Source organism: Poecilia reticulata, chromosome 3 (assembly GCF_904066995.2).
Source record: "Poecilia reticulata chromosome 3, P_reticulata-male-v2, whole genome shotgun sequence".
NCBI classification, from domain to species: Eukaryota; Metazoa; Chordata; class Actinopteri; order Cyprinodontiformes; family Poeciliidae; genus Poecilia; species Poecilia reticulata.
Genome location: NC_088832.1, coordinates 8923055 through 9061486, shown reverse-complemented (window position 1 = coordinate 9061486; position 138432 = coordinate 8923055). Strand labels below are relative to the sequence as shown.

General features: G+C 39.2%; 1 protein-coding gene and 1 long non-coding RNA gene across 2 annotated transcripts; one reads left to right on the top strand and one right to left on the bottom strand.

Annotated features, from left to right (window-relative positions):
- Positions 1-23255: 23255 nt before the first annotated feature.
- insyn1 (inhibitory synaptic factor 1) lies at positions 23256-88375 on the bottom strand. The gene is made up of 2 exons (XM_008404750.3): positions 87783-88375; positions 23256-24191 (listed from the first exon to the last, which is right to left on the bottom strand). The coding sequence occupies exons 1-2, from the start codon at positions 87924-87926 to the stop codon at positions 23373-23375; spliced, it is 963 nt and encodes a 320-aa protein (XP_008402972.1). The 5' UTR covers positions 87927-88375; the 3' UTR covers positions 23256-23372.
- Positions 88366-88732, top strand: LOC103462154 (uncharacterized). The gene is made up of 2 exons (XR_533282.3): positions 88366-88478; positions 88574-88732. It is a non-coding gene; the product is annotated as an uncharacterized LOC103462154 (long non-coding RNA).
- The last annotated feature ends 49700 nt before the right edge of the window (positions 88733-138432 follow it).

The window sequence follows — 138432 nt, the reverse complement described above, 5'->3', positions numbered from 1 at the left end:
GCCTCTAAACGGTCAGAGGGTGGGTCACAATCATGGATAAGACTGCTGACTGGACAGATGTCAAAAAGGCAGAAAAGGTTAAGAAAGCTGCTTGGTCACAGACTTTTGTATCCCGGGATATTCATAGAAAGTAGATTGGAAGGAAAAGTGCGCAACAGGGATAAGTGCCACCTTAAGAGGATGGTCAAGTCAAAGCCGTTCAAGAATTTGGAGGAAGGGATCTTGAAAAGAAGTGGCCTGAGGATGGAGTCAGGGCATCAAGGACCTCTACGCAGAGAAAAACCCTATGGGCTCCAAACGTCACGTTCCACTTCTAAACCAGAGACTACAGCAGACATGTCTCACCTGGGCTAAGGAGAAAAGGAACTGGACTGTTACTCAGTGGCTCAAAGTCCTATTTAAAGATGAAAGTTTTCTTTGTCTTTGTAAATGGAGGTCCCAGAGTTTGGAGGAAGAGTGGAGAGAGACATAATCTGTTTTGGATGAAGTTCAGTGTGAAGTTTCCTAAACCAGAGATGGTTTGGTGTGTCATGTCATCTGGTGGTGTTGCTCCATAAGTTTGCAGTCAATGCAGCTGACTACCAGCACATCTTGGAGATCTTCATGCTTATTTCGGCAGACAAGCTTAATGGAGAAGCTGATTTCATTTTGGCACCTGCCCACACTACTAAAAGTTACCAAAAGCAGGTTTGATGACCTTGGTGTTACTGATGCAGCAAATTGCACAAAGAATCTGTTGCATATTGTCAATGTGAAGATTAGAGACACCAGACCCAATAATTCAAATGACTCGAAGGCCGCTATCAAAGCAACCAGGGATTCAATTGCACTTCAGCAGAACTGCAGGCTGACATGAGCACACAGAAACCTGGCATTTCTGTTTCAAAATTCTATTGGTATTGATTTTATATGATATCCTAATTATCTGAGACATTAAATTTTAGGTTTTCATTTCTGAAACGAGGGACAAAATGGTTGTACGTTGTCACAATATAACATTTTTGTAGTTGTACTTGCACTAGTAGACATAAGAAGTGCCTAAAATTTACTCTGTTTTTCCCATATGGTGCAGTCTTCAATAACTTTAGGAGTATATTGTTCGAGTAGATGCCTAAATACCACACAGATAATAAAAAATATCTGCTTCCATTAGTAGCTTATATAGTTCTTATAGAATAGTGTCAGCATGACCTGGAACTGCTTTTAGATTTTGCATTCACTGTTTAGGTAAAAAAAAACTACTTTCATAATTTTTTTTTTTTGTGCTTCCAATGGTGACCTCATCTGTCAACGTTGATTAAGCTGAATAATGTCAGGTGTTGGTCATCTTCTGATGAATATGCTGCTCTCCCCCCCCCCCCCCCCCCCCTCCGAAAATATTATATATAGATTTAAAGTAGTGTTTGCATTTTAAGTTTTATGACATATAAATGAAAAAAATATGGAAAGAGATTCACAGTTTAAATGAAAAAAAAAGCAACCTAGACACCAAAAAGTGAAGTTAAAAAGTTCACTTTTTAGCTGAGAAAATAGAGAAAAGGATTCCTGTTTAATATTGGTGGTCTCTGGTGAAATACATAACAGGAATAATCAGGTTCACTTATCAGATGCCCCCCATTTTCCTCCTGTTCCAGTTCATCATATTAGGCTTAAAATAAATACAAATGGACTATATAATATGTGAGGCTTCATTGGTTTTGATGGCTAGGAAAGTTGTCTCGTGTTTTTTTTTGTGCCTACACATCATTTAAATAACTACATAATGGTGCAGCTTTCTGTCTGAATTTCTCAATGAAACTGCATCAAAGACTTGAGATGGGCAGCTACCACATGGCTTCCAGTCTATTGTCGAGGTAGAATACACTCAAAAGAGAGAGGGGGGGAAAAATGTCAGAGAATAATAGGATTTTGTACCTGAAAGTACAAAAGCGTCAGTGAGTCATCACACAGTAGGATGGAGTACCAGTCTGTGTGTTTCATAAATGTTCAACATTTTCGGAATACGATTATCTGAAAACAACTTTAAGACTTAAAGATAAAGTTAATGAAATGGCACATTTGTGTTTTTGTCTGTTCCCAGTGATCTGGCATACGTATCCATTATGTTTAGAGAAACTTTTATGTCAACAAAATATATTCAGAATGTGGCCACATTTTCTGGTCACAGCCATCTAGATCTGTGGAAATTACATGATGGCTCCATAAAATCTGTGAAACTAGCTTTTTTTTTTTTTTTTACCATATGACAGGTACGCACAAATGAGTCAGAGTAAAAAAAAAATCTTACTTGCTAATAATAATACATCACCTTGAAACAGCAGCTGAATATAAACCCCATTTAAGTTTATTCAGCTGCTGCTGCAAGTCAGAAAACAAGCCGAATAAGACGCATCATAACCAATTTCCTCACGATTAGGCATGCTTCTCAGTCGCTAAAGGGATTTAAGTCACGATTATAAAGATAAAAAAAAAAGAGACATTAATGATTTTGTTATGTTAATTAAAGGCAAGAGGATTAACAGCAACATAGGAGCTCTGTAGAGCAATAAACACATGGGGCTATGAATTATTATTTTTTCCAAAATTATTAATAATAGATACATTTGGTCCCTGCTGCGATCAAAGAAATTGTATGGGACAAAGAAAGGAATAATAATAAAAACATTTACATTCTCAGTAGACTTAGGGGAGGAGGAGAGACCTTAAATGATTATTCCTGACTATGAAAAGTCTGGTAGAATTAGTATTCAGCTTGCAGTGAGTCGGTGCTAAGTTCTGGAACATCTGAGTTTTTAACGGGTCTGACTCGTCAGCTTTGGTATTCAAGTGCAAGGCACTGTACTTATCTGAGGATGCCGCACTTATTCCCATGAAAAGCCTGAGACAAACCAGGAATATATAAAAGTCTTAAACAAGTACCTTTGGCAATGGCAAACACTTGAACTTCTTTGAAGCACTGCCTACAGATAAAAGTAATATTCTCTGAACAACAAAAGACTTTTTTTTTTTTGTTCTAGGAGAAAAAATTGGCAACAGTGGCCCTGCTCGAACTTTGCTTTCTACAGAGATCAATTTGATCCAACTAAAAAAAAAAAAAAAAAAGATGTTTGCCAACTAACTTGCAATGAAAATGAGGCAGCAATTTGAGTAGGATGTGCTCTTTTTTTCCCCTACTTAACAGCAAGCATGAGTACCAACCACAAAATGGACATTTTGCTTCATTTTAATCAGCATTAATTTCCATTCAAGGGTGACAGATGCAGCTACAACCCTGATCATGTACAGTTGTGGACTTGGTTAAAAATAAATGATGTTCATTAAGTAAGAAAATTATTACATCCCATTAGTGAGGTTACTAATCAATCCAACCTGCAGCTGTGCCTCTGCTCCCCGCCTGCCTGGATGAGCTGCTTTCTGCCTCTCCAGCAACAACTTTTTCACATGTAATAAAGAAACGAAATACTTAACTCTGTAATACGCTCTATAAATTACTGCTTTAAGGATTTTCCACTTTGAAAAGCAAGTCTTGATTTTACAGTAATATCAGGATCCAAGATCAAAATAATGTTCTTGATTTTCAGTTGCCATATTTCTCTTAGTGCTTGCACATATTTGGCATTTGGGAAGAGTTTTCTTTTTTTCACATTAATTCGAATGACTTTCCTGGACTTTAGATGTAATCAAAACAAGTTTGTCATGTATTAAAGGGGTGTACCAGGCATGTAGGACTTCATCAGTTGTCATGCTAAATGAAAATTGTCTGAGTGCCCGTCATTACATGTAAAAGGTTCTGTTATATGACTAATCTCGTTTTCTCAAAGCTCTAAAATGATCTACAAATGACTGCAAATTTCAACGTGGATTGATAAATTTTGATTGTGAACCTTTCTTTTATTCATTGGGATTATTTTGTTTGAAATGGTAGAATGTAAAAATGGCTTCAATTATGCTTAAAGTTAGATCGGTGGAGTATGAGAAGTCTTTCAGACATGTAGAGAAAGTGTTTTGAAAAAAAAAAGAACTGGAATCCATTTATAATTGGCTGTCTAACATGATGTCACTCCCGTGTTTCCAGTAAACCTACTTCTGATTGGTTGACCACCATCTTGTGGCGACTCCTCTGCCAGGAAACGCATGCTTCCGGGACGTTCAGGGAATCGGAAAGAACAATCTAGTTTGACTGGGTCAGAGAGCTCAAGACTGTACAACCTTGACATTTAGTATTGTTAAATGTTTTTAAATATCTTCCACTACGTTTTTCTTATCTTCTGTGTAAACCAAGTGTGTTTTTCTCTCATTTCACAGTGAAGAATTGTTCATCTCAAACATAACGAGTTATGTAAAAGACTTTCTCACCGACACATTGAAAATCCAGAACCTGCATGATCCAAACACACTGAGCCCTTCAATGAACTGTACCAGAGCTGCCTCAGTATGACCTCCAAATCAAACAATTTGCTCCAAGAATCCCCATCCAAGCTGAGATGGTTCAGACCACCACACCTGTAGAGATCAAACTGGGTCAGTGACTGAAACACCAAGTTTCAGACAAGGTGTTTTACTGGTGTTGTAGTGGTTCTGGTGTTGGTCAAGCTGATGGGTCCAGGAAATTTTAGGCCTGTCCATTAATCTTCCTCCTGCTTCCAATTAATATTTATTTCTGTATGCCTCTGAGATGAGCAAATGCACAATAATTCTTAATAAGCTTAATAACATTATTTTGAAAGTTAATTTCCTCTATTTTGTATGAGGTTCTTTAGCTTAATTAGTTTGTAGATTAATAGGTTTAGTGTGTTTGTTTTGGTAGTCATGATTATTACGTTTTTGTTTAAGCTAATTAGTGGAGAGTAGCTATTAGATTGATTAAAAGTACATTTAATTCTTGACCTCTTTGATTACTGCCTCTCATTAGGTCTTCATAAAAACATTTGGGTTAAAGCAGCGATTCTCGATAAACTTCAATCCAGATGCAGAAAGCCTAGGATAAAGGCAAGAAGATCGTCCTTCAGATCGCTTTTGATAGATTATGGGGGTTGTTGATTTTATGAACGCTAAAATAATTTAATATAGATTAACTTTGCTCCCATTTCATCATACTCGTTCTAGGAACAATCCTTTCTCCTGTTGGGTTGAGTGTCCCTTGCTTTTCTTCCTTATTGCATATCATGTTCTAAATCCCATTTATTGTCCATGGTTTTATGTGACCATAGACACACACAAAAAAATCCCCTCATAAAAAAAAAATCACCTCTTTGTTCAGTGAACGTTACTTTGGCCTTGCCTTGTTGGAATTTTTTTTTTTTCAAGTTGCAGCTAATTTTGACTCTTGCGTTGCAAATTGACTCGTCAAGCAACCGACTTTGACACCTTTGGTAATCGCTGTGACTTGGTTTCAGTGCGGTGACTTCTGTGTTGCTGACACACACGTTAATGTAACAGATGATTGGTTTTATCAATTATTCCTGTACTTTTCCCTCAACCCCCCACAGATAATGAGAAGAAGAAGAAGGAATAAAAGGTCTATTGAGTCTTAAAAGGTTAATAATGAGTGTTGAGTCATAGATGCTTTTGTGGACACTCCACCTGTGGCTCTCACTGCAGCACAGCACTCGTCATGGTCTCTACTTTGTAGACAAATGTCATGGAGGACTGTAGACAAATTGAAATACTAGCTGCTGGAAAATGACGGTGTGAAATGGGCAAACCCCTGTGGAATGTGGTGTGTCATTGTTGCCTGTCTGTCACATGTTGCTATATCTGCTTGAGGGGGGTTAGCCTCCCTGATGGATGAAACTCCGTTCTATCTCGGGCTCTTAGATGACCTTAGCATTTGACGGGTGATTGACTCAAAATCTAGGTTAACTGTTTGTCTTGGTCAACGCATGCTGATATGTGAACATTGATTTTTGAATTGGTTAGCATAATGCAGTTGCCTAGCTGAAAATATATCTTTGGGTGTTTGAGGACTAATGAAGGTGTAACAGTCAGGGACATTTGCAGACTCCCATAAACTCAGGGTTTTGGCAACTTCAAAATGAAATGAACATTGTCTGCTGGTGCAGACTCTTCAGATCTGATATTAACATTTAACCTAGATCAGAGGTGTCAAAATCATTTTCACTTTGGGCCGTATCATGATCATTAAAAGGGCTGATTGTGGCAAAGTATATTGATGAAACTACTCGTCCTATGCAAGTAAAAACTGATAAACTGCATAAATAGCTATGGCGGGCCAGATATGGTATGGTTTTTAAAATAGTAATTAAATCTCTGGTAACAATACATGACCATAATGCTGATTTTTGTGTGTTATTTGTGAATTGAGATTAGTGCGAACATATGAATTGCCCTTTTTTTAGACACTTTCTTAGAAACAGAGAGTTAGAGATCATATTTTTTCGAAGGTTATTAAAGATGTTGTGTTGGAAATGCAAATCCATATTGAGATGGATGGAAGGCGAATAAGCCAGCAGATATTATGCTAACTTGGTTCACCTCATTTGCAGAGTAGTCTGATCAGCAAATCAAAAGTCGGAACGGAAACGCATTGTCTTCTGTGCTGTTGCATTGCTGACAGTTTGATGCAAACTGCTGAGGTTTTTCTCTATTCTTAGCAGAAATGATACAACCAACTGATGGGTTAGGTAGGAACATGGATATTGTCTGAACTGAACAATAGCAAACATAACTGTCACTTGTGAAAGTGTAGATTATTAATGTTCTGTAACATACAAATTCTGTCTCTGATTTAATTAGACTTATTTATTAGGCTCCACCAATACATTTACACTTCAGCAGATATGTGACATGAGGTCTTTCTACAGAAGGTAAGAGAGCTACCTTGTGATTATGATAATTTAACACAACCTGTCTTTGATAAATATGAAAGAAATCTTTTAAGAATACTTTTTTTTTTTAACCTGATGTTTCCTGCTCAAGAAATCACTGATGTGCTGGTTATTTTTCTGACAATGTAAGATTTGGTCTCATATTCCCAAGATTAGTTTTTGTTGAACACTTCTGCGGTCTCAGTTCAGAAAGAGCACTGCAAATTTCACGGTCGGACAACGGTGGTGGGGGATGTCCCTGCCAGTGCGCCAGTTTCCGAAACCACACAAAAAAACCTCGTAAAAGCGCACGCAGGGTCATTGCTGCGGGATTGCGCTCAGAGTAAAAAAACTAGTGGGGTCCTAATGACCCCATTTCTTAACACCTGGAGAGAGTTGAACTGAAAACTTAAAGGAAGTCTTGTTGAAAATCAGCTTTCACTTAATAAAGAAATTAAAACTAGGTATCATTCTTGCCTCTTCTTCATGATTATGCTGTATTTTGTGTTAATCAATGACTAAAAATCCAATAAAATACAGTTAACTGTGAGTTTCCAGTTTGGCAAAAATGTTTAAATGTTCAACAGACATAAATACTTGTGCAAGATGTTCTATTTGTGTGATTTCACCCAAGCTTGAGTTGGCCTCCTGTCATCGCCGAGCAGGAATCCAACACAAACCTGGATGTGCCGACAGCAGCTGCGCTTGCACTGTGGAACTCGAGTTTCCTGGATGCTGTCTGGAAAAGTAACATGTTAGAGAGAACAGAGGCGCAACAGCAGATTGTCAAAACAAAAATCAAATGCCTGCACAGCAGAAGGTGGACAGCCTTTCCCTCAAATGGGCTCATCATTCAATGTTTGGATTTCAGATTCGGAGGTAGTTACTTTGCCAAGAACGCATCACACAAACGCTGCCGTAGATCTGAGTCGATGCAGACAAACACAACAGTTACTTTACTAAGCTTTTGTGAAAGCACACCACAAACTCCAATATGTCAAAGAGAGGCAAAGCATCGGCGTATCAGTCCGGCTCACAAAGAAGCTGCGCCGGCATTCTACTTGCCATTATAGCCGTCTAATAAACATGGTGAATCCTAATGGTAGGCAAACTAGACATAGTGCCATGCTTTCTAAGATTGGGTCTTATTTTAGAACTGAATCTAGCCTGGATAACAGCAGACTAGCTGGGAACAAAGGAAATGAAATGACTTAATCCTTTGTAGAAGTGGGAAGCTGTAAAAAAGGAGGTGTGGAAGTAAGATGGCTAGTGGGATGACCCTCCCGGGAGCACACACCAGCCTAGGCATACACATAAAATGTATGAAAAATGATTAGGCTGTGACTAATTGCCCGTTTAGTGTCGCTGAAAGTTGTTAAACAGACCATTGCCTTTTAATACCTAAAGTAAGGAAAGGAATTAATTAAGCAGAAATGTATTCTTCTACTCTGCCAAGCCTCTTTCTCACAGTCTCTAAAAACACTGTGTGATGGGGTTTGCACCTTTGGGAAATGGGTGGTAATGGTCTGAGAAAAGGATCTCCTTTTCTCAAGTCGCACTTTTTTTTTTTTTTTTGGGTGACTGAATGACTGAAGAACACGAGGAGCAGCTGCTGCCAGAAAATGGAAGGCAGAAGCTAAATGAAAGTTTAGAAGGCTAGGGATTTATGGCTGCACAACTGTTCTTCCAAATGCATGAACAGCAAATTGGAAATCTATAGTAATTTTTTTCAGACGATTTGTACTTTTAAAAAGTAGTACCATGGTCCCGGCTTGGGCTGGGGTGAGTTGATTTTCTTCGTCAGCGTACACTTTTTCCACTTGGCTAATCAAACTCTTATCACTTTTGCAAGCAGTTATAGATCACTCAGTGACGAGAAAAGCCAAACACGTTTGCAATAATCACTGCAAATGCTTCTTCACGCTCAGAGTAGGCACTTCAGCATCTGGCGATTCTGCGTCTTTTGAAATGGATTTACGTTGGACGTTAGATTTTATTTTAGGACGTTGTTGCGGGAAATTCTGATCATTACCATACAAAATATCATAGATCAAAATTTCATTATCTGAAGTCAATTCTGTTAATGGGAGATTTTGTACATATTAGTCAGTCCAGGGGAAAGGGAATCAGCAGTTTTTTGATTTATTGATTTATTTTAAAAAAATTTTTTTGTGTGGACTAAATTTTACTGGTGACTCTACGATGAGAGTCTGGCAGATCTGGGCCGGAATATGGGCACACTGTTGCACCCATTCTCAGTGTGTAAAGCATGATAGATCAAAATATGAATTTACTTTGCAATACAGTAGGGAAGATTTAAAAAATGTAATGAAATAACATTAAGTTAACGAAAACATTGTCATTTCTACAAACTTCAATGGTTTGTGTAAGGGCATTGACCCTAAACCTACACCCAGAGCTATATAAAGATGACACACAATGGTCCTGGAAAGGTCCAGATCTATGACCAATTGAGAATTTGTGCAAAGACTCAGAAATTGTAATAGTCTCCTTTCAATCGGCCTGATCTTAAAGCTGCAGTATGTAACTTCTGTAAAAAAAAAAAATGCATATTTTTTTAGACGACATAGTGTAGCAGAGAGCAACAGGGAGGACGTGAACAGAATGTACATAAATTTGCCTCCTGGCTCTGATTGGTTGTTTCTGTCTGGGTTCTTTATGTTACTACTGGGAAAAAGCAGAGGAGCTCAATTTTTTTTCTAGACTATATGTCTTATACTGTGACGACAAAGTAACATTTTTAATAAATATGCAAGATAAATTTTCTCATAAGTTACGTACTGCGACTTTAATGGGTTTTACAGAAATTTCAAGCAGTAGACGTGCAAGGCTAGTAAAAATGACTTGCGTATATTAACAAGCCCTGCATCAATTTCTATCCTCTTTTGCAATTATGCATTACTCTTTATTGACCTTAAAATCTCAAGAACATTAACATTTATGGCGGTAGGGTGTGTGAATACCTTAGCAAGACACTCAATCTTGTCTAATATTTGAACATCTTGCCCACCTCTGAACTCAATCCAGTGCAACAAACCATGATAACTAACTTGTCTGTCTTTAGTCAGCAGCAGTTCGATCTGTTCCTCTCTTTGCTGTTGGCTAGGATGCGCTTGTTCTCCATATTTTATCATAACTTTTCCTGCATAATTCGACATGCAGGGAAACTGTTACATATGGTGCTCTTTGTATTTTCAGCAGCACCTGTGAAATTAATTAATTACTCAACGTCTTATTCAGTATGTCAAGATTTGCAACAGACAACCATGGCAACGCTGAGGCATGCCAGCCCATGTGCGAACAGAGGATCAACATTAATGCATGTATCCCACTGAGTATGAGCTGTCTGCCCCTCATTAAAAGTTAGTGAAACCTAAGCAGCAACCACACTCATTTTTTTTTTTTCCTCCGTTTTTGCCAGTTTCTTCAACAGCGCCTGGAGCATTGTATTTTAATTGCAGTACGAATAGACCAATAGCTGTGACAGACATGATGTGGTGTAACAATATCAGCAGAGTAAATTGAGTGTCATGAAAATGCAGTAATTATAAGTCTGCTTTAAAAAAAAAAAAAAAAAAAGCTTAAAACCATGTTCAGTCATCCATTTTCCAAAAATATCTACACTGCCCACATTGTAGGCTCACATTGTGGGATTTCTTTTTTTTTCTAAAGGCATAAATAATAACCTCTCCACTACATTGTCTGACTTGTAATGCTGACATTAAATTCATCTGTTACACACGGAGCATTTTGGTGCTCTGTGCCTTAGAAGGATTTTACATCTGAGGCTCTTTTTTGGGAGGGGGGAATTTCAGGTGCATGAAAAAAAAATAGTGGAGCAAATTTTTTTGGACTGTCGGGGTATTTGTAGATAAACTGTCTGGGTGAGCTCAGGCTAACCCTCGTCCTTGCAATTCAAATGCTTAGGAAGCAGTCTCACATTTGATGGATTTGGCTGTCGAAGTGCAGGGTAAAAATAGTCTGAACTGTGCTCTGCTGCTGTTGTTTTGTCAGTGCCTCCAGTCAATGGGGAAGACAAAGTGATCCCGTGTTTATCAGAATACATCTGTACAAGAGCCTCATTTTCGTCCTGTCTCTACCCATTTGTTATTATTGATAACAAGGAATTGATTAGAATGAAGAACCATTACTGCTACTGGGACTGTCTTTAATCAGTCATTTCCTAAGTTCTTTGTGCTGTCAGAAAACATAATTATGCAGATAACGCGCATCGAAGTCAAGAGTGACCTTCTCTCAGCTAGAGAGATATGGGACTTCCCATTTTGTGTCCATGTAGCTCTCGTTTTTATCTTCAAATGAATCATACCCCATTTTCTTTCAGTTTTTCTCTGTATATGGCTCACAAAGTAAACATATTCAAAACACCCTCTTTGTTTGAAATTATGTTTAATGGGAATTTAAAGAAAGCTGTATATAAAAAAAAAAAGTTCTTCAACCCTTTTTATTAACATGTCCTGTATGTCTAAAAGTAAAGCATATATGAAACAGGGAGCATCAACAGCGAATATGGTCTATCTGTTTACTGAGAATTTACTGAGAAATCCAGATGAGGAATAGATGATCTATAACATTCTACATTTAACGGTGAATTCCATTTTGAGAATCAAATATCATGCCTTTTTCATTGTTCTACACACAGATCATAGAGATGTTCTCTGTATTCATAGCGATTATCATCAGATATGTAAATTATTTTTTTAAACATTAAATATGGCTTCAAATCTGAAGCCATCTTCAGATTTAAAAAAGAAACTAAATTTTACCATGTTGGTACTCTACTCGCACATTGATACGAACAGACACTGTTTGTATTTGTTGGAGGAATAACTAAAAAATATCCAGTTCAGTTATTATTGAATGTATTTTTAACATTTAGAGCACAAGAAAGCTACATAAAGTTGTTTTTCTGATATTCTAATATGCGTCTTTGCAGGCAGTCTTTCATCGGTTACTACCAAAGCCATTGAAGGGGCAACAGTGGCGCTTAAAATTTTTTAAAAAGAATAATAACTGTTTAGTTTTCGCTGAAACCATCATCCATCGTATATACATGCAGAGTAGGGCAAGTCACCTTTCTATCACAGCAGGCAAACACTCAACACTCACTCCTAAGGGAAATTTAGAGACTAGTTCACCTGACATGCATGTTTTTGGAACATGGGCGAAAACCAAAGTCGTTTGTGAAAACTAACTCAAATAAAAGAGAAGAAAAAACATTTCACAATGCAAAAAGATCCTAAGTATGGAATTGAACATAAGGTGTTTTGTGCTACAAGGAAACTGTTCTATTAACTGTTCCATGCAACTAATTTTTAAAATGATGTTTAATTTTCTGTGCTTAGTTTATAACTGCTAAGGAGGAAAATAGTACTTGAAACTCTTATGCCTTCAGATCCTTTCGGGATCATTGAGCTTCTATTTTGTAATGTTTAGGGTAGCTGAGTCCTTTTGGACCAAGTGTTGCTGTGAAAGGAAAACACACTGCCTCCTACATCTCTGTCCATTTACTTTTGACTCCAGAACGTAAGCAGCAGACCAGCAGCATGTGCATATAATTGAAGTTTCGACTTTGCATTAAATTTTAAAGTGTAAAACACTTTACGCAGCATGAATTTTCCAACCGTAGAATTTCCATTAAAGTCGGGCTATATTTTTGTCTTTCATAGAACAATTCCATTTTCCAAATTACACAAGAGGTAGGACCGTGAATTGAAAGAATCAATATAAAATCTCGTTTTTTTTCCCTACTGAGTAAAAAACATTTGGCTTCTTACAGCTTGGTGGAAGATGGTAAATCTTTTTGTGGAGACAGTGGAGATCAGTCTGCCAGTAGCAGGATTTACACTTTACATGCTCATTAAGTTCAGTCCTGACACCAGGGGGACCTGAAAGTCCTGCCAGATTACAAAACAACAAGCCAGCAAAAAAATAAATAAAAACAGACTGCAGTTTTACTGCTTTCTCGGTTTTACAGCGCATGTTCTGTACATTAGACCAAATATAAAGAGATTTTTTACAAGAAAGAAGAACAAACTTGTTTTGACTATTTTCTAAATTGAAACTAGCCTTTGTTTAATACCAGGGACACTGGCCCTTTCGAAGTTTTTCTTACAGAAAATTTGGGGAGAACCATAAAAATGTCACTTGGATTAAAATGTGAAATTTTTTTTCTGTTATCTTGTAAAGAACAAATAGACTTTACCGTGTATTCTGCATTATAAATGGCTTCAGTGAACAGAGCAGATGGTGTGGTGGTCACACCAAAGAGCAGTGAATCAGCGAAACTGGCCACATTGCAGAGAGGAATGTTCTTAGTTCTCATTTTCTGAATTCATCACTTTTAAAAAGAAATCACACAGCCAATAATCTTTTGAATTGCGTAAATAGGACATTTAGTGTTTGATTTTCACAATTTTACTCTTTCATGTTATTCTGTCAGGTTATAAAAATCTACTTTTTAGGATGAATTTACACCAGTCGTATTTAGTCCACTTTAATCAAACTGTACTTTCTTTGCCTAGAAAGTCTTGTTCATTTGGGGAGGTGTGAATACGTAATCAAACTTTAATGCAGACCAAAAAAAATAACTCTAACCTAAAACCTTATGTCTTAGTTTGGTTCAAGTGAACTCTATTGTGGTTTGCATGCATATCTGGAGGCAAAGCAGACCGGAGATGAGATCGCTCCAAAAGCAGGAAAAGAACTTTAGTGCAGGGCATTCTGGGTAAATAGAACCAAAACAAACGCACAAGTCTAATACTAGTGGGACAAAAGAGAAATCCTGCAACCGCTGAAATCATACTGCATTTTTATTTACATTGCGACCATATCTTCTTTAGAGGATTTTGTATCGTTTCCATTGGTGGTCCTTGGAACAGCGCCACCACAGGCGAGGGAAGTTTTTTTGAAGTGCTTGGTTCTTTTGAGACCCTGCAGCGCTGAAGCGAACCGCTCCAGCTGAAAATGCAGCATATTGTAATATTAGCCCCCATTTCAACCGAGTCTACTACACCATTAGGTTTGAAAACATCCTCACAAAAAAATTTGAATAAGATTTTTTGATTTGCCTAATTTCACTGAGAAATTTATAACTCATCCATTTGGCTTACAAAACTGGATTAACAGTCTATGGTGATTCGTGGTTTGAAAGCTTTAAAATGAGTAAATGTCATCAGTTATCAAGAACGGATGTGGGATAAAATGTAGTTTAAAAAATATATCCCCCATTTTTTTGTGAAATTGCTTGTAGGAAATGAACAGAATCAAATCTGTAGCATTTCCTCTTCCTCTAACCTGCACTTTCAGGGCACTTCTGTCCAGCCTGTTTTGAACGGCAGATAGAAATTTGTCGACACCATCTCCCCTTCCCTGGAGAGTATAAATGATGATATTTGTTTGTGTACAACACATTGTGGGACAAGAACAAATTGCTCGTACCACTTAAAACAAAGATTTTATACAATGCATTAAACCAACATGGAAAAACTTTACTTGAATTTGACAGTTATTGGGTGATCACCTGCTGGCTTAGTAGCAAAGTTTAAACCAAAAGTACAGATCTGGTGAAGATGGTGAACAAGACAACAGATACTCCAATTAAAAAAGACAAAGGTAATTAATGGTATTTTTACTATCAACTTTTTCCTAAATATTTATTGTTGCAATGTTGCTGGTTTTGTTATATTCGTGTGCCGTCTTGCAGCGCTTTTGTTCAACCCATTCTTACTTGGGTGACTGATGAGGAAACCTCAACCTTGATTCTGGAATACGTATCTGCTGTCATCAATTTAGGATCAGTTTCCTCCTCATTCCTGGCGTTGTTGCTGTAGGATTGAATAGCGTTTAATAGTGGTTGATTTTCGTACACGGTGAGCTGCATTTTTAAAGCAACTCATTAGCAGTTTTGCTAAAATGTGTTGTTTTGTCTGTTTCAATGGTCATACACCTAGTTGGGATTTACCAAACATGGGTACTGTTGTTCATGGCTGCAGCACAATCAGACAGCACAATCTGGGAAGTGACTGCATGATTGAGAGGGTTAAACTATTTTAAAACTAAATGACAACACAGCTGACATTTTAAATTGCCCATTCAAGACTTCTAAAAGACTGCCAAATATCCATCATGATAGAGGTCAAATGCCTCCATCAAGGATTAAATAGAGCGTAACTGCTTCAGACTATTTAGCCTTCCTGTTATCTGCAGAGGTCTAAGTCTCTTTTGCTTTCTTGCAACCTAAATGAACTGTAGACATGAAAAAAAAGTCCTTTATCAAGTTGCTTGCATTCCTTTTGATTTCATGATAAACAGCTTACTCATACTGAACAAAACTACTCTTAGGCTAAGTTTTTAACACCACCTAGCCACACTCAAGTAGGACACTTTGACTAAAAAAATTATTAAACTGTTGGTGTGATGATTACTCATATTCAGCTACCACATAAAGGAAACAAAGCAATGCATACAAATGACTTTTTAAAGTTTCATAGTATCCACCAGCTACATATCCCAGAATTAGTGTTCTAATGTACAATATGCCCCAGTCACAGAAATCCCACTGCCATTAATCTTTTGACATACCTCTAAGGTACGCTGTCAGCAAGCCACCGTGAGTTCGCTAAGCTAAGCCTGACATTTGAATAATTGTAGTCATTTGAGACGGATCACTGCTATAATGTATTGGAAACGCGCAGCGGCTTAAGCACCACATTGAGGCCCCCCACTATATTGTACATCTGGTGACCCATTTTACAGCTGGAGCAAAGAGGTCCCTGTAAACACACTAGAGAAGCTCAACTAATTGGAGCAAGGTAAGTACAGCGAAAATGATTGTAATTAGAGCCTCAGTGAGGCTCCCCCCCAGCCCCCACTCTCGTTTTTTGCAAACAGAAAACTGGAAACAATCACCGGCATAATCCGTCATTTACATTTTTTAGCATAGCTGAGCATCAAGTCATTTTTTTCTCTTCTGCTTCACAGAGTACTGACGGAGGAATGACTCTTACCTGTCCTTGCCACCTTCCATCGGGGGCTATTTGCAGCCAGGAGCATGCATGGGCAGAAATGAATATAAGGGGGGAAGGGAAGGTGTGGGAAAGTATAGGGTGTACACTGTGGTAAAAGCAGTAAATATGACTGATGGGGGAAACCCCTTTGTAGGGTGAAATAAGGGTCGCTTGGGGACTCACCGTATACACAGCACCTGTCTAGTCATCGTTTAACTCTTAGTTGTTGGATATACTAGACTGTCAGCAATTCCCTGCCTCCTTGGCCTTTACCTGTAAAGTAGCATGGAAACGCTGACAAGCTGCCAAACTGGAATGCACTGGAAATGACTGCTGATGCTTTTCTTTTGCATTTTTTTTTCTTTTCTCCTTTTTGTCAGAATTAGACACACTTGCGGAAAGGTGCACTTAACTGCATTTATATTCAACTGACCGCCTTTCATATGTAGTTCCACTTAACAGGAGCTTCCTTAAATGATCTTTTCTTCTCGACACATTAGGAACTTTGTATCGTTGCAGCTGTCCTCTGATAATTCTACCCTCCAGGTTCTTGAAGTGTCTTAGTGAAGCTTCCTGTAATTTCTGTCTTTTCCCCGAACCAATTCAATTGTCTCTTGATATATTCTCCGCTCAGCCGAGCATGTCATGAAACACATTAGTTGTTTGCAGTTTAATGCTTCAAGGTTACATCTCTGTTGTAGTACAGTTTGAGGTCTTGTAGCACTTCATCCACACTTGTTTCTCACACCAGGTGAGCTTTTTTTTATTTGTTTATTTTTTAACTAGCCATCAGAAATTGCTTCAACGACGACACCAGACCTCTCTGCCACATGTTGACTTGTCATTGGGCTCTGCTCCGATTACTAATAATTTAATGTGATGGTACATATTTCCATAACTATAGCTCAGACGGTTGTGCCAATCAATTTGTTTCAAGCTCTACATCATGAAATCATATTACTTTATGGAAGTTTAACAAGTTTCATGGTGCATTTACTAATAGTTTTTGGTGACTGTACACTATATAAAAAATAAACTGATAATATGAACATATTATCAATTAGTTAATTGAATTATAATCACCTTTTATTTAGTTTGTAAATGGGGATAGTTCAATTATAGTTATGTACTCAACGTGTTTGGGGTTTTTAATTCTAGCTAAACATTTTTGTTTTAATTTAAAAATGTTGATGACGGCTTTATACATTAAGACAGTGTAGGAACTTTTCATTTGTCACCAAACATTGTCTGTTTTGTCTCTCATGACACTTGTTTCATACTTTGTGGTAAAGGTTTTCTTTGTCTTACAGTGAAGCAGGTCATCTGATGCCATTGTTTTGTTTTTTTTGTCCCAAGAGCCATCCCCCTCTCCTCCCCCCTCTCACGCATATCCACAGTCCATGCCCTTCATCACCTGTGAAGGTCTAATCTTATCTGCGGTGGTTGCATGGCTGATCATTAATCACTCCGCAAACCCAATCAAATGGTGACTGATGGTTGATCTGGCCTTGTCCGGCCATCCCTCAGTTCTGAGGGTGGCTATTTGCTCTGCTGGACCACTATATTGTACTGCGCTTGTGGCTGATTGCAACTACCGATTGTGTGTGCATAAAAGCAGTAGTGTTGTCTTTATCGGGCACAACATGTGCCGTGCAACCCTGTGTCAACTGTTTTGTAGACCTAAAGGTTCAGCACTTTGCTCACAGTTTGACTTTGCACGAGTTTGAACAGAAGCTGAGACGGTGCATTATTTATCTGCCGGTCATAGGCAGTGTGGGATGTGGGCCGGACATAAAAGTGTGTGTGCACTTAAAGATAGGGAGGATATAAATGTCACATAGCTGCAACAAATCAAATTTAGCTACTCCAGCTGTTAGCCGATCTATAGTAATCAATGAGATGGTGTTGACCTCCTCACTCCTCACTTCATGAACCTTTAGCAGTCGGCACAGAACGTAAAGATGTGCCCATCCATTTCCCTCAACCTGCTTTCAAAGGCCAGAGAAAGGAACGTCAAGAATGCATATGTGAGGAGCAGTAAAGAATGCATCTAGGTGCATTTTTCCATATTTTTGCATCACACCCATCCATATACCCTAGATGTTCAGCAATACATCCAACATATAAAAAAAATGTCAGTGACTGAAGCCCCCCACACCCTGAGGCTGTGATTAGAGAATTGATCAGCGATGAGAACCAATACATGCCCAGCGCTGATGTCAAAACACAGATGGCATGACTCATTTCTCCGCCTTCTGAAAGAGTTGTTTTGTGTAATCCCCTCCTATGGACTTGTCTAGCCAAACGACTTCCTAGGGGGATGTGCCGCGTCTGGTTGTATTGATCTCCATTAATTGCCGTGACAGGCAAATATGAAATTAAATACGAGTCAGAAAAGTACCACTCATCTCCATGCACAAGGTGCAATGGCAGCAATGACATATTGGTACAACGCACATTCACAAAATACAAAACAACTGCTTGGTGCTCAGCGTTATCGGGGGGGAAGGAGAAGGATATTTCCGCTTGACGTATCATTTTGGCATCGGTCCGCTCTGGTGTTTGTAACCTTTGGATGCCTCCTGTCCCTGTCCTACAGAGAACTGAGGATACATCTCTGCCCTATTAGGGATGAATAATGAGCTTGTTGACAAAAGAGACATTGCTAATATTTTGTCCAAATATCTCAAATCTGTCCCCAATGATAATGTATTCTGTGTCGGTGCCAAACGGCTCTGTTTGAGGAGATGATTTCACTGCAGATACGACTAATAAATTCTCCGGGTGCACGAGAAGGAAATAACTACCTCCTATCGGGCAGGTGCATTGCCATCACAAGATGAGCTTTGTTTTACTGTAATTGATGCTCCGCTTTTGCAGAGGCATATTTTTGTTTGTTTATGCTAATGGACATGATGGCCTGTTGGACTATCAAGCAGGGAAATGGCAGCCGATGCTTCAGGGAGCGAGTCATTGATCTCTCCTCTGTGCTTTTCTTCACAGGCACCTGACGTTGTCGGAGTCGACTCTAAGACTAAAGAAAATATGTGAAAAATCGGGAAGAAATCACTTCTGCCTTATTCATGTATAGCACATCAACCTCGAGTTAATTATTGCTTGTGCGGCGTCTACCAAGCTGCCTGCCTCAAAAGTGCACTGTCCGCTTTCCTTATATTGGGCTCCTGAGGCTTAATGCTGCCTAAACAGCAAAGCAGTAATTCCCTTAAGCTGTGCTCTATGCAATAACTGTTACGCAGGAGTACACAAACAAAAACAGAGGTGGTCTGTTTTGGATGGAAATCTCCACAGCCCCTAATAATCTTCGGTGTTGCGGCGGTCATTTGCACTTATTGAACACCTTACACATCACAAAGTAAAGAACAAGAGCTGCTGGCCTCAGATAAAATCAACCTGACTTGTTTCTTCAGGTGTTTTTTTTTTTGGTTTTTTGCCATTTGAGGAATTTCCTATACATTTTGGCGATTTAGAAAATGTATCTTGTGATTTACAAAAAAAACTTTCATACTTTTTCACTTTTTTTCACAAACTTCAATGTATTTAACCTTTTTTTGTGACAGGTTAACAGAAATTAAAGCCTAATTGTGAATTGGAAGAAAAATTATAAATTGTCTTAAAAAAAATGAAAATAATGGCGTCATGCATTTGTGTTCAGGCCCTTTATATTCATTCAGTATTTTGTAGTACTTCCAATTATTGGAGATACTTTTGTCTCAACCAGATTTCACAGAAATTGACATTAATGACCCTTCTTTATGTCAAAAATCATGTTGGACTGGATGGAAAGGATCTGTGAATATCAATTTTTATGCCTTGCTGCAGATACATGATTGAATTTAGGTCATGGCTAAATTCATGAATTTAGCCATGACCTAAATTCATGGCTAATTGAATTTTAGCCATGAATTCATTTAGCCATGAATTCATGGCTAAATGAATTCATTAGCTAAATGAATTCATGGCTAAAAGAATTCATTAGCTAAATGAATACATGGCTAAATGAATGGCAGTGGCCATTCTAACTGGTCCACTCCAACTCTGATACTATGTCATATTCTGGCTAAGCCATGGCTGTAGCCTCTTTATACTGGACACCTGCCCTACCACTACACTACTCAGTATCGTGCTTTGTCATCCCTTCTAAAGAAAAACATTGCATCAACATGACATTGCCACCAATTGTGTGAGCACTGTTGTGTTCCGGAGGATGTGCAAAACTGTTCTTTTTCCATTAGTCCCAAATAGTCTCATCCGACCAGAACTCCTCCTTCCACATGGCTCATGGCATAATTCATGTGGGACTTCTTAAGGCTTTCGTTGCACAATGGCGTTCATATTGGCAGTGTCTGAAAAATACTAGATTTGTCAAGTGTAGGACTAATGGTTGTCCTGCCAATATTTTCTTCCACCTGACCTTTGGGTCTCTGCGGCTCATCCAGAGTTAACGGCTCTTTGGATGCTTCTGACATGAGTTACTCTTTTTGCCCAGCCTTGTCACATTAGGTGGATAGCCATTTCTTGGCAGTTTGCAGTTAGGTCATACTCTTTTTCTTTGTGACATATTGAACAGTGCTTTCTGAGCTGTCCAATGTTGATATGTTCTTTTAAACTTCACAACCTTTATTTTGATCTCTGTGGTGTGTTTTTCTTCCCCTTAATGCTGTTTGTTCATTAACGTTCTCTGACAAACCTCTGAGGCCTTTCTAGGACATTTGCAATTATACTTGAATTGGATTACATACAGCAAGGCAAGTGACTGGATTTTAAATGGAGCATCAGGGTAAAGTTGGATGAATACAAACGTGCACCAATCTTTTCAAATGTTAATGTGTAAAGAAATATTTCAGAATATCTTCTTCTATGCTGCCTAATTATAGCACTGCATTAAGTTGGCAGGTAAAATAGCACCCCAATAAAATGAACTGAACTTTGGTACTATGGTGAGTAAAAGGTGAGAAGGCTCAAGCGGTATAAATTATTGTGCAAGGCACCGTATATAGCAGAGAAAGAAGGCTCCATAATCCCTGCCTCTTATGAAAGGCTAAGTACCCACTGGGTGACCAGAGGCAGAAAGGTCGGCCTCACCGGAGTCAGCAAGGATTTTCCAGTTAAAGATTTCAACATTTTACTTTTCTTTTCAATACTGAAAACACAGGGGTGTGAGGACCACACTCACAAAACTGTTTCCCAGGGTAGAACATCGGTGTGTGGGGAAAGCAAATAAATAAAAAAATCGGGGGGAAAAAAATAATAAAGTAAAGAGAAATCATTGAGCGAGAACACTCTTTTCTTCAGCCACCGGCTCCCGCTCCTGGACCCACACTTTTTGAAATGTCAGTTCTTTAGGGCTACAATTCTAATTTTTGTTCTGCTCAGTGTAAGTAAATAGATCTGACTGTGAGTTTTTGTTCACAGATCCCAGGAGAGTGGCTTGCACGCTCAGCAAAGAGACCTCTCACTGCAACCTCCCTCTAACATATTGATCAGGAACGGCTATTGGCGCTGGCCCTGTGAATAAAATGCTGCTCTACCAAGTTCAATTCCCCGCTGGGCCACTGAATGAAGAGACAAAACCTTTAGCGCTTGTTCCCCCCGCACCCTCCCACCAAAACCCCTCATCCACCCAATTGCTATTTAGCTCCGCTTCTACATTGAGTGTCGCCGCTAGCAGGCACATCGAAGGACAAAAATTGAAATGTCACTTTTGTGGAGCGCTACTTCCGAAGTGCCTGTGTATCTGTTTTGCTGCCTGTCACTCATACGTTTCAGGCTCCACGGCAGACCAAGGAGCGATCACAATGAGATGGTTTATGAAACCGAAGGTAAATGGTGTTGTTTTTCTGACTCTACGCTCAGAGTCGTTTGTTGACATCAAAGAGAGGAGGAAGCGCCTTGACACATGCATCTAGAGACATTTCCCTCCTGGAAGCAATAATCCTCCTGACATTTGAAATTACCAGAACATGAAAAAAGCCAATGTTTATACAGATTTAGGGTACAGAATGAGTGGCGTTTTGTTTACACATGATAGACAAACCTTTGCTTTTTTTTTCTCTCCTTGTGACTCCTTCAATTGTGTGACAAGGGGGAAAGATTTTTGAGATATCTCTCTTCAGCTTAATGCAGTGGGGTAAATAATTATTTGATCTTCTGCTGAATTTGTCAGTTTATCTCCTTACCAAGAAATTAATGGTTTGGACTCGTACTGTGTTAAAACTACATCCAATACTGCATACAATCCACCACTTCTATTGAACACTTTCCACCGTCATGGTCCAGACCAAAGAGCAGTCAAACGATGTCTTGTGGATTTCCCACATTCATTGGCAAGAAGCTTGGTGAAAAAGAGGACCCTGCTGGTCCAACAACTTTAAAACAGAAGAGATGCAAAATAAAAGTGGGTTGGCCCAACTTTAGAGCTCCGTGCAAGATCTCACAACGTGGGGTAGAAAACACATGGGAGTGGCTTAATGGTGAGTTCCAGTTTTAGTCCAGAAAAATTTATGGGAATGCCCTCTGAAGTTGGATTCCCCACTGGGAAACATAGGAATAATTTTGACTGTCCTCAGTTACGACTTGTTAGGCGGACTTCGTGTTTCAATATGGCCGCTGCTCACATTAACTGGAGTAAGAACCTGTGGAAACCTGTTTATTTTACGAGACACACATGCAAAAGTGTGTCTAAAACCAATGTTACATGTAACACCTGTAACTCTAATCTGAAAAACGAAAAGTGATGTTTGCTTATGGAAAGTAAAGCAAATGAAACAATGTTTGCAAGACCTATTGCAAGCAATGTTTGCGGCCATGTTGAAATTCCGACTTCTCAACCAGAATGCTGGTACCTTAGGTCTGACTTCAAACCCAGCTCAGAGTTCCCACTTCCTTCGTAACCTGAATGCAGCATGAGAAGCAACACATTAAAGTTCTACAGAAAAATGTAAGATCCAACCAGAGTTTAGATGTTAATCCCTTTAGAAATGACAGCGTGAAATTTTGAAGGAACAGACACTTTGAGTTGTCAAGATAAAAGCCTCAAAACTTTCAGGATTTGTAGAGTATTTTAAGTGGCGTAGACAAAAAACCCTCCTGAAATGTCTGTGAATCTGGTCACCAATAACACAGTGCTACTTAAGAATCACCACCAAGTATTAAGTCATGTTTTGCTTCAGGACCAAATTCGTATTTCACTAAATTGAAAACCAAATTCAGCAATAGATCAAAAATAATAATTTCCCCCACCGTGGGTCCCTTCATTATAGTTTTAACCTGAGTATGGATAGACTTCTTTAGACTTTACATTGTATTTTAAATGATTTCTGTTTGTGTTCCCTGAGCCACAGAATGAGTTTGGGTAGTCAAGTGATTTCCCATATATCATTTATTTATTTAGTAATTTATTTATTTGTGTATTAATCTATGAGCTATGTATTTAATATTAAATAATGCACAGTTCTCTTCATGAGATTTGCCTGCTTCCTCAGTGGTCCTTTGCTTTCTGTTTGGTTGGAATATAGGGCAGTACAGTTTGAGTGCTCTTGTCAGAGACAGTTTGTGTGCTGCTATTTCTTAAGAGTTTTTTGCGGCAGCCGGGATTTAAGAGACCTTTCCTGGGTAGCGTGTGGGCTCCCGTCATCGCCTTCACCGGCGAGGAGCCATAGGAAGGGTCCAGACAGTTATATAGGAGCGAGTGCTCAGAGGAAGAACGCTTGGGAGCGACTGAGCTGCCCAGGAGACCCGGCTCTGTGTCGCTGTCTGGTGTGGCACAACCGCTCTTGTCCTCCCGTAGCTCCTCCTGCTCCTCCTCTTCATCGTCGTCGCAGCACAACGCGTGATAAAGAATCTTGTCGCTGAAGCGGACTCTTTCCCGCGTGCCAGAGGTGCGCGAGGTCTTTTGGCTGTGCGTGGAGCTGCTGGCCTCCTCACTGGAGGAGTCCGGAGTAATGATGCGTGGCCCATTGGGGATCGGAAGCCCGCCATTCATCTGGGAGTAGACCGAGGCAGTGGTGGGGGGCGGGGTGGGGGTCTGGGTCTGGGTCGGGATAGTTCCTTGACCCAGGTCCTGTCGTAGATCGCCCGGCTGTTCGCTGGATCTGCGGGCGGCCGCGCCGGCGGCCTCCAGGTAACTGCAGAACTCCCAGCTGTCGGAGAGCACATCTGCGTTGAGAAAGTCCAGCCTGAAGGCTTCTCCCAAACCCCGCTCACTGCTGGATGTGCTGCTGGCTGTGGCCACCGTCCAATCATCCGGCTCCAGGTCAAAGTCGAAGTCAGACGTTAATTTGTCGATTTGACCCACCACCTGGAGCAGGAAGAAGCACACAACAAAACCAATGAGATATTTCAGAGAAGCCAACGACGTGGAGAATAAGCTCTCTGATGTGTTTACTCTAAGCAAATAAAAGTAAGTAAGTGTTCGGGAAAGATAAAATGTTTAACCACAGCTGTTCAGATTCTAATATCTAAACGTGCTCCAAGATCTGATTCAGAGATTAAAACTCTGCTGTATTTCTCATCAAAGTGAGTCAAAGTCCATCTATCCAGTTGCTGTCAGCATGCGAGTTTGTCTAATGTAGCTCATCATCAAAATCATCAAAAATAATAATCAAACATGCATCCAATCTATTGAGCAATGTTCCAGCTGTTTTTAATCAAAAGGTAACCCTTAGCAAATTGACTTTTAACGTTGATTTAAAGGAACTCAATGTTTCAGCAGTTTTGCAGTTTTCTGGAAGTTTGCTCTAGATTTGTTGAGGGTAAAAACTGAATACTGCTTCTACGTGTTTGGTTCTGGTTCTTGGGACGCAGAGAAGACTAGAACCACTAGACCTGACTGGTCTGGAAGGTCGATACGACAACAGGTATTTAATGTTGTGCTAAGTCATTAAGTGATTTATAAACTAACAGTGTATTAAAGTCAGGAAAATGAAAACAAAAAGGCTTTTCTGTTACTCTGATGTGCTGATAGAGATGGATTCAGCTAATATGTCTTAGACTTAGCTGACACATAACTATTAAAAAAAGCAACTGCTGCTGTTAAATTGGCTATGTAGCAACATTTAGGGCACTAGGTAGAAAAAAACCCAAAATGGAGGCACTGACAACATATGATTAATTTGTGAGCGCTGTGAGGGTCCTGTGTCTCGCTAACCATTAGCTGCTAACGACGTGTGTTTGTAAGTGTTTCAGGGCCTCCTACGGCACAAAACTGAAGGGTTGTTCCATTTGATCATCTCTCCTTCTGAATCTAAAACAGCTAGATCCAAGATATCTTACCTAACCCAGTGTCCTGCATGTTTGTTTCCCAAGTTAAACACGCATGAATAAAAAAAATAATATATATATATACATCATCAAGCATAAGCTTGATGACATACTAATGAAATTCCTCCATTATTACAGCTGTGTTGGAGTAGATGCCTAAAAGATGCAGGACACCAACTCTTGAGGACCGCAGTCGGACGTTCCTGACTTGCACTGATCAAAGTTGAACTGAATAATGTTACACAAAACAAAGATTGCTTATTATGTGAGCAAAAACTCTTAACAAGAAAAAATAACTATGCTATTTGACACCACATCAGAATGAAGAAAAGACTAAACACTAAACGGATCTGCACTGCAATGTTCTACACCGATCTTCAACAGTTCGTTATACATCGAAGCAAATGATGTATCATTCATCACTAGATGAATGATGAAGCCATTCAACTGGTGAATGACTTCACCAGATGAAAAAATAAGAAAAAGACTTTAGATACATTTGTGAAAACGAAGCTAAAAAGACGAGACTTTTAAAAAAACCAGTATTAAGCATAATATTCAGTAAGCCTTTATTTCGGTATTAAAAAAATATTTATTGGTCTGATGTAATATTTCTGCTGTAAGCAGAAAATCATCATAATTAGCAGAAATAAAGGCATCAGTCTGAGTAAGTAAATCTGTATAATGTTTTTCACTAAGTGGCAACATCCTCCAGCTCACTCTGACAGGTCTCAAGGTGTTGCCAGGTCAGACTGGATATACTGTCCCTGCAACAAATTCTGGGTTCTTCCCTCGGGTCTACTCCCAACGGAACATGTCTGGAAGACCTGCAAAGGGATTCGCCTGGGGGGGGGGGGGGATCCTGATCAACCTTAAAAGCCACATGGATTCCCCGTTACTCCTGCGGCACCTTTTACATAACACCTCAGGGGTATCCAGATCCACAAAACGCATGTATCCCGCAGAAGCATTCTCCCCACGACAGCCTCAGCAATTCTACGACGGTAAAGAATCTGGTTCACTGTTTCGTAGCTGGGATGAAAGCCACACAGCTCCTCTTGGAGCCGATCTTATCAGTTGCTAAGTTTTCATTACAAATGTGCATAAATCTTTGTCTATGTTCTCCTCATGTCGAAAAAACACAATTTTGCAATTGCGGTGTTTCCATTGAATACGAAATTAAATTAAAACCAGAAGTGAATCAGCTGGTTCATGTGGTAAGTCATTAAAAATCATGGAAACGAAGGATGTAAACAGTTACATGAGAAATGTTAATCAGTCAGTCATGGCGCTAGAGCATCAGTAATCACAGGAGATGGCGTCTTATTCAGGCGTTGGAGCGACAAGTTCCTCATACTTGGGAGCCGCTATGAATGAGCCAGTTTGGGGAGATTGTTGCAATTTTACAGAATACTTCTGGATTCAACACATTCAAACTTTTTATGAACCTAGTGGTGTTGGCACATAGTCTGAAAAAAAAACAAACAAAACAAACCACCATCCTTCTTCTACTTCATATTGTCTTCTTGGTCTTTTCCATCAATAGTAACATCTGGTTCTTGATCACATGACTCGTGATGTGAAAAAAATGCTCCCGTTGTAGTTTTTGCGAAATACATTATTTCGATACGGCTGATTTTCCCGTTAAGGAAATTTATTTTCGTACTTTCAATTTGCATAATTTTATGGTTAATGGATACACAGCAACTCCCAGCCTGATCTTCAACATCTTTTCCAGGCTGAGAATTTTGATCCATAGCGTTCCTAAATGTAGTTCTTTTTTTTTTGTCTGTTCTCTTCCCACCTTCACATCAACTTGCATTCATGTTAGCTCTTGCAGCTGTCAACACAAAACAACATTTTTTTCATAGATAATGTGCAGAAACAACAGAACAGAATTATTCTAAAATTAATGCCTTGCATTAAACTAAGTCTTAGTGGATTTTTTTTTGTACAGCATAACATGACGTTTCCAGATGCTTTCTGTGCTTGACATCCTACTGATGTACAAATGCACAACCGCCCCACAACCCCCACTGCCAAGTTCAGCAAAAGCCAAGATTTATCCACAGCTGCTAATAGATCTGTTTGCTTTTCCAAGACTTTTTTTTTTTTTTTTTATCCGTGAAACCTAAATTGTTTGTTAATGTGTTTGAAATGGGTTGTGTTTTTCAGCACGGCCTCCTGTGGACAGGTGTTTTAAATTGCTCCATGTCGCATCCGCACAAAATTAAATATCCTCTGAAATGAGCTTGTAACACTGACAACGTGCCACGACTCACGAAACGGCAGCAGGCAGAAAGAGGCGGAAAGAAACCCGTTGTCTGATTGGTTAAAGCTGCTTTGTTTTTTTTTTGTGTTTTTTTATTCATATACACACCCTAAAATTCACACCAAAATAAACAGAAATATCCCACCGCTGCATGAAAACGTATCACTAAAAGACATTTTATTTATTATTCCCTCTAAATTGACCTGAATGCTTCCGTGATCAGGAGCCGTGGTGTTGAGTGTTTGATGAATAGAATGCCCTTCAGTGGAAATTGCGCTGCTTTGCTTGACAACACCTAAAATCCAAGCCCCTCTGTACTTGACATTTTAGCTCCCTCAATCAGCACATTCGGCTTTCAACAATGGATCGTGAAACGAAAACACTCACGGCTCACGTAGCTTGTAAACGATACATTTCCCCCAAACTATCGAGCAATTAAGCGCTGTTTTGAAGTTTTGTTTAGTCCTACAAAAAAAAAAGAGAGAAGAGTTCACGTGGATTAGCGACATAAATGAAGATGAAAAGAGGAGAAACTGTAATTTCGCCCTGAGAATTATAATTATTTGCAGTGTTTGCTTCTCTCGGGCTCTAATGACTGCAAAATAAGTATGATTGCAGCACAAATTTAAATCTCATCCCTGTATTTAGACCAAGAAAATATTCTATCCACAACTTTTAATTAAATTCTGAGCATTACCACCCAGTTCCTGAGACTAATTTAGTAATTTTTTTTTTGCATACATTTCATTTTCTTAATACACCCTCAATAAACAGAGCATCGATAATAATGATTAAAAAAAACAAGATTTAAACAGTTTTTTTTATTGCATTTGATGCATTTGGATGTGTACGCACATTATCATAAAATTGTTGAATAAATTAGTTGCTGTTGGAGAAGCATGGATTTTTAGAGTCCAGTTTATTAGATGATCCCAACGGCAGTTTTTAATACTCTGCAGCTATGCAGGGTTTTTTCTCCCCCTCACAAGCAGATGGAGGAAAATTCTGTTTAAATCTTAAGAAATCAAAAATATGGAAAACCTGAAAGGCTCCATAACTCCAGAAAATCACGGAAAGACATTTCATGCCGTTAAGTGAAACCATCTATATTTTGAATCCAACTGTACGCCACCTCATGCCTGGCCTTGGTTCGTCTGTCAATGAGTCTTCTGTTCTTTTTTTTTTTCTTCTTCTTTTTTGCAGATCCACCAGCCGCATCATCGTACACCTCTTGAGTACCTGGACGGTGCGTGTCTGCTGGCAGACTGTCTGAGGGAATTGGGCTGTATGAATCCTCTAATCCCTGAATCACTCAACCCTGTTTGCTGTGTGATTTGCAGACTTTAACTCGTTGGAGCCCTTAATGTAAAATGCCTCTCCAGGCTTGGAGAGAGAGAGAGAGAGACTTGAAACGTTTTGTTTACTTCATTACACAACTATTAATCAGCGGATTTTAAAATTATCAGGTGCATTTCAAAACATCATTATAACAGCAAGTTGGAGGTTGCATCGTAGTTACTGCGGCATGTTGTAGGTTCATTAAGTGTTGTAACTGTCTTGACTTAAAGGGTCTGCTGAGACTCTCTGGATGGTTTATGCAGCAGCAACAGAAAGCTCTGCACTTTTCTCCTTCTTCAAGAAGTTGTGATGAAACGGGAGAACGAACTGGAATGACTTGGCAGTTTTTGGGCAACAGAATGATTTTTGCTTGTACTTTTAGTATTTTTGACAGTTACAATGTGCAACTGTAGCAACAAGGTATTGTTTTTACTACCGGGAGCAGCTGATTAGCATCGGAAAAGCTTAAATAATGCCCGAACTATGACCCCAAATCTCAGAGGATTTGAAAAGGAGGCTTCGTGGATGCATGGCCAAACAAAGATCTAAAGAGGAGCATCAAAAGCAAATGAAATAGATTAGCAATGCTTCATTAATGATGCTGTTACTGTGGAATATTGTCTTTGGTGCCTGGAAATCAAGCTGTTAGCTTGTCATATAGCACAGAAGCTTCTGACTGCTCACAGCATCACCATCCACAACTACTCTGAAGATACTTTGACGATATGAGTGACGGTGACATTTCATTTCCTTTGAAGAAAAATGTAAAATTGTAGTTTTGTTGAATTATTTTAATTGAATTGACTGAGCCCATCAGGAGCAGTTACCTTCAGTAGTCCCTGTAAGAGAAATAAAACAAACGCTGACTATGTCACAGCGCTGCAACAAATAAAAATGTTTTTGATGACCGAAAATAACCACAGATGTACAGGTGCATCGAAATAAATTGGAGCTTCGTTTGGAAAATTAATTCTTTCAGCAATCCAACTAAAAAAACAACAACTAATAAATTCATTAAATGCTGTATTTTAGGTGTTTAGACAAATATTGATCATTTTGAATTACAGCTACTAAACACAATATCCAGTTTAAAAAATACAGAGGCTGTCCCTGTAGTGTATAGTACATTTAGTTTCCTTTTGCACCAGTGCAGCCTGACATGAAGTCGGTCCACCTGTGGCTCTGCTGAGGCATAAAGGAAACCCACGTTACTTTAACTGTACAATTCAGCTCATCTACATTGCGGCTCTGGTGTCTTTTATATTCCTCTTGACAAAACCTCAGATTCTCATGAGGTTCGGATCAAGTCATTTAGCAGGTCAAGCACATTGATACCATGGTTCTCATACCAGGCATCAGTACTTCTGTTAGTTTGGACAGGAGCCAAAGCTTTACACTGAACCTCAATCAACGTGAATTCTGGGCCTTTCCGCTGTTGCTCCAGACTCAAGGTTATTGATTTCCAAATGAAAGTTGTTGTTTTTTTCCATCTAAAGAAAACAGCTTTGGATCCCCCAGCAGCAATCCAGTCCTTTTTCTCCTTCGCCCAGGAAATGATTGCTGCTGTTTTGATTCAAGGAATGTCACTAATTTGCTCGTCAAGGATTCAGGTATTCTTACTGCATGTGCCACTGTTTCTACCCCACTTTCTCTTTCTACTAAACTTTCCTTCAATACAATAAAGATGCAGTACTCTAAGCAGCCAGCTTCTTTATCAGTGACCTTTTGCGGCTTCACCAGCATGTGGAACGCATCAGTAGCTGCAACGTCGGTTGTTTTCTCCGCGATCGTGACGGCCATGATACTACATTTCTTTTTTTTTTAAAAAGGTCTACATTACTTTCACCTTGTGAAATTGTAATTTGTTGAGAAACAGAACTTGGGGTTTTTATTAGATGTGACCTTTAATAAACAATGAACTGAAACGGATTCCTGAAATGTAGCAATAAAAATAGATACGATAAGTTTTCAGTTTTTGAACTGATTTTCTGGAATAACTTTTAGATGATATTCTGATGCATTCAGATGGGTGAATAACATGCTGATACATGATGTACCTTTTTTATTTTTACTACTGGACAGGTTCACTGGACTACTTCTTCCATGATGATTCTAAAAAAGTAAAAATTTGGACAGGCAGTTTAGAGTAAAGAAAAAACAGCCTGTGAATCCCTGCTTCTTTTTATGGCTCTCACACTCTTTGCAGTTTATGACACAGCGATGGCCTATTTTCGTGACTGAAAAGACTATTTTTGACACAGTTGAGCCTTAATAGATTGTATGAGAGTTGATGTTCTGTAAGTGCTGCGGAGTTGACTGTAACTTCAGTCTTTAATTTTCTCTCAAAGGCCCTGCTGATGGCTGTTTTCGTTACCGTTTGGTTTGAAGGGCGCAATTATAACCGTGTCAGTCATTTTTGTGCGCGTATTCTGATCATATAAATGATAGAAAACGAAAATAAATTCAAATATAGGTGTTTAATTGGTGTAATTTCAGAGCGCCTCTCTGTGTATGAGCGAGATCACAGTAAATGTCTCTCCCATACGGGCTTTTCTATAAATTTCAACCAAACGAGTGAGTGTTGCCGTAATTTTAAGTGTTATTGTAATTTCTTTTTTCTGTTTCACTGCACACTATCAACCAGCAGCGATGAGTCAACTGTGTTCACAGCACCTGATCAACTCGGAGCTTAGTCATTTCACAGCTCTCAGAGGTGCTTTAAAGGAGAGGTTGCCTCGGCGCCATCAGACGGGGGTTTATTACTGTACCTCAACACCTGTCGGAGATGATTGGGCTGGGTAATTGAGGGTCAGAGTGAAAGAGAGCTCTTTGAGCCTTGTCTGTGACAGAAAGTTAGAGTGATGGCAATGACAGTCCACAATAATCTAACACAGGGCCACGGTCAGTAATGTAAAAGCTCTTGAAGAGGCTCCTCTTTGGCAGAGGTGTGATTTAGGAAATAGAATCACCCCCACTGACTGTTATTTAGGCCTTGGCAGTATATTGGCTTTGAAAAAAAAATGTTTTAACTAATATTTAAAATAAGATATAAAAACAGACATTAGTGTGCATAAAAGCTTTAAAATCTGATGGTGTTTATTTAAATCTTTTAAATAAAATCTGTAACAACTTGGTAGTCAGAGTCGTTCTTTTTCCAGGGTCGACCCAAAGCAATATTAGTTCTTTTAGACACATAAGACCCAACAGAATTAGTTCAACTTCACACTGTACTTCTAAGACCAGATGTTTTAAGTTATAAAAATAATTCCAACTGGACAGTGTTTAACACTCTTGCCTTACAGTTAACAGCCTTGTCTGTGGTTCCATTCACTCCTTGTCATCACTTATATGAACTATATTTTAGGTTGTTTGGAAATATTTTTCCAAATATTTCCAAGTATTTAACACCTCAACATATTGAGATGGTAACAAAATGAGAGCCACTTTTATTAAGCTAACGCTGGTTTACTTGGTTAGCTAACATGTCTACAAAACAGTCGACTCTGATCTCTGCATAGCCCAACTAGCTAGTTAGCTAATACCAGCTTGGTAATTTACCATTTTTACTCTTTAAAAAAGATGTTGGACAAGATATTCAACCAAAAACAAGACTTGCGTGAAAACTACCTTCCTTTCTATTAGGTGTCACATATTTAAATGTGTATCAGAATCAAAATGGTAAACCCTTTTTTAGCTGGCTGAAAGATGACTTCTACACTTTTTCATAAGTTATATGGAACATACATTAGGTTGTTTGGAAATATGTATGAAAAACAGACAGTCATCATGAGGGAACTAAAGGGGAGGCACTTTTATTAAGCTAACACTTGTTTACTTGGTTAGCTAGTAGCAACATGTCTGTAAAACAGCTGGCTGCAATTCCTGCTTAGCCCAACTAGTTAGTTGGCTAATATCAGCTTGTTAGCTTACCATTACAGAAAGCAATATTGGAGAAAAATATTCAACTCAAAACTATATTTACATGAAAACTACCTTCTTTGTTTTATTAGACGTCCAATATTTAAATGTGCATCAGAATCAATATGGTAAATATATGTAATGTATTTTATATTTCAGCAGCACAAGGAGTAGCTTTTGTTATCAAAGAAAATTACTTGGAACATTTACATTTTTATTTCCAATTAGTAAATGAATGCCAGGACAAATATGAAATTGTGATACTTTTGCTCAAGTGTGTCATACAGAACTATACATACTGACTACTCTAAATATCATGCATTTGTCTCAGAATTGACCCTGCAATGTACCCTAGATCATTGCCTGCTGTGATTTGCTCTAGCCACCCTAAACAAGATTATACAGGAATAAAATGGGCTGGATGAATGACTGTTGGTGCCATTAAAAATAAACTACAAGACTGACTTTAAAGACTTAACATAAGCACGCTTTTTCTCCCCTCGGTCCCCTATGTGCATCACTAATTGAAAATGGACCGGAACATTAGCACAGGAATACAGGCAGAGGTCAGAATCACTGAATGTGAGAATTTAGGTGTTAAACGGCATCTGCTGAGAGGGAATATATAACACATCCTCTAATCACTGTGATCTTTAAACAGATGTTTAAGGGGAATAACTTGATGGGCATTAATGGCGTTCTATATGAGCAGATTTTTGTTTGCTGCCGAGTAAACAGATGGAGATTGCCATCTTTTGCAAGTCTTACATAAAAGTGCATATTTAACATGCCTCTAATGATGTCTGTGGAAAGGCTATCATGTTTCCACATTCATATTCTAGTATTTACCAGCAAATAAAAACAGCTTTGAAATAGGACATCTGTGACGATGCGGTTTGTACATATGTAAAAAATAAATCAGGTGCAATTTACCAAGAGAACTCGGATAGAACACTCTCACTGGGCTCGTTTGAAATGCACGACGTGTGAGGGAATTTTCGCTGGAGCGCTTCATTACTCTATATTCAAACGGTTTCTCTCCATCTGTTACTTTGCCACCCATTCTTGCAGGAGTCATTTTTCAGAGGAGTTTGCGGCGCTTGTTTGGTTATTATGCCCCATCCTGCACGGCTTTGCTTTTGTTCACGGGGAAAAAATTGAAATGTTCATTTGAGCTCTTCAAATAAATCAAAACAAGCCTTGTTTCTTTCTCAACATGCTGCAGTAGATTTCCATCTTACCCCTGTGCTGCTTTTCCGCTGCTGAAAGCGCTTAATGCCAGTCTGAAGGTCTCAGCAATTATCAAAATGGCCTTGCATGCTGGCTTCATGAGTAAATCAGTCACAAATATTGTTTTAATGCAGTTAGCGCCTGCAGTTTTGCACTCCCCCACCACCTTATCCTTATTTTCCCTCAATTTAAACTCCCCCAAGACAAGAATATGAATGGATTCCAGCCACTTGCTTTGTTTTGATATGGTTTATCTTACCCCCCTGAAGCTAATTTATCATCCCAGACTAACTCTGAGGGAACATATTTACTGCATTCCCAAGGAAAATTATCCAAGGGATCCCCCAGGTATGTGCAAGTTTTTGTTTTTTTTGATGTCTTATTTAGCACTGGATAAAACAGCAGTTTGGGATTTTAAATACTCAGCATCACACAGCTGCAAAAAGCTCAGAAAGATTAAGCTTATGGCAGGTTTTATTAAGCAGAAAGTAGAGGCATGTAACTCAATTTAACACGCTTTCATACCGAGCAAGGACATGGTGACAGTAGAAAGGAACTACTTTTTTTTGACAGGAATAAACCTTCAGCACCAACCGAGTTCAGTATGAGCAGCCATCTGCTGCGACCATCTGGTGATTTGAGAAGGCAGACAGGAAATGTGGAAAACACAAAACTCTTTTCCAGGAGGTTTTATTTTAAAGCAAACCACAAAATATGGAGTATGCAGCTTGTTTACCTTGTTCCATGACAAGCTATAATTGACCAAAACTTATTTTTGTCTAGCCTATTTTCATTTTATTTTTAATGTGGTAGTATTATGTATTTTATAGGAACATAGTGCTATAAAATTGCTGTATATGACAAACATGACTTAAAGATTTGCGTCTTGAAATTGGGACTCTGTGCTCCAGCTCTTTCCGACGTTACACCTCAATCACGCCATCAGAACAATGCCATTAACAACTGTTCTTAAGAGTGGACTGAAAAGCAGTTCATGTGATGAGCTCAGCAGACTCGCAGTTCCACCAGGTGTTTGCTAATTGCTGCTGCCGCTAGTCTGGAGGAGTTTTGTGGGGGGTGCAGAGGGGCAGGGTGCTATGTCAGGCGGAAGCTCGACTGGAGCTTGAAGGAGGAGCTGTAGTGGAAATAGGCGGGGCTTTGTGAGAACAAGGGTTTAGGCACAGCTGAATGGTTGCCATGGGAGATTCAAGGATTTCTCAGACATGCATGAAAGAATCAGACCCTCCTGGTATGTTTTTGATGAGGGAACAACATGACGTAAAGCTAAAAAAAATTGTCTGATTTCTACATGATAAATAAACGGGCAACATCAGAAAAAAAATACTTTTTTTACTCTCAGGAGTTAACAACTCTGCACTAAAAAATGATCCAAGTGAACCAACTTAAAAGAGTTGTCGTGAAACAAAGATGGATAAATTAATTTTTACGTACATAGTTAGATTTAGCAAGTAATGAACTCATTTCTTAAAGTTGGAGCTCCATTCTTTCTTTCGTTTTTTTCAGTGTGGGCGTTGGGCTGATATTGTGACAGTTAATATCTATTAACATAGTATATTTATGAATAATTTGACGAGCTCTGAGCCTGTCAAAGCTTACATTAGGGAAGCCACTGATAGCGTCACATAAACTCACTTTTTTAAAAAAATCGAAATCTCTTTAACATATATAAAATCTATACTTCTACATCTGAAACTGGATAAATGTGTTATTAGTCTATGACCTCCATTTGCTTCACGCCGAGCAAGTGAAACAATACAGCAGCACGTTCCACTTTCTTCACAAACGTCCGAGGCCAACTTGTTTCTGCTTTAATGTGAGCGAGGCTAATCTCTGTGCGCTCGCTGTTAGAGTGCAAGTACATCTAGTGTGCTTGGGATTCCAGTGCGGTCTACTCTGCAGAGATGCAATGAGTATTCGAGTGGACGGCATTAACAGAAAAACCAGAGGGGGGCCTGATTTAGGTCAGGCAATCTTGATTGGTGAGATGCGTTCTGTGGTGTTGGCACACAGATGAAGTGTCCTTTGAAGTGTTCACAGGAAGCATTTGGTGTAATTATCCTGTCATGAGAGTAGCTATAAGCTCGAGACTTCATTAGGCGCGTGCTTCGTTCTTTTTCATCTTTTCTCATGAAAAAAAAAAAGAGCCCCACTCATCCTTCTGGAGACCTTAAAGTGCTAAACAACGCCATGATGAGCAAAGAGCCAATACCTCCTGACACCTCACTAATCAAAAACATCATTACAAACTTCGCCATATAATGGGCTTCATTTATCCCTCAGGGTTTTTTTTTTTTTTTTTTTTTGCAAGAGGTGGGCTTTTTCGCTCCTTGAGGCCTGGGAAATCAACCACTTCCTTCCCCAAATTTAGGTCATTAGACTGGACAGACTCATTTAACAGCTGCAGGGCATATTTGGGAGGTTTATGCTATCAGCCTGGAGAGGTTATGGGTTGTACAATCAGGGAGGGAGCAAGATGGAAACAGCAAGAGGGAGGCAGCAAATGCAGCATGTGTTGTTGCTGGCAGAGCACACTGATCATTTATTGAGGTTCTCCTTCATTGCTTCTATCCGTGCTGAGAGGCCTAGTGCCGGTAATGACCAGAAAAAGATGGTAGGGCCACGCTACAGGGCTCCTCAGTCTGTCTGCTTCCCAGAGATAGCGACGGATTAGGCCTGTGTAATGTCGGGTCATGCTGCTCACATGCAAGTGGAAAGAGAGAGAGGAAAAAAAAAAGAAGAGAAACACACGTGTGTACGCGTTCAGATCGCGCTCACCCATTTAATGACTCAGCAAGGCTTTTATAAATTTCTCTTCTTGCAGCGACTGTTTTAAGCGACTGTCAGAGGTACGTATGTGTGGTTGATGGGAGTTCTATAGGAAATGCAGGTTGATCTGCTCTGGTAAAAGTGACCGTGAGACGGGGGCAAAGCAACGCTGTCAGAGCTGGCTCAGTCCAATCCAGCAGTAAATCCCTCGTCCTAATACCTCAGACTCTCAGTTTGTCTACCAGCCAAACCAATAAGCAGACACACAGGAAGAATATACTTGAAAAATAGGAGGGAGGAGGGGGAATAAAAAAAAATACAAATTTACAGAGAGCAGTTCCAAAGCCATGTGGTTATCCCAATTTTTGGCAAGAGCCGCTCCCAGTTTTGTGGTTATGGAAGGGAATACTTGGATTTACTTGAACTACAATTCATTTGATTTGTTGCAACAACAATGCGATGCATATTTCTTATTAGAGCAGTAAATTGGTGTAAACACGTTAATACACAAAAATAAAACGGAACAATATAAACAAATTTTCCACGCTGTCAGAGCCGGTTTGACTCACTGATTGTGAATAGTCTCGCAAAGGGTTAATGCTGCCTGAAAAAGTAATTATATACACATCTCATTACAGACTGATTATGCTGCAGTAATTGATTTGGTTGCATCTTGGGGTTTGACTTATTTATTTGCCACTTACAGTATAGTGCGGAGAGGCATTGACCTACACAAGCAGCAGCAGTAATATTTCTAGCTGTAAATCGTGAGACTTTTAGACGGAGGAACGTCTTTGGGACCAACACGGCAAAGATCGGGACGTTTTTCTGGCACACCGTATATAGAGCTGCTGTCCTTGGGTTCGATTTGGAGCCACGCCTTCCAGTTTTCTCTCTGCCATTCTTTCTAGTCTACCGATTAATAAAGATCACGATTGCCAAAAATGTGTTAAAAAGCATTTCCTTTTTTTAAAATATTGTTTTTAGAACGAAAATAAATCTTTCCACGTTATTTAATGAAAAAACAAATTGCATATTAGCGTTTATAACAAATACCAAAGGTTTTCCTGAGTTAAAACTCAAAACACTTCAGTAATCTTTCTGCAGTATTCTCAGGTGGTTGGACTCAACTGGGTGTCACAGCTGTAAAAATAGAAAACACTCAAAATATTCATTTCATTATTTTAGATTATACAAATGTATGGTAGGAAAGTACAAACACATTTTCGTAATAATGTTGAGTTGAAACTAATGTTGAGGAAAAGCTGAGTTCACCTTTCTGTCTTTGTAATACTGTGACATTCAAAATTATTCATACCAATTTTCACATTTCATCACATTACAGCCACAAACCTCAGGATACTTTATTTTACAGATGAGTACAAAATAGTTCATGTTTGTGAAGTAAAGCAATCCATCCATCCATTGTCTGTATCTGCTTGTCCAACTATAGAAACCTAAAAACCTAAAAGCCAGACTAGTTGGTGTTTTATCCGATACTGGTTATGAGCGTAAACCTGAAATCTTCAGTGAATAATTTATGTCTTAATTTTCAAATCTTTGTTTGAGCCTGATTTGTAGTGGCTGTCAGCACTCTAATCTTTGCTCTTTCTAATTCCCTTATCTATATCTAAAGATTCAAATAAAGGTAACTATAAATAGACATACAAAAAAAAAGCAGCAACAACATGCAATGTCAAAATATTACTTAAAAGGCGTCCTAAGCAGTTTTTACATCAAGGCAGTTACATGTAAATCATTTTCATCATATTTTTCGTATATGTTGGAATAACACCACAACGCTAGATGCATTTCCATTACAAATGTGTGCAAAACTTCGTTGACATTCCGCTAATGTAGAAAAACACAATTTCCATTAGATATGAAACACTATTAAAATCACATGTGAATAAGTTTGTTCATGCAATAAGTCACTAAAAAACAAGCTGCGCCATGATCCTCCAACTACTTCCTGTTTTCTTGTTCGTGGTTTGCACACGTTTGGCGCCACGTCCTAGCGCCAAAACTGTTCATCAAAAGCCTCAGGTTTTTTTTGTAATTGCTGTGTTTCCATCGAGCAAATTTATTTCCCAATTGTCAAATTGCGCGATGAAATGGTCAACGAAAATACAACTACTGAGACCAAATGATTAAAAGCGGTAAGATAAATGTGAGATGTGAGGTGGGAGAAGAAATTCATATTCTTGACTCCAACCATGTTTCATTTGTAACATCTGGCCCTTCTCCGGATCCTTTTGTCCACCTTATTTCACAGAAGTACAGTATCTCTTGGAAGCACAGATGCGTCTAAGAAAAGACAGGTGTGAATTAAAATCTCTTCTCAACTTTAGAGCTGATTAGCACTTCGCTTACAGTCAAATTATCTGCCACATGGACCTCCCTCGCTCCTTAATTGTGTGTAAGGATGAAGCTGCGAGCAAATCTGCTCGGAAAATATTTAGCTTTGGCTGTTCTCTGAGAGAGAAAAGAAAAACACAGAGTTCTATTTATAGTTTGTCTGGGAAATGAGTCATATCAAGAGTTACCATGCAGAAGCTATCACCTGCTGCCTTTTTGTAATTAAGGATCCTTACTTCCAGGTTCATGTTATGGCTCCCATCACAGCCTGTCTCAAAGAGCAGGAGACAGACGATGCCGCCTAATGACTGTCTGAGCAATACCGCAGAGCATGCCGTTATTGCAAAGAAATTCTAGGGGTGTAAATGGGTTTGCGCACACCCAAAAGTGAGGAGTAACAGGCCAAGTTAGCTAAGACTACTCTGAGAGCTATCATTTTTTTTGTTTTTGTTTTTTTTCTTTCCCCAGTGAGAAAATGAAGTCGGATCTATCACCTCGGTCAGTGTTGAGGCGAGCAGCAGAGTCTCTCTGTCTGCCATACGGTTGTGTGGAAAAGGACAACTCTGCCATGCAGCTCGCTGTTAATCATGCAGGTATCATCCATGACAGCTGCTGGACTGTTTTCAGCTGTTGACATAACTGTCTCGCGTCCGTAAGTCACAGCAGCTGCTGGCACTTTAAAATTTTACCACACACAGACTCACGCACACGCGCAAAACAAACACACACACACACACACGCATTTGTTTTGTTGGCAAGTGTTGGCAGTGAGTGCAGCATCCGGATCGGTTACTGAAAAAGTGAATTAAGTTTCGAGTTGTTGTGGCTGGGAAGTGTAAGCTAGTGGGGGGGGAGATAGACTTCAAACAAAAATCTTATCTGCTGTGTGTGAGCAGGAGCGTTACTGGCATTAACCTACGCCAAGATTTTTAAAAGACAGTCTTTGAAAGGACTACAGTTTTTGGAATCGTGCTGTAACAATGGTTTCAACTCCTCTATGTGGGATTTCAGCCAAAATTTTGTATTCACCAAAATGTTCTCTTTCTCTCTCCTCTTCTTGTTGCTGTGCATGACAGTCAGCTGTATAAAAGAAGTCCAGTGCACTTATAATATTGGCAAATGTGTTAGTTCCTAGATCAAAAAGTCTAGGAAAGTTTCATGGATTTGAAACTAAGCGGATCAACCTTCAAGGTAGCAACAACATAAACTGCAAAGGCAAGCTACGACTGGCACTTAAAGCGATAGTATTCAGGAGATCGTTTCCACTGCTTGTTGGACTGTCACTGGGTTAGCGGAGTTACACCCAAACGCCTCATTTGGCGTCATTCTAGTGTGACAACCATCATGATGCACTAGTACATCTTGTGCCTTTCGCAAGCAGTCAGGTTTTTCTGTTTCCCAGTCACTGTGTTGTGTGAAGCAAGTCGCTTCACCATAACCATACTGTATCATTATCCTGTGGTCCAACAACTGAGGGTTGGTTTATGTGGGCCACTTTTACAATGGAAACAGACGCAGTAGCGTAACGAACCACACCCACCGATGCCGTATTGCTCGCTGGAAACCAGGCAATTCTTGTTCTTGGTGTGTCAAAAATCTGTTTGACAGTGTTGACATAAACAAACAGGGGGTGGAGTTGTACCCAAAAAAGAAAAACTGCACTTGTACAATTAGCTTCATCATATGCAGCTATGGAAGCTCTGCGATATCAAAAACAGAACCAAAAACTTTTTTTTTGTTGTTTTTATCCAGAGAAGTACGAAAACCTTCAGCTTTACCTGTCGGTGTGCACTACATGCTCTTTAAGCTCTTTAATATGTTATAAAATTTTGTGCATTTTGTAATTTTTCTTTGCTTCATATTAGTCATGTTGAAGGATTTATTGGCAACAAATCAGAAACATGCAGCAATGGCTGGAGTTTCTGAGAATCAAATATGGAGATTATGGATTTAGAGACTAGAAGTCCAATAGTTTTTGCTTTTATAGTTAGGTTTCATTTTCCTTGTATTCTTCATGGATCCTTTTATGAAAGCATTTGCAACTTTCCCTTAACCTACAGCACAAGCTAAATGGTGTGGCGAACTCTTCAAACAGGTGTCATGTCAAAACGTGGCTGGTTGATTTGTTACTTATGGCAGATGGGGTCTCCATTTCATTAGAAGTAACACATAGTTTACTACCATTCTAAAAGTGCTTGAGGTATCTTGGCTATTTCAATGAAAATTTTTTTTATATGCAGTTAATAAAATTGATACATGTTGACATGGCATCGATATTTTGCATAAGCTTTCAAGCTTGCTAGTAGAGCATTTTCTTATAAATTTTCCATGAATCGCAGCTACTTACAAACAAGTAATGAACATAAGGATTAAGAATGTTTCAGTGTCACAATGACTTTCCCCTGAATGAGTCCAATAACCAAAACAGTTTGTAGTAGGAAGATAAATCATCAGTTTTCCATCAATAGAGGGCTGATGGTTTATGGTTAGGAATTAGGATTTGGATTCATATTAAATTCTTAATCTAATGTCGGTATAGTCCGAAAAATGGTAATTTCTCAACGTGAAGATATTGAACACATCTCAGGCTCATTTTTTATTTTCTTAAAAAAAAAAGTATATATATAATATATATATTTCAGAAGATGGACGGTGAATTTCCATCTATTTTCATTAGCTGAAATTTGTTGTTGGTTTTCATTGCGGCTCATAGCTGGTGGTGCGTGACTTTGGAGCAATAGTCCAGCGCCGAGAGTACCAGCAAACTCGACTAATAATAAAGGGCAGGCAATCAATATGCCACTGGCATTTCTAGGTTTTCTTTGCCTGCAGTGCTTATCTTAATGGGAGTGTGCTCAATTTTCTTTTATAGTGTGTGAACTCATATATCATTACCCAACAAATATAGCCCAATCTGCCACAGTGGAGTGAAAACACTGTGGGTCAGAGGAGCGAAAAAAACAAACAAAAAAAAAACCCCAACTCCTTCATGTAATTTGTTTTTATTTAAACCTTTGCCGCGCAGCTTTACGGGAGCCATGGCACAACCTCAGGAGTAATTTACTACTTCTTAGCTTTGCATTGGGCTGCGGCAATCAGCCAGCCAGGGTTTTTTTCTTTTTCTTTTTTAAACATTATGTTTCATGAACTATACGACAGAGGGTGACATGCTCAACACAATTAGAGTCCTGTGGGAGGTCATTTTATTCTTCTTCAAGCTTTTATGCCTGAAGTACTGCTAAACAAATACCGACCAATCCAGGCTGAGATGCATCCAAGCATTCATTGCCTTAATAAAAAACAACAACATTAAATAGTTAAAGAAAAAAAAAAAACAACCCCTCTCCCCCAGGGATTTTAGTTTTCAGTTCATGCCAAAATTATACTTTTAATAAAGCTGATGCTTGGTCGTCCTTTGACTTAATATTTTGAACCCGTGTGTTAACATGGCAACAAATCCCTGACAGGATTTCCTGATGTTGTAGGCTAATAGAGTTTGATGAAAGGGGCTGTCAAAATATGTTCACTGTTAACAGCATAAAACATATTTTTCAGGCTAATCCATCAAGTTATGAAAATTATGTATTTTCTCACCCACATGCATTTTAATTTTTCAAATTTTATACAAGACTTACTCCAGTGTTTTCTTTCCATAATAAACATCCGGTCCAACTTAACCGAAACCTCTCTTAATTTTTTAAGATATGTTTCTCGTTATGCTTCTTTTAAGATAATACGGGCTACGTAAGTCTGTGATGCTTCTGGAAAGAAAAAAAAAAGTTTTAATCAGCCACTTTCTCATTGTCATGGATGTGAGAAGATGGGAGCACTTCAAGTAGATAAGATAGAATAAAACAACAACCCGCGTCTGCTTTATCAAAAGATAATTGCAGATTACATTTGTTCTTTGGTACAATGTTTGAGTTCTCACAGCCGAGTGATTTGTATTCGGTGCGGTGCCAGCACTTATGAACCAGAAAATGTGGCCATTTCTGTGTGAAATCAGCCTGGTTTCTGTTGTGTTCACAAAACATTGTACTCCTTCTCATTCAGTGGAGGGAGAGATCAAAACTTTTCTATCTTGTTGAACGAAGAAAGGCTGTTTACATTATGTAAATATCTCAAACTTATTCGCACAATAAACAGCCTTTTAATGAAAAATTAAAATTATTTAAAAAAAAGATAACGGAAGACAAAATTCTTTTGTGAAAAATATTCATCCCACTTGAACTTCACGGTGTCTCATTATAAACATCAATGTTTTCTGTAAGGATTTATGCAATACAACAGCAAAGAGAAGCACAAACTGCTATTGTGTGGTGAAATAAAAATGATAAATGGTGTTAAATTATTTGGAAATACAAATCTGAGCAGTACGGAATGCATATTTCCATTTTACCTTAAAACCCACCTGAGTTTACCTCTCTGTTAGTTGCAAACCGAGTTCGTCAGTTAATTTTGTCAAACAGCATCATGATTAATAGCAGCAAAATCAGGCATGATGAAGGCAGTCCATCAGTTTCCCTTGCCATATTATCTCATGGAGCTCTGCTTAATCAGTCATCCAAAAATGTGGCTATGTGGCACAACATGGCACAACATGGCAGGGAGAACATTAACCAAAAGCAGCCAAGGGGCCTATTTCAAGTGTAGTAGTAGTAATAGTGAATCCACAGCTCTGGTGCAAGAATTTGTTGAAAGGACAATCATTAGAAATCTGGTTCTAACTGAGCGGTAGGAAGAAAACCACTCGAGTTCTCGTTAAAGTTTTCCGACGAGTCGTGTAGAAATTATGAAGGAAGATGTTCTGGTCATACTTTGTAAAATAATCAAACTTCTTGAAAACAAGTGGAAAGCTAACAGTGCATATCAATCTAAGCATAATGCTGTCAAGATCCTTGTCAACAACCTTTGGCAACAGCCTTTAACATGCAGCCATATATTTCAAGTAATATAATGGTAATGGCAAAAATAATGCAAGAACACATTCTCAAAGATCAATAAACCTAAAATTTTAATGAACATTGAACTCTGCACTAGAACACTTTTTAATATCCAAAATAAACAAAAACAACAAAGAAAATGAATTATGAATTTTTTGTAAACAAAATAGTAATTAAAAAATGGTTTAGTTGAGACCTAAGCACCAGACTGGAGACTTTTGTCATCTAGTTTTTGGTAGAAAAAGATAAAAACCATAAATCGTGCAAATAGAGATGAACCATTTCCTAATTTATCGATCGAATTATCAATTAGCGGTTAATTGATTTATTGCTTATTGCGACAGGCCTAGTTGCAGCTGCAGTGCCATGTGACTGAAGCTTTTCACATTTGCAAAACATATTGCAAACCATATGCTGTTTTCTTACCACTTCACAGTTATGCAAAGTCCCAATACAATGCACACGGTGTACATCTTTAGACTCAAAAAGTCCAGCCATAGTAATTTTAGGATTTTACAGTCATGTTTCAAACTCTGTGTGGAGAGTTTCTAATGAAGCAGGTTTATTTTTATTGTGGCTGTATCGTGTTTTCTTACCAGTGTTTGGTTATTTCTGCCCTCAGATAGGACCCTGCACACAAAGGGTCGCAACACCCACGCATATCGTGATGGAGAGCGAAAACTAAGCTCCTGAGTAATGGTGAGCTCCCCTTCCTCACCACCACTGTGCTAAAGTAGGCCACAGATATTGGAATCACCGACTCCCTTACCTCTTTCTCTCAAAACAATTTGTCATTGCTTCTAGGGTTCTGCCATCTCTATCTGTGGCAATCTGCAGGGCGGCCGCCTCAGAGAGTGACAAAACCTGTCACAGTGCGTCATTTTCACTCTCTCCCTGGCAAGCGGCGGGACATCTTTGAGTCGGCAGCACCTTTATCAGATATGGCAGTTCCTAAAGCTCTGCCTATAACAGTGGGCGAGTCTAAGGAGAGGAGCCGGTGACTTTACAGAGACCTATTTGCAAACAAAATCACCGGGAGACATTCCCCACAAGGCACCATCTGGCAGCCACATATACCTGCCTCTCTCGCCACATCGCCGGCTCGGCTATTTATAGACACTCTCGCGTCCTCCCGCCCGCCCGCGCATTGCATTGTGTGCAACAGCAACCAGAACCTAGTGAACTGGAGAACTACCTCCAGGCAGTCAATCATCTGAGTGACAGATGCCAACACATTTTCCTCGTAATGTTTGAATCTTCCTAACTGTCTGCCATCTCTGACGACGAGAAATGAACGATCATCCCGCTCTTAAGCGAGAGACCTCGCGGAGACGGCGACCCCTGAGATGACCTTCTGTGTCCCCGTTTGAGCTCTTTTTGTCTCTTGGCCTCAGCTCTGGGCATGCCGAGACGAGCCGCGGAGCAGAACCTCCCTCTGCATCGACAACGGCAGAATTTGTGATGATCATGGGAGTCGGCAGTGGACAGTCATTGAGAGTTATCAGTGAAACAATTAGCGTGTCATCTCAAAATGCAGGAGTCTGGATTCTCTTCATTGATATTATGTTATTGAACTTCCATCCTTCGGTTCTTGGAATCACATCGAGAGCTGTAACGGAGCAGAGACGTGCATTTCAAAGCCTCTCAGTCATTTTCTGCACTTATTTAAAACCCACATTACTATACTCCATATTTGACTGAAGTGCTAAAACATCATATAATTATTTTTGTCCACATGCATCACCTAACTTCCGCTATTGCTTCAAGCGAGGTTCCATCATCTTGGAGGAAGTTTTGAACTTTAGCACAGTTTCTATGTTAAATGCAACCTTTATGTGTGGGGGGATTAGTCATCAAAATCCAGATGTTTTGGCTCGGTTTTTGCATTCAAAAGCTGAAACGGCTTGTTTTTCCTCCCTCTTGTTATTTCGGATAGATTTCCTCAGCCATGTCGCTGGGAGAACAATTAGTCAATGCTCCCGGTTCAGCTCCTTTAATTACATATTGAAAGAGCCCTCATAAGTTCCAAAACATATTGATTACTTGCCTGAAACCTGCGAAGAATACATATGCGTTCCTTGCGGAGCGATATCGCTGCACGTTTTTCCCTCCTAACAATCTTCCTGATTTGCGTTCTAATGTGTGTGCGTCTCTTGACAATTGTAGGCAGCAGATTTGGCAGGGAGACGTGGTGGTGTGCGGAGAAGTGTTATCTCAGCCACATAAGCGCTTGCAGCAAGAGGAGCCTGATAAAGAACATGGGGGTGGGGGGAAATCGGGTTAACACTGACTGTGTTTTAGTGTACAAATAAAGCGCTGCTACTTCTATTTTAGGTCTTGTGCTAAGTATAAAGGGAGGGTGATGGTTGTCCAGTGAAATGCACACTAACAAACAGAATCCTTACTAAAAGTATCCATATCCCTTAAAAGCTGTCATATTTTGTCACATCGCAATCAAAAATCTGATTGTGTTTTATGGAGATTAAGGAGCAGCTTACATTGGACTGCTACTCTTTGTCTTTTGGGTTTCATCACTGTCATTTGTGCTCATCTGGAGGGAGGAAAATGCCTCCCAACATTGTTTTAACCTAATTTCACTTATAACATATGAGTATGGTTGGATCCAAACCATTTTTTGTAGCTCTGGATGTTTGTTTAGTTCTGCTGTCCTATTTAAAGATGAATCTCTTTCTCAGTATCAAGTCTTTTACAGCCTGGGACAGGTTTGATGATGCGTGGTTTACTTCATCCGTCTTCCCAGAAACTCAGATCATCTTTATTGTACCTTCTGGACCTCAATGTCCCCACAGTATAATTTTGCGGCCACTGTATTTTACGGAGTGAATTGTGTTTTCAGGGTGATGTGCAGTAGTGATTTTCTTCCACAAATGCAGGCCAAAAAGTTACGTTTTGCTGTCATCTGAGCAGAATACCATCCTCCTTGTGATTGGTGTGTTCCCTACTGGCTTGTTGCCAACTGCAAATGGGACTTACAACCTTCCTTTAACAATCAACTCCTACTTGCCACTCTTCTATAAAGGTCTGGTTGGTGGTAGTGTATGAAAAAGTTAGATTTTCTCATCTGAGCTGTGGATCTCTGTAGCTCCTCCAGAGTTACCATGGGTCTCTTGGCTGCTTCTCTAATTAATGCTTTGGGAGCCTGGCTAGTTAGTCTAGGCGGATAACCAGTGGTCACGTGTCGGGAGGCTTAGAGTCGCTTCATTGTCTTTTCACTTTCAAATGCAGACTGAAAAGTGTCTGCTGTGGTCGTTGGTCTTCATTTGTTCTCTAATGTTCTCTGACAAACCTTTGATGGCTTTGCAGAACAGATGGATTTATACTGAGATTAGACTACTTACAGATGGACCCGTTTTACTAATTAGGCAATTGTTGGCTTTTTGCAGGGATATCAGATGAAAGACAACTGAATGAATACATTTAAGACTAAAACTCTTCATACAACGGGCAGATTTAGGTTTAAACTAATCTATTTATTTGATCAACATGAGGGTGATGGCAAGAAGAACTTCCAACCTCAAAGACCTGAAATTCTTGAAGAAAAACTACCTACTTATATATATCAGGAGGTGGATTGGTGAAAGAGATCACTTGTTTTTCAAAATGAATCTTCCTTTCTAATCATCTGCTTGTGAGGGATGCCTGTCTCATTTTAAACCAGAAACCAGCTCTTGAATTATTAAAAATATTTGCACATCTCAATCAGACGGATGTCAGATTAATTTGGGCTTAATTGTTTTGAACACTTCGGTTTTTAGTTAGTAGAGTAAAAATTCAGAAAACTACGTATCCTCTATGTTCCTCTCGGCATTCTTTTAGCCCAACACTTAAAATACTAATGAATCATTGTGGTTGTGACATGACGAAGTGTGAAAATATAAAGGTGCATTTGCAGGGTGCTATGTAACTTATACACTTTAGCTCATTTGTGTTTGACCAAAACCAATGTTTGCCCAGTGACAGAGAAGTAAGTGCAATTTCAGAATGGATCAGTCTGGTCTGCAAGCTCACACAGTTTAGAGGAAATAAAAGGGTAGCGAACCAGAAATGTTGCTGCATTGTAACAGTCATCACTCATCCATCAGATATGTTCCTGTCTGCTGCATTCTGCTTTGTTGTCTTGTTTAAAAAGAAAAAAAGAAGCTCAACCTGCGTTGCTTACCGACATTCAAGCAATATTAAAAAGGCCAACTACTACAGACAAATAAGCAATGCATAGTGAAGGTAAAGGAATAGGGAGGCAGTTTTCCATCCTTTCCCTCTCATCATGTTTGGCTTTGGGCTTTAAATTAGCTGTCCCATTGTGCTGAGCTGCTGACACGAGTTGGAAACGCGGTTTGAAAAGCGATGTATTGTTTCATGTAAAGCGCATTCATCAGTTAAGTTTAGCTGACTTTGGCAGGGAAGACAAAGGATGAGATGAAGAAACGCCGTGCAAATGGCTTTGTGAGGTAGGGGTGTGCTGGCTAACCCATATCCCTGAGAACCTTTTGTGAGTATCTCTGACTGAACTGTCATTCTTCTCAGCCGTATTTCTGCCTGACGCCCTCCTCTATCTGCTCAGTCTGCTGGTAAATCCGTAAGACCTAATGCAGTGCCTGTTTGCAGGTGCGGTGATGTAGAGATCAGCATCTGAAACAGAGCACCCACCCATGCAAGGTCTACACTTCTGTTCACACGCTGCTCTACAAGGTTCCCAGGCACGTTTAAAAGGGGGCTACATTAATAATCCATGGATTCTGAATCTGTGCGTAAGTGCAGTGCCAACCAGTGAGTGCATGTCCTTAGATGGCCATTCGTTTGACACCTTTCAGAGTTTCTCCCCCTCTCTGTCTCTCTAGCCCCCTCACTTGGGTAGCTGAACTTTGATTGATGACATCAAAAGGAGTGGTGAAATGTGGGGGCTGAATGTAGAGATAACTGACTGCTGAGAATGACTCAGTCTGTAGTGGAGAGTCAGTCTTCTGCAGCCTAGAGGAAGAAAGCAAGAGGGACGAGACTGGAGAAGGTATCATGGGCTAAATGAGGCCTCGCGGCCTGGTTGGCACACAGAGCTTCATCATCCGTGGCTCATGTTCGGAGGCCAACGTGACTAATGCTAATGCTGCTTCGTTTGAGAAAAGAAACATCACAGAGTTGACGTGATGTAAACAAAGAGCAAGAGTACGGCATCACCAGCAGCTCCCTGTCCAATCAATCAAGTCTGGGAGGACAGAAAACAGAAACTTGCAGCACAACACGCAACTGCAGCACTACGTATATAAGCACATACCCTCTTGAACGTACTGCCACACATGATTTCTGGCAGATACGCCTTCACCCATAGAACAACAGCATCAATCACCAGTTTTTCAAATAGAAGCAAGTCGCCATACAGACACAACGGATACATTTCCTGTATACAACACATCGAGTCGTGTGGACCGCCAGGCCGCCTCGTGTTGCTTCCACCCTGATGCCAAACGGTGATTATTGGAAAGGAAGCTTGTACATGTAACCTCGAGGCTATATAGTTTTATTTAGAGGGCCTGCAGTAGCCCCTTACAATACGTGTGGCAGCTTTGACTAGATCTCTGACATCATCGCACAAATTCCCTGGAGTGTGACCTTGAATTGTACGTGATAAATTTCCGCGGCTGCATAGAGTGCGCTCGGGGAGGTCAGTCACCGCAGAAGAAAAACGCCGTCTTCTGCGCCTCCTTTGTAGCCGTAATTTATGCATCATATTTTTCTTTCTTGTCGCAAGGTGATGGCTGCCAATAATGCCAGAGTGGCGGCCGAGGGGTTTGTCGCGCTCGCCCTCTTTAAATAGCCGCAGATCTAATCTGCAGACAGCAGCAGAGTTCTGACAGATCCTGCCTTGGTGCCTCCTCCCACTAGGTGACACATTCTTATTTTTCCTCTCCTCCGCTCTGGTATTCACTCCGTGGAGCACTGGCCCCTCAAGCTATTGTCAGTTCTGTTCTCCATCCATGTCTGAAAAACCAAATGGATTTACAGGGTTTACTGTCAACCTCTCCCTTTTTTCTAGGCTTATGAATGTGGGACTCTCTTCCGTCTCCTCCCTTTTTATTTCCACACTGTTTGACTCTTCATGATGACTTGGTCGTCCTTCTTATTGGAGGAGTGCTGTTGTGGCATTGGCTTTTTATTAAGCGTATCCTTCACAGGTGACCTTATAATATGTCTTGACCTAAGCACAATATAGTACAGTCAAAGCTCGGTATATAAACTTCATGAGGCTTTCAGGCAGTCCTGGCTCTGTTGATCCTAAACACACAGGAGTGTTTGATTCCCATTTTTAAGGCCAGCCAGGTTGGGCTTCATTTCATCTCGCCGCCCTGTTCCTAGGAACGGGACAATGAGGTCACTAGACCTGACCAATACTTTTTTAACCCAAATGACTGTACATAAAAAGGAGCAAAATAGTTTTTCTAAACGTGTTTTTAGTCTTTTTTTATTTTTTTTTTATTTATTTTTATTAATATGGCTCCACTCAACGTATAAATAAGTGATTTTACAATTAATGTTATGGAATATTGTGATTGTGTCAGAAAACAATCAGTTCACTTTGCACACAACTATTGCTATGTGTCTCTTATTTCTAAATCTTTGAGACTCGTGGCAAACCAGTGTCAGGGAAAAGACACTGTCTAATAAATGTTTGTCTTGAAAAACATTTTTGATGGCCCTAAGGTTTGCTCAGCAGGACAAGCATCATCCTAACTCTGTCAGCGTTTCTCTGTGATCCAATTCTGATGCCGACATGCACAATGTTGGCACTTTTAACAGTGGAAAGAAGTCTGCATGGGTGTCCATAGTCATCTACATAAAAAACAAACTGCACAATTTTTAATCAAAACCAGTAGAAATGTCTTCTGCTTGAACTGCAGAAGACATTTCTACTGGTTTTGATTAAAAATTCTGCAGTTCAAGCTCCAATTGAACCAAATGTGCCAAACGTTGGTCACAACATGTTCCCCTTTGTCACAATGTCACAGGTTCGGCACTGTTCATTCACTGAATCACTTTTGACAAATACTGACAACTGCACATATTCCACATACTCCACAAGAGCTGGAATGCTCAGTCCTTGTCATAAAACTATCACAATAGATCAAATCTATCTCCCTTTGCTGCGTTTAGCACATCAAAAAGGGACAAAATGGTCACTTCCTGCCATCCAAAGATGGCATGATGAAGAGTGAAGCTGCAATTTATTTATTTATTTTTTTGTTTTGACCTGTCAGTTAAAGGAAAGAAAATGTATAGGTAATTATCAATAAGACAATCTGAAAGAAATAATTAATAAAAATTGAACTACAACAAATCATCCATGTGTAACCGTCACAGGATGCATGTGGGGAAGCTAAAAACAACCTGCTTTCTTTAACAGCATTTCACAAGGAAAGTAGTAACCAGTTGGCACTAATTAAAAACACTTGTATAACTCATCATTAGCAAGTGTGGCCACCTCTATTAAAAGTCACACTTTTGAACGTTTGCTGGTTTGGACCAGCAAATGGTCCAAACCAGAATAGTTTTCAGAGTTTTCTGAAAGCAGTTCTGAGAAGGAAAGACATCAGTGATGCTTTCACTTCTTTACATGCCCATAGAGAAGCAATTCCTCTGAAAGGTTTTAACCCAATTTCAAAAGCAACTCAAGAATTTCACCTTGAACTCTGCAAACATCATTTATCATGTTAAATGCCCAAATTTGTAACAGTGCGATTAAATAAACCCCAACAAAAAACCAACAACTTGAGCATGCTGGGAATGGTTGCCAAAAAAATACCCTCTTTTCTTAAACAGATGCGTTACTGAAGTTTGCAAAGACTTACTTGATTAAATCACAAAACATGCAGAAAAGCATTTGTCCTCCTGTCATGTCAGACGCAGCAAGTTAGAGCAGGTAAGGTACCTTATATCTTTGTATTACTGTTACAGGACCTGAACACGTTTCAATTGTTGAATTGACCTCCACTGTAGTTAGTTAACCATTGTAGCAGTTGTTGTTATTAACTGCTACAAAGATTAGTTTCTCATTTCTTAAAAAAAAAAAACATGATGACAATGTCCCGTATTTGAAGAAAAAGTTGGTCTATTCAAAAAAGTTGTGTGTTGCAGATTTCTCTTGAAAATGAGATCTGGATCTCATTGGTTACATAAAATGAAAATAATAATAAAAAAAAAAGTCAAGTCATTGGCATGAAGCAGGCAGAGAAAACATGGAGAAACTTGGAATAAAAACCTCGGAAGTCAGGGCTATTTTTAATAGTTAAGTAAAAACCTCCCTACAATGCAAGGCTCCTTTGCATTTAGTCATTTAGTTTGTTTCAGAGTTCAGTGTGAGGTCATTTGAATATCAGCTTATCCCAAACAGGATCATCAACATGACAGCAATCCCATACACAGCAGCTAAATTACATGAAAAAGAGAAAAGAATCGAGACGCAGCAGCGATCCCAGCTGAAAATGCTGCGTTGAGACCGTAGAGAGACATGCCTAAACAATGTGCACCAACCTCACTGAGCTGGAGAAGATTTGGAAATAACAGCCAACCAAACTGCCTCTGCAGTGATATGAAAGACATAAAGAAAAAAAAAAGGCTGCGTCATATACTACTTCTACAAGTAACAGAACCAATCTGTTTTCAAATGCATGTTTGTTTTTGTTTAGAGAAAAATAGTGTGAAATATGCTTTGTGTGTGTGTTACAATGGGAGGTAGAATTAAATAATTCCATACCTGGCCATGCTGTTTTTGTTTATTTCTAAAGCATGAAATTGTAAAATTGAAAGAGATTTTCTCTTTCCTATCACCGTAGACATTAAAAAAAGAGATGAAAGGGAACAAATAAAAAAAATACTTTCACAATTTTTTGTAATGAAATGAACATGTCATACATAAGTTAGTGTAAAAATTGTGCTTTACACAAAATTAGTCTCTACACAAATTCCAAATAGATTCTGCATTTGTTTATGATTTTTTTTCTGTATATTGTTCTTCTGACTTTTGTCGGCCACTGTAGAGAACCCAATCCATTTCAATGATCACAAACATTTAACTTCCTTGAATCTCTGGTTCCTTGAACCAGCTCCAAGTAAACTCTGCATACTACCCGTCTTCATTCCATCGCACCGACAGCAGAAGCCAGCTATTATGAAACGCCGTGGCCCATTTTGCACCCGACTCGGTGCTCTAGAAGAGGATGCAGCTGTGTGTAATTTGCTCGAATGAGGGAGAAGAAAACCAGGAATTCAGTTTTACTTGCTATTGTTTGATGACACGGGGAAATCCATTTCTGTGAGATATTCTCTCGCCCCTACTCACTCCATGCACAATTAATTTGATACAAGCTACAAGCATAAATCCAAGATGATTATGCTGCGTTCAGGACAACAGCGACGAACATTTCCATCTTCTCGGAACTGAAGAACAGAAGGAGACAAGGAAATTAGTTTCTGTGTATTATGTAGATGCCGCCTCATTCTGCAGCATCGGCAGGATTCGGCGGCTGAGGTGTGTATGCGTGCAAGAGCTTGTGATTGGATGAGAGGTGAACGGGATAAGCTTATTAAAATTAAACACGCTCTCTGTGTTTGTGCATTTACATTCAAAAGAAAAAAGAAAACACTCCGTGTTTTCGTTTCTCTTCAGAAAACCTAGTGTATTTTAACAACAGAAGGTGTGGCCGTTTATGGATTATTGTCAGACTGGGTCTATTGAGCCGTACGTAAGAGGAATAAGAGTTTATTCCACTTACTGGCTTTCCCGTCCTCCATCACAAACACAACGTAGGAGTAGCTGTTCGATCTGGAAAGTGGCCAGTCGTTGGGTTAATAGATGGGTTTGGCCAGACGTCTGCGAGGTGACCGCTAGCTGGCAGTTTGCTGGATATGGTTGCAGATTGTAAGCGGACATGTACTCTGCTTCTCTCACTGTGCAGTTGTCACTGTATTATGAAGCACTCTGAAACTCCCTTTTTCTCCATCTGCAGTTCCAGCCTCTCCAGTCCTATTTTTTTATTTTTTTTCCCCCCTCTGCCAATGTCTTGCAAGGCGCCATCGCGAAGGTGCCATCGCCTCTGACATTAGATCCAGATCCAATGGAGGGACGTCGTTAATTAGTCAGGCGAGTTCGATGTCAAAACTGCATGGTGGGGCGGCGGGGGGAAAGGATGTGGAGGAATAGAGGCAACAAACAGAGAATCTGTCCTGAAATTACCCATCTTTTGATAATTTTCCACATTATCAAAAGTGCAAACTTTGGCACTACCCTACTGTAGTTATTAATGACCCCGATGCAGATGCAGCCACACTCCACTTTGACCTGGAATTACATAAAATTGTATGCTAAAATATGTATATTGCTCTAAATATTCACTCTGTGTGTCCTGGTTCCAGCTACTTCTTATTTCAGCACTGCTCTGCTTCGCGGTTTAATTTGGCTTCTGCTCTCATTTCCAGTGCAAACAAAAAAAAAAGAAGAGAGAAAACGAGAGAAAAAAAGAGAGAGAAGTGGGGTGCGGGGGGTGTTGTTGTGAACTCATTTTTCTTGTAGTCTCTTGAGTAGAGTGGTGATGAAATTGTTAAAGAGACGGTTTGGGCTTTTGGAAAATACAATTCTGTTAAAAGGTTGCAGGCACTTAGTTAACTTTCTTGGTTTTCTTTATTTAGTAACTTTTCTGGTTCCAGAGGTCAAAGGTACCAAGCAGTTCAAGAGGCACCGAGGCCAAAGTGATCTTGGCAGTAAAACTCCAATTAAAAAAAAGGTGAAAATGTGACAAGAAAGTTGTGTTATTAACATGCCAACAATTATGTTTTGCATTTATGCATAAACTTGGGATTTATAGGAGGCAGTGCTCGCCTTGAGACCTTTCTGACAGAATTAGAGATGGGAACATATCAAAACCTTCTGGTGAGAATAACTGTTTGAAATACATAGTGGTATCATTAACGTTGATTCACTCGAAGGCTATTTGTTCGGGCAAATTGGACGCTACATTGTTGCGCATGCAGCCGGCCTTGTAACACACCCATGATGCAACGCAGGTTGGAAGAAGATGAACCGAGTCAAATTTTTACTTGTGAAAATAACAACGATGATTTAAAAATATCCAGACAACTGCACAGGACTGCTTTCAAAGCAACACACAGAAACTCACTTTAGCATATAGAGATGAACTTAGGATACCGTCTAAGATACCAGGCTGAGCAATGCAAGCCTAATATTTGTTAGGGTTGATGTACCTGTTTGTCATGCGATATTGCAGAACCTCATCTACAGCTGCAGGTTAATGGATGCTGATAGAATAAAATAGTTTTATTTGTGGTAAATCCTACTTTCGCCTGTGGCATTATTAGCATTTTAGCCTTTATGTAAATTTGTGACATTGTGGATGTTGTTTTTTTTAATTATCTTTTTTTTCTCTTCCATTTTTCTGCATATGCTCCTAATAAAGTAAGCTAACTCGGTAGCTGAAGCCGTGATAGTAACACATGAAAAGTCCTCGAATGATCTATTTGCTTATAATGCATTATAATTATAGATGGTGCCGTTGTGTGGCTCAGCTGGTAAAGTCAGCAGGGCTTTAATTGGAAGGTGCTCAGATTAAGGCTTGACTATGGCATCGTTGTTTTTCTGATGATGCTTCTGAGTTTAGATTAAAGCAGGTTTGTGCTTTTATTTACATGTAAAAGTCAAAATTGCATGTTTTTTCCACCTGCCTTTCATTTTGACCTTAAGGTCAACAATATTCCAATTTTAGCCTAATGGTCCTGAGACAGTTTCAACATTGCTTAGATAATAAATGGTTGCTGCAGACAGCGGAGATTTTAATTGCTTCTCATAAGAACCTCACTTCAAAAATCTGGAATTTACCTTTCAAATGGAAATGTTAGGCAAAAAAAATAAATAAGACCTTAGAAGTCACACTTACACTTGGCTGCTACCAAGTAGGAATGGATGGTTTCCATAGAAACACGTCCATGTTTCTTATGCATTGTGATGAAAGATAAATTATTAGAGAGTGACATTTTTTTGTAATTCCTCATTAATTATAATTATTCAGGATAAAATCAGTCTTAATTGCTGTACCAAAAAAAAAACACCCTGAAATATCATTGATTGAGTAAAACATGCAAATTTTCCACCTGTGAGTGAATCTTTTAAACATTACATTTGTTCTGATGATCAACATGTCCCAACAAATTACTGATCAGGCCTCACTCTCCCTAAAGCAAAAAGTGAAGTGGTCATAGTATGTAAGCAGGGCGATAAATAACGTCAAATGTTTGAAGAGTCTCAAAAAGATCCCATCATTATGCAAATGGGATATTCATTTAATGGGTCACACTTTATTTGGATTGTTCGCCAGTGACTGGTGCGTCACTCGAACTTCGCCTTGGGTGTCTGAAAAGCTGCTCATAATTGCACAAAAAGTAGTCGATATATCTCCGAGACGCAGTCAAACTTATGCTTGAGGTTACTTCAGTGGCACAGTGTCCTGCCAGGCCTCAAAGCATTAATGCAGCAGAAAAGGAGGAGGAATATATGAGTGGACCCTTGCAGCGCTGTGTCGGCTTTGCGCTGACCTGATTAGTATTCTGCATGCAGCACAGGACGCCGGTCTAAATTTAACCAGTAGCAAATACGAAGGTGGCCTCGCCATCGCTGACGGAACAGATGAAAGCCGACCCGAGCCGCTCCTACACCTGCTGGTGTTTGTGCCTTTCTCGCCCGTGGCCACGGTTCTGGCTTTGGAGCAGCAACAGTTTTCTACGTGGAGTAGATTGGCCGGGTTTTCAGTGACGTGCCTCGGTGCTGTTGGCGCGACGCTTCAGGCTCCAGTCCTGCTGCTGGGTTGCTGGGATGCAGCTGCAGAGATGGCACGTTAATAAATACCCGCTCTGTGAAGTCGCGTGGCGTTCGTGAGACACTTTAATCAGCGCTTTACAGAAAAAAAACCTGGAAAGATTTTAAGTCAAGCTTATGGATAAAGAGTTTAATATGAATTTTCCAAACTAGGCTGTTTTGGTGAGACTTCATGTGATAGACAAACCCTTTATATATATATATAATCAAAAGTTTTGAACAGAAAAAATAAAATTAAAAAATGAAAACAAAAATTTATGTAAACCCTTTTGCTTTGATGCTCTTCAATAAAATCCAGCACAGTCAACTACTTGGCTGACTATTAGTTTTAAACTGTACAAAATTTGGCTTTTGTGAAGGAGTTGCAAGTAGAAAACCGTTCAGTTCAGTTCAATAATACTTTCATAATATAAAAGGAAAATAAAATTGTGTTATGTACAATTTCCTTTAAAGAGTTGCTGTAGAAGTTGATGACTGCAGGCAGGAAGGAGCTCCTCTAGTAGTCTGTAATACAGCATATCTGAAAGAACTTCTGACTGAAGAAAATCCAATTAAAACAAAGAAAAACAAAACAAATTTGTTTTCAAGCAGTCGCATCTGAATATTATAGGGCAGCTTCTCACGTAAGTGCAACAAATAAGTAACTAATCAGAGGTAGCAAAGCATGTCAACATGCTGATCGTTCTAGCTATTAATGATGAATCTGCTGTATAACAGTCTCATGGAGAGGGCTGTTCATAATATCCTTGATATTATGAATAATCGCTCTTTGCACGATAATCTCTACATTTTCTAGTCTAGCTCACAGAATAAAGGAAAACAACAAGAAGTTAAATTTCCTAAAAAAAGAAAAAGAAAACAATGTTCAGGTCTCAGAAAAACTGAATTGTTCTGGTTAGATGAGACCTAAGCTGAACTTTTTCATACGTACCAAACGCCACAATTGATGGCTCACTAACACTGTAGATCCCCTTTAACAGACCAGCAGCACAGTGAAACATGAACGTGGAGGAAAAGGCAGATGGTGCTAAATACAGGGAAGTCCTACAGCCTGTTTGAGCCTGGATTGTTTAAGCTAAATAATATACTGTTCAAAAAAATAAAGGGAACACTTAAACAACACAATATAACTCAAAGTAAATCAAACTTCTGTGAAATCAAACTGTCCACTTAGGAAGCAACAGTGATTGACAACGGGGACCCTCGTCGGGTCAATCAGTGTTGCTTCCTAAGTGGACAGTTTGATTTCACAGAAGTTTGATTTACTTGGAGTTATATTGTGTTGTTTAAGTGTTCCCTTTATTTTTTTGAGCAGTGTATATCAGTTTACATCATACGTTTTAGAACGTCAAAGTTCACAGCAAAAATCAACTGACAGTCCGTGACACGCTTTGAAAATTAATGTTCAAAGATGCTCTCCATTCAATCTGACTGAAACTGAGCAACGATTTTGCTTGTAATGTGATGAAATGTTGAAGTAATTCAAGGTGGATGAGCTACAGCGCCTTTAATCTTACAACAGACTGTTAGCCACTGACAAAAAAAAATGTTTACATGCAATACATGAATGAATATGAAGTTTTAGCCTCTTCTTTTTCTCCTTTATTTTCAGTTCAACTACTTCACCTAGTATCTTAAAGTAAAGCAGGTCCCCCTCTAATGCTTTAGCCACCAGATGTCTAACGATGATCTGCAAAACGCTCCCTATTCTGCTCCAAGTAGTGAAAGTGGCAGTAAATAGATAGCTTTGTGGGGAACCGGTGAGAGTGAAAACAGAAAGAGGGAGAGAAAAAAGTGTCCATCTATCAATTAAATGACAGGGCCCAGTGTGTGTGCAGGGAATTAGGAGAATCCAATGGCCTATTTTTTTCCTCTCAATGGAAATCGTCAACACTAAAGACAGCAATAATGGATAAAGAGAGGAAAACCGATAACGTATATAATGGAGGAAAAAGAAAAGATGGCGCTCGCAAAAGTTTAAAACAGTTCTCGCCCCTCGCCACCTTAATTTGGAGTCTCAATGGGTGGGGTTGACTATTTGCAGTGGAGGGTCTTTTGTTGGTGGGAACCAAAAAAAATACTTCCAAGCTGAACGGCTGTGCTGGATTGGTTTATTGTGATATTCTAAGCGTAAGCAGCACCTCCCTCAAAGGCCGCCATTTCTGCCTACGGTTCAGAAGCGTGAAGCACGTCTGTCAGTTATTTTGACAATGTGGCGTGAAAAGGAGGGTTAGAAGTGGGTGGGTGGAATGAGTGACGATTCTGTTAGCTCTGCCAGCGCTCCCTTTTTACACCGTTCCTTGAAGCTTGTCTTTTTTTTTTCTTCTCCCCCCTTTAATAGCTCAATGCCCCTCAAAAAGATAATGGCAGTAGAAGTCTTCAATTCTTTTTCGCATTCTTTCCTTTCTTTTCTTTTCATTTTTTGAGCAAAAATAAGAAGTCTACCTGCAACATCTGCTGCTGCTTTACTGTTTTATCTGATAAATGATGAGCTGATGCGCAAACTGAAAGAGGAGGGCGAAACAGAAGCCAATTCACTCGTCTTCATGGATCCGGACGTTTAGTTTCCATAGCACTGGAAGACAGTCGTTTTAAGATATTATTCCGATGACCTTGCAGCGGCAGGATATTATCTGTTTATCAGTTTGCTGAAGGACGCCGCAGAAGATCCTGATTTGCAACAATTTGCTGCGTTCACGAAGCCATGGATGCAGTTTTCACAAGATCCAAGCTCGGCTTTGCAACAAAGACTGCTTTCCCTCAAGGATATCCACTTGTGTTCAAGAGTAAAAGATCAATAATGCATCCTGTGCCTCTACCGAGCCCACTGATAAAAAATAAACAGTATATTTGTGAGGTGAAAGTAGCATTTATTGATCTTTGTTATCCCCTTCTCTGTGTTCAAGTCGAGGAAAACTAGTTCTAATTGCAAACATTGCTGTAAACAAGGGCCCCTGTTTCTACGCACGTTCAAGCTGGTTGAATATGGATGCTCTTACGCCTGTGAGCCTTTGAAGGACGTAGCAACTGAGCCGAGTTAGCGAGTTGGTGTGAAGCGGATTTCGACCCAAAACACACCATTACAACCAACGCTCCTGCTGCCCCTTGGTGTTTCCACAAAGCCAGCTTTATTGAGTAGGCTAGCTGGTTCGTTGTCAAGATTGTTGAATCATATGTAAAAAAGTAAAGCAAAAAAATTAATCCTTGAATGTAGCAACAGATGTGACTTGACATCTACTAATCAGACATTTTGTTTGAACTTACAATTTTCATTTTGACACCACTATCATTGTTTAATGTTCTCAGAATTCTTATATGTTAATGGAAAATATAAGAAAGTTGTGGAAATTCTTTGATAAAAGATGTCCAGTTGAATCAAAAAACTAATATAATGTTATGTATGAAAGTACATGTCCCAACCCATGCAGTATTTGAGGTATTTACAGTGATAAGTGTCTACAAATAGCATAAACTTCTAACTTGAAAGTAAAAAAGTTTTACATTTTTTTTTATATAAAAAAATGAAATCATAATAAAAGTGTGATGTGCATTTGTATTCTTTGCCCGTGACTTAATACTTCATAGAACCATCAATCGCTCTAATCACAACTGGAAGTTTACCACTGAAACCCAAATACTTTCCTTACACAATATATTGACTAACAGCAAAAACCTTCATTACGACAACTCCTCTACATGAACTGGGCTATTCAAAAAAAAAAAAAAAAAAAAAAACATCTGCAGTTTGATGATTACTTTTCTACTTTTTTTTATGTTCTTTTCCAAAGTCTGCACTCATACATATGTATAGTGCTGATGCAGGCGGACAAGAGTGGGTTGGGAACAGCATGAGGCAATGTTGTGCACTGTGTAGATCTAATTGCCTGACCACCAACAGCTACAGTCAATTTCAGATCCAAAACTAAGTATTTTTCCTGAGTTGTTTAGTGTTTCCCTGTCCTGATGCCATTTTCCCCGGAGCCCGGCGGACGAGGGGCTAACTGCCCGTCTATCCGCGGTAAGCGCAGACATTTCCAAATCTGGAAATCAAGCTGGAACCGTCAGACAGAATTTGAGAGCTTTAAACCTCTTCTACCTCTCCTGCAGAATTTGGCTCCGGAGCCATTTCCCAACTGCCAATGTTACGTCCGTGCGATTACGCTGACGGGGAGGTTTTGGCGTCGCCTTCCTCCAGGTGTCTGAATTGAATGGGACGCATTTGGTCAAGAAGAGGAGAAGGCTTTAGATGGGGTGAAAATTTCTGAGGGGCTCTAAATTTTCACTTGGATTTACCTAAGGAGTATTTTTGTGTGAAGATACGAAGCTTTGTGAGACATTTACATTCACAGCCTTACATCAAAGCAGAGTAACAACAATTTTTTCTTTTTTGGATGGTTATATAATTCATCATTGTCTTTTTTTTCCCTCTTTGATAGAAATTTTAAATGACAAAAAAGGACAAAATGTTAAAATACTATGTTATAAAGTCAATTGTTAACAAAAAGGTTAAAAAAATACACAATTTATAACAGTGTTTTGCTTTTAACCAAATTATTATTGAAAATTGGTTCTTGTTAGCAAGCATTGAGGCATTTGATCCCAAGCAGAAATAAGTTTAGGGGTTTGTATATTTTTAGGGTCCTTTCAGTTTTTTTATTGTCTTATTAGTATATTGTCATGCTGAATGTTGTTTTCTATCAGTTTGCTTCTCTTCAAAATGCTTTATAAAAAAATCGTTATTTTGCAAGACTGCTAGCATATAAAGTCGCAACAAACTAGAACTATTATTGCCGTTGCAATTTTACAAAACCTTAGTAAAATTGCTAAGGCTGTGGTTACTTTGGTTTATTATACCAAACGCTCTACGGTTTCTTTCCTGATTTAATGTTCTTTAATTAAATTACAGTCGAGTGAAAAATAAAGTTCTTTGAGGAAATCCACACACACATATCTTATTGTTTCTTTTCTCTGAAAAATAAACTAGCTTAATTGCACTTGGACGGAACTGAGACGAGCTGATCTGAATTGAATTACCTTAATTTATTCATTCTACAATAGATTATCCACAATGTCTATTCTTCCTGAGGAAACAGCGAGAGAAAAGGTATTTTACACATGAAGAAAAGAGTGTTTAAAAAGGCATAGAAATCCAAAAATCCAGCAGAAATATTTGAGTTTTCAGAGTGTCCCTGCGGCTATGTGCAAATTAATATCAGGTGGTTTAATAATAGCTGAAAGTGCAAACACATTATTCCGTCATAAAGCCATGGCCCTGCTATGTTTCTGACACAGAAGTTAAAATACCAATTCAAAGAGTTGTTAAAGATCCATGGAGCCTTTTGCTACACAGGACACAGGACACTGCAGCTTAAGAAAAAGTTGTTTGCAGCAGATTTTTGACGAGACAATGAAGTACAGAAGGAATATCGTGTGGTCAGACGAGGTTCATGTAACAGACGAGGTTTAATGGATAAATGTACCAGGGCATTTCTTATCGAGACAAAAATCTAGACAAAAAACTGTTTGTTGGTGTTACTAGACGTACTAGAATGGCCCAGTTAATCACCTCAATTGTCTGTATGCTTTAAACCAGTGTTTCCCAAACTTTTTTGAGCCGAGGGCCACTTACCCCATTTAACAAACACTCACGGACCGCCTATCTTGAACTTGATATACGCAGCCTGATAGTAAAACATTAGTCTCTTAACTCATTGCGTTTGTTCCGCCTAAATGAAGAGCGGCTCTGTTTTGCAAATGTGACTGGCCATGATGAAACCATGAACACGTCTACTTGGGGCATTTTGATTTATTTACAGATTCTGAAAGTATGGATTTGAAGCTTTCCAATGATAGAAAACATATAGAAATTACTTTATTAATGACATTTCAGGGTTATTTGTAACTTAGAAGCCAGTAGATAGTCCGACATAAATAATTTTATTTTAGGTGTTAAAATGCAGTTAGTCAGTGTGGGGCACAGCGCTGTTCACCGCCTCGTCACAGTCATATTGAATTCAGGCAGACTGAGATCTGTATCCCTGCGACATGCTTTGTATCCTAATAATATTCAAAAACTAAAGTTCTGCAATTCCTGAGAAACTTTCCACAGGTATCTTCAGTTTTTCAGTTTAGTGGCCCCGTTTTAAGCCATTTATCAGTCATTATTTTTTAACACAGTCCTTTGGGAAGCTAGCGGTAGCGTCTCGCTCACGTCATGGCAAATAAACGGTTGTTTACATGCAGTACCTCGCGGACCACTAGGGGGCGCCTGGGGACCACCAGTGGTCTGGGGACCACAGTTTGAGAAAGACTGAATATAGAAAGGACTGAAGATCAGAGTGCAGAGAAAGGAAACCCAGAACCATCAAGAACTTTAGAATAATGGGTCAATGTGACACATGAGCACTGGATGTGACTATATAAATATAAATATAAATATTTTCTTCTACTTAGTTCTTTAAAGATTGTGTCCCTCTCTACAAATTTAGTTGCTGGCAGCCCATTTAATATATATATTTTTTGCCTTCATTTAGGTCGCAGCAGATGTCATTGCCTAAATGTAGACCAAAGCTATTTTTGGTTGTTACAAATGACTCTGCGAAGCGATGGTGACGCACGACAGATGGATCCGATGCTTCTGCAGGGCAGGGGACTCAAATCTGTGAAGTCTGAGATAAAAAAATAGAAAACAGAAGGCAACCAAGAAAGGACAGAGGAATCTTTTATGTTCACGTCTCTGAACTTTCTAAATATGTTTAGACAAACGGTTCCGGTATGACAGGTGTTTAATAGATAGGGTATATTTGTTTTTTTTATATTTTCTGAGTCTGTTTGACCTGCAGCCATTGCATTAGTGGATGAGCTGCTGCCCCTCTGGCTCATGCACCCTGAGGATGAACACACTTAGCCCCCAGCCCTGTTTACACGGCTCCAGCTCTGAAAAAGAACTGTTGTCTGCAGGCCAAGAGATAAGCCCCTCTCACTGTCTCTCTTTTCATTTCATCTGTCTCTCGCTGGTTCCTCTTCTCTCGATTTCTCCTTTCTAAAAGCTTTCAATACACACACACATATACAGACTGTGAGGGACATTGTACACCCTGCTTTTCTATTTTTTTTTCTTTTTAATGCTGACTAAAAGGTCCCCACTTAAACCCACCAATGAATGGATGGCTTGTGCACCCTCACCCTCACCTGACTCTGAAAGTACCGACTGCGGGCGAAGCGCTCCATCAGGCTGCCCTCTTTGCCAACGCGAACAGCTGATTTTAGAAGTTGTCGTCTCCGCTGCGACCTTGACGGGCACCGGGGGAACTATTGCAGCCATTCTCGTCATTCCTCCCTCCCTACCTTCTTCTAATCCCTCTCGATGGCTCCGGAACCCAACAAGAACAAGTCATACGTATTAGGTCAATTAGTCACGTATAGTTTTGACTTTTTTTTTTTTTTTTTTTTTTTTTTAGCTCGCTGCAAACGCACACGGAATAATAAAAGCTCAAACCTGCAGATCGAGGTCCGTGATTTATGTTTTCTTAGTCCCGGAAAATGTAGCTTTGTGAGGGTCACTGGAGACATAATTCTTCACATTGGCCCAAAGCATTTATCGCTACTTTTGACCTTTTTTCTCTCTGTTTCTTTTTCTTTTTCTTCTTTTTTCTGAGTACAAGTGCACACGAAATGAAAAAGTATTTAAATTGTGGTCAGTATCATGTCGCCGCTCGGCACCTAGTAATGTAAAAGCAGCGTGTTGCAAAAATAATCTGTGTGAAGTAATTCTTAGCGTTTCTGCCAACCATCTTCTTTCTTGTGTGTAACTTCTGCTCCTCCCTGGCAGCATGAAATCAGTGAGTCATAGTTGAATTGAGGACAGCAGAGAGGTTTGACCTGTCAAGGCTCCTCTGCTCTTTTGTATGTTGCCTCACAGATATGGATTTTGCTGCATCAAGGTGAATGTATTATTTTTGCTTATTCCTTACAAGAAATTCAACACGAGTCTAAAAAAAAAAAAAATTGCCTTGTACAACACGAGCACACGTAGTACTGCTCCAACCTGGCACTTTGTTTATTACGTTGTCCTTGATATAAGGCAAGACCAGTTCAATAAAATCCTTTAGTTTGACTGCAGTGATTTCAGTCACCCTTTAGAGTGAAGCAGAAAGTTGACATCAGTGTAATGTTTAATTCAAGTGATGATTGTAAGCTGATTAGCAGCTTTACTGTAATGAAATTATCCATTTAGTCAGTTTGTAGTAATTGTAAATGATTGTTTATTTTTCTGGCCCGGCGGGATAAAGTATACATTACAAATCATTAGCACTGAAAGGGAGCAATTTGTGCCACCTGTAGATAACACCAGGATTAAAAAAAAAAAAGTATAATACATTCATTCATTTATATTAAATGCTTTAAAAACCAGAGGTGTGTTGTACAGGCCCAAATTAGAAAATACAAATGTGATAATAAACAATGCATCGTCAATGCAAAAAAAAAATAAAAAAATACACAAAACAACAATGCTTTCTGGAGTTATTCGTCAATTTGAAAACATAAGTTTCAAGGAGATTTAAATTGATTTAAATCTCCCAACTCCATAAAATACAAATGTATTGATGTGGTTTACACCGATCAAAGTTTTCTAGCTTGTTTCCAATTTGCCAATATGTTTAATTCTTTTAAACTCCATTGCAAATTTTAAGTTTGTTTTTTTTTTAAAGTATTTGTAGCAGAGATTTTATTGACTCACATAGTGACGGCTAAAAGTTGGTCTTACTCCTTTATATCTGATTCCACCTGACTGGCCTTTCAGGTTCATTTATGACACCAATTGATCTTATGAGACATTTCCAGGGTTTGCTTTTGTTTTGGCTCCATTTCTCTGTTGTCAAATTGGTAAGACTGATGATATTAAAGCTAGCTGAAGAGACTGATGGTAATTCCAAGGCTCTTAGCGGTTGAAGGCCCTTCATCAGATCATTCTTCTCATAATCATACGGCTATTTGACAAAATAGCCGCTTCCCAAAGGCCTCCCACTTGTGATTACAGAAAAACGAACTGGTGATATAGGAGAAAAACGATAAGCGAGCGGCCACAAGTCAGCATGAAGCATTACATCCAATCACCGACAACAGCTGTATGATACTTTACATTAAAATGGGATTGGATCATTTTGGAATTATAGCAGGAGAGGATATTGCTAGAGAAACTATATTCTACATAAACTAAAGGTGAGACATAAATTATTCAGTTTCATCAAGAGGCAGAGGATGCCAAGATGTTTGAATTTGTGTGTGTGTGTGGGGTGGGAAACATCAGCATCAACCTAATGTGAAATCAAGGGGAATGATTGATTCAGCCCAGCCTCCGCAGAAAAACTGATGAATTAGGAGAATAAAGTGAATATTTATCTGTTCAATTTCCCAACCTGCTATAACTTTCTCTCTTATCAGAACGCGTTTTAACACACAGCTGACTGCAGCCCACATCGGCCTGCAGTCCTCCTCCAGTTAATATAAAAGCAGATCAGAAAGTCTAATTATATTTTTCGCCCTCCGAGGCCGCGCCGCTTTGCATAAAAGTCAAAAGTCTTCATTATCTTGGCCATAAACTGCCAGCCGCACAGGTGACTGCTCAGACGACAAAAAAATGTTAATCACCCAAATAGTCTGTTGACATGTTCTGTCCCCCTTCTGCTCTTAGCTGTGTGTCTGAATAATTAGGCTGTCCTCAGCTGTGCCTCTTTCATTTCGCCCTGCCCTGCATTAGGTGCTGTGTTGTCACGCTGTTGACAATGACAGCGGTGGCAGCCATCCATGCTGTGCCATTGGCAGAGTTTGAGCTGCCAGGGATAAAACAATGACAGAAAGAGAGACAAGCAGGAGGGGATTCCAGAAACACACAGAAATGCTTTTGAAGACACTCACTTTGGCTTAATTTTTCATGGGTTCTCTGCGTGTGTGTCTTTGAAGGTGTTTCTTTCTCTTCTGAGATTAAAAAACAAACAAAAACATGCATGACTATATCGCCATGCCAAAGCCTGTTTGATATCAGCAACATATTCCTCCTTCATAACTGAGCTGGTTTCCCATTGGAGGGATCTCTGAAGAGCAGGGCCAGCTTTTTTCACCTGCAGCCACAGCACCTGTTCAACCAACACTTCCTGGCACGGACCTCGCTTTCTGTCGGATCCATGGCGCCGCTGCTTTGGATCAACACCCAACAACAAACCCTAGCCGCGCGTCGGTACAAGCCAGCGGCTAGTAACTAATCCAAAACATCTAGAGAGTTTTCCACGGACACAAAAGCGCCCGAGCTAGCCCTGGAAATTACTGGCCACAATTTTCTCCACATCCAACTCCCAGCACGCAAAGACCTGAGCGAACAGGTGTTACGGGGCGATGCCGCACTCTGTGCCGTGCCGTTTTTATTTGGCTCATTTTCCATGTGAGCGCGTGCATTTTGTTTATTCGCGGGTTTTGTTGCAGCTGTCTGTGCAGGATACACAGGTTTTATGGCGTTTGAAATCTTACTGCCCAGCCTTCACCCGGCAGTTGGTCAAAGCTACAGGAGGTGAAAACATCCATCACCGAGACACATTGACCATGCTTGAATATTTTTAGTCAGTGTGATTCTGTTTGATTTACACAATGAGTTAAAGCAGAAAGATCCACTGCAGTTCATTATGCAAACTAGATATGGGGGGGAAAAAGAAGAAATAATTTAACATCAAGAAAGAAAAGCTTTTAACAACAAAAATTAAACTGATACTGAAACCCTGTTGATTCTGTTGGATAAGGCACAAACTACAGTCAGAAAAACGTTTTGAAAAATTCCCTGGTGAATGTTTCACCAAGTTATGTTATCCTTTTTGTTTCCATACTACATCCACCAACGCTCACCTGGTGTATGTCTACATGAGCACAAACTCATCTGATTAGATTTATCACCTACAAAAGTCCAATTCCAAAATATGAACAGGAATTTTTTTTTATTTTATTTTTTAGTTCTCGATGTCATTTCGGAAAATTAGTTTACAATTTAAGATTAAATTTAAGATGTGTGTTATTTTATTTTTAAACCATCTTAACTTTAATATGAATAAGAATAAGAATGCTTTTTAAGAACTGTCTATTTTTGTGTACATTTTTGCTTTAAACTTCCCTTGTAGCTTTGTTGCTAGCATTATTAATGACCACTTTTTATTGTCCCAAATAGAAACCAACGGCTGTGTGATATTTCAGAGAAATTAGCTGAGAGTGTGACTCTTTTTGTGTAAAGGCACTATTTTCTTTCTCCCAAAAAGCGTATCTACAGTGGTTGCAAAAGTATTCAGAACTTCAGAACATTTTATTTTCCCAGCCAAAGTCTACAATATTAAAGACAAACACAAAAAAGTGGTATAGTTAACTAAAACAGTACATTTGTTTTCAGATGAAACCTGAAAAGTGTGGCAGCCCCTTTTATTTTGCTTCTCCTAAGTTAAATCCAACACCACCTTCAGACGTTACCTAATTAATAAAACAAGTCCACCAGACTGTAAATTTCTACATTCTGTGAAGGCTACATATGTTTAACGAACAGAAATGAACACAACAGACACAAAATTCAGAAAGAGGGAAAGTTGTTGTTGCAGTTTGCCAAAAGCACTGCCGACAGTGAGATCAGAATGGAGCTTTTCAACCAATATGCTAAATAGTGTGTTGTGGAAAATGAACCTGAGCGCAACATCCACATGGCAGAACATGGTGGAGGCAGGATGAATGTGTTGGGATGCTTTTCATTCAGCTAGGATAGAAAATATGCTCAGAGTCGATGGATGGATCTAAATATAGAGGCGAGGCTGGAGAAGACTTGAGATCAAGGCAGAGGTTTCCCTCACTCAGCGGAGCAACGACCCCAAACTTCCAGCCACCACTACAATGGACTGGGTTTGATCAAAGCAAATTCGTGTGTTAGAATGGCTGGGTAAAAGTCCAGACATGGATCCCACTCAATGACGTCTTTTCACAGAGCCTCTCCAGCGAGGCTCACTGAAAACATGAGTTATTTTGAAAAGAAGAATGGAAGAAGAGCAAAAAAAAAATCTGTCTCTAGTTATGAGAAGCTGGTAGAAACATGTCGCCTTTACTGTAATATCAGCAAAGAATAGTTGATTCAGTATAGCTTAATACAAATGCAAACCACACCTTAAAATGAGACACTACTTTATGTTGGTGCATCTATATCCTTTTAATAAGATACACTGAGGTTTGTGGCTGTGACTAAAAAAGAAAAAAAAAAACCATAACATTCAAGAAATATTAGCACTTTTGCAAGCAATACAAGTCCTAAATGTAATTTTATGTATTAAAGTTAGAAAACTTTAATAGTAGATTCCACTATCATCTTGTCATTTATTTACCAACATAACATTATTTTCAGCCGAGTCTTGGACCGTGCAGATGTCGCCAGAAGATAGTGCCAAATGTAAGAAATGAATTTAACGTGGCGGCGTCCTTATTCTGTCCTCTGACTGCATTTTATTATTTTATTCCCCCCCCTGACAACAAGAAAATGTGCTTGTGGAAATGTGCTTGGTAATAAATAGATTGAGTCAACACTAATGCGTACCTCTGACAACTTCCTTATAGAGACCTTGGCCATTTGTCTTATGTGATAATATGATCAGAAATCGGAACAAATGTACTTTAAGACAAGGTAAGCAGGAGGACAAGACTCATTCCTCAACATCCCATTAAGAGTTTTCTAAAATGTTTTTACTAAAGTAAAGTATTCAAGTCAGACTTTTCTTGTTTCCATTCCTTGAATGCAGGGGACAAGAACATTTATCACACTAGAACCAATCAGTTTTGTTCCATTTTATTTTATTTTTTTTTACCATAATCGTATGTGCAGACAGGACCAGATTTAGAAGGATGCTGTCCCCTGGGCGGCAGCCAGTTTTACAATTGACACACTAAAGTTTAAACGGATGCAAATTGCAACTGAAATTTAGGTATAGATCAACTTTAACGTTTTGTCGATGTAAAAATGTTTTCCTAAGCAACTTTTCAATTGCTCTCTTCTAAAACATTTTTTTTTTTTTTTTGGTCATAAAACCAGCTTGCTTTCTATAAATGCCTTCATCGACACAAAAAAAATTACTTCAAATATATGTTTACTCTTTACGTATGTAGTGGTGCAGCTATCACTAACATCTGACATGCTTTGTGCCCACCTTTAGGTTAGATATTGGACTACTGAAGCATTGTTTCAAAATGTTTAATATTGGTTATCTACACATAAACCCAACAACATGAAACATACAGTGGACCTCAGGGTTCGCCTTCGTGCCTCATCAATGCTTAAAAAACCAACAACAAAGATGTGGAGTGAAAATTGGATAAAACAGGAAAGGTCACGCCACCAGTTTGGCAGAATTTCCGATTCTTAAAACAAAAAACTGAACAATAATTATCGATGCTGACTGATATGCAACACTTACATCGTATATGTCTATTAATGCATATTAATTGTTTCAACTGTTAAAGTAGATATTTATAAATGCTTTTGGAGGCAGTGTCAAATATCCATGAATTTCCTGTATTTGTGAGTGGGTGTGGTCGCATGGTGAGCCTTGTTTAGCTGTGTGTGCCATTATCTACAGAAGACAACCTTAATTGAAAAGGTGATGGTTAGATGGTCTTTAATAATAAAGAAAATCATGATTCTGAATATTAATAGCATTAAAGAAGAACCATACTATATGACAGCAACTCATGGACATAATGTATCAATATGAAAATGTAGTAAATACACTAGAAATCCTTGAAAGACCTTGAGAAATTTTGAGATTTGTGTATTGATACATCTACGTCATTGTGCTGTTTAATTTATCGTTCTGGATAAAACTGTTCAATATCCTTTTAAAAGGGATGATTTATGAGACGCCATATATTGTAGCTAAAAATAAAAGGAAGGACCAAAAAGGCTCCTGATGATCACTCAGTATAACACAAAGAGAGGAGCTGGATCTGAACTTGTAGGCGCTGCCAAAAAACAAGGCAAAACCAACAATCCACCCAAGGAAAATTCCTGTTTTCCATCTGACCTTTTAATTAGTGTCCACACCTGAGGGGGGAAAAAGGCTTAATTGAGACAAAGCAGCCTGCTCCTTAGTACACTGCGCTTTGAAACGATGGAATGATGTTGCTTTTCTCTGAGACTTTGATAGACGCCGCTTCTCACACCATTAACTACAGCCTACTGATTTTATCCACAGCCCCAAAAGGTAGGCCCACAACAACCCCGAACACGCCAACGCAAGAGCGCAATTTTCACAATTGTTCTAAGCTGTTCCACCCAGTCCGTCACAATTTCGTGAAGCTGGAGGATCCATTATCCCCCTCTAACCTTCTTGCTTCCCTGTTCCTCTTTTTTTTTTTTTTTCCTCCTGCACACTTTCCGGAAAACACATCCTCCTCCCCATTCCCTTTCAACTTGCGTCCACAAACTGTTCAGCTATTTTTCTCCCTTGGAACAAGTCTAAAAAACAGGTTAGCATCTGAACCACAGAGTACAAGCATGCATAGTAAAAAAAACAAAAAAAAAAACACAGCTTTATCTGTAACTAGCCTTCTGAAGGTGTGTTAGGTGATAAAAATCAATGAGCACAAAGAGCACAATTTTTGGTGTGTTTACCTCAGCAGAGGTCTAACCTCAAGCCCTCATTACAGTGTGTGCTGAGAGCAGGGTTCGCAGAAGGAGGCAGAGCTAATCCAGTAGGTTTTGCAGGCATGATGGGCTTGTCAATATGCCGGGCCTGCATCCTAAAGAAGCTAGATCTCCACAGCAAAGCCAGGTAAAAAGGGGCTCAGGGGAACCATTTGCAACTTGCGCTTTTTTTTCTTTTTTAGTCTCTCTACCTGCTTTCAAGGTTAGACACTACAACAGTCTTAGCTTGTTCTTTTCAACTCCCTCCGCCCTTCTTTGGTGACTTAAAAGTGCTTCATTATATCATTCATAGGAACGTGATATTATCAACATGGCATCACATTTTTATTTTAAAAGTGCCGATTGGTCACGACTACGGCCAAGTAAGATTCAATAAGAAATCAGCTCTTAGAAAAAAAACAAAAAAAAAAACGATAATCAGGCATTTTACTTCAACTCCTCAGGCAATACTTTATCAGTGCTGGGAATAATTGAGCCACTGATTCATTCCAGGGATGGAAATAGAAAAAAAAAAAAGAAGCAGCAGAAGCAACCACGGAGCTGAGCTCAAGGCAGCAACACAGGTGTGGGGGAGATGGCACAGTGTTTTGTATTCAGGAAAGAATAGATAAGGCTCGAGGTTCCTCATTCTTGTTGTCTTCCTAAGCAAAGAGAGCTCTGCTGGAGGCATGTCACCCAGTTTAATTTAGGAATTTAATTTCCACACACAAAAGAGGTCTGACAAGGAAGAACAAATTGACAGACACGGCGGGCGGGTACTTCATTTCCTCCAAATGGCTTTTAATGAGAATAAACCCTTTGGTCAAGGTATGTCGGGTTGAAGGGCACTCTCTTCTTGTGTGGTTAAGCTCTCAGCCTTTCCCAGTGAGTAACAGTCACCCTGCTGAGCTGCTCGGTGTGTTCGCGAGGCCCCCCTCAACCCCCCTCAACCCCCCTCTACCCCCCGCCGTAATCTAAAATAAATAGATTCTGTCGAAGAGAACAGGCTGGACTGTCCTCAGTGGAGATCACTGGGCTGTGGTCAACTGGGCAGTAAAAACCCACAATACCGGCGGTCAAATCAAAATGGTAGTTTAGTGGAAAATGATCCATTAGAAGGCAGCCTGGGGACTTGTTCTAATTTCTGATCGTAGGAATTTATTTGAAAGAATGAAAAGAACCAAGGTCATCTGCCAAGTTTGTTATTGAGGCTCATCAAATCAGATCCGCTGGTGGATTAAAACGTGGTGGGATTTTTTTTTGGTACGACACGTAACGTTGACATTGTAGTAAAGGGAGATTCCGAACCTGAACGGTTATGTGATGTTTTAAAATTTTGGTAGAGACTCCCATTACCCTAAACAAATATTGAAACAGTATTGCCGTAAAAACCAAATGTTTAAAGTTGGCTGTGCAAAGAAATGTTTAACTCTTTGCTTACTCTTTAACTCTTCTTCTCCCGTCATTCCTGCTGTTAGAATTTTCTGCACAGTGCCCTTTTGATGCACTTGAATCAAATCACAAACTTATTACTAGCATAGAGCCTGAATGGTGGGCACTTATACAATAAGTTGATATTTTTTGTGACATTCATATTGCGTAAAGTAATACTTTAAAAACAATTTTGAGCTACATTATGCAGCTGACTTGTTAAAAAAAGACCTGCAGTGGTGATGTGTTCATTGTGTAACATTATGTTACACAATCAAAAACAATCATGTAAGAGCTTTTTCTTTGGGGCCTTTATCTGTTGCCTAGATAGCTATGGTGTGTGATGGGATTGTAGTATTTGTGTCTTTAATCTAAAAATGCAGTGGCAAAAGAGAGTGTTATGTATTTTCCAGTATAGTGCCATTTTATATCAAAATCCAAACTATATCACCCTATATAAATCAAAAACAACTTAAAAGAATTTTGACTTTGCATCATAACCGTACCTAACACCTTGAATTTGGCCTGTGTCTCTTTAAGAATATCCTAGTCTTTCACAGTAGCAAAGAGTCCTTTCCTTTCTTTATCACAACAATGCCTTTCCATGCCATCCATTGTTGCTGTTTACATCTGTTCTTAGGAGCTTTGTAGTTTCTACCATGAGCTCAGCAGATGCACAGTTCCACCAGGTTTTTGCTAGTTGCTGCTGCCGCTAGTTTGGAGGAGCAGTGAGGGGAATCCGTAGGGGGCGGGGTGCTCTGTAGGGCGAGAGCTCAGCTGGGCGACTGAAGCCTCTAGCCGGATCATTGAGTAAATAGGCAGTGCATCGTATGAGGAGGTTTTAAGACACGTCTACACAGTTGCCACGGGAGATTCAAGAATTTCTCAAACATGCCTGGATGAGGCACAGCAACTCTCCATGTATGTGTTTGATGAGGGAATGACATTTAATATGGCATAAAGCTCAAAACAGTCGATTTTGCATGATTTAAAAACCTAACAGAAAGCTTTAAAACTCATCAACACACATTTATCATAAAACATCGCAAACCCATCTAACCAGATGGTGATACTATATTATTTTGGATATGGTCTGACTATAATAATCCAGTCTCATCCGCATGCCATCCCTGCAAAAACAATCTAAAGCAACCAAATGGACTCGGCTGGCGTCTCGCTGGAATCCTTTCTGGTCGTTCCTCCGTCAGTGAAAGAGCAGCTTGTAGCCACACTTGTGGTTTAATATTAAACTGCATCTACTAAGCAGTTTTCTTCTCACTGGCCTGCTCAGCAGCAGCATCAGCAGGGAAAACAGAACGAGGAGAGGACACGGCCCTTGACTTTGGTTTCAGTCTCCAATCGGCTCCCTCTGAGTTTGGAATGGATTCAGCTTGGTTTTACTAGAAAGGGACCCCTCCCAAATGTGGACATCTGTTTATTATTTTTTTTTTTTTTGAACAAAAAACTTTTATTAGTTTTGCAGACATACTCAACAACTGACATCTCAAATCACTTACATCCATTCCGGTACTACAAAACAAATAACATGAACAACATCTGAACAGTTCGACGAGCTGTAGTTTCAGGGAGTACTCCCTTCCTTGTTCCATATGATTTACATCAAGTTACATATGTATTACCAGTATAAGATATTTAATACAGGGAAATTCTTTTTCAGTAATTTTTACTTACATTTTGATAAAGACGTACATAGTACATTGGTGTACCCAGAGTACCCCAATGTGTTTGCATCTATATTTACTTACTAGAATGTCAAATGTAAATGTGTCACCAGAGGATTCCACCTCTTCTTAAATAAATCGGTTGTCATCAATAATTTTGCTGTTATCTTCTCCATTGTATAAACGCTCACTAGCCTCTCTTTCCATTGATTTATAGTAGGGGATAAAGGCTTATACCAATGTATTGTTATCATTTTTTTGGCTACCAGTACCATAATTCCAAATAGATATCTTTTTTCTTTGCTTAAGAGATCACTTGGGAGTAATCCCAGGACCAAGACAAGAGGGTTCCATTCAATGTAAACATGTAAGATATTAGAGATCTCCCTTCTAATTCCCTCCCAAAACCTTTTAATCTTTGGACAATCCCAAAAAATGTGAGTATGGTCCCCAATTAGTCCACATTGTCTCCAACATAAATTTGATTTAGATTGATTATATTTTGAAGTAACACTTGGTGTTTTGAAGTATCTAACGTTTATTTTCCAGTAAAATTCTTTCCATGTTGGGCTATTGGTCAGTTTATGTCCAGTTTCACATATTTGTTCCCATTCCTGATCTTCAATCACCACATTCATTTCCAGCTCCCACTTTTCCTTTATCCCAGGGGATCCCTCCGACATAGATGTCTTTAAGCATTTGTATAAGTTTGACACAGTTTTGCCAGATTTTTTTTCCTTGGAAATCTTTATGTAGAACCTTTCTAAATCAGTGGGTCGTGATTTAAGAAGAGACCATTCAGTATGGGACATCAGGTAACTTCTCAGTTGTAGATATCTGTAAAAATCTTTTGTAGTCAACTCATATTCCTCCTTAAGCTGACTAAACGATTTCAAAATCTCTCCTTCAAACAGGTCTTCAATAAAAGTTAGATTTTTGGTCTGCCAATTCCGGAACTCTGAATCAAGTTGCCCTGGTATAAAGTTTATTATATCTGAGATTTTTAAGGCCCTCGATATGGATTGTGGAGCTTTCATCCTTTTTCTAACCATGCTCGAAGTCTTTTGTGTGCTTTTCATCCATGTATTTGTAATTTTGTGCTTATTCCAAGTTTCAATCGAGCAAAATGCAAGTGCCTGTAATGTTAATTTGGGGCAAGCACTTTGTTCTAATGACAGCCAGGTTGTTTCTTTATTTTGTATTAGCCACTCTGCAGTTGCATGCAATTGTGCTGCCCAGTAATATAATTTTAAATTTGGTAAGTTAAGACCTCCACTAGATTTATCGTTAGTCAGCTGTGCGAATTTCATTCTGGCTTTTCTCTTCTGCCAGATAAAGGTAGAAATCATTTTTTGCAACTTTTTAAATGTTTTTGACGGAATCCAAATAGGAAGGGACATGAACAAATATAGCAATCTGGGGAGAATGTTCATTTTAACCGTTTCAATCCTTCCAAAAAAGGAAAGCGGCAAAATTTCCCATCTTTCCAAATCTTTTTGGATTTGATCCAATAATTTTCCATAATTTGTTTTGTATAGTCTGGAAACGTCCGTGGTAATATTAATTCCTAAATATCGAAATCCACTAGGTGACCAATTAAAATTCACTAATTTTGATAGTTCTGAGGGCCAGGTCCCTCTTATCATCATGGCCTCTGATTTTGATTCATTTACTTTGTACCCTGAAACTGCACCAAAGTCTTTCAGACATTTTAAAATATTTGGTATAGAGTTTATCGGATCTCTAATGTAGAGTATGACATCATCTGCGTACAGTGACAATTTGTGAGTTCTAGTATCATCTGATATACCTAGAATTGATGGGTCCGTCCTAATTAACTCCGCTAGAGGTTCTATACTAATAGCGAACAAAATCGGTGAAAGACAGCATCCCTGACGCGTTCCCCTTTTCAAGGGGAAACTTCCTGACATATAACCATTCACGCGCACTCTAGAGGTTGGGTTGGAATATAGTACTTCAAACCAATTAATAAAGTTTCCATCAAAACCCATTTTCAATAAGACCTGCTTTAGGAACATCCAATCCACCCGGTCAAATGCCTTCTCGGCATCCAGACCGAGAAGCATTGACTGATATGGGTGTTGTTGGCCAGCTGAGATTATATTTAAAGTACGTCTAATATTGTTTATTCCAAGTCTGTTTGGTATGAAGCCCGTTTGATCGGGGTTAATAAGTTTGTTAATAATCTTTTGTATTCTTTTAGCTAGGATGGCACTTAAAATCTTTACATCATTGCACAGTAAACTAATAGGCCTGTAAGACGCGCATTTTGTGGGGTCTTTAGCTTCTTTGTGTATGACCGATATGATTGCTTCCGCCCACGTTTTAGGAGGATCTTTCGATTTTAAAGCATAGTTGAACACTCTGCATAAGAGTGGTGTAATCTCAGCCTGAAAGTTTTTATAAAATTCACCTGGGAACCCATCTGCTCCAGGTGATTTATTATTTTTAAGGTTTCCAATAACAGATTTAATTTCTTCCTCAGTGATTGTCCCTACCAATGCTTTAGCCTCCCGTTCGTCAATTTTGTTAAGATTAATTTGTTGTAAAAATTGCTTAATTTTATCTGCTTTATCGGGAGTGGTCACAAAATCATATAATTGTTTATAATATTCTGAAAATGCATTTGCTATTTCTTTGGGCTGTGATATCAACTTTTTGGATAGTGGACATGTAATCTTTTGAACAGTTCGACTTGCTTGTGCTTTCCTTAGCTGAAATGCTAAAAGTCTACTTGCTTTGTTTCCCTGTTCATAATATTTTTGGTTGGCAAAACGTAGTGCTCCCTCTGCCTTGTAAGTTAATAAATCATTCAACTCTTGCCTACATTTTTCCAGGTCCTGTAAAATATCGTCCTTGTTTGTTTTTTTATGTTCAGCTTCAAGTTTCCTAATTTGCTCTTGCACCTGTTCTTGCTTTTTCTCGCGTTCTTTTTTTATTTTTGAGGAAAATGAAATGATTCTGCCCCTTAAGTAGGCTTTGGCTGTGTCCCAAAGTATAGAGGGGGAAATCCCCTCCCTATCATTAGTGTCCAAAAAGAAATTAAGTTCGTCTTTTATATATTGAATTGTCTCTGGATTATTTAAAAGTGATACATTCAATCTCCATAGTCTTAAGGGTTTTTCTAGGTCCACTTTCATGGACATTATCACAGGTCCATGATCCGAAATAGTTTGAGGTTCAATATGACAATTCACCACTCTATGGGCCTCTTGTTTAGTGACACAAAAAAAGTCAATTCTAGAGTGACTCTTGTGTACCTTGGAGAAATGGGTATAATCTCTGGTCTTTGGATGTTTTGCGCGCCAAATATCAACAAGCCCTAGTTCCTCTATTAAGTTCTTAAGCACTTTCGTTTTTAATAATTGATATTTTTGTTCCGTTGGGAATTTGTCCATGTAAAGATTTAAGACACAGTTAAAGTCTCCACCCAATACGATTATTCCTTTTGCATGTCCCGCTAAAGTTTGGGCTAACTCTTTAAAAAAACCTGGATTATCCTCATTTGGGGCGTAAACATTCATAATTGTTAGGGTGGTTCCTCCAATCGAGCCAACGACCATTATCCAACGACCTCCTTTATCTTTGAGTACGTTCTTTGCTACAAAGTTTAAAGATTTATGATATAATATTGCTACTCCCCTTTTTTTATAGTTATCATAGGATGCGCTGAATATCTGTCCTACCCATTCTCTTTTTAATTTAGCATGTTCTACTTCATTTAAATGAGTTTCTTGCAAGAGCCCGATTGTGCAGTCCAATCGTTTCAATTGTGATAGAATTTTTTTCCTCTTGATAACGTGGTTCACACCATTAACGTTGTAAGTAACGATATTCAAAGTCGTCATATTTACGTGAGTACGAAAATTCTTTTACTTCCCTCCCTTAGTATCTTGACATATTTATAAATGTAAATGTAAATAGCAATCAAAGTCAGCTCGTCGAGAAACAATGAACAAAATGAACAACATGAACAAGAAATCAGATCGTAATCATTAAGGAACTTCCAGTTATTCCATGTGCCGCCTTCTCGCAGAACATTGGCAGCACATTCCTGATGTAAGAAGGACAGGGAGAGTAATCTCCCTGGGTGGGGTACACATTGTGTGTAAGCAGCAGTCCACATAGTCCTTTAATCTGCTGCGTTAAATGCCCAGTTGGGAGAGAAAAAAAATAAAAAAAATAGAAAAAGAAACATACTCACCGTGTACCCTCTGACCTATATTCTAGAAATCTTAATGTTGTTCTTATAATTATTATACCTGCATGAACTTCATTATATTCTTAAATAGTCCACCTTTAGTTACAATGACGACTGGACTAAGGCAGAACCAGTTGAACGCTGCCGTCTCATCCCTCCTTGTGCTGCTCCACAGAGTTCAATATGGCCCTAATATCCAGACTTGGATCAGCCTTCTCACGTCTCCCCTTGGTCTGCCACTTGCTGCGCAGTAGTTCTCTCTCCAGAATGTCCCTTTCATCTACTTCCACAGGAATCCCAAGTTCCTCCAGTGTAGTTTGAGCCTCCAGTAGGGAGGGGAAAGTTTTGACACCCTTATCCAAAAACAGTCTAAGTTGAGCCGGGTAAGGTGATTGTGCCTTGATGTTGAGCCCCTTCAATTTCTTAATCACTTCCCGGACTTGTTTCCTTTTCCTCTGCACTCCTGCGGAGTAGTCCTGATCGAAGTAAACCTTGTTCCCCTGAAACTCCACATCTCGCTGTTTCCATGCCTGCTGCAGTACCATCTGTTTAACATTGAAATCCAGAAAGCGAACTATTATGGATCTCGGTGGTGTAGCAGCTGGATTCGGTTTCGGGGCTGTAGCTCTGTGTGCTCTTTCAATAATGATGTCCGGTCCCTCCGGTAATTTCACTGCAGATTTTAAGAAGTCTGTAATAAACGGGATCATTCTTTTCCCTTCTGAACCTTCCTTAATCCCATATATTCTTATATTGTTTCTGCGCATTCTGTTCTCTGTATCGTCCAATATGGCGGTCAGTCTGGCTTCCTTCTTAAGTAGATAAGCTAACACTCTATCTTGTTGTATGTCTCGGCCTTCGGAATTACTCACTCTCTCCTCGACTGAGTTCAGTCTCTCTTCCAATGTGTCAATTCTCTTTTTTATATCTCCAATTGTCGCCTCCATCCGTGCTTGGGAGTCCAAAATGTCCCGTTGTGCAATTCGAGATTCTTCTCTAAATTTGCGAAGCTCCGTTAGCATTATCATTTCGTTCCCAGTGTCGCTCTGAGCTAAGCTAGCATCTAGCGTTAGCTGCTTTCGTGTCGACTTAGTATCTTCGTCTTTCCCCGTCTTCGCTTCTCTTCTTGTAGTTTTTTGTGTCGACGCCATTCTGTTAACGTTTTTTGGATATATAGGTGGATGTATATTCTTATAGCAGGCAAATTAAGAGTTGTCTCGGTCAGAGCACGGTCTACACGCGTCTTTACTCGGGCATGCCGGAAGCGGAAGTCCGACATCTGTTTATTATTATTACTGGTTTTAGACCTTATTGTATAGAGTTGCCACCGGTTGCTGATTTCTATCTCCGTGTTTACACAATGGTTTAACAACTGAATCATTTGGATGTCAGAGGTCACCACATCTCTCATATGGCAGTTTTAATTGGACACGCTCCATTTTTAGTAGAAACACTTCGTTTTGACAGACAGTGTAGCAAAATTACACGGCTCAGATTGCTTAAAGGGGGGAAAAAAAAGGGTGGAATTCATCTCTTGTTTCTGCAACAGAAGAAAAGATTGTGTCTGTGTTTCCTTTGTACATTTTTAAACTCAAAACTACTTGGTGGTTGATTCTTGTTTTACTCTTGTTGCTTTTAGTGCTTCCTTCTTGGAAGAAGAAGAATTAAAAAAGGGCTGACATTTGAAGTGCGCAGATTTTACCTGACAGTCGTCTCTTGCTGTCGGCTATATCCTCCCTCTCAGAGCTTTAGTAGGCCAGCCTCCTGCATTACATAAGCATATGCACACAAATACCAAAAGGCTAATCATAATTGCTCTTTGTCGAGCTTTTATTCATCCTTCCCTCTTGGAGCTTTAATTCTACGAATCCTGATTGCCTTCCTGTGTTCATTTGTCTTGGGGATGAGCACCAACATGAAGGATCTGCAGCTCATGCTATCATTCTGCATAATAACTACATCCGCATAATAACATTCCATCATTCCTGTTTGGTTCCATATAGACATGTGTAGCTTCCTCCCGGAATGTTTTTTTTTTCCCTCCCCTTTTAGCCTACGTCATTACTGCTTTTATGTTGTCTCAATCTTTTAGCGCTTCATTAATCTGTTTAATTTACCATGCTGAATGTCTGTAGTTAACACCATGGGTTAACTCCGACATCTGTGTCTCCACAGTTACCCTTTTGTGCTGAAATTCTGTTTCTGCAGGTTTTGTTTTGTTTTTTTTACATGGCTACTTTGCAGTTTGTTTGATATTTCCTTCCCGTTTTTTTTTTCTTCCCCCTCACGCTTCTCTAATGCCCAAGGTTGACATGATAACTCGATGAATTATTTCCTCTGCGGATGCCATTCATGCCAGTGCATTATTACAAATGGTGTAGTTTATCAGTGTATTACCTTCCTGTGTCCTTCCTTTAGGTCCATCTCATTTTACCTGTCATGAGGACTGTAATGGGATTCAAAAGGAAGACAGGCTTCAATTGACAGTAATGGGCTCTTGAAGGGAGGAAACTAGCCGTGCGCTGTAACATTTTTCTTTCACATGTAAAGGAGTGTTGTTGTTTGATGCCATCCAGCAAGGTACAAAACAGTGATAAGCTTGATGTCTCCTTTGGGTTTTATCCACAGTCGATGCTTTTTAGGCATGCACTGTGTTCTGGGTTTGAGGGGGGGGAAGGACATCACATTTACAAAATGATTAAAAAAAGTTTTAAAATCAGAGGAGTATGGCTCCAGTTACATTTTTTTCTGGATGCTCTGCGTCTACATATTTTGTCAGATTCCAGTCCCAATAAGACCAAATGCTTTTACTGCACCAACAGGTGACAATAACAATTACATCAACATTTGAAAAAAACAGATCCTGAGCAAGCTTGAAGCAGCTGTAGGCTGGAGATTCTTACGAAGACAAGTGTAGCTGGTGTTTAGTTTCACTCAGTTTGCCAGGGGTGGAGCAAAATGCCCCCATTTTGAAACGACTTTACACAATTTCACGTTCAGGAAATGAGACAAGAGCCAATGTGGAACTTTTGAAAATAATCTTAAAGAATCTGTCCAGTCTAGATCCATTTGAAATAGTAAAATATCTCTGATGTTTAGCAACAATTTGAGTTATTCTGCAGACAGATGTGTTTGCATATCGCTCTCTACAGAGTACCCAAAATGGTCCGATATAGAGCAGGGTCAATATCTGTGTACCAGGGTCCAGATCTCCTACAATATCTTAAGCACAGGAACTACAAAATTTCAGTGTTTTATATTTCAAAATAAAAGCTTCAAAGATTGATGCTGGGTGTCAAACTTAAGGCTCTCACCTTCACATTTGAGGTTTACAGAGATAGCTTGAGTTTACTTTGTCAGACCAATGAACATAATGACAGCAATTCAACTAAATACATAAATATGAAAGACATTTCTTATTAGACACCTGCTTTTTACTCTTTCCTTTAATTTCCCCACTTAAATTCAGGGTTTAAGAAAATCAGCTTCACCATATGTGGTTTCTGCCAGTGGGGATGTGTAAAATGGATCTCTACTAGAGGTGTGCCGATCGATCGGTGACTGATCATAATCGGCCGATTTTCGTGAAAAAGTGCATGATCAGCGATCATTGGCTCTTGTTGCCGATACCGATCACCTGCATCTCATTTCGCAACCTGCCTGTGCAGCTGCAGCAACAAATCCTAAGCGATGCCTTTGAATGTTAAGTTCAATACTTGAATTTTTTTGGCAATGTTGAGAGGTTTTATTTTGGCTCTTTGCATTATTTAGCCTCTTCAGAGCCTTCATATGTTATCAGCCTGTTAAAGATAGTGTTACCGATAGCAGTACAATTTGCACAATGCTTGTTTTGTTTAGTTTTCTTCTTGGAAAAATTTATTAAAAACACGTTTTTGTCTAAATTAAGGTGTATCCATGGATCCTTTTTCCACATAATGTAACCGGTAGTGTTTATGATAAAAAAAAAAAAAAATTATATGATCGGTATTGGTGATTGGTATCGGTATCGGTAATCGGCCCTCATGGGTGATTGGTATCGGTATCGGCAGGAAAAAACCGGATCGGCACATCTCTAGTCTCTACATCATTGTAGAAATAATATGTACTGGTTGTCATACGTACACTCAGATGAGGGCTTTAAAAAAATTCAACTTTGGAAGGGATTTTGAGATCTGTTACCAAAAGCTGCAATTTGCAGCTTTTAAGTCTTGGTTTTTACCTCAACCCTAACCAAGTTTGAAAAAAATTAAAATAAATTAATAAAACAAAAAATTGTGTTGCTTTCGATGATCCTAAATTTAACTTTTTAATACACAGACGTCATGCATAAAAAAAAAAAAAATCCCCTGCTAATTCAAATGAATAGAAATACAAATAAATAAAGTTGGGTTTAAATGTCAGCATCAGAGGCTGGGTATGGGGAAAAACAACTGCACGTTTTTAAAAAAAAGAAAAAAGGAAATGGTCTTAGGACTGCATTTTTATTTGCTTCCAAATAAAAATAAGACCCAAAAAACATGTGTTCCCTTCTCAAGATCCATCAAACTGCTCGGTATTTTCAGCATTTCTGTTAAATGCTTTGCTGAAGAAAAGTATCAGCTCTAAATGCCTCACATGAACATCACAGCCCACTGCCTTCCATTTACATACTGTGACGGTGATTAAAGTTAAACAGTAAGTTCACCACAGGGTTCGCTCAGACCTCACCGGGTGTTGTCATAGAGACTCAAGCTCGCCGTTAAAAATGATGATGCTTGTTTTTGTAAAGAATTTAAGGTGTGAGTTGAGAACGTGCTCCAGGGATGAGGGGTGCTATGCAATGAGGATGATGAAGGCTGGCAGACAAGAAAGTAAGACCCCTAAGTAGTGACCTCTTTTTGAAACTTAGTGGCTTTCATGCAGAGCTTGTAGCTGAAACAGCAAAAAATTAAAAATAGTTTGACCTCACTTCAGCTTCCTGTTTTTACTCGTGGGGATTTTTGTTCTAAATAAAAATAATAATTTAGGCTCATGTATTTGGTAGTCAAGAAAATATAACATAACTTAGCTCTGTCTTTTATGTGCAAACTTGCCCAATATCATCATTATCACTATTTATCCTATCAAAGTTAAACAGTAATTTGTGCTTCTTACCAGAATATTTGTGTTTAGCTTATGCTATTATTATTATCATTAATTTTCAATTATTAATAATTTATTAAAAATATTATAAATCACTTTAAATCCACCTCAAGTTCACATAGATTATTTAATTTGCCTTGCTAAATTAATATATCGTGAAAGTTTTTTTGTTGTTATTTTTAAGCTAAAATCACAATTTTTTATTTATGTGGTTTGGTTTTCCTGTGATTGAAGAACACACACGCACACACACACACACCCCCACCACACACACACACACGCACACGCACACACACACACACACACACACCCCCACACACACACACACACACACACACACACACGCACACACGCACACACACACACACAATGTACATGTTCATGTTTTTAGCCTCTTTGCTGTGGTATTTCTTAGCAAAATCTGTTGTGATCATTTGCCTTCAGACGTAACCTGAGAAGTTAATACGACAAACCTCTTTGTGTAATCGTATCTCATCTGAATCCAGTCTTACTCTGAGGGCCTAAAAAGACTAGAAGAGACCATTGGTGAAACAAACAGCATCATGTGGCCCATCATGGATGACAGGATCAAGGATAAAGTTGCGGAGAGGTTAAAAGCACGGCCAAGTTTTAAAACATTTCCCCACGCTGTGGACATGAATCGGAAATGGAAGCAACTATGGAAGAGCTAGCAAGAAAGATCTGTTGACAGGACAGCTATTTGTTGTGAACACCCCAATGCAATTTTGGTCTGTGAAGAAGACTGCCAAGGAGAAAACCAATGCTGCAGGAAAACCATAAAAAGCCACATGTCCAGTTTTGTAAAACCTATGCAGACAGACAAGACCCAGACACACCACTGCCACACAGTGAACCGGATGGTGGCAGCATCATAATTTTCTTCAGCAAAAAAAAGGGCAAGTTGATCATAGTTGGTGGTAAAATGCCTGGGCAATCCTGGAGGAAAACCCAGCGAGTCTGAAGGACTCAGGACAGAGACTTGCAAAACAACAAAACAAGACACTTTCTGGCTAGTCTGACTGATGGGCTTTGATCCAAAGAGAAATGCAGCTTTCAGCCTGTAGCTATGCAAAACTGTTAGTGACACGTCACATCTAGGCATGCAGGACTGACTTTGCATTCAGATTTTGAATTCAATAAAATTCCATATTGATTCACTACTGTCTGTGTATCACATGAGATCTAGATAAACACTTTCAAATCTGTGACTGTAATCTGAAAAAACGGCTTAAAGGGTGTGAATACTTTCTCCAAAACACACATTTCCTGACGGTGTTATTTCCATTTGCTTAAAACCTGACAAAGACGCATCTTTAACAGCTGATGAGTAGGATCCATGTTGACCAGAAAGGTAATACTTTATTAAGACTCTTTAATCCACTTGACTTTTAAAAGGATAGACTAAAGAAAAACTTCAATCTGCTTTATCCCTTTGAGGAAATAGATGAGACCAGAATATTGAATGAAGCCAGATTGTGTTGCAGTGTCACAATTAAAAAAAATTAAATAAAAAAAGTGTCATGTTGTTACTTGAAAAAGCTTATCTTTTTTTTTTAGATTAATTTTTTGGCACAAAAGCCATGTGCATCTATAAACGTTGCAGCGTGAAGCAAATTTAGTGACACCTTTGTTGGCTTCTGCACAGCTTGTGCTTTGGAGTGTTTGCTTTAACTCCTTGGAGCACCCTAGAGTCCCCAAGGACCTTGTGGGTAATAATCAGACATTACTGCTCCCTCGCTAAGTTATCTCTTTCACGTGGTGGTTCATCATTTATTTATGTGACAGTTGTTATCTGTTATTGCCTTCCTTTCATGTGGCCAAGAATGAGATGTTTTATGGAACAGTAAGCGACCGGCGTATCTGACAGCACAACACTGATCCCGTTTCTTCGTCTTCCTTTTGAAACCGGTGGCAGTCTCCTAGGTCAGTTAATTGCATGATATTGATATGGGTATTATGGCTGCCGCTGTAGCTAAAGTGATTTTGTTGCCATTTCAATATGTGGGATTGTGCTCTTCCAATAAAAAATGACATTTGAGCCACTTTGTGCAGCCCTCTCTAATGGGGTCTGGAATAAGAATGGTGATATGCGTTGGTGCTGGCAGAGGCACAGGCTGTGTTTTTGTTTATAAATAGCTCCAGCCAGCATTATTCCACTTGCAGTTGTCCCATAATCATCAATCACTCCTGCACGTGGGCCGGCTTCTCTTGCTCGCCAGAGAGAAGGTACACACGGCGAGCGGTGCCCTTGCACCTCCCGACTGCTCAAGCAGAGCGCAATGAGTGGGACAGAGCTGGGAGTCGGGGGGGAAAGAAGGCGTGGGGAGGGCTGGTTCTCATGTAGTGATGGAGTGAGTTATGACAGCTTTCAGACCCCCTGCGTCCTTTCCTTCAGGTCATTACGTGCTCCAACATCCTCCATTTGACTTCTTCAGCACATTTCCACACACACACACATACGCACACACAACATGCGCACCAACAGAATTTCCTCCTCTGTTTATGCCTGATTAGAAGGCAGATGGGAGGCTAATCGTGTGATGTGCAGGGAGGATGTGGGTTAGGTGTAACTGTTTGCTAGGGCTTCATATGTCTTTGTCTTTCTATCTGCCTCCATCTCTTTCTGGGGAAGTAGGGCTCACTGCTTTGAGGACCCTGCAGGGAGGAGATCCTGATGAGATTTTGTAGTCCCCCATTGATGGACGGACTCTATCAGCACTCTGACACATGTCCTCAGTCCAACTGCAGTAGTTGTAAGTGTAAGATTCCCATAAAAGCATGGTTTGATAATCTTTTCCCAGACATTTTGCTTGTGAACACATCACACATGCGTTCTATCTTTCCATCTTCACAAAGACTTTGCAATAACTTCCATTCATTGTTTATCCCTTCTATTGCCTTACCCTAAAACCTAGGATTAGGGTTATGCCTAAACCTAATCCTAACCTACACACCACATATGCATCCTGCTTTTCCAGCTTTACTAGGACTTTGCAATAACTTCAATTTACTATTTAGTCACTTCTATAGCCTTACCATTAACCTAAGCATAACCTTCATCAACACATGGCTACCCCTAACCCTAACCTACACTCAGTCCACACCTTAGATTTAAGCCAAACCCATAAACAGCAATTCCTTTTTTGGGAGTTAGGCCTTGGGCACCAAGAGGAGCAGTGGGTCTTGACAATGTAGTATTTCTTGAAAAAATGAGCTGAACAAGGTGAGAAATGCTAAATCGCACACATAAACAAGCACACACGCCAGCGTTACCATGGCAAAAATACAGTAAGGATCCAGATGATCCTTAACAAAATGGTTATATAACTATTGCGGCGCCAAGTCCTGTAGCTTCTCTGAGCCTGCGTCTTTATTCCTTTTCAGCCTTGGCTTTATTGCTTTCCAGCTGCACCTTTGTACAAGACGCCACTGAACACATGAGACGTTTGTAAGTAGCAGATAAGCAACTGTTTGTTGACTGTGAAAGCATGTCAGCTTTGTGGTAAACCAAAAAAAAAAGTGAGATCTCATCCCTTTTCACATCCTAATCAAAATCTCTACGCTGCAAAGGAATGTTATACCTAATTAGACCCAGCCCACCTAGAACCCGATTGAACCCGATGACATTTTTTCCCCCTGTCTACTGCCGGTGTCTTTTCTTTCCCCACTCCCTTCTAAATCCCTTCCAAAACGCTTTGACACTTGTAAGCTGATTTCTCGAGCCTCACCTCCCGGAGTTCCTTGGCCACATCCTTGAGCTCCTTGAGAATGCCTTCCAGCTGGTCGATCACCATCTTCATGTGGCTGCGGATGCGTTCTCTCGGGCTGGGGGTCTCAGAGGTGTCCCGGGCCGGAGCTCTGCTGAGGGACATCCTTTACAAAGCAACGTGGGGCCAGTGGCCAACAGGCTGTGGGCGTGGGGGAGCCGAGTCGGGGTCCATGTCTTTGGCTACGAGGAGCCTCAGTGCTACTGATCCGAACAGGGGCCCCGGCCACGCAGGGAGACCTCAACATCTTAAAAGCACCTGGGCAGCCGAAACGCCTTGCCTCGCCTGCACACTTGGCACAGGGTCACGCTCTGAAATCCATGCCTTCTGGCAGACACTTCCCCAGATGAAGAGAAAGTCAGCATGGGAAAAGTTGAAAGGAGTAAATCCATTGAAAAAGGAAAGAGAGGGGGGAAAAACACATGGGCTGAAGCTGGTGTGGAACTCTTACATAACCACGTTGAGCCAACTCATCTCATGTGTCAAGTGTGTATATTTGAAATTGTTCTCAGGGAGGTGCTATTTTTGAAAACACCCGTCTACAAGGGGAGAAGACTTTTCCTTTCCTGCACAATCCTGTTCACCTGGTGACATCACCGCAGACCAAACATAGAAAAATAAAAGCAGCGGAGAGGTTCACGTCAATCCTTTTCAACGGTAAGTTTCGTACATGGTAGCCTCGATAGAAAAAAAATAGAAAATCCCAGCAGTGGCTCAGTTTTCACAATGATCTTTTTTTTCTATTCTCCCAGCTAGCCAGAGGGGACAAGATTTGGCTTCTAAATATAGTCCCCCAGTGAGGGATGCTGTCTATAAAGAGATAAACGATGGATTCTTTTTGGAAAAAGGGGAATATTCCTCTTGCCCCCAGGAAAAAAATAAATATGATTCTCATTAGAAATCAAAATGAACTTTGTCTCGCATCCATTATCTTCATAGATGGTGGTCCAACCTTTTTTTTTTTGTCCATGAAATATCTGAGGTGAAGGACTGTGGGTTTTTTTTTCCAAGCAGCATCCAATCTCTCTAGCCCCACTTCCTAAATGCAGAGCTCATTCCAGGTGATGTGGGATCAGAATGAATTGATTTCTAAGCCGGCAGAACGTGACTTGTGAGGACAATTTGTGGAGGGATTACAAACGATCATGGTCCCAGTGAGACATATGAACGGGGGGGCCAGAAAGCAAATGAGTACCATCCCCTGGAATCCGGGTGGCACATCGTCTTATGCAACATTGTTCTCCAACTCCTCTTCCACAACACTGACCCACGGCGGTCCACAGGGGTGTGCCCAAAAACCAAGGGAGCAGAAAGAGAGAGAGAAAAAAAAAAGGATTATCTTGTCTCCTTCAGTTGTTGCTAAGGGAACCCAGTCTGCCTGCTTGTGCTGTGATTGGATAATTATTTTACTTCTTATCCATGTAGTTAGTTTTCGCCACGGAGTCTCTTCAAAGGGGAAGGGATCTCTGTGCCATCCGGCAGCACAGGATAAATCCCATGAAAGCTTCCCGACGGAGCCCCAGCGAACGAACGGGGGGGAGAGACTCTCGCCAAACGCAGGGCGCTGCCACGGCCATGGGGTGCGCTGGCCAACTACACATGGCACCTGGCGGACAGACAGACAGACAGACAGAGAGGAAATCCGTCACTCACTCTGACACGTCTCACCTGCCTCCCCTCATGTCCCAATGGCACGAAAAACGGTGAGAGACCTGAGGACGGACACAGCGGCGGGAAGGATGCCTTGCAGCTTTCAAAAATACATCTCTTGCATCACCTCCACACACACACACACACCCAGGACACACACCTACTCACCTTCCCTGTACATCACTATGCTGTTGCTATGCCTAGAGCCCACTGTCCAGGCACAGCACGGTTACTTAAACTGCGCACAAAGCAGCCGGTTCTTCTGAGGTCCTTCTGTCGCACACAGTCACACTTCTCACCGTCTTGCTGTTCTCTCTTCCTCTCACTGTCTCTCACACAAAACCCACACATTCTCTCTGGTACTCACACACACACTCTCACTCCCTTGCTCTCTCTCTCTCTCTCTCTCTCTCTTTCTCTCTCTCTCTCTCTCTCTCTCTCTCTCTCTCACACACACAAACACACAAGCAGAGTTCCTACCCCCCTGGCCCCCCTTCCTCCCACTACTTACTGTCTTGACAGAGAGAGAAGCTTCTATCAGCAGGGTTATTTCACTCTGAGGTTGTGGCTCATCAGAGGAGGAGTACAAGTGGAGGATGGAGCTGTGGAGGAGGAGGAAGAGGAGGTGGAGGCAGGGGGCATGAGATGGGAACGATGAATGGCCCTGATAGCACTCTGGAAAAAAGGAGAGAGAGAGAGAGAGGAAGCAAAAGATGACTAAGAGCCGGGGAGGTGAGGAGAACTCCTACTTCGGATTGTGATGCTGCCGCTGCCGTCACTCAGACAATCGCGCTGCCGTAAAAGCGCTGCCACCCGTCATCCCAGTCAGCGTTCACCCGCATCTGGAGGCTGCACGTTGAGGGGGGGAAAAAAAAAAAAGCAGCGTGTTATTCTTGTGACATCCTCTCCCTCTCAGTGTGTTTGGCCTGTTACTGTGTGTCTGTCTCTCTCTCTCTCTCCTGCTCCCTCTGTCTCTGTCACTCTTTCTCCGTCCCTGTCTCTCTTGCCCCTGCACCCTCACTGTGTCCTCGCTGACTGCCGGATGAAGAGGAGCTGATGCCAGAGTTTATCGTGGAGCTCAGGCTCCTGCCAGCACCACTCGGCTCCTCGGCTCAGCTCTGTGGAGGAGGGGCTTGCTGCTTTAAAGGCGCAGCATATCAACCAGCGCCTCCTCTTGCCTCCTCTCCTCTCCACCACTGTCGACACTTCCTCGCTTATCTCCTCCCGCTCTGCCCGTCCAGCTTTTGTCACTGTTGTGTTGAGGGTGTTATCTCTCTTAAATCAACTTGAAGTCTTCCTCCGCTGCCTGCCAAGCAGCCCCCAGGGGCCGAGTGTCCAAAGAACCCTGGATGTTACATCATTAATAAACAAAGCAGGTTGGTGTTTGATGACCTAATCTAACTGACAGAAGTAGGTAGGGAGGGAGGAGCGGCATGACTTTTTCTCTCCCTTACCTTCTTCATTAGGTCCTTAGTCAACAACAACAAAAATACAATCTTGTGCGAGCTCAAAACCAAATTCAAAATTGTGAAGTTTTCACTTTCAAGAGGATGCTGGAGCCATAGCTTGCTGTAAGCAGCCACAGGGCCTTATGCATTCCTTTGCATAACTGTGAGGAGAGATGAGAACCAGACGTAGGGTTAGGTGGGTCTTTCATGTGGTTCTGTTTGTTCTGGTGTTCTCTGGTGGTTTCTGCCATTCGGATCAGAGGCATTACGCTGACGCTGTAAGGCTAATTGGAGGAATATTCTGTGCTAGAGAATAAACTCTTTTGCGTCTTTTCTTTGATCAATAAATGATCAAGTTTTACTTAAAAAAAAACACACAGTTCGCATTTTGCATAATTCTTTCATAAGTGTCACAACGCAGTGTCATTTTAGGGCTTCATCAAAGTTTTAGTGTCATGTTTTAAAGTGCATTATGGCTCTCGGTGGAGTGGGGGAAACGTATCGTTGTTCGCATTTATACATGGTCCGCGCTTCGTTTGCACAAGATGCTTCTCACAATCCGCTCTTGTCAAGAGACATTTGTCCTTCTGCATGTTTTCTTCGACAGTTCTTTTTCGCATTCCCACTCCCTTCATACATGGGAAGCTCAAAATGCCAAACGTTGCAACATGTAGAGAAGCGGTGTCAAACTCAAGTCCTCGTAAACCGGCATCCCGCAACTTTGAGATGTGTCCCTTGTCCTACACGCCTGAATGAAATGGCTAAACTGCCTTAGTAGCGTACAGTCGAGCTCTACTGAGCCCGACTAATGAGCCGATTGAAAACATGAAACTTCTACAGGTTGCAGGACCCCGGTCGTTGAGGACTGGAGTTTGAGACCACTGATGTAGAGGTTTGTTTGACACACAAACTTTTAGTTGTGTCACAAAAACATTTAACCTATTATTGCAAATTTCAATGTATTTTATTTGATGTAATGCGAACAAAATCTGAGGAACAATATGTCTAAAAAAGTAGATCAATTTTAACTCTTAAGATGAAAAAAAAATATGTGCATATATATATGCACATATTACTGTGTGCATATATATATACTGTGAAGCGTTGAATGTTTACAAGGATAATATATAATTTTTTTTCCTTGTTAATATATAAACATTGCCTGTTTTGTGTTTAAAGATGTATCTTTATGGTTTATGGTTGATTGATACTTGCTTATGGTATAGCAAATCTTTCCCCTCCAACTACTCATTTCAAATTCAAAATTTTGTTTACATCAGCATGTGACATGTTCATTTTAAACCATAAATGAATGAAATAAGCAAACGCGCAAGTAAATAAATATACAAAAATAAATCCACTCAAAGCAATGCTCAGTTTAAAAGTGGAACAGAAGTATACATAGTTGTCAAAATGTTTCTGAATAACTGAATAAAATCAAAAGTCACCAATTGCAAGCTACCCAACGAGTTAAGGAAAACTACAAGTGTTTAATTGCAGTTTACGTCAACTCCATATAAGGTAAAAACAACACAGCAGACAGATCAGAGAACAAGTTAGGGATAAGTTAAAAACAGGGTTAGATTAGAAAACACTTTACCAAGCTTTGAATTTCTTACCAAACTGTGTTCAATTCATCATCCAGAAACAGGAAGAGTATGAATCTGCAAATGTATTACATGGCCTGTCCAAGTTGCTAATGTGTGCAAGGAAAATATTAATTGTAATTCTTGATGGAGCTGGTGATCAACATCTTGGTTGGGAAAGTAACCCAACAGCCTTTGGGTTGTTCTCTCCATAAACCTGGTCTTTGTTGAAAAGCGACACCAACAAAGCGATTATTTGAAACGAATGATGAGCGTTCCTGCTAAGGTTGGTCACAATCCACGTAGGGAGATCAGGGACTGTGACAGAAGGAGCTCTGGTCAGCTAAACATTTCGTATCACATGTAACACACTTCATGTGGAGAACAGTGGACATTGCAAATTACCCAGTACACACCGTCAACACAGTGAACCATGGAGCAGACGGCATCATGCTGTGAAGATAGCTTACCTAAGCAGGGAAAATTAAACTGGTCACAGTTATGGGAGAATGGATGGATCTAAATACAGAGCCTAAACAAAGACAGAAATTTAAATCATATATTGGAGGACAAAGAGTACAATAGAACAGAAGCCAAAAAAATTAGACGTTGGAAATACAAATCCCCTTAGGGTTTGCAGCGAGAGCTGGTGTTACAAAGTATTAATTCTTTGGAGCTGAAAACAAATGCAATTTTTACACTTCAGATTTTTATTTGTTTAGCAATTTTGAACCTTTTTTTTATTGCAATAGATTTTATTGGTCGTCACATAAAACACAATGAAATTTGTTTTTTTTATAACATGATAAAGTTCAAAATGTATGGATACTTTTGGAAGGGTCTGTGTGTATTCTTTCCTCTAAATGTATGGGTGGCTCGCCTTTCTGTGAAAAGTCTGCACTGCTGGTCACCATTAGCTGCAGGGCAGTGATGCCTTTATGGCAGGGGAGTGGGAATATTTCCTTCTTGTAAAATACATGCTTTAATGCTTAGGTCATCATGACTTGTGAGTTTTACTAGAAATCTCTAGTGACTCTAGCTAAATATTGGTTCCACTTAATATTTCTGCCCGGGATTTATTGTGCTATGTTTATAGAGACACTTTATAGAGTGTATATTTTTTTCCCCTTCTCCTTTTTTTCTAGCTGGGCTCAGTCTGATGCATAAACATGGTAATAAACATGCAGGTACAGGCCCACAAACACATAAAGATCAAATTGGATATTCTTATCCTGACTGGTAATTTGATATTACAAGAATAAAGCCCCAGGTAAATTTGTATTTCTGTACTTTTTCCCCTTGTCGATGCAGCAAATATCTTTTTTTTTTTTCCCTCCCACAGCATCTTGCAAAAGTGTACATGCATCTTCAATATTTCCACAATTCTATCAGGTTTAACCCTCAAACTATTTTGTATTATATGAACATATAAAGTTCATTTAAAGTATTTTATTGGGATTCTATGTAAGAGACCAAGAGAAAGTAATGTAAAATGTAAACTGGAAAATACATTTTGTTGCTTAGGATGTTTTTTTCTCCTGGCAGGTGAACCTTCACCCCAGGCTGATAACGTTCCCTCATTTAGATCAGAGGTCAGCAACCTTTACAACCCGGGGTCAATTTTTTGCCTTTGATTGAATAAAACTAAATTTACTTAGAGCCACAAAAGTTACATGAAACAAATAAGCTTTGTTAAACAAAATATGTATATATTATGTATTATTTTTAAATGACAAATTCCATTTTATTTTTGTTTTTAAGTTTTAAATGAAAGAAAACCACCTAACTTTTACACAAAAGAAAGAACACATGTCTTCAATGTATTGTTAAATTTTAATAGAAAATTATGTCAACCCCCCACCCCCCTCCGCACACTTTGCAACCAAAAAGACAAAAAGTAACTTAAAAAATGTATATTTCTGATACTATTATTGTCATTCTTTGTGGAAATGCTTTGCATATATTGCATAAAAACTGCATTTTTCCTTTTATATTTACATTTTAAAACACTAATCTTTAACCAAAGTTATTAAGAGACAGAGTGGACGGTCTGGAGAGCCACATGTTGCAGACCCTAGATTTAAATCATCAACTCCATTGTGTGTGTGAGTTTTCTTCAACAGCATTTTGTTCAGAAAGTTTTATTTTGGTCTAATCAGACCAGAGCAGATGAGACAGAAATGAGATTTTTGAAAACTTGAAACTTTTTACATTTTTTTTTTTTAGCACTCACTGAGGAAACACGGTCAGATTTGTGTCGGGCACAAAATATCCATTTTGTTGACACGTTTCTCACCTCTCCTCCAGTATTACCAGAGCTAACATCTCACCTTCCCTTAAACTCTCTTATTGCTATCCTACATGCTCAGGTGGAAACCTGTCTGAGTATATTTGCAGGTGTGCGTTGCTTCCTCTGTATTCCAGGTCGAGGTTGGTGAAAATCCTCAAATCTTGAGGTTTCGTTTCATACGCTAACACCACAACTTTATCCACGGTCCATCTGATGTATATTCCTTGGTCTTCATGATGCCAGCGGTTCATTCTTTAAAGAACAACTCTATTTCTATTGACATTTATACCAAAAGTAAATAACTTTGTACTTGTAATAGGTGAAATTTATTTTGTTTTGATGCATCAGCGTTCAGGAAACTGAAAACAAATGTATTCTGCACTTTTCGAAGTTTTATCCATCCACCAACCCTCTGAGGCCTTCACAGAAAGTTAGTTTTAAATTGCACATAGTTGAGCGACGTGTACTAATCATGTAATCTAATTTTCCATAGAGGAATCAAGGAAAAAGGCGGCCAAATAAAAAACATCGCCATACTTTTTTAGAATTTGATTTTAAAAATATCAAAAACCATTTATTGTATTATCCCCTCTGCAGTTACGTAGCACTTCGTATTTATCTGTTACATAAAATCCCCTGGGATTAAGTGGTGAATTTAACAGACAAAAAAGAAAAAAAATTGATATAAAAAAAAATTATTTAACAGCTTCTAGAGGAATGATAAAAAACAGCAGCTGAAATGATATTTCTACCTATAACATTATCTTATTGATATTTTGATTGTTATAGGCAGACAATCAAAAACACTTAGTAAAAAGTTTTTCTTAGTAGACTAACACTTTTCAAATTTTGACAGATTAAAACCAATATAACAAATTGCTATTGCCTGGGTCGTTACCTGACATGTATTTCTTCGCTTTCCACCTTACGTTTTAAAATAAAGTTCTCCTGTCAATAATCTGTAACTATTTATTTGCATCTTTGTGAAGAGAGTTGAAGTCCCTTTATTGATGTTTAGGGGGGTGGGATAAAAAGGTTAGAAAAGTCGATTTCAAAAGGTTGCTTTGATTTTCAAGCTTATCTATCTAAACTGTGTCTCTTCCTTACAGATCATCTCCCCTGAAGCAAAACTTTACTCTAATTGAGTCCCCAAGACCCTGAACTTTCCTTTAGTACTCACAATATGAGAATGACACAAAATTCAATTATCAGCAAGAAAAGTCCAACTTATAAATGCCTATAGATAGAAAACAAATATCTAGACATAGTTATGCTGTTTAGCATAGCACATACCCTGTTGTCCAATTAACTAGAAATCACAATTAACTTGTGATTTTCATCTATTTTCATATATATATATATATATATATATATATATATATATATATATATATATATATATATATATATATATATATATATACATACACCAAAATGGTTTTTAAGTGAGAAGAAAAACTCAGTTTTTTCTTTTTGATTCATGTCTCCAAATGTGCTTTTCCCTCCCTGGCCATCATGTGGCACTGTTGTGTAGTTGTGGCTTGCAGCATTTTCTCTCCTCAAATTTCAGTATGAAATGGAGTTTAAAGCAGAGAAAAGTTAAATGTTATTGGTGTAACCTCCATGCCCCATGGAAATAGGCTGTCGAATATGTTGCACAGCACAAATATTGTGTGAAAGAAAACCAACACAAAACAGGATCAACGGGAGTTCAGATAGCTGGACTTTCTCAGTTTACATCCGGTACACAAGGTTGGAGCAAAAAAAAAAAAATAAAGCAGTCTTATTCTCCTCCCACATAATTTATTTAAAATCATGTATTTTAATAATTTGGAGTAATAAAAAGTGCTCTCGCTAAGAGGCTTAAGGATTTTCCCGTTTAATCTCTGCGAATCATAATTTTTGCGGGGCAAAAAGGAATTGCGAGAGACTCATCTGGCGAATAAAATATGCATGATCAAACGTAAACACTGACACTTGTTTACAATTTTGCCGTGCTGTCCTTAATTTCACACAGACAAACAGTGTGGGACAGAGAGCTGAGCCCCGGCCTGTTTTACAGTGACACCAGCCTGCATGCTGACCTTTTGATATTTCCCTCCTCGCCCCTGTGCAACTTGTGTTTGTCTCTGACTGCGTGTGTTCTTCTTCAGACTGGTGCGGCGGAGTCGAGCCTGTATCCGACTATAACACTTTGTGATGGATCAGTGCTCTTGCACAGTAAAAAGAAGCTTAAGTGATTGATGTCTCATTTCCTTTAGTCACCGCTGGTGTAAATCTGAAACGAGGCGCGCGGCTGTGCCTGTGATAAAACAACGCTGCGTTTTGGTGAACCTTGCAAGTTTTCGCAGCGGTTTGGGCACCGGAGGCGGGGGGGAGAGCTCAGCATTTTTTTCCACCGAGTAAATGTCATAAAAATAAATAAATAAAAAAAAAACATATCTTCTTACCTGAAGTACCTACTACACATCTTTCTTTGTGATTGTTTGAGGTGTCAAATGTCAGCGAGGAGCAGGATGTTTCCCTCAGAACAAAGGACTTTCTGCTCTGAAGCTGATGATGAATGCTCCATTTTGCCAACATTAATTTATTCCGAGTCAGAACAGTTGATTGATCTCCTCATTTGCTTGACCAGACACTGTGATAATTTGTCTTGATGTTATTCAGAAGGCAACGAAATCCCATTGTAGCAAAGGTCGTCCTCATAAATGTAGCCATGCCAACAAGAATATTCTCAAACAAATAGGATTGCAAAAGTGTTCCTTTAAACGTGACTCTCTTGCATGTATTCTAGATTATCAACATAAATGCACTGACTTTTAACAATTTCAGTGTTTTTTCACAACAATGTGGCAACATCCTGACTTTTACTGTGGATCTGTAAGGCTTTGAGAAATGGATGTTTATAGACTGTAAACCAAAGTGATTCTGAAAAACATGAGGTTTCTATTAACAATGTTAACGAATACAAGCAATAACAAGCAATAACTGTTCAGAAATACATTGTTTGTCAAACCTAATTCTTGCTTATAACAAGTTTTTTATTATGAATCTACATTACAGGTTTGTAATATTTAATATTTGTCTCACACTGAGCTAACTGCTCATTTTTTATGCCTTTATAAAAAGTAATAACAAAAGTTCTGATAAATTGATTGATTTGCTAATGTTCTCAAAACAAGCCTTCAAAATCTTGTACTTAACAAATGTACTTAAATTGAGATTAAAACTGATATTAATAACCCGATGAGCTGCTTGTTTCTGACAGCAGTTCTGTGGTGTTTGACGAGTCGCCCTGCTCAGATCAACATGTGACATCATGCAAATAAAATCATGCATCTATTCAAAGAAATCTTGTAATACGACTGCAATAGCCAAAGTAAACACGAGGTTATGAATGATTGAATGTATTTGAAGCCGAGGCAAGAAATGGAGAAAAAAAAAACTCTTTCTGAGTTCGCAAAGAGGCTGTACAGCAATTCAAAACAGGAGATTTGGAGAAGTATATAAAAAAAATTCTTTATCTTTTGCATAATTCCTACTTACTGAAGGTACAACTTATATCAGCAGCTCAAAAAAGATAAAGTTTACTTACAACATAACATCGTTTAAAAAAGACGAATGTAATTTGTCTTTATTGTGAATGCCAACGCGATCCGAGTCACTTATTATCCCTACACAGCTTTGAGTAAATAAAGCCGTCTAAGCACTGCCAGGCTTCTGAACACGAGGAAACGTTTTGTGGTAGGAATGAATGTTAACTCTTTGCTCCACTGTGGTGAAATCGGTGCAACCGCCACTCACATTTTGCAGGAGTGACCCAATAACTCTACGTAAGCCCATGTTATTCTATGCAGACTCTGAGTCTGCACTGATAAAGAAACACTCGCTTTGGATGAAGAAATCTACACCTGTTTTTGAATCATTTATAGTAACTTGGTCGCTTCCAAACTCTGGGTTTTCTCCATGTCACTTTGTGTGAGAAATATAGTAAGACACTGACACCAAATTCAAGTTTAAAAATACTTTATTCATCGTAAAGGGAAACGAAATGTTGTTGTAACTCATTAATTAGGATCCTTCAAAGAGTTATTGTAGATGGTGGTGGCTGTTGGTAGGAAAATCAGTCAAGCTCCTTTGTCTTATCCCAGAGCTCCCAGGGCTAACCAGAAATAACCAATCAGAGCCAGGGGGAGGGTCTTAACTCTGTCAATCATATCTGTGTGCTGCGGCTCACCTCTTACCTTCTTCCTCTCTGAGGTGATACGGTTTCTCCTAGTCAGCAGGACTTATCGGCCGCCGATGATGGCAGATAAACAATTTTTCTTTTATGGTGAGTTGCTTCTCCACTATTTGCACATTTAGCAACGCATTCATGAGGTGGATTTACAGCACTAAGCCCCTCCTCCTGACTCGTTGGTTGTTTTTGACTGGAAGCGGTGCATGTCTTCACAGGGAGCAGGTGGAGGAAATTGGTATTTTCACAAATTATCTGGCTCATAGTACACTTTCACAACATGGTGAAAACTTTAACAAATATGTAAAAAACATAAAAAACATAGATTTATTGTAAGATTTACGTACGTACAGGTTCAGATGACACTTCCTCTCTCTTAACACTACTAAAATCAATGCCAGTATATAACTGATATCTAATTATTTCTAGAAAAGCTTAAAGTACTCGAAGTTACCAACTACCTTCCACTCAGTCGCCACTTTTTCAGCGATGCTGCTTTGTAATAAAACCCTTTGTGCACAACAAGCTGAAGCATGTTCCATTTACTATTCGTTACCTGTTTCATGTTTCTCCCGTTGTCACCTACAATCACTTAAACAACAAGGTTTTTGATTTCCCTGCTCTTTAGCATCCCCTCAGAGGCTTGTTTGGAAAATCCATCCATTGTGGAATGAGGCCAAGCAGTGATACAGTCCACAGGTGATGGTGAGCTGTTGTTATTCAGCTCAGGTACAGCTGTGTCAGCTACGTTATGTCAAGAGAACATACTACTGCTCCAGTACAACAACAAAAGGAAACACAAACCTGTGCTCTCCACAGCGGGGATAGGTTGGTCACTCGGAATGGCAATTTCTGCCAGCTTCTTTGTAATCCTTTTTGCCTCATTGCTGTTCCTCGGAAGTGTTTGTTTTTCATAGCTTGTCAACTTCACCTCACTCACTTTCATTGCTACACTTGGTCAAATGTAAAAAAAAAATTCAAGCTGCAGTATGTAACTTTTATTTAAAAAATTCTATATATTTTTTATGTAGTAGCTGAAACTGTCACTATGTCGTGACAGCGTGGTATGAGTCAGATAATCTGTATGAGTCGGCTCCTCTGCCTTCTCCCAGAGCTCCCAGCGCTAACTGGAAACAACCAGTCAGTAGGAGGGTCTTAGCACTGTCAATCATGTTTGTGCGCTCCCCTTTTTATTATCTCTCTCTTGCTTTCTGGAATGGAATCCACTTCTTCCTGACAGAATAATCTGTCATGAAAGCTCAGGCTAGTTAGCCACCGATTATAGAGGATAAACAGTTTTTCAGGCATGTTAAGTTATTTTGCTACCATTTGCACATTGAGCACCACATACACAACTGTGATTGACAGCACTAAGACCCTCCTCCTGGCTCTGATTGGTTGCTTGTGACCAGGAGCGGTGCATTACTTCAGACGGCAAAAGTAGTCCAGGAAGGAATTGGAGGAGCTCTTTATTTTCACAGATTATGTCTCTCAATATAGTGACAGTTTTAGCAAACGTAAAACCCCCCCCCCAAAAAAACCATATCTTTTTATAAAAGTTGCATGCTGCAGCTTTAAAGCCTGGTAAGGGCTTAGTGTTGGACAAGCACAGAAATTATGCTGTTACTAGGCACCCAACATTTTATGTTGTTTTTTTTTTTTTTTTCAAACATGATCTTGGGATGGATTATAATTGGCTGTTGAGATAAATTAAGTGTACTTTTTATATTAACTGAGGTTTCACACTTTCACTAAAGTGAAATAATTAAATTCAACTTAGTGGGTTTTTCTTAATACTTTTTTACAGCTAATGAAGCGACGTGGTGTCATGTGCTATCATGCAGTTTGTGGTCGGTCATCAGGCACATTCAGCATACAAATATCAGAACCCGGTCTCTTTAAAGTACAAAAACCCTTTCTAAAATCTGTAATGTCTGTGAACGTAGTGCGCTGTGTTCCCAGTAGCTACATTTTGAAATCCATAGTGCAACTGATCCACTACAGTGTATTTCACTACTAGATGTCAAAGGACAGAAGCAAGTAAACAAACATACACACACAAATACCTAAATTCACAACAATAATTGAGAAAAAATGTGAACTGAGTTCTGAACCATGAGGAATTTAGTGACTGCCAATCTGGACTTGTTTGCATTTTTCCAGCCAATATTTGTTGGTTATGGAAAAAGAGGTGAGTCAGAGTTGTTCTTTTTATTTTCTGGCTCTCATTTCGATATTATTTAAGCAGAAACTGAAAAAAATAACCAGAAAAGCATTATATTAGCAGCTGAAAGCTAAAGAAAGTAAACCGCTGGTGATTTTTTTTGGAAAAAAAACAAACAAACTCCCAGACATCTCAAATTCAAGCAGTTCCCCTGTTTGCATGTCCCAAAGCGTTCCATGTTCTGGTGGCAACAAGGAGTCTTCAGCTCCAATCTCCTCTGAAGCAACAGTGTGAACAACAGGCAGCTAACTGTAACACCAGCATACGAGCGAGGACAGGGACCGTTACGGCTCGGCCACGCTTTCTGAGGGTCACTGTGGTCATCTCCTGCTGTGAGGATGCACTGAAAATAGAAATGAGCCCAGCATGCTGAGATATACTGTGGCTCGTGTTATATGGACTTTCTCTGCAGGAACCGCAGAAAACCATATGCTCTCAGTATGATCACAACACTGTCCTTTTGGTGACTGTCACTGCTGAATGTATTCCTTTTAAGTTACTTCATTTCCTTCGTTCTCAGTTTTATTGTTTGATCAAATGAAAAAAAAGAGTAGAATAGTTTGTCAAGCTGGTTTCTTGATCTTAGAGGAAAAGGGTAAGAATGACCGCTGACTTCTGCTCCCTCTGTTTTTTACTCTTTTAAATTGCTGTATTTGCTCTAATTTGTTCTAAACATCTGCAGTTCTAAGAAAGAAATGTGGATAGTGTAGCTTTTGCGCTATAGAAGGTAGCAAGAATATATATTTTTATTCAATTTACATCAAATCATAACACGGTCCATGATGAAAGATGTGTGGAAGAAGTGGCAGCATTACAGGTTGTTGATATAAATGAATATAGCCTCATATGTCAGCATGGAAATCAAAAGGGACATGATACAAATTATAGAAATGATCACAATTTAACTTTGTGGGGAAAAAATGTATTCTGTAGATTTTTGGTCATGTGGATATCATAATTTGATCAATTCTATTGTGTGAAAACCTAAAATTAATCGCCAAAACTGATTGATGGTAAAAAGTCGGTTCTAAGATGGATTGACTTTGACCAGTGACTGGCAGACGTAAACCGAGAAATCAAAATTTTATCTGATTAGTGACCGCACTCTTACACAGGGAGGATGATGCAAAGTTTTCAGTATCGGGGAGGTGTTTAAAAATGAAATGGTCAGTGTAGTTAGCATGACCACTAATGAAGGCAGAAAAACTATTTAGCACATTTAGCGGCAGTACATGAGATTGATTGACGGCGCTAAGACCCTCCTCTCTCTGATTGGTTGTCTTTGGTCGGGAGCGGTGCATTTCTTCAGAGAAGCTTTTCACAGATTAGCCGTCTCACAACAAACTGTCTCTGTAAAAGTCACATACTGCACCTTTAAGGTGAGGACCGCTGCTCTCCAAAGAATGCAAACAGCAACTGCAGTTTATTAGTAGTAACTGTGCTGCCAGTGCTAATTACTAGCACATGATGCTAATTGCACTTCAAAATTACATCTATAAATTACAGCCACTCATGTCAGGAAGACTAAAATAGACGTAAATATTTCAAATGTCATTGTTGATGGAAAGAGAAAGTATTCCTTGGAAGGATTTAAAAAAAAGAAGCATACAGCAAATAATAATGTAGTCTGGAAGGAAAGTAGACAAGTCGGAGTGAAGTGATTAGGAAAGAAACAATCATCACCGTGGTAACGCCCAGACAGCTTAATCTCTCAAAAACATTCTTCTCCACGAAATTGCCGCTAGAACAGTTGTTAATCAATTGAGTTTGTTGTTGAACTTTTCAACTCATCCACTCAGTGTTGTTTTTTTTGTTTTGTTATGTTTTATTTTTCATAACATAACCATAACATTCTTGGTTTTTCCCTATAATTTAACTCTTATAGAGAAATCAGAATCAGCCCAAAGCCAGAGGTCTTTGTCCTGTAGTTGTCACATCTACAGGACATCATCATAAGATGATGATGTTAAATGTTTTTTGGCTTAGAAAATAAAAGGAAATAATTACAGTCCCTATAAATATAAGAGTACAACCATGCGTGGCGGTGCGTGTGTGTGTGTGCGTGCGCGTGTGTGTCTCATGAGTTGCTAATTTGCAGGTGCAGCAATCATCCCCAGCCTGCTGGCAGTAAACTATCAACTGAACAACTGTGCAGTCGCCTCGGCTCTGACGGTGCTCAAATCTGCATGAGTGGATGAAAACACAACCTTCTTGCAGAATCCGGAGAATTCTGCAGATAATTCTCATCTGTGTCAAGGAATTTCAGAGAAAGATTACAAAATATATGACCTCTAATAGCCATTAATCCCACTGTGATCTTTGCTCTGTTCTTATTACCATACATCACTGCTGCAGCACTTTGCCCACTTTTAGCTGTTTCTTTTCATGTCTTCTTCCTTTTTCCCCAGCATGTTCGTGTTACAGAGGACGCCCTCTCTGTCTCCTTGTGAAATCCGAAGCAGTCATCCCTCTTTAACCCTGCCTTTCTCTTGAAAGCCAAAGTATCCTTGGTGTGCTGTTTGCCAGAAGCTGTAAGGTAGAGAGCGGTGGAATTGCAGACGGGCTCGCTCGGATAGCGGACTGTGCATCTCTCATCAGCCCTGCCTCCCGAGCCATGTGCTAACAAGCCCAGCAGCCTCATTGTGAATTCATAACAAGTCGCACCAATGTGGGTCATCTCTGCTGGCTCTAAATCTTACCGCGCTTTCTCCGTTTTTTTTTCTCCTGCCTTTTTCCTAACGCACCTGTTTGCTTATATATATATATTTTTTTTTTTTTTCTTTTTAAAGTATATTGGTTTGAGTATTGCCTTATAATGGAGTCAAGAAAAACACATTTTCAGGCAGGGCAATTTCTTTGAGGGAAAACGTGATTATGAATGTTTTATCTGTACAGTCAAGAACTTAATTAGAGCCCTTTGAAAGATGATTGTTTGAATAAATAGAGAATGATTTAGACACTTTCAGAAATTGTCGCTGCTTCTTTTGTGTGATATTTGTTGATCTGTTGTGCAACAGATGTGAATTGTATCCTCTGGGCTTTCAGACATTACCTCTAAAATAAAATAGTGGTGCAGCGCTCTTAGGGTAAAATAAAACAAACTGGAGAAGGAAATCTGCTACATTTTTTTTGGTTTGTTCTGTAGTTTTCTTTTTTGCCAATTACATATTGAATGACGATATAAGGAATGAAATTTTGGTTACTTGTCTGACCGTTACACAATTTCTATCATGGTAATCAGTGGAGATGCACTAATCATTTGGCCAGAAATTGATTTGCGTTATTCAATCATTTCTTCTTTATGCTCTGATCAGTGATCGGCAGTTCAAAAACTGACAGAATCATATTTTCCTTTTCATTAAATGCACCAAAACTAAGATCTCCCCGTTTTCTGTTTTTTAAATGCATCAGCCAAGAACATGCACTTTGATGCAGATTTTTAAGGGGTTCTGGGGAATTAGGAAGCTACGCTTTGATGCATAAAAGGGGATAACCGTATGTTTCTTTTTATCTTTTGTTGGATTTAATATTACTACCTCTATCAAAGAACATTCAGCACATCCTTTCTTTCTCTTCTGTGTGTTTATAGTCTTTACAAAAAAAACAAACCAAAAACATCATTGTGCAAAATCCAATTCAGCAGGTCAGGTTATAATAATATGTAGTTATCTCAGAATATGTGTCCCTTTTTAAACCAAAAAAATCATCAAAGCAAATAAATAAATAATGTTGACTTTCTTTTACTGCCAGAGACTGCTTAATGTAATTCTTCTTGGTCAGAGCTTAGCGTTTAGCGGAGTGAATCATTGTTTCCTGTTGGCGTGACTTTAAAGGGTTCGCTCTCAGTATGTATTCAGAGCCGATGTAACAGGCCTCTTTTAAAGTAAAATCAAAGTAATAAATATTAATAGTGGTAAATATCACCAAACCAAAAACAGAAAAATATAAGGGAGATATTGAAAAGCCAATAAATATTTTAATTAACAACTACTCTTTCTGACATTGTATACTTACTGGTACATTGGATGTGTGATAAAGTAATTGGATGGTGAATATATTTTAGGATTATCCTGACAATGAGATATCATACATACATCTATTATAAAACACCCATTATGTAACAGTAGCCTGTTTTGCAAGCGTGCATTTCCCAAAGACAAGCACAGTAGGTGTGAAACTTGTAATTTTTCCTTTTCCCTGGTGGGTTAAATGTTGCAACCAAAATATGATGCAGCCCCGTTTAGTTGACTTGTTGAATGCTTCCCACTGGGACGGGACTCACCAAACACACCTCTGTCCAGAAAAGAGACCACGAAAAACTTTAAATCAATCACTAGAGGAGAACCGAGTTTAGAACAATAAAATACAAACTGTTTGATCATGGCCATAGCTCTTTCTGTGGCGAAATAATTCATATTTTGTGTCTGAATAATTTTAAAATTAAGCCGCAAGCGGAGGCATCCATTATAACTCCAGTAAACAGTGCGCTGCTGTGTGACGTCGACGTTCTTGTCTTGCGCGTTGCTTTGGCGAAACAGAAGTCTCATTGCTGCTGATTTTAATTAGCACTAAGAACGACCACGTTAAAAATTTAAAATAAAAATTGGATTTCAGCAAAAATTGTAATTGAGTAGGAAGATCTGCTGTGTGAACACAACCTACGATAGCTACTGTTGGTAACACTTTATTTGAAGAGGTTTACATAAAACTGACATGATACTGTCATAAACATGAAATAACACCTGTTATGAACATGAAGGAGTCTTTATGAATTCTTATGACTGTTGTCATGAAGTGTCATTTGGTAAATAATGACACTTTTAATGCAAAGTTGTACTACAGATTGCATTAAAAGTACATGAAAGGTGTCAACTTTGCAGTATTTGGTAAATAACGACACTTTTATTGTGACGTTGTACTAAAACATGCAGTAAAAGTCCATTAAATTTGCCAACTTTGCATTAAAAGTGTTATTTACCAAATGACACTTCATTCAACAGTCATAAACATTCATGAAGACTCATTCATGTTCATAACAGGTGTTATATTATGTTTATGACGGTATCATGTCAGACTTATGCAGGTCCGTTCATGGTCAATTTTTTTTTTTTTCTAATTTTACTACAAAAATATTTCAAGTGAAAAGTATCAAGCGCCGTTTTCCTTCAGCCAGAAATAAATCATGTTGACTAAAGTAAAAAGGAAACTGTGCATTAAATATGTGCATAGTGTCTGCATGAAGAGTGACTTTCTATTACTGCTCCTCCCTGGGAACGTTTTCCTAATCAGCATCGACGGAGTCCTCACACTGCAGCAGACCCAACCTTCAGGTGCTGTCTAACGATGCCTTCTTAATTCCTCACGAGAAGTCATTAGCTCGTTCAGATATTTATGGGGTCTGAAAAGAAAGACGCTGTCAGGAAAGAGGAGGAGGGAGAGCTGCTCAAGTAAATACGCCAGCAAAAATATGCATATGAAAATGTACTCCGATCCAGTGATTGAATTATTTAGCTCGACCCTCATGCCTACCGCCACTCTTGTTACATTGCCTCAGGCAGCCCAAGTTCCTTTCTCGTTGCTACGGTTCGGAGTGCGTCGGGAGACAGTTGCATTTCGTCAGCTTGGCGTCGGTAAGCCGAGAGTCGAGAGATCGTGTGAGGACGCGGCTAATTATTATGAGAATTTGTGGAATCAGTCATTATGTCAGCATCACTTAAAATGAAGTCTCTGCCTCATTGAGATTCAAAAAAAGTCAAACAGTTTACACGGAGTAAGTGTACGGGCAAAAGTTTGCAGAAACCAGTTCATCTTGCGCACATTTCTGGTTTGTTGGGATGAACTTAAAGTGGACATGATGCAGTATTTCTCTCAGTTCTTGGTGTTCATGGTCCAAATGAATGATGGTGGTGGTATTGCCAGAACAGCTGTGTCTATACCAAGTTTAAAGGAAATAATGTTAGAACCTAAGTAGCTGTTTTACACATATAGGCAAAAATGTTGGTACCTGTAACTTAATGTTTGGCTTTGCAGACCTTCGAGGCAATCACTGCAGCTGCAGAGTTTCTGTTAATGTCAGTAACGCTTCTGCACCTGTTCACAGGTTTCTTTGGGCCTCTAGTGAGCAAAGTGCTCCTGTTGTCTCAGGTTTGAAGGGTTCTTCTCCTTTGTTTCAACTCCTTCCACAGGTTTAGATCATGACTAATACAAGTCCAGGTCCGAATGCTCCAATGTTCTGCTCTTTGCAGTTCTTGGGTGTTTTTAGCAGTGTGTCTTTGGTCATTGTCATGTTGTCATACCCAGCTATTGAGACCAAGCTTTCTGACAGAAGGCAGCACTTTTCTCTCCAGAATGATTTGATAGTCTTGAGATTTCATCCTACCATGCACAGATTCAAGAGACCGAGTTACAGATGCAACATCAGTCCCAGAACATAATCCTTCTCCATGTTTCACAGTGGGAACAGTAAGTTGTTGTTTTTCCTGGTATTCTACATTTTTAACATCTGTGAACATACAGCTGAGATGCCCTGCTCAAACACCTATTTATGTGTGTCCACAGGACATTCTCCCTGAAGTTTCGTACTTTATCAATAAGCACTGTGGGAAATGCCAGCTCGCTTTTTTTATGATTTGCTTTCAACAAGGTCGACTCCCGTGAAGTCTGCTTTGACTCGATCAGTGACGGATGTTGCCATCAGATACTGATGTACCTTGACCTGCAAGTTCCCCTTTAATTTCTGTGGAGGTTTTTCTGGGCTCTTTGGTTGCCGTTTGCATCATCATTTTCTTCAGTTTGTCATCAATTTTTTTTGCTGCTTTCATGGTCAGGAAGGTTGGCTACATTCCCATGGACATTAAACTTCTTAATTATTAGTGGAAGGGGAGCCAACAATGTTGTCCATGTGTGTATAAACACAGCTGGTTGTACTTGATTTTATTATGAGGTTTCAGAGTAAAGGTGTATATCCAAATGCACATTTTCCCTTGTTAAAAAAATTGACAACTATTACTCAAACATTTCTTTTCTCTTCACAGGCATGCAATAAATCTATTTTTGTTCCTTCTCACCTAAAAGTCCAATAAAATGTATTTACATTTGCGGCTGTAATTCAACATAATATATAGAAGTAAAAAAAAAAAAAGAAAAGATATATTAACTTTTGCAAGACACTGTAAGCCTTACATTTAATATCACTCTGGGATCATAAGGCTTTTATTTGTTTGATTTTTGATCAAATATCATCTCAGTCAGGTAGAATTTCACGTTCTGTTGAAAATGAATGTCGGTAGAAAAAATAATTTAGGAGCATCAGAGCTGATCTGAACTTTCAGACCCGTATCCTGATCTTCATTTGGTCAGTGGTGTTTTGTCAGACAGAAGAAAGTACAAATAAATTCACTGAGAATTTATCGTCTAATTTCTCAATGAATATGATAAGTTTGCTAACGAAAATCTTAATTACTTCCACTGCTTTCCTGCTTACACTGGTCTCTACTGTATTGGCATGTAATGGCCAATACAAGGTGCTTGTGAGAAGAAAAAAATGCTTTGGTATGTGGCAAATGGAAAAATTTAAGTCCATGTCAATGCCAAGATGCTGTTATTGCCACAAAATGCGTGTTGTAGCTAGATTAGCTGTCACTGCATCTGCCACCGGACACGACGCCGTGACCTATTGGTGTATAAAAGCAACGTTCACTTTACAGGTTCATAAAACATACATAAGAGTATCTGCAAAGCAGATTTCAAGCCAAGTGGGACCTCTGATTCTCACTCGCATCAATACATCACACAGATAGAGCACATTGCCCCCTCTCCTGCACCCCCCCACACCCCTTCCTCGCCCGCCCCTCTTCACTGACTCATCAACAGCCGCTCAACATGTGTCAAGCTAGCCAGCAGCCTCCATCTGTCTCCCCGAGCGCCAGCCAGCCATGTCCATCCCAGAGAGCCACACAGGCTGAGAAAAAAGTAATTCCCAAGACAAAGTGCGTTATGCCATGCAGCCGTTCCCCTTGAAAATGAGAACTCCATTTGGGGAGCTGAGGTAGTTTAGCGGGGCGGGCGGCCTGCCTGTGTGTCAGAGAGCCAGGGAAACATGGCCCCGGCCATGCAGTGGAGAGCTGCATGGATGTAGATAGTGAGGGGAGATTTGTCATCCTCAACCGCAAGCCGACATGATGGTGAGCTGATTTAATACAGAAGAACACAAAACACACAAGTCCACAGATGGGTATATCATTGTGCGCCGGAAGACATACACTGGATATATATATATATATATATATATATACAGCATAGTCATACGCACAAACAAGACACAGAATTATTAATGCTCAAGTACCCGGTGAAAACCAGCCTGCTTCAAACAGGTCGACTGAGACCGATTGAGTCTTGCATCAGACGGCTGACGGCTCTTCTCAAAAATAAATGTTGAGCTTCAGCGTTTTCTGACAAAAAGCTAAATCAATTTTAATGAGTCAAATGCAGTCTATCTGAATACCAAAAATATTACTGATTGTCTTTCTTTTCTGTTGTTTTATATATGTCTTTATTTTTTGAAACCCCTGTGCATTCTTTTGTAATTGCAATAACAATACAAAGTCATAAAACCTGAATTCCAGGACTTTTTTTTTTTTTATTGTATCTACTTTTTTTCTCACCAATAAACATCAACCAAACATCAGAGGCTTCATTTACAGTGAGGAAAGTATTACACTGCCTACTCCAGGTTGTTTCCTTCCCACATTTCATCCTGATGCAGGTAAGTGATGGTCACACACCCGGTGATCCATGTGACGTAAGAGAAACATGATCCATCAGACCAGGAAACCGTTTTCCATTATTGCCATTCAATTCTAATGTTTAAGTGCGTATTGTTTGCACTTTCTGCTGTGGACAGGGGTCAACATTTTCACCTTGATTGGTCCGTGGCTCCTCCAGAAACTGTGATGTTCTGTTTATCCTGACACTTTTCCATCAGAACCAGTGTTAGCTGCCTCAGCTGTTTGAGCCCCAGTAGCTCCTCTTTTGCTTCCCAAGGCTACTAGTGTGTCATGCTCACACATGACACACTGTTCACTGCTGTTCCATCATTGGACCAGCTTTCTTTTGATAGATACTGACCACTAGCAAACCAGGAACAGAGCAAAAGAGCTGCAGTTTCATGTTGCTCTGATCCAGGCTTCAGGCTTTCACCATTTGACCAGTGGCAAATTCACTTATTTCCTTACACATCTATCCTGTTTCTAACACAGGAACTGTGATGATAGACTGTTCACACATCGCCTAATGTCTTCTACTGACAAGTGTGATGATTTAGAGATCATTTGTGGACTTCAGTAGTCAGTGGTCGTTATGTTTTGTCATGTCTGTATTTTCTACACTTCAAAAACACCAAACCAGTAGTTTAAGTTTCTAGTGCAAAAATCTTAGTGATGTACCAACTTAGAAGTAACTTTTTCAGCAGTATTTAGGAATTTGTTTTAGGTGAATAATTCTTGAGTATAGATAAAAAGTACTAGTTCTATTTATGACATTTTGTCTGTGTTATAAGTGAATGAATCTGCTAGTGGAACTAGGACATTTTATGTACATTAAAAATTATTAACCTAAGACAATCTCCTTCTGAAAAGTTCTTTCTGAGGGAGTTTTGTCTGATTTCAAGTGTAATCAGATTTTTGCAATACAAACCAGACATACAATAAAAAGCTTAGCAAGATTGAATGTTTTTCGCAGCATAATCTGTGTGTGTCCAAAAAAAACTCTGTTCAACCACAAAAGATTTAAAGTACAATTATTTGTTTCCAATCTTGTATTTACCTGTTCTTATATCTTTTATGTTATTCTTCACCTTGTAAAATACTTTGATCATATAAAACTCTATGTAAATGAATGCTTGATTGATTGGAAATACATTACTTTGTCCCCTGAAATGTTATGCAGACATTGGTGACAGCGACTGCATCTGAAAATAACCAGATGTTTTAAGTACTTATACTGACAGTATTTATTGCTACTTACTCACACAGTCAGAAGAGAGCAGCACGTTTAAATTTTACATTAACATGAGCTGTGAGAATCACACTCAGTCAGTGGTGTTGTTTAATAAAAAACACTTCCATGTACTTGACATTTAACTGTATAATAACGTCTACGTTGTATACGGTCTAATATCTGAAAAGTGGCACTATTCGAATATGTCCCTCGCAACCTCTGATCGAACAAACTTCTAACCCAACCAGCTCGTACTGATCAAGGTGCTCAGTCAGACATACACTGTATAATCTTGTTTCTAAACACTACTTTCAAATTGACTGTAAAAAGAAAAAAAAAAAAACCAGCCTGAATGTTGTCGAGTCACTGCTCATGCAATAGGAACATACATAATATGGCCCAACTTCAGTTGCGTTTCAATTAGCACTTGCGTTGAGTTGCACTTTACAGGTTAATTATTTTATGAGCTGAATTCTCAAGGAGGCAGGCCAATAAATTAGAAATGCAAAATGACTGAAAAGTCCCGGCGCCTTCTCGTGAGGAGAAAAGAGCCACCTGGTTCTGTTAAAACGTTACCAGGAAACAAGGACCTGGAGAGCAGATGTACAAAAATTAAATGATCACTGAGATCATTTTGATTAAATGTGTGGCACGGTGCGTCATGGCCAATTGTTTACTGAGGATCAGTTTGTGACAAACAGACTTTATTCATGTTGGGATTAACAATGCTCAGATTCAACGTTACCCAGGCAAAATGAGTTAGTTTCTTTGAGCTCATCCTAATCACCAGACTTTTTTTCTCAATGTTTATCGCAATACAAGACCAAACAATTTAAGGTCTATTAGGACTGCTAAATATACAAACGATATAACAGCTATAACCCAATATGACGCCACATGATCTCACACTGAGCTGTGAAGATGCCTCATGTGAGATAGTGGAAACTAACAGTGCTTACTTTCTGATGAATTCCACATGTTCTTGACCACTTGGGGGGGGGCAAACAAAGAGGATGGAACTTTTATTTCCAAAAGATTAGTCCATCCTGTATTATGGAAAAAATAAATGTGACATCATGGAAAAGTTACATACCTGGTTATGACAAAGCAAAACACTAGGATTACAATTTGAAAAGGCACTCACTGACAAAAACCTACATTTTTTGGAGATATTTCCCAGGTCCTTATTTTTTTTTTAAAAAGTGTTTGGCCTTCATGACCATTTTTGAATTTGCATAATACATCCCAACTTTGGAAGTACTGGGACGGCATTATCATGCAGTTTAAGTGTTTAGCAGTAGAAGCAACTTGCAAAGAAAATGGCACCAGTCGGAAAGAACATTGTTAATGTCAAAATAACATCTCAAGGCCAGATCTGAAAGTTTTAGTGCAAATGGGTCAACCGAGTGGGCAGCGATCTGAAGCGTACCACCAAATTAGCCACAAAGCGGCTTAAGGACAACAAAGTAAATATTATAGAATGGTCATCACAAAAACTCTAAACTAAAGAGAAATATTTGCAGGCGATGCGTACGCAAGGCGGCGTCCTGACCTAACTCTGCTACACCAGCTCTTTCAGACACGGACAAACAATTCCAGCAAAACTGGCGCTTGGCGTGGCTTTTATGCATCATAAATAAACTTTTGAACTCATCCAAATATTTAACCAGCTCATCAAGAAACTATTTTCCATCGCTTGAGTTTTTCTGCTAATATCCGACACATATTTAGGAAAATCTCAGCTGTAAGTTTTCGAAAACAAACCTATCACTCCACATGACGCCTTGTTTGTCTGCGCCAGCGTCGTTCTCTTTGTCAGTCACGGCAGGTGACTGAAGAAAAACACAAAAGGAAGATTAGCGCTCGCTGCGTGTTGTCTTTAGGAATTTCAGATGAAAATTAACCAGACGTTATGGAGCCGACGTGAATTTTGCCGTGCTTGATACTAATGAAAGCATGAATTTCACGGAAAATGATAAACAGAACAGGACATTTGAACACGAGGGCCCGTTTAATGTCTGGCTAATCATTAAATATTTATGCTTAAGCTAACTTTGGGTCAGGAATAATAAAAGCCAAATTCAAAAAAGCATGGAGGCATTTCTCTGTGTCATTTTCTCATCTTCTACGGCGCTATCATAGTTATCGAGCGCCTTTCAATATTGAAATTGAAGATATATAGGAGTGTGTACAATATGTTCCTGTGATGGATTATTTTTACAACTTGTACATTTCTATTGCGTTGTGAGCGAAGTAAAAATAAAGTGAAGCTTTTTTTTTTTTTTCTTTTCTTTTTTTTCCCCGAGTGAAATATATTTGATGAATATCAGCCTACAGTGAAAACTGTCAAAGAAGATACAGTGATAGGGTTTGGAGAAATGAAGGAAGTTAGAGAATTTTTCAGGCAAAGAAATACCACTTCCACCTGCACAATGACAGGCATATAAAACATTCACCTTATCAGCGTTCTGCTAAAAAATTTATCTTGTAGCTTTGATATATTTTTAAATAGATTTTCTTATTTTTTTCTTTAAAGATTCCCCTGGAAACTGAGATTACATTAAAGATGCCGGCTTAGTAGATGCATGGTTATTTACTTATAAATCATACTTTAAGGCATGCAGCAAAATTAAATGACTTATCAAGATGGGTTTTTTTTTTTTTTGCAGATCTCAGACAACATTTCTCACACATTTTGACTTCGGGTGGAGAGGGATGTCTTCATTATAAAGCATGAAAGACAGAGAATTCAATTTTTTAACTCTGAGACAGTTAAAGATGGGGGACGGCGTCTCGGCAGGTCTGCAGCTTTGTCGGTGCTCCATGAGAGGTACACAACTTTTTGGAGATTTCTTTAGAAACTAATCCTTTGCTTGAAACCTCTCTGCAGCTCTCTTCATGGATCATTGTTGATTCCACTTCACAATGAAATATTTCATACATTGTAATGAAGAAATTCCTCTCCACCAGAAGTGGAATCTATGAGGAAAACCCCCGTCTTAATGAGTCATTTAATGGTGCAGCATGGCCCTAAGCTATGACGTATTAGTAAATAACTCTGAAACTTTCTTCTGCTTGACAAGGATGCACAAGTTTGGGCAGTGTACCAAATAAAAACACAATAAAATACATTGTTGTGAAACATATGAAATTCAAAGTGTTTCAGTACTTTTGCATAGTGTTTATTTGTAAGCCATATGCAGACTTGGGTTTTTTTTTTTTTAGTCCTTCGATCTTCATGTATTGGACATCATCCAAGTGATGCGTTGCTTCTATATCCCAAATATCTAAAGAGTCTGTCTCCTTGTATTATTGGCATTCTCCTACAAGTACCATATATTATTTAATTTTATAAGGAGCACCACAGTGTTATCTGTGTTTTGACACGGACACAGGAGCTTGTTGTTACTTTGTTGTGAAACTTCAAAACTAACAGCAAAATCTCCGGAAGGTACGACTGCCTTTCCTGTTTCCTGTCCTCTGTGTATTAGCAACAGGCTAAGCGATGATGTTGCTGGGGAAAGATCAGGATATAAGGCACTTTTTTTTTTTTTTTTTTTTGCTGACAGCAATGGTAAAACCATCCCCCCGACCCCACACCCTTATTTCTAGTAATCCTGGGAAAGAACCATTTGTTATAGCTCCCTATGAATTTTGCATAAGGTTTGCATTAATCACAGACCTCTTTGGCTGAAGGTCCTCTCAGCTTAAAGATGGTTTATTGTGCTGCTGAAGTGCCGAATGTTTCAGGGTGTGCATTTTCTGGCTTTGCTAATGTGAGACGGTTTGCATTTTTTAAGCGAGCCACCTCTCTCGGATGAGCATTCGTATTTCCTAAGAGGTTGGAAAACAAGGAGCAAAGACATGGATGGGACTGAAAAGTGCTGCACAGCTCCATTATTGGAGGTGGCTAAATAAGCCTGTGATCACTTGTAAGTGCAGGAAGGCACCACTGTGGGATTAATGTCAATAGCAAAAGGGACAACAGTGGTATTTGCTGGTGTGTGTCTACACCGGGGTTATTGAAAAGTCAATGCATTTATCCCTTCTTCTTCTCTTAGCTCACACTTCTGCATACACCTCCCTGCATCACGAGCAGATGAGCAGCGTTATGCTTTCTCCTTTTATGAACCGCTTGAGGGTCAGACTCCCCACGAAGAAAGCAAGGATGCTAACCGGGTGCAGTCACTCAATGCCACTCTTTGATGAGTCTGTCACTCATCACTAGGAGTCCCGCTATCTCCTCACTGCTCACACACTGCTCAGCGGTGTCACTGACCGGCAAATAATGAGTAGTGACAGCCAAGGACAACCCCGCGCTCAGCCTCAGCCTTGGACTTGAGTCACCATGCAAAGCAGCAAAACACACACGCACACACGCGCACCCGCATCCCCCCCCCACCCCACACACACACACACACACACACACACACACACACACACACACACACACACACACACACAGAGAGAGAGGGATACACACAAACATGCACAAGAGGCAGCAGCCAGATGTAAATTTTCATAGACGGGGTTGTTTACATACACACTGGCACATTTGAAAACGGTGGTTTAAAAAAGATGTGACTGTTCAGCATCAGTGTTTTCAGATAAAGGTCTCTTATTAGAAGCTAAAAAGTAAAAAAAAAAAAAAGAATTTAAATGCATGCGCATTCAAGTAGTCTTAGTATAAGCTGGATACCTCTGAAAAGTTTTAACTGAATGAGTGATCTGTATGAAATAAGTAGAATGTTGTCCTTTCCTCAGGTTGACATTTGTTTTACATACATTCATTTTAGAAATGTTTCCTGGCCATCATGCCTCAGTCCAGCTTCTACACTGAGCTAAAATGAACTTTAACCTTTTTATTCTTTAGGTAAGCATTAACCGTACTCCCCTAAACATTCCTGACAAAACCTGTCTGCTCACTAAAGTCATTTTTGAGTAGAATAAAATCCTGCTACTCCACGAATGCAGTAGGGTAGCACTGAAGCGTCATTTATCTCACAGTCAAACGCCTCAGCGTAAATAATGAGTCCTGTGTTTATGCTAGAGTTTTTAAGGGTATTTTCACCCCTAATAATCAGGTAGACTCGATTTTATTGTGAACCAGAATTACATTTGTTACGTTTTCAGCTGGTGCAGTTTGTTTCCAGACAACACTGTCAAATGAATTAAGCTAATTGGAGCCTCTCTTCCCCTCTCTCACCTGAGGTGGCGCTACACCAAGAGCTACCGAAGGAAACGACACAAAAACATCTGAAGAAGACGGAGCACAACTTTTTTCTGTGCAAAATGGAAACAAAAATGGTTTAGTGTCAGATTTTAGTGGTTATAGCATTTCTTTTCTGTCTTTTGTAAAAGACCATGAGCCATTTCTCACCTCACTTTTTGTTTTTTGTTTAGGTGAATAGTTTCGTCATAAGATTGGTCAGCTGGTCTCACATAGACATACTGTACTTATTATCTTCCTTATTTCTGCAATTAGGTGCACAGCCAATCAGCAACAAGGGAACAAATATACACAAGTCATGATTTTTGGTGATTTTGGGGTATTTTAAGGTGAAACTACCATATAAAATTTAGAAAGTAGATTTATTTTTCATTTGTTGGTATATTGGTTTTCAATGTGCTTTCCAAAAAAACAAAAATGCAGTTTGTAAATAAACATAAGCACTTGCGTATTATATTTGATAATGCCATCTGCTGTGTTGCAGAGATAAAGTAGTGACTCTATGTGTTATGAAAGATGGGATTTTAAAGCCTGTGGGAGAATGTGTCCTTGAAAAGCAAGTCTGGGTTTGATCTTAAAGGATTTACCAGTGAAGAGGACCTCTCTAATGTTGAAGCATAATGCATTCCTGAGTTACTAAAGCATACATTATTGAAATAACAACTTATCCCATCATAGCAATCCGAGGAAAGTGCAGGCTTCACATTGGTCCGATTTAGTGCTGGTAATGCAAAATACAAGGTGACATAACAGGCAAAATGGCGAGTTAAATGCAGTAAAATTAATAATAAATACAGACTTTTGTCTCTGGCAGTGAAGTGGGACTTGACTGTGTAATTTCCTCTCCTTATTATACAAAAATTGCATACTTCTAAAAGCCAGAGTAAATTTAAAAAGCCAGAAGAATTGCTGAGGCAGATTTTAATGGCAGGATCTGAAAAAAAAAAAAAAAAAAGAAAAACCCTTTTGCATATGCTTTTGAGAACAATTTAAGTGAAAGCTTGACAGGACACTTACTTTGAGTGCGGGCAGTTCATGAGATTCAATAAAAAAAAAAAATTTAAAAAAAAGGAGGTTGGGGGGCAGGAATTTAACTCTGGGAGAACTATGCTTTTATATAAGGCCTCCATTTTGTTAAACAAATGCAGATCTGCAATATTAACAAATGTGAGATCCCAGCCAGGTGACCCCGACTATAAAGGACTGCGGAGGCCTTTACAGTCACTTGAAAGTGGTGAGTCTGGGATGACTTTAGAAACTTTGGTAAGCTTCAGCAGTTGCTAGCTCCCTTGGGCACTAAACAGACCTCGCTTCACACTGCCTGAATTGTGAGAGGCCACAGAGATGCTTGGCCTCGGTACACAGGAACCGAAGCCTCCAGGGCTCAAACGCCAAGCAGCAGACAATGATGTCCTCTATCCGTCTCTCTTCTCAAAGCCGATTAGAGTACTGGGGGCCTAGTGGAAGCAACTATATCAGTCTTGTCTGTGTGGAGACATCTTCTTTTTCCCCAGCAAAAACCTTGAGAGACATTCTGACAGGAGTCTTTGGAAATCTACGTAAATTGCAGGAAAGCTTAGAATTGGAGGAAAGCTTACGTCGTTGTGGATCATGCAGCACGTTTACTTTTGAAAGTGTTCGCAGCCCTTGGAAGTTTTCTATTACATTTTTTTCCAACTTAAAATCACGAGGTTGTTTTCTTGGGGTCTTATCTGACAGGCCAATACGATGTTGTGCAGTTAGAGTGGAAATTCTTTTAAGGTTTGTCGTTACCAGCTATGCACATCTAGAGAAATGTGTGCCTTTTCTTCTTTGCAGAAAACTTTAAAAGTCTTTAAATGTGGATTAGAATTAATTTGACTAAAAATGATTCATTGTGAAAAACACTTGGTCTTGAGGGAGACTGTCCTGCAGGTTATAGACGGCTTCTCTTCTTCAATACACTTGAGTCAATTAATCAAGTTATTAGCAGAGATCTAGAAAACTTGACTGAATACTGAGGAGGTAATTCAGCCATTTCACTGAGGTGTGTTGAGTCAGGGACACATCTAAAACCTGCAGGACACCAGCCGTCGATTAAGGCTCTGCAACCTGTGTCTTCTTGGACCTTCCAAGTGGCTCTTAATAACTTTGGCCAAAAAGGCCAAAGAATGAAACATTTTAAAACATAAAGAGCAACACTAATAGTGTAGGGAATTGTCTTTCCATGAGTTGCAAACTAATTTTTTTATAAAATAAAACCTAAGAAAAACTTTTTAAACGGTTTTTAATTTAAAAATAAAAAGAGTCAAATTTCCAATTGTAAAAATGATAAAAACAAGCTAATTTGTTTTGAAGAGTGATGGTACTTTTGTGGTTCTATACATTTTAAAGGCTCTTTTGATTTTCACGGATACTGACCTCTGCCCTGAGACTTGGTCATTCACCCTGTCTGTTCCTCCAAAGGATTCGCTTACAGGCACAACTTCAACTTTAACAGCAACTTCAATGGCATTAAGAGTTTGTAGACAACGGAGAGGTTTATTTAACGTTAAATTGGAGGGGAATAACAACAGGAAGATTCAACAAAGGTACAAAACATTGGCAACCAGCACTGATATAAAATTACATTATAGATGCCTAGAACCAATGCATGATATTTGTGGATTTGCTTGACTTATTTGCCACTAAGTAAAATTCCCTGTGAAATCTAAGCACTGGTACATATAGATGTTCTCTCACTCCATTATGCTTCCTGGGATCAAGGCCTTCGCTGCTCTACATGCAAGGCAGTACAGCTCTGAAGACTTGTAAGAAGATCATAGTGAGCAGAAGAAAGTTTTAGTTAACAGCCAATATGTTATAAGATCAGCCCCCCCAGTGGATATATGCAAAGAAATGAAAGGAGGCTTCCCACTGAAGATGAATAGAGAATGGTGCAGTAACCATGGTAACGGGTATACAGCCGTTTCAAGACGTATCACTGCAACTGATATGTAATGTATTCAACCAGGACGAGATTCCTCTTCAAATGATAGCGTGACCACCCAAAAATTCATCCAAACTTGTCAAAAATGAACATTGTAAATGATTTGTGAAAGAAATAAAAAAATCACACCTTGCCATTACTTTTTGATAAAAAAATATATATGAATTTTATTCATACATAATAGCTTGTTCTTTTCAACCTTTGGTTCAAAGATTATCCCTCTGCTGATATAAATAATTTATAAAGAAAAAAAAAGAAAAGACATTGCCACAAGACCTTTTACTTTAACTTAAAAACGGACATAGCATGCTCCGTCATAATCGTGGCACATTAAATGGACTTACAAAGCCCTTAAAACACAAAATGGATGTCACTCTGTTAATGTATTAAAAGGCAGAGTAATATTTTTCCCTCTCCCCCCCAAATAAGTTACATTTGGTTAAAATTACATGCTTTCTATTAATCTGGCATCAAGTCTATTGTCTGACTCCATCTCTTTGCTGCTCTGTCTGAAACGGCTCTCAGCCCAGAAAGGACCAAAGTGGACCGCTAGCCTTTTGTTCCCTTTTTTTTTGTTGTTCTAATAGCTCAGAGGCAAAGCCAATGTGCTTTGTAAGCTTTCCAGACGGCTATGTAAGGTTTTGTTTGAAAAAAAAACAAACAAAAAACAATCTATTTGCACCCACCATTTACTATTCCTCATGTATCCCATATGTCATCTCAGATGATACATCCACCCGTCTGTCCGTCCGTCTGTCCGTCCAACTAGTCTCTAGTGTATTTCCTACACTGGAGCGCTACTTCAATTTAAAGTGCAGTCAGGGAAGGTAAAAGTGTTATGTGGAGGAAAACTACACTACCAATTGTTCAGGAAATGACCAGCCAGAGCAGAGAGAACTGTCAACTCAATCAGACCAGAAAAAGCTTCACCTGACACCCTGACAACTGTTGTCTTTGGAAGTTGGCCCCTGTCAAGCCATCAAGACACTCCAACTGAAAGGCCTTTCACTTTTAATAATAATCATACTTCATTTTTTTCATTTAATCAAAAGTGGTAGTATTTGAATGTGTGGCGTCTTGAACGTTCCTCCATTCTACAGTTTAGACCGCATAGATGGCTGACAAATGGGGAAGATCCAAATGTTTTGGACACAGGGAATCACTGCTGCTTCTGTGGCTCCTTTGAATGATGTTTTCTACTTTAAGATCCCTTTGAAGCGTTATTTGCAGATTTAATGTAATTGTTTCAGTTGAAGGGAAATTGCTGTGAAATGAACTCATTCTTGTTCATTTGATCGCAGTGATGTTAGACGGTTCAGTAATCATGCTTTAGACTTGTCCTACTTTTCTCTGTTTACAAAAAACTTAATTTGCGCCATTTTGCTAAAATACAACTTCATAGTTTTTATGTTTTAAGTCATATGTTGTTTAAGCCGCAGGTAAGAGTTAGAGGGTACAATAAATATGTTAAATATCCATTAAGATATTTAACATAATCTCACAACCCTTTATATAAAATTAGTGCTTTAGTGATATTTACATGTTAAAAGGTCATTCATTCTTGATTGAAATGTGGCATAATTTATTTTATTAAAGAATAAGTTATTTATTCTTTAACAAAGTGCTGGCATTTATGCTGGATAGCAAGTAGGAATTATAACTTTAAAAAAAATCTTTTTCTCCTTCGTAGCTGAAAGTGATGATTAAAGATTAAAATACATGCAGTGAAATTAGTTACAAAAAACACCCCTAAGCGAGCTATACGTCTGTGTTGGATTATTATGAATATTTTGTATATCCATGCGTCCTCCTCCTTCCTGCAGTCATTATTCTGTAAACTCTGAACCTCTATATTACATTAGAAATTCAAATGCTGTTTTAGCCGTCACTGCAGAATTTATGACTGAGGAAGTTGGCAGCTCAAGTCGGACAAGGATTTTTTTTTTATTTTATCAACCACTATTGTCTTTGATAAAATGTCCTGGAACCTTACAATATTCCAACAAAAGACTAGCAAACTAAATGTCATGTCATGTTTTTGTCATGTTATTTCAAAATGAGCAATACATTTTCACAATACAAGCACAGTTACAAAAAAAACCCTCGAATCTCCAGAATTTAGCATATAGAAATCATTTTGGTAATTCTAACAAACTTCAGAGAGCAAGGATAATAAAAAAAAGTGTATCTATTTTTATGTGTATATAAATATTTGGTTTCAACTGTAGAGTGTAAAAATATTCCTGCCACGTCCATCCAGCACCGAATCCTCTGGTTCTTTATTCTCAGCTTCCATGTCTTTAATAAACTAATATCATAATTAAAAGAATGTAATAAAACTACAAAGCTATAATTAGCTCCGTGCTTGTAGTTTTATCCACTTTTCTCATTGCTGTCAATTTGTAATGTAAATAGATTACATTTTTATTCTTCAGCGCTGCTACAGCAGCACTCCTTCAAAGTTTCTCACCAACAGTAAGAAACGGTTGATGAAAGAAGTGAAGTGCATCTCCGTCTTGTGGGACTTTTTTAAAATTCTGTTTAAAATAACAATTCTCAGCACAGCTGTTTAAATAAGCAATGCTAATGGACCTTAGAGACTTGGTGATGGGCAAAATCTACTGAACTGAGCTCCATCTGGCTCAGACACACCAAGTTTTATGCTTCTGCTTTTTCCCCTCAGGTTTGTTCTTAGAAAGAACAAAGAAACGATGTTGTACTTCTGTTATTTAAAGATTACAACAGATTCACAGGAAAAACAACAGAAAAAATTGTCTAAACTAGATCCGTTCTACTCTGCTTTTCTCTCCTGTAAAACCCCCCCAAAACAAATCGAGACCCCTCCCCATGCTCTGGATATTTGCCAACCTGGAAACATGAGCCAGTGTGTCTGAAAAATAAAGGTAATTTCTCACAGGACTGAAATGTTCCTTCCAGAAGATAACTCTGCTGACATTTGGGGAAATATGGACGAGATTGCAGACCCCTGGGGAAACTATTCAAACAAGCCTGCGACGTCTGTGTTTGCTTAGCAACGGGGAGGAAGAAGAAGAAGATCGTAGCGTGACGGAGGCTCGGGATGTGTCCGGCTTGGTCACTTTGCCTTCAGTCACATTCCCCAGTCCGACAAACTTTATTTGCATCCCATGTGTCGCTGGACGGGTCTCGTGTTTTATCACATCGCGTTGATTAGCTTCTGTTTTTTCGTGCTTCAAACACAGATGGCCACTTTGTGTTGTTCTCCTCTTTTCCATCAATGGCCAAATGATCATTTTCAGTTTTCGTGATTCACCGTTGTGCTGTATTGAGGCTCAGCTCGGTTACACAGGAAGACAGATCCGGTGTCAAAACGACTTAACCCGCTGCAGAGCTGATTCTGACCCAGTCTGTCAGCCCAGTCAGAGGTAAACCCCGTCCCTCTCAGTCAGAGCGCGCCTATCGCAGAGAGGAGGCCGTTGCAGGGAGATACAACTGCGTCAGATAACCTAATTGGACATGAAATGTTATTAGCCCCCCAGCCACTGATGTTAAAGTTGATTGGGGCTTGTCGTTACAGATTCTCATCTCCTGGTTAGTGATAGGTGAGCATGAGATTATCATCGCTGCTTGAGATGATGCTGAAATCCGTTTTCTGACAGCTGAAGTCTGTGCACCTCGGCCTCATCCTGTGTCTCCTTATGGTCGTGTGTGAGAAACAGGCGAGTTTTTTTCTCTCTCTCTTTTTTTGTTTTTTTTTAACCACATTCAGATCTACAATTCATCCGAATTTTTTGACTCCGGAGTCACACATGCAACATGACATCAAGGAGAGAAGTTGTCGGCGTGTTACTACTCATCTGACTGAGTGACAAATTTACAGGCAGTTGGGTACCTGGAAAAGCTGAGTATTAAAAAGGTGATGACATTTAAATGTGTTTTCACATCTAACAGGTTTAGTTCGATTACCTGATGCTGCCCTGTAGGTCTGGTGTATGAATGAAAGAAACCTGGAGAAGCACTGCTGGCGTTTTTTTAATTATACACTGTTTTATTTTTTTCAAAGGTGTTTTTGGCTCTAGTGGCCTTTATTTGAAAATGCTATGACAGGAAAGTAGGTAAAGACAGAGGTAGAAGACATGCAGTAAAGGTCACCAGGCCCAGAATCGAACCTGTGACGTCTGGAGGACTAAGGCCTCCTTATGTGGGTTTAACCTCTGCGCCATCACAGCACCCTGCATTATACACTGCTCTGTGATGGGGATTTAGACACAGTCTCTGTACATGTCTGAGAACTATATGTCTTAATTCATTTATTAACTAATACATCCCATATGATGAACTGATATTTCTTCATTATACATCTGCTGTATCTTAAAGACCAATGCACTTCCATGACCAATCTCTTGAAGCAGTTGTGAGGTAGTGTAGTCAAAGGGTAAAAAAATAAATAAAGGCAGTTCCAAGTCCTTCTGGTGGATTTTATTGTTTAATGTCTTTAGTTTATTAAATTCTGCTCAAGTATCTACATTTTTACTGGTTTAATATCAGATTGGCAACACTGGTGCACTTTATTAGACCACAGTATGACAAAACAGGCCAAACCAAACGCCAAAATATAAACAAAGAAACAGGAATTAGATTATGGATCTAATTTACAAACTCATCTACACAAATGAACAGTCTGCAAATCAACATTTAATACAAGGCAACTAGAGAGTGTAGTTTAAAGTAAAACAGACCAAAAAAGAAAAGAAAACCCTCCATTTGGCTGTACCCAGTGATGCAATCAGTGACATCACACACTCATTTTAAACAGGAAATGCTGGGCCGGCCCCTCCCTCACACACCCGTTCATCTAAAGGGAGAAAAAATGGTGAGTTTAACAGAAACAAATAATTGACCAGAAATGTACATTGGAACAAAAGAAACATTCATATTTAATGGTTTTGTGGTGTCAGCTTTAAATAAAACACTTCTGCAAGGCATTCATAAGTTGATCGTGTCAAAGACACAAACTTGCCTGCAGAAACACAGTTAGCAAATCATGGCTTAGATGTTCAGACAGACAGGATTTTAAACTGCATCAACAAAAATATATTTTTAATAAAATTACAATGCTTTTAGATTTAGCCCTGACAATTTACTAGGGATCCCTCACACTGGGTCAGTCTGGGTCGCTAAGTGCCGATATCATCATGGGAATGTCTCAGTGCAGAAAAAATAAGCTCAGACTAATTAAAAATGTTTATTCAGTTGTGATTCTTTTAATGGAGGGAAGTCATGAAAAGATTGTTGATATGAGCAGCATCAAACTACAGCTGAATTATTTAATAAGGATGTTAATATACACTCATGTTGAAAAGAAAGTACACACTTTTTTAATGGTTACGGTTTTAAATATTAATACATAACTTGATCTGCCTTCTTTTTTTGTTTTTTTGTTTTTTTACCAGGTTTCTAAAACAATTTCAACCTGATCTCATGTGTATTCAACACAACAGTTTTTACCTCCTCATTATTTATTAAACAAAACCGAGGCCACATTGAGAAAGCTGTTTGAAAAAAACCAAACACACTCCGTGATTCGGAAGCTTTTACAGACACTTTAGAAGTCCTAACTTTTGGAAAGTTGTGTACTGTGTGGGATTTGAAGTCTGTCTCATCATTTCAGAGCCTCACTTTACTCGACGGCACTGCCTTAGCTTAATGTAGTTTGGAGGAACTGATATACGCCCAGTTCACTTAAGGGCTGTTATGGAGTTGTAGCTGAATATGGGATGATTGTTCTATCATCAGCCGAGGCAGGTTACCTCACATTTGATGCCCAAATGCCTCTGTGCACAGATGAACTGATGGTTGATCCTGAGGCTGCAGAGCGAATCCAAATCACCACAGACCTCGGTAGTTAGCATGAAGAGTTTGAGCTTGTATTTAGTCAGAAATGGTAAAGCTATTAAGACCAGAGCTTTTTTTATGTCCTGCTTTGCACAACTGCAATTGAAGAAGGATGGACTTCTGTTTTACCTGAGAAGGAAGGCATTTCCTTTTTGTCATACACGACAGTCGTATTTTAAATCTGAAAATCTCAATTACTCTACGATAAGCAATGCATGCATATTTATTTTCATTTCTCTGTGTAGACATTTGGTGATTTTGCGTACTTGTTAGTGGGTTTAAGCCTTGTTTTTATTACTTATTTACTTTTAATTATTTACTCCGTTATTATTATTTACTTACCAAGAAAATAAGGGCGGGGTAAAAACGGAACATGGTCGACACTGATGTTGATAAATTCAGTGTAGTGTAAGGCTCTTCTGTGGTTTTGCTGACAACCTTACCTGCTTTGAAATCCGCATGCAGTCAATTAAATAGTTTTCTTCACAGACTTCGTTATTGCTGACACGCCCAAAACTATGATCTTATTTGAAGCTTTGTTGTCTCTAGTTTAATGCTCAAAAATACCTTAACAAGTGAACCAAAAAATATTTTGGATTTGTCAACAATAAACAAGGTTCTCAAAACAGACCTAACGATAGTTATTTTATTTTATGGATGACCTTTAGATAATGACTCATCTGACTCAGTTGCTTATTGTGGCATTGCTAGTGCAACACAGCCCACTGGATGCTCCGACTGTGTGTGTGCTGCAACATTAAACAGCAACATACTCCAGCACCAGAATACCCATTAGCTTGGGTTAACTGTGCAGTGTTCATTTTAATGCATTTGGAAGCTACAATCTGTTTACTGATGACAGGGCAGATTCTCAAGCACAGCTAAAGACGCTGTATTTTTGCTGGCATTAAAATAAGAACTGGACGCAGTCCCAAACCAAAAAAAAAAACTCTGGCCGGCCTGGTGCTGAGCACCTCTAGCATTCATTCTGTTTGTCATTTGCTTCATTTTGTTTTATGTACCCTGTGGCTGGTGTTTCCTTTCCGTGACTTTATGGGAGCAGTGATGCATGGTGACCAGACGGAATAATTACCCAATTTCTGCTCCCATTGTCCAGGAGAAGCACATAGCTCTGCTGAATGCCCCGGCTTCGAAAATTGGGACCAATCAGCTTGTAGATGAGCGAAAAGTGCAGGGAATGCTGTGGAAATTCATTTTCAAACCTCACCCGGACAATGATGTGTGTCGTGTGTCTCCCCACCCCCCATCCGACCGATGGATCCTTCAGTTGTTGTTTGGTCAGTGAGTGATTATGTGTGTGTGAAGACAGACATGAGTGTTGTGAAAGTGTACCACTTGGGCATTAGAGAGTGATGAGCCGTAGAAAGTGTTAGACATGTAATCATTTGAGCTGTTCATCTCTCCGTTTGGTCGTGTTAAACCCCGGGGGGGGTGAGGGAACAGTGTGGATACCCCCCACACTAAAGGGGGCCAACATCCCAGGCTCCCATTTGTTGAACCTTGTAAAGCTCTCAGATAAGAAAAGTAGATCCAACAAGAAAGGTGCAAACAGAGTAGATTTTCTTCCACATCACTCTAATTCCTTCTGCATCTGCAATCTTGCAAACCCTTCTCCACTTCGGCGACGCTCACTCTCTTTCTGCTCTCGTCTCTCTTCGCCCACCAACGCAGCCCCATCCATTTGTGCCATTTTATTATGCTGCTGTTGAATATACTGCAACCAAATGTGCCAAAGGAGTTGGTTTGCGATAATATGAAAATCTGACCTCATCTCGCAGGGGTCACGGGCAATAAACACCTGACAAGAGGGTGGGCCGACGGAGCCTCAAATTCTAATTTTCTCTCAGCATCTTGTTGGTTCGTTGTGTTACCAGGGTCAGCTCACCTCCCCTCTCCCTGTGGTCAGTTCGAGCCCGAAGAGCGCGGTGCATTTTATTTCTGTGCCTTCGCCCTCCTCTCTTCTTGAGCATCCAGATTTATTGATATTGACCTTTTGCTGAAATTAAGCGCGCAGATCCCTTAGCAGCGAGAGCAAAGTTTAAACCAATTAAAGAGCACTTCACCAATCAGCGAGTGAAGGCGAAAGCTATCTCACAGGCTGGCCCAGTAAAATTATAATCATTTGCACTGTATCAAACCCTGTTTGCAGGGGCCACACCACCTAAGTAATCTAATTAGGTGTGTCACCTTAAGAAAAAAAGACGAGACCAAAGAATCACCCCGAGTCTGTAAACACTGCTGTCATAACGGCAGTAAAGAATATTTACATAGTGTTTGCACCTGGTTTGTGCATAGCTTTCATAATAATTTCTGTCTAAGTAGAAAATAAATCTAAATAATTTACGTATGCTGTTTAGGGGAATTATTCATTTTGTGCAAAGTGTCTGCTGACCATGAAAGCTGACAGACCCTGACTGAAGGGGTTAGTGTGGACATGGGTTTAGGCTGTTTTCACGCCTGATAGTCCAGTAGACTCAGTTTGTACTAAAGTTAAAGCATTTGTAATATTTTCAGCTGCTGCAGTTCACTTTCACACAGCACTCGCTGTCGAATGAAACAAACCCTTTGAAAAACTTGTTCACACCCCATGGTGGCGCTGCACCCAGAACTACTGAAGGAAACAACACAAAACCACAGAAGAAGAAGGTTAATGTAGCGTCCTTCTTCACAAAATGTAAATAAAAATGGAGTGGCATCAGATTTTAGTGTTTGTAGGTTTGCTTTTTTGTCTTTGGTAAAAAAGCTATTTCTCCTGCTAGCGCGAGACACACATTTGTTTTGGTTGTATTTACCCAGAATGCCCTGCGCTATAGTTTTCTTCCTGCTTTTGGAGCAGTCTCCGGTCTGCTTGACGTTCTCACATACCAGGCCAGAATATGCTTCAACCGAACCCATACCTAGGTTTTTACACAGACCAGAGTTCACCCGTTTGGTCCACTTCCTTATAGTTCGATTGCGGACGAATTCTGATCTTTTCGCCACTGTGTGATGCGATCCGATGGTTTTCATGTCACATTTTATCCGACCTTAACATCATTGATGGGAGACATGCATCATAACTCTGTACCAGAAGAAGCGAGATGCACTAAATCTGGATGTAAACAATGGCTGAAAATTACAACTGTGTCACTGAAGTGCATCACATCACAATCACCTCTCCTGGTCCCGACTACACATGCAGTGCTCCACAAAAACCTGTTCCATTTTATTAGTTGTGAACAGTTCACAAGTTCATCATAGGCGTCTGTATTTATATTTATAAGTTTTTTGAAAAAGTTGGATGGTTTGTGAATTAATACAAACTCATCTACATTGAAATTAATGTCTCTGAAAAATGCTTAATTCCTAGAAATGAGAGAATTTCAAAAACACAAAATATTACCAAGCATTTTTGGTCTAGTTTCTAGTGCAAATATCTTGGTACACTTGACATAAGACAAAAAATAACTTTTTCAGCAAGCTATGAGAGCTTTTTTAAAGTTAATAATTCCTCATTATTGATGAAAAAGGGCTACTTTCAATTTATTTCACCTATAAGATGGGGAACATATCTTGTTATAAGTGAGATAAACTGCCAATGGAACTAGTACTTTTACATCAATAAAAATAAATATTGACTTATTACAAGCACCTTTGTCTTGTTGAAAAGTTACTTGTAAGTTTGTTTTGTCTCATTTCAGGTGTGCTAAGATATTCGAGCTATAAACTAGAACCAAAAGTATCAGGCAATATGAGCTTTTACATGGGTTAATATCTGTCACACTTAGAAAGAATAGCTGTTGCCATGCTACAATTCAGTGAGTACATACAGTTAGATTTCAAACAACTTGAAAATTGTTTCTTAATTCAACACGTATCAGTAGTCACCAAACAAGTCATTAGTTTCAAATTGGTCCGTACCCTTGGCGCTCTCTAAAACTGCAGATTGAGTCCCTGTGGTAATGTTCGAGCTCCTACTCAAAGTGAAGGAGTTCAAGTACATTGGCTCTTTTCTCATTGTGCTGGTAAGTGAGTGTAAGAGGAGTGTGAAATTGACAGGAGGATTGGTGTTTCAACTCTAACCCGCGGTTCAGGATTGTGACCACAAGTATTTTGTCATAGTTTTAAGTTGTTTAACTGAGACTCCGCCGCCGTGAGACAGAGTTCACAGGTGGAGGTGCTTAGAAAGCAGGATTGACCTACGTAATAAATTGCTGCTGCTTTACCTTGGAACAAGGTGGCCATTTTGGAGAAACGTTGAGGCAGAAGTGTCGATGGAACCGCACTGTAGGCAGCAGATGCTGCTGTTCGTCCTTCTCCGTCTGTGTCTGGAGTGCTGGCAGAGAGCCTAGCAGCCACTTTCCTGAATAATTCTGTTAATTCCCATTTTCACTGCTACAAAACTACCTGTTGTCTTTGAGGATGAGGTCTGTGTCCTTCATGCATGCTGGTTCCTCCTCACACATCAATCTTGACTTTTTAATGCAATATGGCCGTCTTCTGTTCTGCACAGCTCTCGTCTTTGCTTCAGCACCAAGCGCCCTCCTCTTCAGAAGCTTTATGAACAACTGAACGAAATTCTTCATTGACAAATTACTCTGTATGCTGCTGCAATCCTTATTAAGTCCAGTACTACAAGTGCACGAAGAGTATATTTGTGTCTCTTTGGTGTATGTGAGTCAGTTTGAACTTTTCTATTCCGCTCCAAGGCCCAGCTGCTCCCCAGGTGACGGCTGCATGTGTTCTGCATACAAATAAACCCGTCTGTCTGAAAGACACGGCGTACAGTTCAGCCCAGCACCCCTCCACTGTCAGAATATAGACATGCTTTTAACAGGGCAATGCAAACAGAGGAAGGAACACTGGACAGAGCTTTAAGTGCGTTTTGATTGCAGATGAGGCCCTACTGTGGCAAAAGACCAGTAACCAGAGCACCATACATCGTGCCCCCTCTTGGCCTAGCTTGGCCTGGCTGGGGTATGTGGATATTCACAGCTGTGTGAGGTCACACCATTATACGTTTTTATATATTATGGAGAAATGTTTGCATTTTGAGGTCAAATCTCTGAAACTGTTTTACTCATGGAAGAAACGTTACAGCAATATAGCATAACTTAGCTTTTCTTACCAATGTTTTCCTACACTTTCCTTATGTTGTTACAAAAACACAGTCTTTCATAGGGCATTCTACTTTTCCCCTTCACAGCATATGCATTTTCATGTTTTCATAAGTTTTGTTTTTTTTTGCACTCTGTCTTATGTTTTGTTTGTAGACTTACTTAAATCTAATTTAAACACTTGAGAAAAAGATACCAATATTTGTTTCCTTGTGTAAAAAATCTAATCTACTTTGGGATAATCATACGTGTGAATCAGCAACTAAAGAAAATATGTTAATATTATTTCACTCAGATTGTGTTTTTGGAAAAGTCATTGCGCTATGATTACTTCCACTAAAGTCTTAAGTCATTTTATAAAAGACTCTGTGAAGGACTGCTTTGCTGCACTACTTATAAACTTGTCATGTAAACTTGACATTATATTAAAGAGACTTTCAGATAGTATTATTAATTTATATTTCTGGTCATGAGCACAGTTTTATCTCGGTGGTCTTTCTTTCTGTTACCTGCATGTTACACAAGGTGTCCCCCAAGGCTGTATATGAGAGCCAACCTATAAGATTAGGATTCATGAACTGAATGTAATGATGCAACCTTCCTTAAACATGGCGCTGACACACTTATTCATGGCAAACACAGTTACCTCAGTATTTGAAGCGGAAAAAAAACCCTGCAGGTTTTCCTGTTACTCTTTATATGAATTTGATCAATTTTCTACTTTATGTTTAGATATATGGGTGTTTTCACAGTGGTTCAGGATTAAATACTCAAATATTACAAAACATAATCTTAAACATATAAATATATCCTCTTGAAATTTTGAGCTACATTCATTGTACTCAACCAAAAGTTCTTGGAAATAACGGAAGAAATTAATGACACAAATTGTCCTTAGGATCTTTCAGAGCTTCATATGTTACTCAAACAGAACGACTACAGCCTGCACTCAGACTCTTACTGCATTGCTTGTCCCTTTAGTACAAACAGTACTAAAACAGGCATTTTCCTACGTCTTCTTTCCATTTGCACAAACTAAAAAAACAAAACAAAACAAAAAACGAGGTTGTGCATCATCATTGAACTGAAGGATTTCAAAGCCATTGAAAGACAACCGAGATGATTGTTCCTGTTTTTAATGTTTTACTGCTTGTGCCTTCTGCTTTTAACCCTTAATATTGTTTGTTGTCTGGTTTAATGACAAGACCTTGTATGTTTTTTTTAAACTGGTCTCTTTCGCAGCTGAAATACTGTGTGTCAACGAGATTTATCTATATGTATTTTGTTTGAGTTCAAATAATGAAAGTTACTTATGCTGGAGTCGATGTACAGTGATGTCAGCATTGATGATATCTGTCGACTGTTGCACTGCTCTTTGGTTATTTTATTTGCTCCTGTTGTGGCAGAAGAAGTTGGCCATAGCTGAGGGAGCAGCCAGCGACACACATTAGGAGCAGCTGCTGCAATACGCTGTGCTGTTTGTTCACAGAGCCATTCTAAAAATAAATGTGTTACACCGGAAGTGACTGGCCCATCATTTTCTGCTGTGCTACATTTTAGTTAATTTCAGTTTCTTCTTTTTTTTTCTATTATAAATTTCTACTTGGGGCTGGTCTATTGATAGCAATATCAAACTTTTTTAAGTACAAGCCCAAACTTTTTGTGACTTTTTTGGCCAAAATTGTAACATTTGTTACATTTTCAGCCATGTGGTTCACTTGCACTGTCAAACGAAGAGCAGACGAGTAATTAAAGTGTAGAAGTATTGCTTGCAAAATTTTGTAAAAACATAATATATATGTGAATATAATGCATATAAATATTTAAAACGTGATGCGAGCTCAAAGTGCGTCGCTGCAAAGGATTGTGTTAAAAATAATAGTGAATAAATGGCTTAAGACCATATCAATAGTACTATACTAGTACTACTACTATAAATAATATGTTGACCGCAAAACTACATGAGACTATCAGTCGGAGAAGGTTCATATGGATGCTGTATTATAACTTTCTACATTTAATCAACTGTGAGAAAGCATCTTCAAACCAAACTTCAGTCTACATCATTGTGAAGTATTTCGAGATGTTGGCATGAACACTGAGCAAAGTATAAGCCTCAGTGTCTTGTTGCCATGGGTAAAGTCTCCATGTTTATTTCTGCATAACATCAGAAATGCAATTTGGTGGGGGGGAAGGGGAAGCAGTCATTTATGTCTAAAAGGTTGGTCCTTTCTTTGATTTAGACTCATTTTCCTTCCATGATTGTCATTGAGAGTAAAGTAGCAATCAGACGACTGGCTTCCTGCAGCCAATTTAAAAGGACATTTTCTCTTATTTAGACCACACTATGGTAGAGCAGCCTTTCAATCTCCTCCGCAAGAAGACAGTTTATTTGATGTCAGGATGTCAGCAGGAAACAGGTCAAAGAGGGAGACGAAAAGGTGGAACTCATTCTTTCAGTAGCGCACATCAAATAAACCAGATCAAAGTCAAACATTAATAAGAGGAATTCACCTGAACTTTCTTCTCACTGTAACCGTGTTCACCATTTGCCTGGTTTTTGTTTTGTTTTTGTATGCAGTTGTTACTTTTTGTTGAACAGACAATGTCTAGGAAACAAAACTGTTTGAATAGTTTGTCTTTATCAAGAAACAATTCTCTTTTCCCCCCTGCAAGTTGCACGAGTGACCAGAATGAATCTCTGCAACAAACACAAAGAAACAAAACCTTACAACCTTACAAATTTGTCTAGTTTTCCTTTTTTTGTTGTTGTTGTGACCTGTTTTCGATCATAAAACAAACGTTAATGTCAGGCAAAGACGACATGAGAAATATTAAAGGCAATTTAAAATGTTTTATTGTATATTTTTTAAAAGTAAATAAATATCCACATCAATCTTACCCAATATGAAAAAGTAATTACCCCTTCAGCCTTTTAACAGGTTGTGCCACTTCTGATAGCAACAACTACTATTAGGCATTAGAAAAACTGGCAATGAGTATGTAATACAGTTGTGGTGAAATTTTAGTCCCGTCTTTAGAGAGTTGTTTCAATTCAGCCACAATGGAGAACTCTCGTCTTCATTAGATTCAAGATTAACCTTTGACTAGGCCACTCCCAAACCTTCATTTTTTTTGTTTGAGCCATTCAGAGGTGGATTTTCTGGTGCGTTTTGGAGCATTGTATTTCTGTGTGAACTGTGCCTGAGCTCCCATTCCTGAACTGATGACTGGACGTTCTCCTTCTAGGTGTTCTGGTGGAAAACACAATTTCCTAGAAGTTCAACATTTACTTCATCAGTTCACTGAATATTTTAGCTGACCTCTGTGGAGTCAGCAAGATGCTGGCTAATGTGGCAAGGGTCATTTTGGTCATCAGTGGTCTTCACCTTGATGTTCCTCTGGATGCTCTTATTGTACGTTATTAGGGTATGGCGACTTCATGGCCGAAGATATTTTTTCCTACTTTGAGTTGCTGCATTTGATCTATTTCAGTAATTTATTGATTCCACAGGGCTGAATGAGGCTACAAATAATGGAGTCAGCTACAGATATGGAGATCGATTTAGTTTAATTTGGATACCTTTATTTTTCCTTAGTGAATACATTCACTATTTGGAAGTTGTTTTTTTTGCGCAGATAGTTACTGATGTGAAAATGTGTTTGATGATCTGAAACACATGTGAGACATCCCTGTAGAGCAAACACTTTTTAGAAAGCACCGCATTTTGTATTCGGCTGTCAGAAACTTTTTAATCCACTCTTGGAAGCACGATTCTTTCACCCAATACACAAGAGAATTAGCGTCTGTGACGATCCAATGCAAAGCTGCAAGGTGATTCAGGTGGATGTGTACAACCCTCTCATATGAAATTGATCAACGCTGCCTGGCTGCACAGGAGGCTTAGTACACACTCTGTATGCTCGGCAGTGGAGCGCTCCTGACCTTCTATTGACAGTTTTTATACTTGTGTCACCTTGTGGATCAATCCCCCCCGTCGACAGTAGAAAACCGAATGCCACCCTTGCTCTGGGGAGCCGCGGCTCGCGGGCGAACCTCGCTTCTGTATGGTTGATGAGGGCGACTAGTGCGAATCTAATCGTTCGCCGAGTGCTCTGAATAAATCTGCCTACGACGCATTATTCCAATCAAAAAGCGTAATCTCTGAAACGTTCAAATTCATCAACCCCGTCACCTCCTCTAATCCCTGTTTTTACTTAGTTTCCGTCGGCGTCCCGAACCTAAATGCCGCTTTCCACATCGAGTCATGAATATTTACCGTTGCCGCTGACTCATAGGAGAGCGGTTTTCACGCCGGCACCCAACAAAAGATTTCCATTTTTTAACATGTAAATACGGCAGTGACAATAACAAAGCAACAACAAGAGGCTTTTATTCCATCAGTGATTCACATCCCTAATCCCTCCTCTCAGGCGATTTGTCCTCCCACTGTTGGAGATTGAAATTGTGACGTGTCTCGAGCTCGTGGCCCAAACTGCCGACTCCCGATTCGTGCGCTGTTTGTTTATTATTCTGTCCAACCTTTTTCTTTCCCCTCGTCCCTGTGACAAATTGTGTTTAATATGAAATGTCTTGACTGATGTACAGCCCGTTGTGTTTGGAATACGGAGTAAGGCGAAGCTCGCCCGCCTGTTTGTTCTTGCACAGCATTTGCTTTGAAGGCGAATAAACTAAAGTGGTGTCTGAGAAAGGGGAGGGAGGAAATCAGCTGAGTGGTGGCTCCCCACGACTCCTGGAGATTTGGCAGAAGCTTAGTCAAGCCCACTGGAAGTGAGTGTTTTAACTCTGGGGGGAGATGAGAGGTTAGGGAGTCGATCCAGGCTCAACCATCCCTGGCTTTGATTTTTATCCCAGGGAGAAGAAAGACTGGATGTAGCTTCAACTCCGCCACACATCAGTGTGTGATAATCACCCCAACATCAATTATAGTGTTCTTTCTTTGTGATGGTATCTATTTTATGAAGTGCACCAGTTCCTCCTGCAACAAAAACAACCCCACACCATGACACTGCCACCACCATGCTTTAAAGTTTAAAGTTCTGCGGCTTTTAATTATCCCCCTTTTCCCTCCAAATCTGACAGTGGCCAAACATTTTCACTTTAGTTTCATCAAACCACAGGACATGTCTCCAAAAATAAAGGTGTTCTTTCCTTTGAGCTTTGGCAAACTGCACCCCAGAATATTTAGTATTTTTCTGTAATTTTTTTTAATCATGGCTTCCTCCTTGCCGAGTGGTCTTTCTGTACTGGTCGGTATTATTCGTTACAGAATAGCTCAGCCTCTGTTAGATTGGATTAAGAATATATGTCAAAGTACTGCCTCAGTTAAACTTAAGTCTAGACTTTGACTGGACCATTTCATTACATGACGGGTGGGTTGATGTGTCGTGTTGGTTTTCACGTTGCATCAGTTTCATTTATTGCACCTTCTCCTGCAGGTGTCCTGTGAACTCAACACGGCTTGTGGTAAACTATAAGTAGCATTTCTGATGGGTTTTATTTCAACAATAGCCGTTTTTTATTTTCTTACTAAGTTTCCATAAAGGCTTCCTTGAAGGCCAGATAAATGTTTTCTCTCTCTTTCTAATCTGTGCTTCCTACTCTGTGACCTTTATCATTTTTGGCAAAGTTGTTTGTGTTTCCTGTGAGCTTCTGGTGCTGCATTTTTCTGTCCTACTGGCTAAATGTTGCATTAGCATGAAAAACACAATATAAGAACTTTGTGAAATATATTGACCAACGATTATTGCTTTTCAATAATATTGTGCACATTGAACAAAAGTTTCTGTATCGTTTTCCTTTCACTTACTTTACGGTTGTGTGATGCTTTGTATTTATCTGCCACCTAAAAATCTATAAAATATTATGATTCCCAATGTGTCCAAATGTGGAAAAGATCAATATTAATATTTTTCCAAGGCACTATTTACTAAAGTACAAGTTTTTCAGTCCAAAATTTGACAATTAAATAAAAAATAATAACAAAATAAAAAACTTTTTTCACTGAAGTCACTCAACAGTGAACTATGAATGATTTTAGCATAATAAGTAAAAACTTAGGATCAATTTGAATTACCTTTTCATAAAATAAATCAAATTTTCAGCCAGCAAAGTAATTCACAAATGGCGTGTAGTTCTGTTTTGCTTATTGTTGTTAGTTCAGCTGTAATTGTTGGATCTGTTCTTTTCCAGATGTTTTATGTTTTCGTCCTCCCTTTATGGCTAAATCCAGTTAATTGGTTAATTCTAAGCCCTTTGCTGCTGGAATGATACCAAAAGAAAAAAAAATGTATATATATATATATATATATATATATATATATATATATATATATATATATATATATATATATATATATATAATGATAAAGAACTGACCAAAAATGTGCAAAAAAGCACTTCAGGTCTTGCCTCAATGAGCCTTAAATTAATTTTGTTTTATTCATTTCTCCACTGTGCATCTGAATGATATGAGAACATAAATAATACAAACTAACAAAACAAGAAAAAAAACTGTCCTAATGTAATACCAAGGCTAATCGCATCTTTCTTGTTCCCTTAATGAGGCAATTGATTTTATCTGACACAAAATTGACTTTGCTTGTTCTTTCTTTATTTTGTTAAAGCAAATTCCACCTTGGCATTAGCTCAGAGGAGAAGCGCTGCCTGCAGATGAGGTTCGGCGGCTGTTTCGCATGCTGCATCCCCGTATTCAAGAGTGTTCTTGCAGCGCTTTGTGCAACTGTAGTTTAATAATACATACTATGCTTTGTAAATGTAATAATGCTTCAGGCACAAGAAAGCTGACCTCTTAAAAATACATTGCTTCTTGATATGACTAAGACATCTAACAAACCAAATCATAATATGAGAAGAAAAAAAAACAGTTGGTGTTTCTTACCATGGGTGACATATTTTGTAGCAGATTTATAAAATAAACACACAACACTGGGGATGCCCTCATGGTAAGAAGTAGAAAAATATTTTTGACAAGGCCATACATTAATAATACCAACTCCAAAAAATGTAAATGCTTCACCTTCTCCTCCAGGCAATGTCATAACACACTATGATTACAAATCCACATTCAGCGCCTCAAACATATTTCGAGGGCTGGAACAACCAGGAGTTCTTTGGCGAACACACAAAAAAAGGAACGGACGTTAATTGCATTGAAAGTTTATTCAGGTTCAGCAGTTTCTGTATTTCAGCAATCCAGCCATAAAAAATGTAGAAACAATACCACAGCTGCATAATCCCCATTTTCTTTGCCAGAGAAGAGGAAACGGCTTATAAGATTCCAAAGCGAAATGTCTTTCTGTTGCTTTATTAGCGACTCTGGGCTCCAAGCCCTTTAAAGAGCAGGATGATCTGTACCGCAATGAACCTTGGAAAAGGGACTGTATGACTTTCCATCAATTCATATTAAGTGAACACCAGACACTGAAGTCACACAAACCCGGAATCGAGGGTATAGCTGGAGAAATGGGATTCCCCCGAGTACCGCAGGAGGAACTATTGGCTTTCATTGGGAAAATCTTTAAATCCTGCAGGATGAATACGCATCATGCCCAAATAGCCACATTGAAATTGTCACATGTACTGCATCCTGGGTGAGCCTCTGCTTGTTCTCCTAAATCTAAAGTTAATGTGTAAAAAAACAAATATAATAAAAGCACAGAAAAACATTCTGTTCTTATCAGAAAAAAAGGTTTCATGAATCTCAAACTGTGCTTTGAAGAATCTTGTTTGGTTTAAATGCAAATACTTCAGTTTTTTCAGGTGAAATCACTTCTGTTTTAAACTGGAAATGAACTGTAGAGTTTTCTCTTTAAAAAAAAAAAGATAGTTTAATCAAAAGCTAAATATTAGACTTCAGATTTAGCATTGTCAGTCACGATGCAGAAAACTGTTTCTTTTACTGCTTGTACTGTGGGAAAAACATTTGAATGCTCAAGTCTTCATTGAA

Bases quoted from the DNA above. Each gene is read 5' to 3' on its own strand.
- insyn1 (XM_008404750.3), bottom strand. From the start codon at position 87,926: ATGTCCCTCAGCAGAGCTCCGGCCCGGGACACCTCTGAGACCCCCAGC. The intron at 24,192-87,782 runs GTGAGGCTCGAG...TTCCTGCTCCAG, and splicing joins TGGCCAAGGAACTCCGGGAG to GTGGTGGGTCAAATCGACAA.